Below are 144,179 nucleotides of genomic sequence, written 5' to 3' on the forward strand. Positions count from 1 at the left end.
CACTCCATATGGGATTTTAAGTAACTTGCAAGTTGAACTGGGGGGCAAAACAGTAGAAGTTGATGTTGAAGTAATCGATGGAAAGCTCGATTACAACATCCTACTGGGAAGGCCCTGGATATATGCCATGGCCGCAGTTGTGTCGACCTACTTCAGGAAGATTGCATTTCCCTTTCAAGGAGGAATTACAGTCGTCGACCAACAAACTTTCCTCCCCGACAGTTCACAAGTTACGGGAAGCGCTCCAACAATCCATGGAAGCAATCATTCGCTTCAAAACATTGGAGTAGGTCTCCTAAAAGACCCTGCCTTAATGGGTACTTTTTCCCTACCGCCTGCGAGTAATCTGGTGGAAGTAGCCACAGTGGAAACCTACAATATGAAATCTTCTATATCTAATGGATTCGAAAGATTCCTAAACATTTTGTCAGCCTGGATCATCGCCCTAATAGAAATACTGTAAATACAATGGGCTCCGAGGACGGTTCTTATCTCGTGTCAACCTCGTTAAAAAATGAAACAAGGAGTCATGAGGATAGTTCTTTTACTGTGTCAACCTCATTAAAAAATGAAACAAATCCCCTTTCCGAGTCTCAAAGGTAAACCTTCATTCCAACCACCGAGTTGAATGCAATGAAGCTTGGGGGGCATGCACCTCGATTTGTGTTATTATGCTGGGGGCATGCAAACTTTTCGAGCAGTTTTAGCACACAGTTCATGCTCGTTAAAAAATAAACGCAAGATCCGAGCAGTTTTAACACGGACTTCATGCTCGTTAAAAAATAAACATAAGCAATGAGCAAGTGTTTCCACCAGCGTTTAAGCTCATTTTAAAATAAAAAATGAACCACTACCCGGTAAATAACCACTGTGAATGTAACCTTATCAGCCATTAAAGCCTTGGTCGTGTTTGCACCGTCACCTCCACTTTTCATTTGGCCGATCGTTCACCTCCATATGATTGTTTACCCATTTTGAGGAACAGCTGCGAAGAGTGATTTCACCTAGCCATCCTTGTGACACTGCCGTGATTGGAAAATTCCAACCTGTACCTGGAATCAGCTGCTAACCCTGTTTATCACTCGTTCCTCAAAAGACGAGTCTTCTTTAAGCTCTTTTCAACTGACTCGTAAAATATGAAAAGATTACCGAGTCCTTGGCCTTCCAGCTCGTTAAAGGGACAGGAAGTGCTATCCCTCCTCTAGATTTTAATCTTTTTGGACCTGAGGGATTATTGCACAAAAAGATCGAGCGCTTGTTTTGTTTGGCTCGTTAAAACTATCGAAAACTCATCCTTTCTGTATTGTTTTATACTTTTTCGGACTAAAGGGATTAGATGACGAAAAAGGACTTTTGGAGTTAACTTTATGTACCTTTTCAGACTCTCTAAAAATGAAAAGGACCGAGTTATCCTTGTCGTTAGACTCGTTAAAATCACTAAATAGCGACAAAACTTGTCTTTAGACGAGAATGAGTTTCACTATCGCTAGGCTCGTTAAAACATAGCGATGGGCTTGCCCGAAGGGCAGGTTATAGAACAAGCATATGTTATCCTCCTCAAGCTTGACAAAAATAAAGAGGTACTGGTCAGCAATGACTGGGGAAAAATTGGGAGAAACTAAAGAAAACTTTGATGGTAGCAAGTCGCTCTTGAACATGACACTTTTCCTCCGTACCACAATCGGGTTGGGTTGTTTCATTCACCGGTCACATCACCATGGTCTCGCCATACCATCCATATTTGGGGTAATGCTACCGATCCATCGCATCAGTGTCGCCATATGTTCAAGAGAAGTCGTTCAGAAAGAGTCAACCGTGTCCCATCCACTGCCATACATTATCCTTCATCCGTTCATGACCGCCACCCTGAATCATATGTCACAGATCGTTTTCACCTCCATCAAAATCATTAGCTCCGTTCCGTGTCATTGATGTGGGATTCATTAAGGCCCTCCTTTGACGGATCGCTTCTTGTCGACTTTAGCTCATTATCCAAGAAATTGATCTAGGAACAACCCCTTCAGTACTTTGAAGCTTGCATGCCTCAATGGCAAGTTTCTCACTTCCGGCGACAGGTATACATCAATGACCTTCGACCAGAAGATTTTGCGTGGTGTTCGACGCCAAGTCCTTTATTCACACCACGTGAATTGTACTGCAGTACCTTGAGGGTCATTATCATTATCGGTGATTCCTCTCGCGCTTGTTAACGGTTTACCTCATTGACCGGTAATCAAGCGATGTCTTTCCATGTTCGACTTCAGAACAATTCTCACATGGATCGACTTGTACTTAGAGTGAAGATCGAACGAGTTTGAAGACCCCGGATCTAGTTTCATCCATCTGGGCTGCGATATATATTCAGGAAAGATAAAGACATTTGACACGTACATCATTGCAGCAGACGATCATCCTACTCAAAGGATGATAATTTCATCAAAATTATCAGTCTACCATCAGACGATTGTCTGTTCTATGTACAGAAAATGAATTTATAAAGCTGAGCATGGGAATGCCCGCCTCAGCTAGATCATGAAAGCAGTATGAAAAAATAATGTATTGTATTGTATCTTATTACAGGTCTCCTCCCAGCATTGGATGAACTTCGGACCCTCCTGGATAAAGCATTTCACCCAATAAACGGCCTCATACTTTAGGGGGCAACTGTTATAGACATTTTTGTGCCTTACAGCATTGAGCATGAAATGTCCATAATCTAAAGGATCCAAAGTCCCTAAACATGTTGTTCCTACCCCTAGAGGAACAAGGCTAACAAACCACAGCAATTCACAGAAGTTCTCCACCTGAAACTGCTCAAAAACAAGTCAATTCTGGATCATGTCAACTGCTCCGCTGAGCATCTGCGCTGAATGTCAACTGCTCCACTGTCTACCTGCGTTGAATGTCAACTGCAACAAAGGCTACCTGCGCTGAGCGAGTTTGGACAAGTGGCAGGCTCATTCCTCAAGGTGTCAATGCTCAGGAAACAGTTGCAGTTTCCCCAGCGGAGTCGCCAATTTGTTGTGGGGAAAAATGCCTATGCAGGACGATCCTATCCACCTAAGGTGTGACAGTGCCTTAGCAACAAACAGAGACAGCTATTCTGGTTTCTTCCTTTATGAAATGGGAAAGAAGAGAAATCAATGGACTTACCGGTGTCTTCCATTTGTCCCTCGATCCAGATCCTCTTCTCCTTCGGGTGTTCACAGCTACTTGCCTCCTCGCTCATCCAAGAGAACAGCTACTTGATTCCTGCGAGATCACAAGAGAACAGCTACTTGCGACAAGAGAACAGCTACTTGAGACAAGAGAAGAACACAACACAAAGGCAGATATTCATATTCATAAAAGATTCAGGATTAGAAATAAATCAAATACACTAATGCAATCATACATCAAAGATACATCAGTATATAGGAGAAAACCAAGATAGCTTTATTGATAAATAACAAGGTTCAGGAAGAGATACAACCCAGAGGGTTCCAATCCAGCATCTCCTTCCCAGCAGAATGGAATTCCTATCTTCACCTCCCTTCAAAGCATTAAGCACCCAATGATTCCAGTCTCAAACCAACAGCAATTCTTTGCAATAACAAAATTCCAGCCTCTAGATCTCATGGAGGAGAGATCTATATATAGTTATTTTGGAGAGAGGATGAGTCAGCTTGAGATCTGACTAGTGTCCTCTCCCACTCTCAGTTCTTGAGTCCACTTGGAGGTTCTTGCTTCCACTTGGAGATTTGGAACCTCTTACTCATCACCAGTCGAATTCCCTGAGGCAAGTGTCATTTTGGAAGTTTCCTGAGCATTGACACCTTGAGGAATGAGCCTGCCACTTGTCCAAACTCGCTCAGCGCAGGTAGCCTTTGTTGTAGTTGACATTCAACGCAGGTAGACAGTGGAGCAGTTGACATTCAGCGCAGATGCTCAGCGGAGCAGTTGACATGATCCAGAATTGACTTGTTTTTGAGCAGTTTCAGGTGGAGAACTTCTGTGAATTGCTGTGGTTTGTTAGCCCTGTTCCTCTAGGGGTAGGAACAACATGTTTAGGGACTTTGGATCCTTTAGATTATGGACATTTCATGCTCAATGCTGTAAGGCACAAAAATGTCTATAACAGTAGTTGTTTAGTCTTTTCTAGATTCTTTCATATTCATTGAGTGAGTTATTGAAGGATACCTTATCGTTCTCCAATATTTGAAAGAAGTTCTCTTCCTTGAGCCATTCAGAGTACAATTTGATGGGAACTTGGTGGATTCCCATAAGTAGGGGCCAATTCTAAGAGAAATTAATTGTGGTTAAATTTTACTTTGGCTGAAACCTATTGTAAAATTCTAAGAGTCTCTTCCAAGAAATATATTGAGACCAAGAAGTAATCAAGTCACTTTGCAACTCAAACCTTACAAATCCTTCAATTTGTCCAAGTGGGGTGAGCTTGGTTGGCTCAATGTCTAGGAATCCAACCTACTCCAAATTTATAATAAGAAAGTATTTGAGAGTATTCACTTAGGATTCTATCCCCAATACCTCAAGGACATTAATCGAAAAATTTAAGTCACCTCCCAAAATTACCACCCTTTGATGAAAATGAAACAATGTTTCCAAAAATTTGTTTGATCTAAGTAGGGATTGTAGATGTTCAGACATGAGAGCTCTTTCCCCATTTCAAGAGAGAAAAGGGAGACACCCTATCCCATATTATAATCCCACAAGTTAGATAGGGTGAAATTACTAGTCTTCCTACTTGTAACTAGCCCCCTAAATTGACCCATGGCATCCACAAAATTCAAATCCAAACCTTTAATAACTTGGAGAGATCTTCAATAATTTTATCGGCTTCTTTCAATAGTTATTGCCAAAAACATAGAGGAGTTGTGAATTTCAATAAACCTCTTTAGGGCCTATTTCGTAGAGGGCTTGGACAACCCTCTAAAGTTTAAGGTTAAAATTATCATTTTGAAATTTCCTTTGGGGAATTTGCTCTAAGAACCTTGGATAAAAAATGTTGTCTTCCACATTTAACTTCCAATTTTTCTTGCTTTTGGGCGATGGAGAGGTAACAATTTTTACCTCTCTACCTAGAAATTGTTCTTTCTCTTCTAGGTGTTAAAGACCACCTTTATAAATTCCTTTGAAACCCCAAATTTCCCTATTGAGGTATAATATTGTACTTTGATATCTTAGAGGAACGGTTCCTTCAATAGTTTCCTTTTTTGGTAGAATTTTTAGATGTGGTGGATAGGGGTTAGAAGGTTTGTTAGGTTTCAAAGACAATTTCTCCTAATACATCCAAAGGAATAAGTGTTGTAGGTTTAGGTTTTGAGAAAGAAGATATGCTATAAAGGAAGTCACCTTTAGTGTTTCTCATCTTATTCTCTAATCATACCTCCCAAGGACCCTAAATTAATTAGCCAGACAAATCAATAGGAGAGTGTGGTGAAAAGAGATTGTTACTTAGAGCAATTATGTTCTCCCTTTTTTGCTAAGGGGATAGGCCATTTAGAAGTATAGTTGTTCTTTCCTGGGATTTTTTTATGAGAACTATAGATCTAGAATGTCTTCCAAGGGGATGGCTTGTATAGTTTTAGAGGGGATATTTTCCCCATGATAAGAATGAAAAATTCCTAATCAAAGGAGGGGATTTCCAAACCCAAAAAAATTCTACAGAAAGAGAGGTTGTAATCTCTAACAAGGTTTCCATACTCATGAAGCCTTCCACATTTGAAGGCAATTTCTTTACAATTTAGAGCATGATGAAAGAAAGTAAGTCCTTTCCAGATGATGATGGATTCTATTAATCCTTTGGATAGGTTGAGGCCCATTAGAAATCTTACTACCCCACATAACATAATCCCTAAAAAGAGTTATTTTCTTCATAAAATAGATGGAAGGAGTTTCGTATCTCCTTGAAAACACATCATCATACTAAAGAATCAATGAAAGACTTGGAATTCAAAACTAAACCAACATGAATCTGCTTAAGATGAGCACACATGAAAATAAAAATTCCATTTAGCAAGGAATAAGGATAGAGAGCTCCATTCCCAATAGCTTTGAAGTATTTTGCCTACATCTTTAGTAGCCTAAAAGGACCAGACTAGCCAACCCTTCACTGGCGCCATGCTTCTCACAATGTAACCCAATAAAATGCCAAAATTTTCTTCTATCCAAATTTTGAGAGTGTTGATTTGTGTAGCTTGGGAGGTACTCCCACACCCTAGGGCACTGGGTTTGAGATAAATTGACCTACAATGGGATTTGTGGGTAAGTATACCCAAGCAGTGGGTTTCTCACCCAAAGTTGTGGGTGCGAGACCAAGTGGAGAATTATTTTCTTATTCATTGATTTCATGAAGGCACCCTTAATGGATCAAAGGGGACCTAAGGCAACCATGGAGGGTCTTGATCAAATGAAAGAAATTAATTTCCTAATGTTAGTTGGGGTTTCATGAAGCAAACTCAAATTGGATAGGGCTTGTGTCATGACCCTAATCAATTCCCTCATGATGACTATAAGAAGGAAGGAGATGATGTTCATTTAATCATCCATCCAAGTGCATTAATTCAAGTGGAGAGACAAATATGATCTAGCCACAGACCTAGAAAGGAAAATCTGAAGTGAAGAAAGGGGGGAGTTTGGCATATCTTCTTGTGTTTTGGATAGGGTGAGTTAGGGAAAATGTTAGGCAACTTTTCAAGAGAGGTTATGGGAATGCATTTTTGTGTTTATTCTTTGTGATCTGGCCGGAGGAAGTATTGGTCCTTGAGGGGGCCCAAGACCCCTACAATAAGGTTATTTGGAGGGTCATAGGGCCTATTTTGGAGGGCCAAAATTCCTGGGATATTGCTAGAGTAAAGCCACATTCCTTAAGGCTCAAACATTGTGATTTCAGAGACTAGAAGAAGAGAATAATGTAAACTATGAAACAAGAACTATAAACTCAAAATGGGAACTCTGGCCAAAAAACCCCGTAAAAACATCAAAAACTGTGCTAAAAACGAAAAGTGTTGATGCTGGAATAACACCCTTTTTTTTTCTAGGGTAAATTTTCAACATGGCAGTGAAAACCAATTTTTTGTGCAAAAATTGTCCAAAACACACCCTCAAAATGAAAAGTGTTGATGTTCGAATAACATTTTTTTTCAATGGTAAATTTTGTGCAAAAAACACCCTGAAAACGAAAAGTATTGACGCTGGGATAACACTTTTTTTTTCAAGGGTAAAATTTCAACATTTCGAAATAATGGCGTAAAAGATTTTATCATGACCCCGAAAAACATTAAAATTTCAAAAGAATAATGAAAACATAAAATAAAATAAAAAATTATAAAAATGAAAAAACACAAAACAAAACAAAAAAAGTTTTAAAAAAATAACAAAACATAAATTAAAATATATACTAAAAACAAAACATAAAATAAAAATAAAAAATCAAATATATAAAAAAATAAAATAAAAAATCAATCATAAAAATGTTAAAAAAAAAAAAACAAAATTAACCTATAAAAGATAAGAATTAAAAAACTAAAAAAATAAAAAAACTTAAAAATTATAAACAAGTAAATAGTAAGAAAAACATATTTAAAAAAAAAAAATGGAAAAAAAAAATTATCTTGTAAACAATAAAAAAAAAATTCAAGTTGTTTTATTTTTCTTTTTTTAAATGTTGATTACTTAATATATATATATATATATATAAACCATAAAATAATTTGAAAAAAAAAAAACAAAATTTAAAAAAATATATATATAAAATTAAGTAAAGTAAAAATAGAAAATTTTTAAAAAACATTAACAAAAAAAAAACAAACTAGATTTTAAAAAAAAATAGAAAATTAACAAAAAATAATTTTAAAAACTAGTAAAATTAATATTAAAAACATTTAAAAATAAACACAAATTATAAAACAAACAAAATATGTATTTTTTATTTAAAAATAAAAATAAAAAATTATTAAGCCCTATCGCTTTTAGTTAAAAACAAAAACAAAAAAATTTAAATTTTAAATTTTTTTTTTTTTTTTTTTTCAAAAAAAAAAATTAACAATTTTTTTTAAACAAAATTTTGTTTTTATTTAAAATATACATACATACATATATATATATATATATATAACAAATTTTTTTATTAAAAAAAAAAAAAATTGTCTCTCCCCCGGCCGCCCGTGGTGGCGCGGCCCTGGGCGGAGGGGCCTGCACGCAGACAATAGTTTTTTTATTAAAATATATATATTGTTTTAAAAAATAATTTAATTTTATAAATAAAATAAAAATAAATAAATTGTTTTTTTTTTTAAATTGAAAAAAAATGGTTTAAAAAATAGTTTAAAGTTTTTAAATTTAATTTTTTTTTTGTTTTTAAATAAAATAGATAGGGCTTAATAACCTTTTTTTTTAATCAAAAATACATATTTTTTTAAACTTTTTTGAATTTCCTTTTTTTTTAATTTGAAAAGATACGTATATTTTAAAAAATTTCATATTTTTTTTGTTTTTTTTTTTAAATGTTATATATATATATATATATATATATATATATATATATATATATATATTTACAGAAACAGATATGGATTTATATTGGATATTGGCCAAAATGCCTTTCGTCGCTTACAATAGTTGGGGCATAGCCCTTGAATTTTCTTCCACTAACTGATCATAAGCCCCAAAATTTGAAGATCCACGTAATTTACTCAAGACTAGAGAATCTATCTCCGTTAATTTTCCTAACTTAAATGCACAAACAAACTGGTTCAGAATAATGCAGTAAAACATGAATCTATTTTATGGTATGGAGTCCCACTCCTCCATTCCGTCTTTCAAAAGAGAGCCAGTGGGAAGTGGCATCGCCCTGTTGGCTTCCAAATCAACATCTTTATTATTCCCCCTCAGTACATGAAGGAAATTTGCAGTCTGGAAAGATTTCACCAGAATTCTGATTCTTGAAATCACTCTTGTCAATCTAAGATCTGCAGGAGTAGAATCCTCCAATAAGACTTTAATTATGGACTGAGAATCTCCTATAATATTAACATCTGATAGACCAGAGGCCTTTGCTTGCTTAAGACCTTGAAGAAGTGCCAGGGCTTCTGCTTGAATGCTGGTGGATTGTCTTAATCCCCAAGCGAACTTAGTCACAATTCTGCCCTCCTTATTCTTTATAACTCCTCCTGCCCCAGCCAATCCGGGGTTGCCTTTCGCTGCCCCATCAAAGAACAGAGTGTATCTGGCTTGCCTGATGAGCAAATCATATAGTTCATTCTCCTTCCCTCTGAATTGCCACTCTTTTGTATCCTTGTGTTGCCTTGTTTCTCCAGAGAATTGGAGATCCAATGAGGCACCTCAGTCTAAGTCTTTCTGGCTTAGGTTTGAGTCTGACAAATGCTCCCCCAGACTTTCTTTCCATAGACTTTTTATTTTGATGATGGTGAACTGTGGATTTAAGCTTTCATCTCTGAAGACTCTTCTATTTCTTTCCAGCCAGATTTGCCAGCAGATAAATTTCGGCAAGGAGAGCCATGCAGCTTTGAAACTTTCGTTTTTTGGGAGCGTTTCTGGGTAGAAGTTTCACCAGTTTGCAAATAAGTCAGAGATAGACGTAGGTAAGATGAATTCTATTTTCCAATGACTCAAGAGATTCTGCCAGATTTCTTTTGAGAATTTGCAATCCAAGATAATGTGTTGGGCGGTCTCTTCACTGTCACAGCACAAGTGGCATCGTGAGGGACCTTGGAATCCTTTCTTCATCAATCTGTCTTCTGTTAAAATTCCTTTGTGGAATAACAGCCAGCAGAATGAGTCAAGTTTTGGCATGGTTTTGTAGGTCCAGAGCCCCTTCCACACAGCAAGGTCTGGAGGGACGTGAGGACGATCTTGGAGGCTTTTATACCCCTGCGCAACAGTATACAACCCTGGGGCGGCTCCCCAACCACGGGCGTCCTTCCTTCCAACACACAGAGGCGCCTTACCGTTCAGCAGAGTGAGAAGGAGATCGCGTTTAAATGTTTTTAATATTAATTTTACTAGTTTTTAAAATTATTTTTTGTTAATTTTCTATTTTTTAAAAATCTAGTTTGTTTTTTATTTTATTTTTCTAGTTTTTGTTAATGTTTTTTTAAATTTTTCTATTTTTACTTAATTTTATATTTTTTTTTTAAATTTTGTTTTTTTTTTTTTCAAATTGTTTATGGTTTATGAGATAATTTTTTTTAACTTTTTTTTATTTTATTTTTGTCTTTTTTATATATATTTTTATATTTGTTTTTTTAAGTAATCAACATTTAAAAAAGTAAAAATAAAACAACTTGAAAATTCGTTAAGTAATCATAATTTCAAAAAAATGGACATAATAAATTTTAAAGTGTGAAACCTAAGTCCTCTAAAAAAAAGGTATGCTGCATCAACACGTTTCAAAATTAGCATGAAAATCACTAACATTTAAAAACAAATATTTATATTTGATACATAAGAAAATTTAAAGTGTAAAACATATGCTCCGAAAAAAAGAAGTGTATTCTGCATCACCACTTTTCAAAATTGGGTCACGTTTTTACTACCCCTACGAAACGGGTAATCGTATCGGTTATTTAAAGTGCCAAAAACTATGCTCTAAAAAAATATGTGTGTTCTGCATCGCCCCTTTTCAAAATCGGGTCACTTTTTTGTTATCTCTACAAAACGGGTAACAGTATCAATTCCCGTTTCAAAGTTTACGTTGTTAGAGGGTTACATAGCTTTGAGAGGAGCATTTGAGGCCAAGTTTAGGGCACCTCTGAGGTAGCCACAAGAGCCCTAAAGAGGGTCAAAAACCTCAGGTCCTTTGCCACAAAAGCGTAACCTTGAGAAGGTAGATCATACTTCAAATCAAGGTATGTTGATTTGTCTTTCATGTTGATTGATTTCTAGGTGATGGAAGGGATGTTCCAAAGGTTTTGGACATTAGGTTGATGCTCTAGTTTAGGGTTTCTTCTATGTACGGACAACACCTAAGTTCTGCCCTAAAATACTATGACAATTCGTTGTTGATTATGTGCATGATTAATGGAGGTCATGACCTTGATGGGTGTGACAAGAGGTCTATCTTTCCATTGTAATTAGGGCAACATATCTTTGAGATCAAGCGAGCTGGTACATGAATCAAGTGAAGTCGAGTTATGTCTCTGACAGTGCTACAAAGTAGGGTAATGTGTAGGAGTTGTCATAAAGTGAAATGTTGGTAATGAGGTTTGTTCCTAGGTTTTGAGCAACAATTGTTTATTGATCCGTAAATTGTCGTGGATATTCCACTGGATAGTTCGTCACAACAGATCTGATAGTATTATGTTAAAAATATGAAAAATTCTACACTATTACAGTTTTATTAAACTTTAATATTTGTAGATTTAACTGTAATTAGTGCATGCATGTGAATGGAAATTATGTAGAAAAATAGAAAACGAAAAATAAGTTCACACACACACATAAGACACAAAATATGCTCTAGGAAACCCATTCAGGAGAAAGCCTAGGTAGAAGGTGAGGTCGCTTCACTCTCTTTCTCTGTCTGGAAATATAGATGCAGATATAAAGAAGTAATGCATGTGGCCCATGGGCTACTACAGTGCACAGACCCTCTGTGTGTGCTCTACCTCCTATCTCTACTGGCTATCTTTTCTCAACTATGGAACAAAATTCTCTCAAAAGGATGGAATGCCTCTTCCTCCTAGTTGTCCCATTGTAACACAACCTGATAGCCTACTAGTGGTTAAGTTTGACTACATCAACTCTTAACTAGAGTTACAATATAGACCCTTCTAGAGTATTTTACTTAAAAAAACACGTGGCTAGCCCGTCTTCCATGAATAATGGGGGTTGACGCAGCATCCTCCTAAACTATAGTTGTGAAAGCAGAAAGGTCAACTTCTCAGTGGCATAATTTTTGCATATAGACTCTGATTGAAGAGCTTCTTGTGTTGTTGGAAATATATTTGTGTGTAGAATAGCATGAAAGGGTGCTAAATAAAGAAACAAATTTTTACCCCCAAAAAATGTCATTTGATGCCTCAAAAATGCCCCCGGAAGGTTTTAGACCCCATTTTGCCAAACTAGGTCCAGCTGGTAAAAATGGTCCCATGAGATGATTCCTCCACTTTTCCCACTTTTAATGCATTGATATGGATGAAAAATAATATAATGATCTAATCCGGATCATATCTCCCCATTTTGGGAGGCTTTTGGTCCCCAAAATATTTTACTGAATGATGTGAGGAAATTTTTCCTCCACCTTCTCTATAGTATACCATTTAGCTTTGCCTGGAAGTTGTCCCCTCAACACAATCAGCCAAAGGTCATGTTGCCCCTTTCTTGTAGTTCTGGACCTCTTCTGCAAAATGGTATCTTCTACCAACTCTTCCTAAGCGTCTGGTGCTAAATCCTCCATAGAAGGTAGGACATGTTCCTCTTCATGATCTAGCATGGAAGGCTCATAGAGTTTCAGATTCTCCACATTCACAACTGAGTAAATGCACATATATGGTGGTAAACTGAGTCGATAGGCATTATCACCCACATTTTCTAGTATCTCAAAGGGACCATACCTTAGAGCCTTGATTTTCTTACCAGACCCCTGCAACCTCTCCTTGTTCAATTGTAGCCATACTCTATCTCCCACCTTGAATGATTTATCTATTCTATATTGATCATGCCTAGCCTTATACTTCTCTTGTGACTTATACAATGTTCCTTGTACCTGTAGATGGATCTGCATGATCTTCTCTATAAATTTTTGAGCCCTCAAAGCATCTCCTATAAGATCTTCCCTCACTCCTCCTTGCAGCCCATATGCAATATCCAAAGGTGAAGGTGCCAAATATCCAAAACAAGTTTCAAAATGGGACTTCCCTGTAGAAGTGTGGACTGCTCTATTGTAAGAATGTTGTATATATACCATATTTTCATCCTAGGCCTTCGGATTCTTTTGGTTATATCCCCTTAGAAGTTGCACCAAATTCTTATTACTTCTGTCTACCCATCTGTCTATGGATGGAATGTTGTAGATTTATTCAACTTTGTGTCCATATTCTTCCACAATGTAGTCTAGAATGCACTAAGAAATATTGTATCCCTATCTAAAATGATGCTCCTTGGTATCCCAAAGTGCACTCAGACTTGCCCAAAGAATAAGTTTTTTGCTTCTTGTTCGCTAATGGTCTTTTTACAGGGCATTAGAACACATATCTTGTTGAACCTGTCAACTACCACAAACAGGTAGTCAGGTCCCTTCCTGGTTGTCGGTAAACCTCCCACAAAGTCCATGGAAATACTTTCCCAATGACAAGTAGGCACATGTAAAGGATGTTTGAGACCCTGTTTCTTGTTGCTAAGTGTGCTGGTATAACAAAACATGCATCCTCTTATGAACCTAGTTACCTTCTCTTTCATCTTGGGCCAATACACATACCTCTGCATGTTAGCCATGGTATTCCCTACACCAAAGTGCCCTGCAACCTTGGAGGTGTGAGCCTTTCTAATCAACTGCAATCTCTCACCTTTAGGAACAAATAGCTTATCTAGTATGTAGGGTAACCCATCCTAGAGATGATAGTCAACAATGTTGTCACCATCGTGCACATGAATTTGACTCTGCAACTGTTGATACACCTCCTTGGAGTCCTCATCTTCTGAATATGCCTCTGTGTATGCATCATGGGTGAATGGCTCCATGTGCATAAGAGTCTCCAAAGTTGTGATATTTGATGTGGGTGGCCTTGAAAGAATGTCGTCCAACTTATTTGTGTTTCCCTTCTTATACTTGATCGCCAAATGAAACTGATGTAAAATCCCCATCTACTTGTAATGTCTGGTATGTTGTAACTTACTTTGGGCCTACAAGTACTGTAATGACTAGTGATTTATGTGGATTATTTTCTCCTTTACCATCAAAGAGTGCTTCCACTTCTTCACAACTTGCACCATGGCATAGAGCTCTTTGTCGTAGGTAGGGTAGTTAAGAATTGCCCCATTAAATACTTCAGAATGGTAGCATATGGGACTTCCTCCCTACAACAAGACAACTCCCATAACATACCAACTCACATATATATCCACTTCAAAGGGTCGTTGCAAGTTTGGTAATGCCAGAACTGGTGCTTGACTAATCTTCTTCTTTAGCTCCTCAAAAGCCTTATGTTGACCTTTTCCCCACTAGAAACTCTTACCACATGTTGTTATGGCATGTGTTAGCAAGAGAAAACTCCCTTAGGTAAGGGTTGAGAACCTTAATAGATTGAAGACAGACTATCAACAAGAAACACTCATTCAAGCAAGAAAACTATGAAAATTGCTAAAGTTGGGTTTAGGGAGAATACCTGGAGGTCCTACATTTGATGTCGATCCCATAGGGTCCAAACCTTCTGCTTCCTCCAATGCGTTCAGACCTGTAACATAAACCAGAGAAGCATATACATAGAAAATATTTCAAAGAATGTGCATATTAAACATTTTATATCATCAAGTATAGATATATAAATCATGATATGTTAGACATGAATTATAAAAACATGAGATCACAAAATTTCAGGAACAAGACAAGGCTTCTTCATTAATAGCAACAAATAGGAGTCGATGAATATAACCTGATCCGACAACGGCACCAACGAACCTTCCTCTAGATCTGTCCAGCCCAAGCCTCAAAGATCACCTCAATATGTGCAAAAGGATGTCATATCATGGAAGATGAAAATCTTTGCAAGGAAACAAGGGTTTCCTATGTTTGGGAGTGCGGGAGGGAAAGGGAAAATCAGACTTGATCTGGGGACAAAAGGATTATAATGTCGATATCATATCTCCTTCTATGTTTTAGGCCTTCCTATGAGGTGTATAAATACCACCATAAATCAGTTGATTCAGTTAGGCCATGGGCTCCTGTAGGTGGGCTTTCAGTGAAACCTGTAAACCTCGCTTGAGAAATAGGATTTTTTTTTTCATATTTTAAACTATGTATGCAGGTTTGGTATTATGGTACCCACGTGTACACACACTTTTATAAGGGCAGAGTCACGTATGGAATTTAAAAATTTTCTTTTTAATAAATGACCAAGTCTGAATGGGAAAGGGCTGCCCAAGGCCATATAAGAGCATCATAACTACAGGAGTGTTGAATAATGTTATAATAGCGTGGAGTGGTGCTGCTACCACTGAAAATGAGGCTATGAATTTCCTAAGGTACTGTGTTTCTCGAATGAAACTCCTAAACTTAGAAACATTAGTAGGCACTGACCATTTCATGATGGCCTCCATCTTGGAAGGATCTTTTTTCAGTTCTCCTCCACCGATCACATACCCCAAATACACCAAAGGCTGTTGCGCAAACTCACACTTCTTGAGATTTTCTAGCAGTTGGTGCTTCTTCAATGTTTCCAGCACCTTTGTCAAATGTGAAATACGCTCCTCCCAAGTAGCACTATATACCAGTATATCATCTAGATAAACAATAACAAAAGGGCACAGTACATCATTCATTATTCTCATAAATGTAGCTGGTGCATTACATAGGCCAAATGGCATAACTAACCACTCATACAAACCTTGCCTGGTTTTGAAGGTGATCTTACATGTATCTTCTTCTTTGACTCGATCCTGGTGATATCCAGACTTCAAGTCCAGCTTGGTGAAGTACTTTGCTTGCTGCAACTAATCCTAGATCATCTATCCTGGGTAGGGCGTATCTTTTCTTGAGTGTGATTTTATTCAACGCCCTGTAATCTATACACATATGCGAAGTCCCATCCTTCTTTGGCACAATGATAGTGGGTGAACCACATGGTGATGTACTCGGTCGAATTACACCCTATTCCATCAGTTGTTGCAATTGTTTCTTTACCTCGCTTACTTCTATAATGGACTGCCTGTACAACCCAATATTTGACAATTGGGAGTCTAACAATAGCTGGATCTCGTGTTCCACTTCTCTCCTATGAGGTAACTCTTTGGTCTCTCGGAACACATCCTTGTATGCCTATAACGACTCCTCCAATTGTTGTTTTTGTTTCTCAGTACACCCCTCCAGGGATTCCTTGCCTCTTATTGACTCATCTTCAGACTGACTTTCTCTTAAAAACAATAAAACATATTTCTTGCTGGAACTTATCAACTTCTTGGCTTGGTGGCACTTACTAGTGAAATTTTTTACTTGCCTTTGTGCGCATTGATGATGAACAATTTTCCATCCTTGACAAGACGACACTGATAGGATCTCCTCATGAATATTACCTCTCACATGTACATATATGGAATCCCAAACACGACTCCGCATACATCAAAGGGAACCACATCTAGATCTACTTCATCAATAAAATTAGCACTGATAACAAATCTAATTTTACACTTTTTTGTTACCTTCAACTCTGTATCCTTATTTACCCGTCCCAGTGGATATGGATTTGGATGATCACGAACTTCCAACCCTAACTTCTTGACCAACACTATTGCAATGATATTCGCCTGCGATCTTGAGTCAAACAAAGCATCAGCCTTTGTCTTCTTTACCTTTATCTTTATATGGAAGAGTTTGTTCATTTCTTTCTCTTCATGTTGTTGAAGGCTACTCAAATTCACCTCCTTCTGCACTGACATACATACGATATTCTTATCCACATCCGAGTTGATTTCAACTTGGTTGCTCGAATATGTAGCCATGAGATTCTTCTTCTTCTTATCTTTCTTCTTGTTCTTCGAGTTTAGCTTTGGATGCAAATTCCAACATTTTTCCTCTGTATGGCCATCAATGTTGCAATGGTTTCTAGGATATTTACACTGGTGTGTTGTGGCTTCCGTATTTTTATATTTTTCCCCTTTTTATTCTTCTTACCCTCCTTAAAGCTTCTTGTTGCTCATTTTGCTTCGATCCACTTGATTGTACTCTTTTCAGGCCTATGTTCTCCAGGTATTGTGCCTATACACAAGCCTTGTCCACCGATTTGGGCTTCAACAACATCACTTTCTCATACAGATGGTGCTGCAAACCCCCCAAGTAATTGAGGAGTACATATGGGTTCTTTGGAGAGATACCCAACATTATATCCATCTTTCTGAATTTCATGGTGTACTCATGCACGATTTGGCTCGACTTTTTCCTAAAGTAATGCCACCGGATCCACTAGTCCTCCACGTACCCAATGCGATAAAACTGTGACTTAATGAGGGTTTTCAAATATTCCCACTTAGTCACTAGAGGTTCTCCCTCCAACCTCAGGGTTTCTATTTGGCTCTCCCACCAAGTCAGTGCATGGACCTCCAATTTCAACCGCGCAAATGAGATTTTTTGTCCTTCCTCAATCTTATGGATGCTGAAATAAAATTCCAATTGCTGCAACCAATGGTTCAAATTCAGAGCGTCGATATCACCGTGGTATGGCTTGATATCGACTTTTTCTTCCATTTTAAACAGGGATTGATTCACGACACTCGAACCAGGTTGATCTTTTCTAGATTCTTTCTTCGACTAGTTATCCATTTCTCCCCGATCTTCTGATCCTTGTTCAAATTTGTCCTTTACATTTGAAACCCCATCTTCTCCAAATATACACAACTTTCTATTCAAGGACGACATGAGGAGGTTTACATTGCGGTTGATATCTGCAACTTGTTTTTCCAGCTGCGTAAACCTCACCTCTGCGGGATGACAAGGTTCGTTTACAAATTGGTTGGCCATGATTAGGGTTTTACAATTTTTTTCCTTATCGATCTAGATCCATGCAATCTCCACAAAATACCCAAAGAAACTTGCTTTGATACCAAATGATCTGTAAATTATCGTGGATATTCCACTGGATAGTTCATCACAACATATATGATAATATTATGTTAAAAATATGAACAAATCTACATTATTGTAGTTTTTTTAAACTTTAAGATATGTAGATTTAATTGTAATTAGTGCATGCATGCGAATGGAAATTATACAAAAAAATAGAGAATGATAAATAAGCTCACACACACACATAAGACACAAAATATGCTCTGGGAAACCCTTTCGGGAGAAAACCCAACTGGAAGGTGAGGTTGCTTCACTCTCTTTCTCTATCTGGAAATATGGTTGTAGGTACAAAGAAGTAATGCCTGTGGCCTGTGGGCTGCTACAGTGCACAAATACTTTGTGTGTGCTCTACCTCCTATATCTCTTGGCTATTTTTTCTCAACTATGGAACAAAATGCTCTCGAAAGAATGGAATGAATCTTCCTCCTAGTGGCCTGGTTATAACATAACTTGATAGCCTACTAGTGGTTAAGTTTGAATACATCAACTCTTAACTAGAGTTACAATATAGACCCTTCTAGAGTCTTTTACATCTTAAACATGTGGCTAGCCCCTTTTCCATGAATAATGGGGGTTGGCGCAACATCCTCCCGAACTATAAGTGTGAAAACAGGAAGGTTAACTTTCCATGTGGCATAACTTTTGCATACGGACTCTAACTGATGCGATTTTTGCATCATTGGAAAGATCTTCGTGTGTAGAATAGCATGAAAAGGTGCTATGCTAAAGCAACAAAGTTTTACCCCCAAAAAACATCGTTTTATGTCTCAAAATGCTCCCAAAAGGTTTCAGACCTAGTTTTGCCAACTTGGGTCCCGCCAATACAAATGGTCCCATGAGCTGATCCCTCCACTTTTTCCACTCTGAATGCATTGAGATGGATGAAAAACAATATAGTGATCCAATCCTGATCATTTATTCCCTAGTACAATGATGAAGGTGTAGGATTGTCATTGTTAAGAGGGCAGTCCTTGGAACCCTAAGTTTAGCAGATGCAAGGAGGCATATTGTTGATGTGTGGGCAGATTTAATGATGCCCTAGTTCAATGATATAAGGGGAAGCTAGAGGATTGATAAGAGGGATAAGTATGAAGACCTCATGTACAATGATCCTTGGAGCAGCTAAGGGATAGTTAGGAGGTAGATCTGATGAAGCCCTAGTTTAATGATAAGAGGGTAGATATGGAAGTCCCTACGAACAATGATGTTGGAGAAGCCATATCAGTGCTAGAGGGAAGCTTTTGATGAAGACCCTATGAGTTGGCTATCTTGGAGGAGCAGGAGAACAACTATTGGGCAGTTTTATGAGCCTATGTTTAGTCACTCTTGGAGCAGCTGGGAAGGTTGATAGTGGCAGATTGGATAGCTAGAGATGCAAGCTTTATGAAGTTGCAAAAGTTGTAGTGATCAATGGAAGAAGTGGAAAAGGACCTGCCAGATGTGTTCAAGGTACATGGACTGGAAGGGTTGTGGAGCACTATATCAACAAGTAAGTAAAGTGTACTTTGTCTAGGGAAAGGTTGGTAGTCATAGTTGTTGACAACAAGCCCTAGTATTTCTTGTATTAGGGTTGTATGTAAGGGCCATGATCCTTGGTATGAGATCCCTATGTTTGTTGTATTAATATTTGTAATATAATAAGTTTTGGGTTAAAAATTGTAATGTGCAGGAGATTAATTCACTGCTATATGTTTCCTGCAGTGGAAATTGCTTGTGTTGTGGAATTTGAGTGTGTTTGTTATCGTGAACTTAGACTCAAAGTTGATTCTCGAGTGTCGGGAAAAATCAATAAAGAGAAGTTTCTACCTTTCTTTTACTCGAGAATATACATGCTAGTGAAGAATTATCGAATCCCATTATCTCATTAAGCTTCACACTATCCCCTAACATCACATTGATAAGCTATTATTTGCACTTGATACACTTCTGCCTTTTGCAAGGTTTCCTTGATCGTCCTAGTTAAAATTAGAGGTTTTGAGATCATATGAGGAATGTCCACTCATTGACTCATATATTAAATTTTCCCTAATGAATCCATACCCTTAGTAACCATAAGTGTTGATTTATTTATGTCTCGAACCAAAACCTCTTACCATCATTACTATGGAAACCCTAAGTTTCATGTAGCACCATTAAGAGTAAGAAGATCCTTTTTTAAACTTATCCTTCAAGTCTCATCAGTTTGTCTTCAGAACTTGCAACAACATCAACTACATTTCTTGGTTTGAGGTTGTAACTCCCTGATGTTGAATATACTATTATTGATGTCAAAGAAGATATATGACAGTTGTAAGTAATATATAAAGGTTTCAAAATAAAATAAAATGGGGGTGCACGTGAAAAAGTAAAAAGTGAAAAAGTAATATAGATTGGATCATTATATTTTTTGACATCCATTTCGATGCTTTCAAGGTGGAAAAATAAGAGAAATTAGTTTGTAGGTGTAGTTTTAGTGATGGGACCTAGGTTGGAGAATTGGGGTTAGAAACCTTGAGGGGCTAGTTTGAGGACTTAAATGACCATTTTTGGAGGATAAAAGTTTCCACATTTCACCTCTTTGTGTTATTCTGCACTTGAATATCTTTTCAATAGTGCAAGAATCATACCAAAGTTTAGATGCAAAATTTATGTCTCCTAGAAGTTCACCTATCATGATTGACCACCATAATTCAAGAGGATGCCATGTCATTCCCTCGTATTCATGGAAAAGGGTCTAGCCATGTGGCCCCTATGAAGAACACTCTAGAAGGGTCGATTTGTAACCCATATTGAGGGTTGAATGGGTCAAATAAACCACTAATTAGTTATTAGGTTGTGTTACAATTGGGTGACTAGGAGGAAAAGGGGTTCCATTCTATTCCAGTGCATTTTGTTCCACAATAGAGAAGATTAGTTGAGAAAGGGTAGAATAGAGAAAGTCTCTGTTCTATATCAACCCACAAGCCACATGTCTCACTTCTTTGTAGTTGAATCATTTCCATTCAAACAAAGAAAGAGTAGAGAAACCACACCTTCCAGCTAGGTTTTCACTTGAAATGGTTTCCCATGTCATATCTAGTGTTTATTATGATTGGTGAGTGTTCAGTTTTCACTGTTATCTATTTTCTACATTTTATCTATTGCATGCATAAGCATAGAAAATAGTAAATTAATAAATCCATAAATCTAAGGGAGAATAACCCTCATATTATAGATTTTAGATTTCAGTCTATATTTTTTCATTAGATCCATTGTGATGAATTTTTTAGTGTAATATCCATGACACTTTTATGGATCAAAAAGTATAATAAAAGGAGGTACACAAAAAATATAATAAAAAAAAGGGTGCATGTAAAAAAGTAAAAAGTGAATTTTACTAGTATCATGTAAAAAAGTCAAAGAAATATTTTATAATTGATTTTACCATTGGTGGTTTCAAACCCATAGTTTTGTAAATCCATGATATTTTCAAAGCTAAAATAAAATAAAATAAATTATTTAATTAACGGTTGACATGTTTTTTTAAATCAACACATTTCTTCACGAAGGCTCACAATGATGTATGAAAAGAGAAAGAATTGGAGGAAAAATAATGTGAAACGAAAAGCAATATCATCCCATATAAAGAGAAACCTCTCAAGAAGAAATAGATAAGTGAAGAAGGTGTAAGCAGAATTGAGAAGGAAATGCAAATGATTATTTAAAAAAGTCATATTGAAGAAAATTAAAATTATAATTGAGGGTTGGTACCAGTCAATTGAAGAGATTGGTGTTTCTTGTTAAGTTGGTACTTAGTGGTGGGGATTGGTGTCTCCAATAGGTTGGAGCCTATGAATACTTGTAAAAATAAAAAGGTGCCTACAAATATTTGTAATAATAGATTGGTAACTATGAAGATGAATAAAGATAAATTTATTTTTTATTATTTTCTTTCAAACTGATTTCTACATACATCTTGTATTCTATGTTTTATAATTGATAAATTTAATTTGCTTTTGATTTATTGTGGATTAAATTTAAATAAGCAAAAAAACTTATTTGACTAAGAGTTTCTTACACATGTGCCCCAGAGTTTCTTAATAATTGTGAGGAATATATGATAGAAACCTTAGAAATGTACGACTAAGCTAGTTATAGACGGCAGTGAGTTCTTGAAGAAGGCAACTGCATAGTGTATCAAATATCCTATTTCTAATTCCTTGTTATACTTTTCCTTGCCGAGTTTATTCTACTCTCCATTTGATCTCATAAGAAGCATGTTTTACTTACACATGATAGATATTTTCAACTTGAGTGCTCTCAGAACAAAAACAAATAACTTCACGGGCCCCCTAAGTCAATGATTTGACCAACCGTGACGAAAGCCTAACAAAGCTTCATAACCTTCATTTTTGTTTCCTTGTTTCATATTTTTAAGTTTTTATTTTCTTCATTATGTTTTTCTTTTATAAATTTTTATTTATTATTTACTTTTGAACATATTGTTTTTATTTCTTTTCATTATTTTATTAATTTATATCTTCCTCTCTTATTATAATGGTTTTTATGATTTTATTATACTCATTATTTTAATAATATTTATCTAATCTAAATGGGTTGGATTTAATGGAAAAAAGAAATGACTTTTTTTATTATTTGGTAAGATTTGATTTTTGTGAGGGCTCCTTACCCTAAAAGTTATGGGACACCTTGAGGTAGTGGTTGAATGTGTGGTTGCACCCAAAGAGATTATATTAATAATCTTGTCACCCATGCACACATAACTGGATCAAAACTCACCCCCATGTCCTTTAACAAAAATGCAGGTTCACTTAAATGCAACAAAGCTCACTGCCCTAGCATATGGTCTTTGAACTGTAGCATGGGAGGGTTTCTCCTTACTTGTAGTAGAAGGGGCTTTTCATTTAATCATTCGTGCACTCAAAAACTTGCAGTATGGAATAACAATAATTAAAATATCAAATAGCTGGAGATTCAAAAGTAGTCTCGAGCGTATTCAATATCTTCTTTCCAATTCCAGCTTTAATTCTAGAACGAACAAAGTTCACTCTTCAAGTTAAATACTCCAGAACATTTGTAATATGTAGATCTCCATTGAGATACAAGAATACATATTAAAATGTATGAACGAGAATGATGTTACAATTGGGAATGAGGGTCATGTATATATAGCCAAGTAAGTACCCTTTCACGAACAAGCATGTCTGTAGAGACATGCCTCTTTGTTTAACTTAATTATTATTTAATTACATATTACAATGATTATTATTTATTATATATTTTTATTATTTTTACATAAATTATGTTCATAACAAATTCCCCATAATTTCCATGTACTTGCAATAAAATAGCAAAAAAACTGGATATGAGGGAGTCTCATTAATAAATAATGCTTTGGATTAGAGATGGTCATCCACTAGTTTTGACTCTGTAATGGTGCAATTCTCTTCACCAACTTAGGAGCATTATAGACCCTTGAATGGGGTGAATAGGGATGCGTAGCCTTGACATGTGCGGCGAGGTTTATGGTTTGAAGTGAGTGTTATCCGACCCATTAATGGAAACTGCAATGTATAGAACACACCATCGAGCTATATCGATGCTAGCCAAGGTATTTGTATCATCTCTTGCCATCATTTGTTCATGTGGAATGGTTGCGGAAACATCCATTTCCTAACCTAGGTTTTATGGCACAAGGTGGGAGGTATGTGACAATTGGTTTATTATGATATATGGGCTCCTTATGTGATTCTCAAGATTTTTTTCTAGAGATTACTGGCTACACTTTTCTCCTTATTTGCTTCCTGCTTTGATTCTCTATATCCCTCTTTGTTTGTTCTTGGTTGATTTCTCTTTGTGGTCTCAATTCTTTATATGTGGTAAAGACATGCCTCGTAGCAAGACTTCATGCTTTGGCCACGAAGGACGAGGGCGGTGTAGTGAGATATCGAGGTGCAAATTGGCTATTCTTCCACGTGGGTGTAGCATCAAACCAGTGAATTGACTAGTTTTTTGGGAGCATGTTTCCTCACACATCCATGAAGAGATAAAGACTATTGAAAATGATCAAATACGGGGTGAACATAATGTAATGATTAGGACATGGATGTTGAAATAGGGATTTGGGTCCCTAATACAAGGAACTTTAGGGAACGAAGCACTAAATACTGGAAAAAAATGGACTTTTATTGGCATATGAAGATGCCTGCGTAAAATATTTTGATGAAAAGTGATGAGGCAAAGCAGGAAATCTTGTTACATTTGGATTAAATTCCATTGTAGCTCAATGATATCAGTTCTCAGCAAAGTCAATGCCATCAAGCCCCCTAGTTTTACTCCAAAACTTTTGCTATTGGTAGCTTAACCTCTCCATCTGATACTACCATTTGCAAATAGATTAATTTCTTCTCATGCCTATGTTTTGTGTTTCTATATATGTAATAATTAAAACCCTTAACTCTCTCTAACCTATTCAGTGTATCTTTTAATATACAAATTTTCATAGTATTTTAGTTATCATATTGAATTTAACTTATCCAATTTACACTAAAAACTTATTTCATTACTACTAATCTAATTTCCCAAATGATAGATCAACAATATTAAAAAAATTATATAAATTTACTTAAAAATTAAAATCCCAACGTAAGAGATTTCATATTTATCTTTACACTGTTAATTTTTGTTTAAATTAAAAAAAAAAAAAGTAATGTCCATGGATTTTTAAAAATTCGTTGAACATTGAACTACAAAGAGTTTCGTACTCTCAAAATTAAGAGCTTCCAACGGTCATGCTAAATATCGTTGAGTTTTATTTGCTTCTAATAATTAGGCCATCAACTTAATGATATGATGGATTCAAAGCCAATAAAATAAAATAATCACGTGTCTCTGAGATTTTCATGTACGAGAATGTAAAAATCCATAGGGAGTCTATGCTATGATGATGACACAACGTTTTAATTACACTCAAACTTGAGTGAGTGAGGTAACTCCATAAGAATGATACCTACCATTACAAAACCTAAACTTCATACCTTAGGGTTACACCTACTCCGAATCCAACTAACAACTCCATAATCAACGAGACCAAATGAAATTTTAAATAAATAAAAAATTAACATAAAGCTTACATACAAGGTAAGTTAAAGAGGTGTTTATGAAAAGCCAAAACCATTAGCAAAACAAATATAGACTTCAAATAAATTTTAGGGTTAGGTTGGGGTAGGCATATGTTGATTCAATCACTGTCTGTTTGTTAGGGTTGGTTTTCACTTGGGATGTTGTCATATTTTATTAAATATTTATATTATTTTTTATTTTATTTTTTAAAATTTTGCTTAAGAATTTTTTTTAGTTTTATTAAAATTTAGATTATTTTAAATATGGTTTTGAAATATGAGTTGTCAAATGATATAATAATAGTTTATTTTTATAGTAATATTGTTATTAATTTTAATTTGAGAATTTGTATAGGATAGTTTTTTAATAATTATTATTATATGGTAAATATTTCATTTATTTTTAGAAAAAGGATATTATAATGTTATGTTTCTTTTTACTATTATGTATTAATTCAAAAAAATGAAATACATATTTGATGATATTTTTCTTTTTTCATTTTGAAATGATAATATTAATTTTGGAAAAAATTAAACACTCCATATATTATTAGAAAAATTTAGTAAGGGATACAAAGAGTCTATATAAAACCATCCTTTAACTTACCATATTGAGAAACCTTTACATAGGATGATATTATGGTCAATTTTTCAAAGATGATCTTTGAAAAACCTACATAGATTTTAAAAGGTTGTTAAATCATGATTAACTTTGTGTAATATTTTAAAATTGAATATGAACTTGTGGACTCACTTGAATTTCTAATAAGTTGTTGTCTATTATAATGATGAGGAGGTAAGGTTTAAGTTTCATTTTTACATTTTGCATCTTCAAAAGTGATTAAATGTCATTTTCAAGGAATTGTATAGATAACTATGAATAGTTTGAGAACACCTCCATTTACTATTATCTTTACAATTTGTGTTACCAAAACCTAGTTATCTTAAAAGCATATCAATTACTTTGTTGGTCATATCACATCATTTTAACCTACCCAACCTATATAGATTAACAAATTATGTTCAAATTAACTCAAAGGCTCCACTATGAACATATAAGGTAAGTATGTTGTGTTGTTCTCATGAGCATATTGATGTGGATGACAACCAGTAAAGATAAGCACTTGCAATAAGGGATTTCAATAAAGATAAGAATTGTGTAATTTGATTTGGATGTTACTTTAATGGATTTACAATAAGGGAGTTTGGGACAAAGAATGAGATCAATGGTTTTTCAATAAACTCCTGTTCTGTGCGTTACTTTACAATATTCTTCCAAAAATACTAAAAGTAACATAATCTTATTCATTCTTTGTCTTATATATCCATTATTTATTTATTTGAAAATATTTTCTTAGTCTATTAACATATTTTGTGTTAAAAGACACTTTTTACAATGCAATATGAGGAAAATGTGCAATTCTTTTCATTATCACAAAAGAGTTGCCATGTGACATTTACAAAAATATTTCAATATCAATCATAAATTAAATATTTCAATGTACACTTTAAATAAAAGATTTCAATATCATATATATAACTGAAAGTAAATAAAAATATTATTTCACATATAAGTGTTTTTTACATCACAATATGATAAAGATGTCTAACTCCTTACTGAACATAGAGTTGACATATTGGCATTTCAAAATACATTTCAACATTGAACATACATAAATTAACCATAAAATATTTCAATTTACACTTTAAATAAAATTCTCTCTCTCTCTCTCTATATATATATAAACGATGAGAAAACCTATCATAACTCAGTTGTCAAATCATCTGCTACCCACTAATGCATGTTGACTTAACCATCAATGAATGTTATCCACTAATGCATGTTTGCTCATCACTATTATTCAAGGAAAACCATGTCACCTGTAATTACACTTGGTGGACGACCTCTTAGCCAAGTATAAGCAATTTTAGGGCATACTCCAGGACCACTCTCATTTTTTATATATTACAACTTTGACTAAAAAAATTATATCGACTTTATCTTTTATATATATATATATATATATATATGTGTGTGTGTGTGTGTTTTTTACATCATAATATGTTGGAGATATACAATTCCTTGAGTGTTTAATATGGAGTAGATACACGGATATTTAAAAAAAAAAATTTCAATGTTGACTATAAATGAAATATTGTAGTGTTCAACTTAAGTGTGTGTGTATTCTTAGTGGGTTAGCTTGAGTGCATAAGTGTTATAAGTTACAAGCAAGAGGTCATGTAGTCAAGTCCCCAGACTTAATTGAGTGCGTAAGTGTTATAAGTTACAAGCAAGAGGTCATGTAGTCAAGTCCCAGGCTTACGTGGATTTTAATTGAACCTTATTCATGTTCATGTGTATTTCGAGAAGGTGACATGTTTATTCATACTCAACATGGAGTTAACTCCCCAGGTTATTGTCTTCGTGGATTTTAATTGAACCTTATTCATGTTCATGTGTATTTCAAGTGGGTTACATGTTTATTCATATTTAACACGAAGTTAACATGTGACATTTAAAAAAATATTTCAATATTATTCATAAATAAAATATTTCAATGTACACTTTAAATAAAATATTTCAATATCATATATATATATATATATAAAATCAATATAACTTTTTTATTTAAAAAGAAAAAAGTAATGAATATGTTTTTTAAAGTGTACATTGAAGTATTTTATGTATGGCCAACATTAAAATGTATTTTGAATTGTAGTGTGTTAACTCTATGTTAAGTAAAGAATTAGGTAAAAACATTTCTTATTTAGATGTAAGCATTTTTCACATCATAATATGATAATAATATTTAATTCCTTACTTAACATAGAGTTGATACATGACATTTCAAAATACATTTTAATGTTGGCCATACATAAAATAAGTCATAAAATATTTCAATGTACACTTTAAAAAAAAAATATTTATTATTCTTTCTTTTTGATTAAAAAAGTTATATTGATTTATTTCTATAGAGAAAAAGTAAAAGTACAAATTATATGGATTTTATTTATATATAGAGATCTTATTTCACATATAAGTATTTTTTACATCATAACATATTGGAGATATATAATTCCTTTAGTGTTTAACGTGGTGTTGATACATGATATTTAAGAAAAAAACAATATTGACTATAAATAATACATGATATTAAAGAAAAATTTAATGTTGACTATAAATAAAATATCGTAGTGTTTTCTCTGGTGGGGGTGATTATCAATAGCATGGGAAAATAAATAGAAGTGTATGGCTTGCAAGGTGGCATTGACAAAACTTGGGCATGGGAGATAAGGTGGCAGGAGTAGTTGGTAGTTTGTATGCACAGGGAGACATTTTGTCAATGTCATTCCCTGCTCATCAAGCAGTAATCGTTTGGATAGGAATTAAGGTAGACCTATGTGGCATTGGAAATCTCACCTTACCAACTCATATCAATCAAATTTGGGACCCGCGAAAGAGGCACTCCCCTAAGTCTGTTTTATGTGTCTTCGTGGTCTTGCCAGGGTGGCAGAGGTGGAGCTTGGGCGAGGGAGCAACAAACTTAGGCAACATGGTGGTCTTCAATTCTATGGTAAATTTTTTGAGCCTAGTAGTATGGTTGGTTTTCATTTGCTCTAGTTGTGGGTTTACCTCCACTCTTCTTGATATTGTAGGTCTGTCTTTGGGTACTGTAGATGTTTATGGTGGTAGATTATGGTGCACCCTGGTGGCTAAGGGGAAGCAAACCCTCTGTTGGTTGGTGTTTTGGGAATTGGAGAATGATACAAGGTCGGTTGATAGGCCCATTGGGCTTGCTTCTGAGTTAGCATCTTACTTATTTTTTTCTGGCCATAATTTTTTAGGAAGTTAGAGGTTATTGTAACCATTGGTCGTCTCTTTCTTAATCTTGGAATTTTGGAGTGTCTACTTGAGGGTGTATATTTTCCCTCATTTTTATGTAAGTCTAGGAAGACTCTGGGCTAGCGGGAGGTGGTGTGACTGTCTTGTTCTCTCAGTGAACATCTTCAACCATTAGACCCTGGAGTTAGGGGGAAACAATCTATGTTGAGGTGGGAAGTCAAGGAGGGGGAAACCCATGGAGCCAGTGTAAGGGGAGGATGCTAGTGGATAAGGTGGGGGAGGTAGTTGCTTGGGGAGAAACATGAGGGGTTGTTGCTTGTAGTGCTAAGGCGAAACTGGGCTTTGGAACGACGTTATAGCTAGGGGACTTCAGAGGGGTTGGTGTATACAATGGCGAGATTTGGAATATTTGTGTGTGATCATTAACATTGTTTCCATACAACACCAACGTGACAAGGTTTGTCGAGGTATAGGTTCACATGGCCAAAAGGATGAACACCACTTGGACAATTGAGATCTAGAGGAAGAGATGGACCTGAATCCAACACAGTCTCCTAGCAAAATTGAATTGCCACCCCCTTTGATTCTTTGGACAATTGACTTCAACACATCACTTTACTCCTTGACTAGCTTGGATGTCATTGACACAACGATAAGAATGCAATCATTGGTTTCATGAATGACTTGCAACGTAGCCAATGACATATGTAGGATTAGTTCACCACTCTTCAGCATGGTCAAAGGAGGATCTATAATAAGTTGGAGTAGCTGGAAGGTCAATTAGAACATATGGAAGGACATGTGCATTGTGCTTTTATTCCTCCTTCATCACCAGGCACTGGTTCAGACAATCCAACTCCGGTTAATTCCTTGGACCAGGGATTATCACCATTTGTATTCAAATTCTTGGGGTTTTTGGTCTTTCTGGGCTATCTACATGTGGTCTTCAAGTTCATCTTGTCTTTTGTTATCGAGATTTTGCTACTACCTTTTGGCCAAAAAATCCAGGAAGAGTGAGGCCGAAAGGATTTTTCCTAACAACTTCTTAAGATGTACATCTGATTTGAATTAATAGAAATTTTTGGCTTACAAAAAAAATATCATAGTGTTCACCTTGTCTCTGTTTGTGTATTCCTAGTGAGTTAGCTTGAGTGCTTAATTGCTATAAGTTACAAGCAAGAGGTCAAGCCCCCATGCTTATCTTTGTGAATTTTTATTGGACCTTATTCATGTTTCTGTGTATTCTGAGTTGGTTGGCTTGAGTACTAAAGTGTTATAAGTTACAAGCAAGAGGTCACGTGATCAAGTCCCCTAAGCTTATTATCTTTGTGGATTTTGATTGAACCTTATTTATGTTCCTACGTAATTATATATATCAATCACTTTAGGAAATATTTAAAATGCATTTGATTGAATATATAATTGGAGGGAATATTTAAAATGCATTTCATTGAATATATAATTGGAGGGAATATTTAAAATGCATTTCATTGAATATATAATTGGAGGGATTTAAGGGATATTCATAAGTTTTAACTTCAAAGTTCATGGGGTTGAGTGTAGGAGCTAGTACATATTTATAACACTTTGAGAGATTTGAGGTGCACCCATCAAGTTTAAGGTTCAAATCTTATGAAGAGGAGCTGATGATGAAAGCCAATTGTGAGACATATAGTGTCTCAAAAAACATAGTAACTCTATTGAGTCTAGCACATATTTTCAATAATAAGTCTATTAAATCTAACACATATTATCAATAAAATTTTTCTTAATAAATAAATAACTAAATTTAAAATTAAAACTCATAAAAAGAAAGATTGTAATTTGTAAATGAAAACCAATTATAAATATGGTATTAGCTTAAAAGACATCCTACACACGAAGAGACTTGATCCGTTTACACACTCTACAAACTCAATAAAATGATAATTTAATTAAAATTTATTCTCATTAATAATTCTACATTAATGTGTAATAGGATAAATATCATTATCTCGGAAAAAGCTATTTGTCAAAACGCCCCCAAAAAATTCAATCATTCAACCAGGGAATTATGGCAACGTCAATCACAGCGTGACAAAAAATTAGAGAATAATTTTTTTTAACTTTAATAATTTTTATTATTTTTTTATGATACGTGTAGGATTGTTCTCTGAGTTGAAGACCTTAACCCACGATACTCGGGAAAAACGCCCCCAAAAATTCGATCATCCATCGGAAAAACCCAAGGAAAAATCAGCGCCATGAAAGGTCAATCACTGAGGCGAGTAAGCAAGTGAATCAGGCTAGTGAGTCAAAATATGACAAATTTTCATCAAGGTTGAATTCCAGAAATAAAGTGTGAAGTATTTGTCAGGGACCTTTTTGTTTGTCAAAACAGGGATATCATTTTATGTAAACTGGTTTTGAAACCCCAAAAGGAGCTTCTGCACCCTTCTCTTTTTCAAAGAACGGCTTTAAATAAATTGAAAAATTGAGGTAAAGAACGACAGCCGCGCGATCTGGAGATCGACGGACCGCTCGTATTTAGACCACCGAGGTGGAAAGTTGGCAAAACGCGGAATCCAATAGGAATTTAAATCATGTCTATTTGGTCCGTGCCATTTTTATTTTTATTTTTTGTGTCGGGTTTTTTAAAAGTTAAATGCTGAAACGTCGAGTCGGTGATGCAGAGAAACCAAGGGACGGAATCTATGCCTCACGCGGTCTGAGGACGAAGCTTATGCTGCACAGCTGATGCCTCTTCGAAGAAGTTTATTTTGATTCTCGTCGCTTCGCTTTCGGTGTAGATTTGCGTTTTTTTTTTGCGTGCTTTTGGAGGCGATTTGTTTTTGTGCGGTTTTAAGGAGGCGAAAATTTGTAGTTCTGCTGTTATCGGAGGCGAGAAAGGTGAAATTTTCGATGATTAGGACTCATCCGCGCGATGTAGTCAAAAAATATTTAAGATTTTGCGTTTTTATACAATAGTAGTGAAGTTCTGAAAATTTGTTTGTCTTCGACCCCCGGGCATTTAGAGATTTAAAGGTTCGGGCTTCTTACAGGTTAAGACAAGGGATTTTAATGATTTGTGTATGTCTTTTGAGCTTCAGCAGGAAATTCTGAAATTGCTGTTCTTTGAGTTGTTATTTCTAAACTTTTGAGACGGTTGTCCCTGTTTGAGGCAAGGCCATTTGAATCCAGTAAGGTATGCGTTTTTTGAATGAGATTCTTTTTGTGCTTCACAGACTTGGAGGTTTGGCCTTGGTTTCGTGAAGGTTGCATACATTTTGACCCGATGTACCGTCTGTTTGCCGTGCTCGATCCGTCTGTTTGCCCTGTTCGATCATAGACGCGCCAGATTTGAACATTTCGCCTCGTTTTATCTGGGATGATACTATTTTGACAAGGTACTGCCTTCTCTTCTCAGTATTTTGTTTCCTTTGTTATTATTCTTTGCTGCTCTGTTCCCCCACCTGATAATAAGCGTAGTTTTCAGTAATTTAATTTTTCTCCAGTTGAGGCGGGCTTTGGTCAACCATACTACTAGCCGAAGGAATTGTCTGGAAAGTTATTTAAATTTTGGTATGCAGCAAGGATTTTTGTGAATCCAAGTTATAGTTGTTAAACTTCAAAATTTTAGGTGTTCTAGACGGTTTTGATGGTGCTGAATCCATTTCCACCATAAAAATACTATTTAGATGCTTTTCTACAAAATTTTGCAATTCCTCCGCCTCGTTAAACTACTCCTTTGAAAAATTGTGTCAGCACAGAAAATCTTGAAATATTTGTTTTATGGTAAATATATGAAAATCTTCTATAAACATGTAATTCTCGTTTGAAAAATCGTAGATGTAGGATATGTAAAAAGATTGCCCGGTGGTTAATATAAACCACTAACGATGGCCCTATTTGGGGATGTTTTCGGGTAAAGATATGTAGCTTTGATTGAGCATGCTTACAGTTATTGCACTATTTCTTTTGATTATATCTTCTGCTAATTGGGTGGAATGCCACTGGAATCCGGCGGAATTCGTGTCTGTGTTCTGGGTGTCAAGAAATGGGCTTTTCCTAGTCAATTTAGTATCGTTTCCATTTTCCTGGACTGTTCGCTTGTTTTTTCTGAAGATTACCTCCTGTTCGAATGCTTTTCTCAGTTACAGAGTCCCGGCGTATTGGAAATAATAGCTATTTACGGCTCTGTCTGTATCTTTCCTATTTTAACTGTCCGGGAATCAAATTTATATAAAACATTTTGATTTAGTTCGATGAAAGAAATCTGGAATAAATAACCTATTTTTCTTGGAGGTCTACTGTGGTCACTACAACTTAATTGTTTTGTGCCTTTTTTTGTCGAACTAAACAAATTTATATGCTGCCCGTTGCCTGCATGTTTATAAATGTTTTCTACATTATCAGCTACAGATTTTGTTCCATCTTTGGATAGCTGCAACTATACATGAATAGAAGCGGAAACTCTGAAATATGGCATTACAAAGATCTGTCTAATAACTTGGAGTTTGATATCTTCCTTCAACAGGACTTGAAGGCTATTGGGAGCGACTTCCTTCCTATATGCTATAAGTATGCACAAAGGTTTTGGTCCTGCCCTGCTTTCTATATGAATTGACTTGCACTTTAAACGAGATCTAAGCTATTATAACAAACTAGAGACAAAATAATTCAGAAGGCCCTATAAGCAGGAAGCAATGGCTCCAAGCAAATTAAGAAAAGCTATGGGGACAGTTAAGGATCAGACAAGCATTGGACTAGCAAAAGTGGCAAGCACCAGAGCTCCAGACTTGGATGTTGCAATTGTAAAGGCCACCAGTCATGATGAAGTTCCAACTGATGAAAAATATGTACAGGAAATTTTGCAACTCACTTCGTATTCAAGGGGCTATGTGAATGCCTGTGTAGCAGGCTTGTCTAAACGCCTTGGCAAAACTCACAACTGGGTAGTGGCACTGAAAGCAGTGGGGCTTATTCATAGGCTGTTGCGGGATGGTGATCCAAGCTTTGAGCATGAAGTGCTTTATGCAACAAGGCATGGTGTTCGTTTATTAAATTTGTCTGATTTTAGGGATGATTCACATTCCAATGCCTGGGATTACTCTGCCTTTGTACGCACGTATGCTTCATACCTTGACGAGTGCCTTGATTGCTCAGTTGCTGAAAAAAAACAGATTAATGGTAGATTTAACAACAGCAATCGGAGGATGGGATACAATGCCGATGGAAGTGGAGATTATGGGAGCAATGGATACAATAACCACAGATCTGGTTACAGTGATTATGAAGTCCGTGAGCAAGAAGAAACACAGGTTGACAATGGTCAACCTATGGCAATCCGGGATATGAAGACTGAAATGATTTTTGACAAGTTGTACCGTTGGCTGCGGATTTTGGAACATTTCATTGCCTGCCGCCCTACAGGTCCAGCAAAGAGTAACAGATTGGTTCAAACTGCTCTTTATCCTATTGTAAGGGAGAGCTTTCAGCTTTATGGTCATATCTGTGATGGCTTGGCTGTTATCCTGGATAGATTCTTTGAAATGGAGTATCAGGATTCTGCCAAGGCATTTGAGATGTATTTAAGAGCAGCAAAGAAAGTTGGAGAACTGGCATCCGTTTATAACTTGTGCAAAAACATGGGAGTGTGTAGAACCGCAGAATATCCAGAAGTGCAAATGATTTCAGAGCAACTACTTAGGACATTGGAGGAATTTTTAAGTGAGAGGTCATCTTCTCGCAATGAAAGGCCTAAGAGTCCAGAACCAGAGCCAGAGAAGTTGCAAAGTCCTGGCCCAATATCAGAAGAACCAGCCGAGGATTTAAATAACATGAAAGCGCTTCCAGCTCCTGGAGATGATGCAAGTAATGAACCTGAGGAAACACAGAAGTTAACACAACAGCCAGAGGGAGATTTATTAAATGTAAACAATGCGACCATTTCATCCAAAGAACTAGAGAACAAGTTTGCATTAGCACTCTTTAGTGGTTCTTCACAATCGGATGCTACAAAGGAATGGGAGGCATTTCCACCTTCTGACAAGGGATCTGAATTTAATGGGACGGCCTCTGCATGGGAAACACCATTGAATGGAAAGGCTGGTTGGGAGCTTGCGCTTGTAGAGTCAGTCAGCAATCTTAGAAAACAAGGAGGCTCAATGGCAGGTGGTTTTGATAGCTTGCTCGTGGAGGGCTTGTATGACCAAGCTGCAGCTCATCAGCAGCATATGTCACAACTTATGGCACCTGGAAGTGCAAGCAGTGTTGCCCTACCTGGTCGACAGTCATCCTCATTTCTATCATTGCCTGCCCCAACGACATACACTCGAGATGATCCGTTTGCTGCATCCTGTAATGTTGTCCCAACTGGAGAGGATCCATTTGCTGCATCCTTAAATGTCCCACCGCCTTCATATGTTCAGATGTCAGACATGTCAAAGAAACAGCACCTTTTAGTGCAAGAGCAGCAGTTTTGGCAGCAGTATCAAAAGGATGGCATGCAGGGGCAACATGGCATCATGAAATTGTATTCTAATTCTTATGGAATGCCTGCTCAAAACTCCTTTGGCATGCCTCCTTATGGCATGCCACGTATGGAAGGATATATGCCAACTTATCGAGCCTATTATTAATCATGATCTTTCATCGCAAACTATTTAGCTGGCTTTCTTAGGCACTGATTCAGAGTCCACTAGTTATGTAGATGGAGTTTGTGGGCACAAGAGAGGAAAAACATACCACAAATCTGGAGTTTTGCAATGCAGAGAATATGGGCTCAAAGACATCGGATGAAGACTTCAAGAATCAGGCATTTGATTTAGAGGCAGTCAATTACTTGTAAATTCTTGTAAATGGATACAATTTTAATGAATTGCGATTTACCAGACACTCTTGTTTGATTGTCAGAAATGATAATATTTGTGGTATGATTGAGAGAGGTGACAAATGCAAGATCTTTGCAGGCATATGATCATATTCACACTTTTGCTGCGTCATGTACTTATCTCAGTAAATTATAAACATAAAAACACACTGGAATCAGATTTTATGAAGACATCATTTAAACATTGGGTTTTATGATTCTTGCGTTCTTTAGGAGCAGATTGTGGAATCCTTTTGTGACAGACGAGAAGCAACTGGACAATGGCATCTTAGGAATATTGTCATCTCTTTCTCTTTTCACTGATGTTTTATATCTGTGTTATATTTAGGCCTATAGGCCTTTCTTTTGAATCAGTTCATTTCAGAGTTTTGTCTACTTTTTCCTCTGCAAGTGACATGTGTACATATTTATGACCACATTTATGTCTGACATCTGTGCACCACATATGTGCACATTTATATTCGCTAGTTCGTTACGTTATCCTCGCCAGTTTGTTTCTTCGTTTCGTAATTATCGTGGAGGTGAGTAAAAATCGCCAGTCTGTTAGACCGTTTGTTAAATATGGTTCACTTGTAGTTTATTATGAGCTCTGCCTATTCTCTGGCTCGCCTACTACAAAATTCCTCGGTACAGTCAGAAATTGAAGCTGACCGCTTTTATCCATCTAATTATTATTAGGAGTTGGAGGTGAACTATTTTCCCCTTTTCTGTCTTTCGGGTGAGTACTGGTTTTGTTCTTCCTGTTATCGATTTTTCCCTTTTTGTTAAGTTGAAAATTCTCAAACTCTGTAAATATGTACTCATTATTGTTTCTAACTGCTTTTAGACGACGACTGGGGTGCGTGGAATTAACATGGTTCAACAAAGCTCTGACAAGCCTTTAGAGAACTCTGTGGAGCTTGAGTCTTGTTTTGTTGGTATGAACGGGTTGCAACTGCTGAGGGCTGAAGGTGATTGTTTGGGAAGCATATCCAACCTGCTGAAACAGTCGAATTTCTTACGGCTCCGCTGGGATAGATATCCGTACCGCTTCATGTCTTCCTCGATTCCTATGAAGAATCTAATAGTTTTAGAACTGGCTGGGGAAAAATTGGAAACATTGTGGCAGGGGGAAAATGAGGTACTTATAATTTCTTTTCTAAAAGAGTTCGTCTTTATTTATTTATTTTTCTTCTGCTGGTAATGAAGGCTGGTCATTGTTTCAAACTGATCACATTTGGGAGTGCATTGCAGGCACCCCAAAATTTGAGGGAGTTGCACATCGATGCAGACCTTTTACAGATACCAAAGTCTATTGGGCAGTTGAAACACCTGGAAAAGATTGAATTGAGATTCCCTATTGAAACATTGCCAGAAGAATTATTTCATCTCCACTCTTTAAAACACTTGAGACTCTCGACAAGAATGACGCAGTTGCCAGACTCTTTGGCAAACTTAGCAAAAATGCAGTATATTGATTTGTCTGGCTGCATGGATTTGCAAATGCTGCCTTCCTTTGGAAACCTAACAGATCTTCAACATATTCTCTTGAATGAGTGTAAAATGCTGCAAATGCTCCCAGACTCCTTCGGGAATTTAATTGGACTTAAAAATCTCTCTTGTCAGGCTGCACTAACTAGACAATATTAAGCGAAACACTTGGAGATATCAGCACTCACTCTTGAAAGCCTATACATTTCACAATGTGGAAACATGGAGGTATTGCCTCCCCAAGTCACACATCAGCTGTCTCTGAAAATCCTAAAATTGCAATACACTAGGTTGAAGGTGCTGCCAGCTTCGCTCGGTAACCTAACGAACCTACAGGAATTGGCACTTAATTTTTGTGACAATTTGAAAAGTTTGCCGGACTCTGTTGCAGAGCTGAAACAGTTGACATCGCTGAACATAGCTAATGCAGGAATAGATCATTTGCCAGAAGGTGTCAAGGAGTTGAACAATCTTGAAAATTTGAGTGCAGGATATTGTCCGCTAAGTGAAATGCCTTTCGACACTGAATTGGCAGATCCGAGAGGACACAGAATGCTGGATTCTTCTATTGACAAGTGCATGTACATGCTTCGACTCAAAGACTTGGACCTGCGTGGGACGAGAATAAAGGAATTATTGTTTCCTGAATGTTTTGCCCCAACCTTCAACGCCTCAACGTCAGCTTTTGTAATGAACTGGTGGAGGTTGGAGAACTGCCAACAACATTAAGATCTCTGGACTTGCAGAATTGTGTTGCATTGAAGGAAATAACAGGGCTTTCTGGTCTTGAAAAACTTCGACTGTTGGATATCAGCGGTTGTAAAAACATAAAAGAGATGCCAGGTGTTGAGACTTTGGCATCTTTGGAGGATTTGAGGGGGTTAAATGATTGTAGAAGGTTGAATAAGAGCACTAACAAGTCGGCGCAGGATATAATTGATGCCAATAGAAAAAGAAAATAGGATTTTCTTTGGTACTTAATTTGATAAAGATAGGAGAACATTTCTGTGTGCAAAGTATCTCATTATATCTCAAGGTTCCATAAAGCTTATGTTTATCAAGCTTACACTACCTTGATCGGTCTTGGGCTTCTTGTACACTACTTTGATCGGTCTTGGGCTCCTTGTACAACACTTAAACATGCAAGCTAAAGAGAATAATTTCAAATATGTACTAATATATCTAAATCATGAAATTCCCCTTAATACTAATTCACTTGCATTCATGGCATGTTCTGACTACAGGAAGCTATTGCCATGATGTAAAACTGACAACTCTTAAATCCTCGAGGAGAACATAGTTGCTTAATAAGCACACATTTACATTTCAGCCCTGAGTTTCACCAATTCAAAATAAAAATATAAAAACACCTTATTATCATCTCAAATCTTCGAGGAGAGCATAGTTGCTTAATAAGCACACATTTACATTGCAGCCCTGAGTTTCACCAATTCAAAATAAAAATATAAAAAACACCTTATTATCATCTCATTATAGAATGAGATGAGCCAAAGTGCAGTAGTAATGAATGAAATGAGCCAAGGTAGAAGGTAGTGTTAAATTACAAAGAGAGGCTGATCTTCAATTACACTTTCTAATGCCATGTTATATGCAACATCTGAGAATATAAATGCCAAACACAGCCTAGAAACACATTAAAGATGTAACTTAACAAGAGTATTCTAACTGCAAATTTACCATCTTCATCTACTGATAATAAAGAAATATAAAAGGTTCACATCTTTGCCAAATCATTACTGAATGCATCAAGCATAAACAAGCCCTGTGACATTAATAATAAGTTAATGCTCCGATATTGATTTACTGATAAGCTGTGAACTTTGAGTTGAAATCCAACCAATCTAATCAGTAGATCCACTGCTACTAGTCATCTAGCTTAAAATCAAATAGAAATGAAAACCATTTATCCCATGAGCTAATGAGACCAAGCCAAAAGATACAAGAGTACAACACATGCTATTCTGAAATATCTCTGCTTGAAGAAAACTATAAGCATGTGGACTGCAACTTCAAAAGCCATAAAGCAGAAATTGATATACTCTGTTCAAAGGAACTGCTGAAAAATTTACTGACATCCAAAGAATCATAGTCGTATAATGTTGAGAAAGTAAAAGCATTTACACAAATTAACTGAGACTCTAAACGGGCATATTTGAGTCCTCTGAAATTAACTTATTGCACTGACAATGGTCAATATAAACTAATGGAATAGCACACTCTCAACAACCAGAGTAGAGAGAGCGGCCCAAAATCTATTAGAACATATATGAACATTCAGCTTCAGCAACACAACAAATGAAAGGAACGAATCAGCAAATTCCCAAATGCTCTGCTGGGGTCCTGAATGAATCAGGTGAAGTTTCAGAGAGCTCTAGACTGCCGGAAGAATAACTGGTCTGAATCAAATCGCTTCATTGACCTGGCAAGGTAGGCTTACCCAAAGAAAAATGAATAAAAAAATTAAGCTTCTGATAGTATGAAATGCATTAGACACCGTTAGAGGCCGTGGTTGAGCTCAATGTAATTCATGAACATAGGCAGTTATAGAATTACAAGGACCAAACTTGAAAGTTCAGAGTGTACAGCAGTTGAACAAAGAATGTAGAAGAATGAATCAATGTCAGACAAATGTCTGGCCTACAATTGCAACCAAGATTGTGCCCTGACCGAGAAGTCTGAATCACATCCTCCGCCAAATCCAATTTCCTTTCCTAGCTTACTATCTGCTTCATCATTTTTACTTGCATGGGTATGGTTATTGTACAAGAACAGTCCCTGTTTCGGGTATCTATCCATCAACCAGGACTGGAAGTAAGGGGGACTGATGCTGTGGGTTTCCGCAGGGGAAGCTCTATCAGAATTCACTGCATTACGATCCAAATTATTGTGATTTATTTACAAATGGTAGATATTTTATCTCAATTTGATGAATTTATAATTTTTTTACTATCTAAATTATTGTTTTTTTTTTTTTTAAAAGGTGGAAAAATCTATCAAACTCAGTGGTCAAACCAACAGTGAGGACAACTATCTTTGGTTGCTATCCGCGAATGTCAGTTGACGCATCACTGTTATCAAGGAAAACCACGCCACCTAGAATAACCCACTGGTGGTCCGTAAGGGAGCAGGCTTTCACTCCTGCCATATGCCTTTGGGTCTTATCTACAAATTGTAGATATTTTATCTCAATTTGATGAATTTATAAATTTTTAAAGAGAAAACACATGTTTTTAACCATTAAACCAACTCAAATTATACATTATTATTATTATATTAATTAACAATTTTTTTAAAATGAAATACATTAAAAATACCACTATATCTATATAAAAAATAAACCCTACATTCATAAAGTGTATAATGTTTAGGTTATGTCATATCGATTAAAGAGAAAACACATGTTTTTAACCATTATACCAACTCAAATTATACATTATTATTATTATATTAATTAACAAATATTTTTAAATGAAATATATTAAAAATACCACTATATTTATATAAAAAATAAACCCTACATTCATAAAGTGTATAATGTTTAGGTCAGGTTATATCGAGCTAACTAATAATATGCTGAGAGCGTGTATTTCTCACATAGAACAGTAAGCCTTTTATCATAATAAAGTTAATATACTATATAAAAAATGAGCATGTTAAATACTAGTAATTGCCCCAAAAGGTGTAAAGAGACATGGAAGGAATAGAAGAATTGGGAAGATCATCTCCTCATGAATAAAACAAAAAACAAGTTCATAATTAAATTTTAGAATTTGAAATCAGCTACATAATTTCAAAAAAGCTTTTTGTATTTTTTTTTTCTTCAAAAAATTAAAATGTTGGAGTGTTTGAATTGTTTTATGATGGTGGAAATGCATTCAGTGCCATCAAGAACCCCTTGGGCACCCAAGATCCTGAAGTTTGACAGTTGTAACCCAAATGTTTTGCCCACAAATTTCTATAGGATTTTGTCATAATCTTTTGCCGAAATTTCCATTATTTCTTGGGCTAATTTGTGGGTTCTTTAGACTATGCTTTATTCCAATTACGGGAAAAATTATTATTGTTTGTCATTATTCCTCTAAAGTATCGTTGGTTGTACTTGAGCTATTGCTGATTTTTGGATACACGTATAATTAAGTAGAGATAATATGTATAATAACTTATTCACTTATATGCATTGCAATAATAATGCATATGGATTCATACATGTCTAAAGAGATGCAGAAATAGCTGCACTATCACATGGATGAACTACTTACAGTAACAAATATTTCCAAATTAATACTAGTTAACATTAAATTAAAAAATAATAAAAATATTGTTATTATTATTATTTTCTTATGAAATACTAATTGGATTTAAAATAAATTAAAACTAAAAATAAAAATAAAATTGTTAAATTTACCATACAACTACAATAATAATAACAAAGATTTAATTTTAAAATAAATATCCTTTAAAAAATAAAGATTTATTTTAAAATTATATTTTTGAGTTAAAAAATGTTAATTTTTCATATATATATATATGGGTTATAAAAAAGGGAAAAAATGTTTTTTTAATTAGTCTTTGTATCAATAGAAGTAGTGATTACTTATTTATGTTCCTTAGTTAATTTTCATAATTTTTGGGCCAAAAAGCCTCAATTAATTTTCATAATTTTTGTGCCAAGAGGCCTCTCCTACCCAATATGGAAGAGAGGTTGTAATGTTTTATCGCTATGTTATGTTTTCTAAACATTTTGACTCGCTTTAATTACATAAATAAAAATAAATAAATAAATCATCCACGTTGTTGTTCAATGTATCAGGGTTTTGAGTTTTGAATTTCTTAGAATATTGGCGGGCATCTCTTTTGTAGTTGTAGTGAGTGGCACTTTGATGTGTATAAATAAGTGAATTTCCCTTTTCAAAATAGATTTCTCGTCTTCTGCTGTGGGAATTAGAACAAGTATGCTCAACTTAACTTGATTGTTAAGAATTATTTTGGAATTAGATTAGAAGTGAAGTATTTTGGAATATTCTTGTAATTGGTAATCTAGATAAACAAACATAGATTCTAATTTTATGGTATTTTTTTTATCTCACGCCTGTTTATTTGGTTTTAGAATATATAGATTCTAATTTTGAATTATATGTAAATTGTCTGGTGGATTCCCTTTATATTTTTTTTCAACAAACAAGTCTTTCTATCTTGCATGAAACCTATGCTTTTCCATCTTAATATATGTATATCCTAAATATTTTTTTTATTAATATTATATTTAATCAATTTTTAATATCTAAATTAAAATTAAATTTGTTATTTATTTATTTTAAATGTTTTTGAAAAAACACTTAAAACACTAATGTTATCTATATCATTAATAACAATAAAAGTCCCAATTTCCATAATAGTGATGGTCATGCACTGATTTTGATGGCTTCTTCGAATTTTTTCCAATAGGAATCAATCCATTTTCCCAGAAGCGATTGGAACCGCAACCGCTATGGTTCCTACAACACGAGGAGAAAAAATGGCTGCTGCAACCATATAGCATATCAGAACCGCAGCAAAGGTCGCCACAAATATGATATTAAAAACCTTTCTCCAAGCCCTAACGTGCCTCAGTTTCTTGTCGAGCTTTTTCTTCTGCAGCTGAAGCTTCTCTAGCATCTGTGTGTGCCTTCTGTAAACAGAATCGAAATGCTTAAAGAAATCTTCAGAGAACGGGCTACCAGCAGTCTTAAAATTCGTCAGTTCCAACATTTTCTTGCACTGGGCCTCCAAAGGCGGTAGGTTTCCGGTGGAATCTGCTGAAGGGCGTTTTGAATAAACAGCTGGTTGTTCCTAGCCTTTCTGAGACAGTTCTCCAGCACAGTGCAGAAATCCAGGGTTTGTAAACTATTTTCGAAATACTCTCAAACCAGTTCAAACAAATCCCGGTTATTCCATATGTCCTCCTTGCATTCCAATAAGCCCTTAACCACCTCCTGGTCCATTTCCAGCAAGAAATCTACAGTCTCTCTTAGGGTTTCTAATGACACAGCGTACCTCAACGCCATTTGCCAGAGCATGAATAGTGCGCCCAGTTCGTGCTTGGAGCACCTCATCAAAGTTCTTCACATCTGGGTCGACTTTACAGGTTGCCACTAAAATAGTCAACTTTCATGATTTCAATATTTTAATTATTATTTTATATTTTAATTATTATTTTATGTGTATTATCAACTTAACATAAAGAGGCTAAATAATTTAAATTTAATATAACAATTATTATTTCAAATCAATTATAATTTTTCCAATTCAACAATTCCAATTTAATAATTTTATTGATTTTTTTTTATCTTTTGAGACATACTAGTATATGTAGTGTGTTTCCATCAGTACTTTATGGATTGAATTGTCTATGGTGTTTTGATGCTAGAGAACATAGTTTTTGCTTCTGCACTATGGATCAAACTAAGATTCACATTTAGAAAAAAATGAAACATCTCGTCAAAAGTTGTGAAAGTTCCAGCGTTAAGATCATAAACACTATAGTTTGTGTTCAGAAAAGCTTCAGGCATACGCTATGATTTTGGTCTTGGGTGGTAATTTCAGTTGGGCACATCCTATTGCAAGCAAAAAAGAATGTAGAACTCTGGCAAGAAAAGTATTTAGGATGGGAGAGATGGGACAAGAATGTGAAAAGATGGGATAGAATGCACCATCACAAAAGAATTGTGAACTCATAAAGATGGTTAGCAATTTACATAGCCTGCATCATAACAAAAATATCACCATGAATGAATAAGAACTTCCAACATGTCAAAACAAAAATATCACCATGAATGAATAAGAACATCCAACATGTCACAAGGAACCAAAAAAATCACCATGAATGAATAAGAACTTCCAACACGTCACAAGGATGAAAAATATCATCAAATCCATGATGAGAGTTGGCTCAAGATTTTCTTTTGAAAAAGTGGTTCCTCTATAATAAGATTCTAGCATGTGAAAGTAGAAAATGTCATCAAAACCCCGACGAGAGATCAGGATGGAAGATTTTCGTTTGAAAAAGTGGTTCCTCTCTTTGTTAATAAAATAATATGAAGTAAGCATTTGCAAAAAAGATGTGGCTTGCATGCCGATTTGTACAAGCTAGAAAGTTTTGCTGAAAAGGCCTTAAATATTATTTAATGCATTTATAAGCATAATATTTAACACTCGTCACATGTACCTTCAATGAAAAAAAGTTCTAAATGTGATATTCACCGCATTTTAACACACTTTGGATTTATAAATTACAATCAACAACTACTTTTCAAAGAGAGAAATTATAAATTATAATCAACAGCGGTTTCGTAAAGAAAAATAAATTATAAATTACAATCAACCACTGTTTATGAAAGAGAAATAAATTATAAAATACAATCAACAACTGCTTGTGAAAGAGAGAAATAAATTAAACATAAAAGTTGGTTTGAGGACACAAAATTTGTTGTTCACACATTTCCATAAGAAATATTAAGCAATCAACTTGTGGTTGGGGTTGGAGTATTATTGTCTTTTAAGCTTTGTGTTTTTAGCCAAGCTCATTAGTTGAACCAACATTTTTAGGGGCTTTTTGTTGTCCAAGATGGCATGATGACATGGGCTAGAGAGGGAACTTATCATTCAAGGATTTTGGAAGATGGTTATGAGGCTAGCTGTGGTAACTTTGCAATGTGCCTTGAAGAACTCGATCAACATGATGCATTGACAATACATCAAAGTGTTTGGAAAATCTAGATTGAGTGTAACAAAGTTTATAAGAGACTCTTTATGCATAATGCTAGGAGCCTCGCTCCCAATGCTCACAACGATGAGAATATAGAGATGGACACAAATTAAAGCAATGTTAGTACATGGGAAACACTGAGTAGGTTGAGTCTAATTAAACAAAATTGTGCCCCCTGTGTTTTTCACCTCTCCCCAGTGATTAAAAAAAAGGCAAACAACTTTAGACACTAAGTAGGTTGAGTCTAATTAAACAAAATTGTGCCATTCAAATAGCTTATGTGGGTTGCCTATGCCTTTCTCCTCTCCCTGATGATTACAAAATAAATAAAAGCAAATAACTTTAATTCTAATGATTAGAACTACTTGAAACATAATAACCAAGGTAAATTTTGACCCAAAAGGGTGGTGTTCCATGAGATGAATGCAAGGAATTATGTCCCCAAATGGAAAATTTCCATGATATTGTGGAATGGAGGTGGCCACAAAAGTTGGAGACCCAACTAAGAAAAGTTTGTATAGCTATAATACCATAGAAAATGTTTGGTTGGTTCTTAGGGTGACTAAAAGGGGGCATTCTGGTGAGGTGTTGCCAAGGAGGGCTAATGATGGCCAAGCGTTTGGCCCCAATAATGAGGGACTAGGAAAGAAAGGGTTTATGAAGCTCAATGAAGGGTTTTCATAAACTGTGAAGCCAAAAGAGCCAAGTTTTCTAGCATCTAGATTTGAGATTCCATATTAGTTTAAAAACGTCTAACACACATTGAGGACAAAGCTACATGCAATGATAAGTTCCTTTATGCTTCTTGTAGGCATTGGACTTGTTCCAATCTTTCCACTATGTTAGTTGGTATTGCAATTTTAGCTTTATGAGAGGGTATTAAGGATATGATCATTAATGTTGTTGAGGAAAAATTTAAATGGTCTGGCCAATCAAAATACATATTTTAGCTCAAACAATGAGACTTAGTGTTGAGTTTATCATTGAATAAGTTTTTAATTACCTTTATGCCTCCCCTAAAAACCCTTAGGGTCAAAAGCCATGTTTTCTTAGCGAGTGTTTTCCTTCATGCAACTAGATTGGACACCCCAAAGATAATGTTCATTGAAAGATAAACTAGTTTTTAGAATTTTTCCTAAGCCAAATTAGAGAAGCCTTCTTAGCCTCTCTTTATGTGTTGATGCTTTGAGCAACAAAAGTTCCTTTCACTTTTACCATGGTTGGGGCCTAGGAAGAGAGTGAAAATATAAGCATCCCATGATTTTTTGTTTAAGAAAGCTCCTTGAAAAATGTAACCTTGAAGGACCTTGAGGTTTGATTTTCTTCTAATGCCTTAATAATACATTTATGACACAGTGTTCAAGCTTGATTATGGGTTATAAGGGTCCCCATGCCCCATAACCCTTAGGAGTAAGGAAAAGATCTAATTGCTCAAATGAAAATATTTTCCCATGTCCAGGTTAATTAATAGGGCATTGCAAAGAGACTCCTATAAACAATTACATGCAATAACTGATCTGATAATCACCCTATGAGTGATCTCAGTTAAGATTTATTACATGAAGGTATTACAGACTCATGTGTTGGTGTGTGTGTTGAGATTGCAACAAGATGATGGAGCTTAATGAAAAGAGTCGCCTTCACTAAGTGGGCCCACAGACAAATTATGGCGCAAGTTCTATTTTTGATCCCAGCAGGGATGACCACAGTGTGGGTGACCACAGTATGAGTGATCACAGTGTGGGTGACCACAGTGTGAGTGATCACAGTGTGAGTGATCAAAGTCTATTTTTAGACTGGCTGTCAAAAATAGAAAAGTCAAATATTATTGTCTCATAATAATATTTGGACTATAAACTTGATCTTATTCTCTTGGAGCACTTCAGGTTGAGCTACAGATGTGGCCCATGCAACTGTCAGAAGGAAGTACGCTTTTCTTATGAGTCAGTTGAGTTGTTGCATGCATGACTTCAGTTAGAACTCAAGTGAGTTGAGTTTAGTGGACTGGAGGTGCAGTTGATGGAGTTGTGTTCAGTTTAGCTTTGTTAAACTCGTTGTATTTAGTCTAACTGGCAAATAGACTAGAGATGAGTTGGGTGAATTAGTTATTAATTAATTCACAAGTTATTAACTCATAATGCAACTATAGAATACATAAGTTAACTCAGTTGCATGTCAGTGCATGTTCAATTCACCAGGGACAAGTGTTAGAGGATCATATTGCTATCAGTTGTGACTATAGTTGTGCATGATGATTTGCACAATCAGAGGGATTGAGTATGCCAATGAATTGGACAATATCAAGAATTATAGCCTGTGCTCACGTCCAACAGAGTGTGAGTGATTCTTTGTAGGTGAAATACGAGTTTGGTAAACCATTCTCATCAGTTCTTAAGCAGGTATTGAGCTAGAGAGGCAGGCAAGCAGTAGAATAGATTTGGAGATCAGATCTGAGCTGTATTGTGTGTAACAGGTGGAGCTGGTACTGGATTGCTTGTGATAAGCATTGTACTTTGTAATGTTACATGGTCTCAATCATTAATATACAGATAATGTGGGGTTTTTAGCGAGATGCTTTCCTTGGGTTACATACTGTGTTAATGTGTGAATGCTCTTGATGTTTTATTGTTATTGATGCTGCTATATTGATGATCAACATAGAGGAGCTTATGTATTGTGTATATATTCCGCAATAGTACATGATTAGGATAATCTCTGTTGAATATGTGTTAAATTATTCAAAATTTCTACATGGTATCAGAGCGATCTAGATAATTGTAGAAAAAGTTTCTACATGGTATCGGAGTTGTTGATCATCAGATCTACTATTCAGGAAGTGTTTACATTCTATTTCTTCAGGCAGAGTCTGTAATCGGGCCAGGTAGCTTTTGGATTCATCCTTCCTTTGGAAGGTGAGATATCCGGTGAATGCCCATACAGTCAATCTCTGTACGAGAAATAGTGTGTTCTCACGAATCTTAGATCTGAGGCAGTTGAGTTGGTTGCTGGTGGAATTCGAATTTGCAGCAGTGTTTTCTTGGTGACAACGCAATAATGTCTTTCAACGGATTGCGATTGGAGTATGCTCTTGAGGGCAGCTCAAACTATATTGCATGGAAGGACAGGATGGAGGTAGTATTGGATGATAACGGGCTAAAGGAGTTCATAGAGACGGATGTCCCAAAGCCTACTGATGCTACTCAAGCTGATGCTTGGCAAAAGAAGACAGCAAAATGTCGAAGGATTCTGTTGGGGGGTGTGAAGGATCACATTGTGTCCAGCCTCCATGGAAAGGCTACTCCATATTTGATGTGGAAATCATTAACATAATTATTCCAAAGCAAGAGCGATCAGAGGAAGCTGGCGCTCAAAGATAAACTCAGAAACATCAAATGCTAGAAGGGTGACAGTATACCCAAGTATCTCACGAAGTTCACTCAGTGTCGAGATGAGCTGGGAAGTGTGGGGGTTACTGTCGATGATGAGGACTTGGTGAGCTTGGCTCTCCTTGGTCTTCCGAAGAGTTGGCATTCCTATCAGGACTTTGTCAATGGTCAGGAGAAATTGCCAGGATGGGAAAGACTATGGTCAGATCTTGTGCAGGAGGAGATCAGGCGGAGTACCAGGGACAAATCTTTGTCAAAGGGAGCTGATGAAGAGAATTGTGCTTTGGCTGCCAAAGCAAAGAAAGGGAAGAGCAAGAAAGCTTCTCAATCTGGTGCGAAAGGTAAGAAGCAGGATATGTCCAAGGTGAAGTGTTTCACTGTCACCAGCATGGACACTATGCCACTAATTGTCTGCAGAAGAAGAAGAACAAGCAGGGTGCTGGATCTTCAGCAGGAGAGGCTCTAGCCTCACAGTTTGAGCTTGATTTTTCATTGATCGCATGCTTGGTTTCAAGTGTGATGGGATCGGTGTGGGTCTTGGATAGTGGTGCGTATTTTCACATGACGGGAGATAGAGATTTGTTCTCTGATCTGGAGGACAAAGATCTTGGAGTGCACATCGAGATGGGCGATGATGGTAGATACAGTGCGACCGGTATCGGTACCATTTCCTTTGAGAGGGAGTCTGGTAAACCCTTCGTATTGAAGGAAGTCATGCATGTTCCAGGATTGAAGAAGAATCTCATCTCAGTGGCGATGTTAGAAGACAAGGGGTATGATGTTGTTTTCAGCAAGGGAAAGGCTTTCCTGCGCAGCAAGACAACTGGTGAGACCCGGAAGATAGGGGTTTGAGTGAGGAACCTTTATCAGTTGCATGTAGATGGATGCGCAGCAATGGCGGGCAAGGCAGAAGGATTGGTGAGCCGGGATGATGGCGAGTTGTGGCACAGGAGATTGGGTCACCTTCACCATGGAGCCTTGAAGATACTGCAACAGATCACTACAGGGCTTCCTAAAGGCACACTTGCGTAGTCAGATCAGTGCAAGGGGTGTATTTTGGGGAAGTTTGTGAAAGCCACCTTTCACGAGAAGGATAGTCGCGCCACGACGATCCTTGAGAGAATTCACATAGATGTGTGTGGACCTTTCTCAGTTGCTTCGACAACAAAACACAGGTATTATGTGATTTTTGTTGATGATTTCTCTCGTAAGTGCTGGATCTTCTTCATGCAGAAGAAGAGCGAGACATATTCAAAGTTCTGTGAATTCAAAGCACTGGTCGAGAAGGAGTTGGGGAAGAAGGTGAAGGCTCTTAGGAGCGATAATGGTGGTGAATACATCTCGGACGAGTTCAAGGATTTCTGCAGGGCAGAAGGGATTCGTAGAGAGCTCATAGCTCCCCATAACTCACAGCAGAACATGGTAGCTGAGCGGAAGAATAGAACGATTGTGGGTGCTGCACGGGCAATGTTGCATGATCAGGGCCTACCCCTTCACTTGTGGGCAAAAGCATGCAATACAACAGTTTATGTGCAGAACCGTTGTCCTCATAGGATACTTGGCATGAGTACACCCGACGAGACTTATTTTGGTAAGAAGCCTGATCTTTCTCATTTGAGGATTTTTGGTGCTAACATTTACATGCATGTGACGAAGGATGCTAGGAAGAAGTTGGAACCGACCGCAGAGGTTGGGATATTTGTGGGGTACACTGATATTCCCCACAACTATCGTGTGTATTTTCCAGATAGTGGTAAAACTGTTATGCGACGGGATATAAAATTTTAGGAGGAGAAAGCCATGAAGTGTTCGCTTGAGAGGGAGCTACACTTGCATGCAGATGATGAGCTATTAGTTCCTAAGGATGAGCTTTAGGACGTGGATCAACCACAGGATGAGGTTCATGGAATGGAAGAGACCACTCATGCAGTGCCAACCATCAGAGGGCGAAAGCGCTTGAGAGAAGCTGAGCGACTGGCTCAAGATGCAGAGAAAGTTGTAGGACCACCTACGACCCAACGCAGGCAGAGATAGTCACCTGATCGGTACACTGGATACATGGCTCTTATGAGCAAGTGTGTTGTGACTGAGCCATCCTCTTTCGAGGAAGCTGTGGAGGATCCCTCATGGGTAGACACCATAGTGGAAGAGTATGATTCTATTGTCAGAAACAGTGCATGGGAGATTGTTCCTAGACCGGAAGGGAAATCAGTGGTGGGTTCGAGATGGATCTACAAAGTTAAGTAGGCAGCTGACGGGAGTGTGGAGAAGTACAAGGCAAGATTTGTTGCGCGAGGCTTTTCACAGATAGAGGGGATTGATTATGAGGAGACCTTTGCACCTGTCGCAAGGTATTCTTCCATAAGGACGATTCTTGCTCTCTCAACACAGATGGGATGGCACATTCATCAGATGGATGTGAAGACTGCGTTCCTCAACGGAGTCATTGAGGAGGAGGTGTACATTGAGCAGCCCGAAGGCTTTGAGGTGTTCAGTAGCGAGTTGCATGTGTGCAGGCTCAAGAGAGTGCTGTATGGGTTGAAGCAAGCACCACGTGCTTGGTACACACGGATAGACAGCTATTTCACAGGACTTGGATTCTCCAAGAGCGAGGCAGATCCTAACCTATACTAGATTGTGGTGGAGGGTAAGTTGCTTATCATTGTACTGTATGTTGATGATTTGATTCTAACGGGTGATGAGCTGTTGATACTGTCATGCAAGAAGGATCTTGCTACAGAGTTTGAGATGAAGGATTTGGGCCTCCTTCACTATTTCCTAGGATTGGAAATATGGCAGCGCAGTGGTGGAATGTTTGTTTCTCAGGGCAAGTATGCTCGAGAGATACTGGAGAAGTTCAACATGCATGGATGCAAGCCTGTTGATACTCCTCTTCCTGGAGGTTGGAGGAAGGAGGATGCCACTTCGAGAGAAGAAGTGGATGCCACTGTTTATCGACAGTTGGTGGGGTCGCTGATGTATTTGGTCAATACATGACTTGATATATGCTATGTAGTTAACCAGCTTTCACAAGCTATGGTTAAGCCTACCAAGCTCTTCTGGAAGGTGGGCAAGCATGTATTGCGCTACTTGAGAGGTACATCGGGATATGGTTTATGGTACAGACAAGAGGATGAGGTGAAGCTATGTGGCTTCACGGATGCAGATTGGGCAGGGAGCCCAACGGACAGAAAGAGCACATCAGGAGGGGTCTTCAGTATTGGATCGATAACAGTTTCTTGGTACAGCAGGAAGCAGAGATCCGTGGCACTCAGTTCAGCGGAGGCCGAGTATATGGCAGCAAGTTTGGCTGCGTGCGAGGCTATATGGATGAGGAAGATCCTGGTTGGTTTGTTCGATTCTCATTTGGATCCTACTGTGATTTACTGTGATAACCAGAGTTGCATTAAACTCTCGGCTAATCATGTATTTCATGATAGATCTAAGCATATTGACATCAGGTACCATCATATCAGAGATTGTGTGCAGCGGAGGATCATGTTGCTTTCATACATTCCAACGGAGGATCAGGATGCTGATATTCTGACGAAGGCTCTCACCAGGAGAAAATTCGAGTACCACCAAGGCAGGATAGGGGTTGCTGATAATCCATATCTTGTCGAGAGGGAGTGTTGAGATTGCAACAAGATGATGGAGCTTAGTGAAAAGAGTCGCCTTCACTAAGTGGGCCCGCAGGCAAATTATGGCGCAAGTTCTATTTTTGATCCCAGCAGGGATGATCACAGTGTGGGTGACCACAGTATGAGTGATCATAGTGTGGGTGACCACAGTGTGAGTGATCACAGTGTGAGTGATCAAAGTCTATTTTTAGTCTAGCTGTCAAAAATAGAAAAGTCAAATATTATTGTCTCATAATAATATTTGGACTATAAACTTGATCTTATTCTCTTGGAGCACTTCAGGTTGAGCTACAGATGTGGCCCATGCAGCTGTCAGAAGAAAGTACGCTTTTCTTATGAGTCAGTTGAGTTGTTGCATGCATGACTTCAGTTAGAACTCAAGTGAGTTGAGTTTAGTGGACTGGAGGTGCAGTTGATGGAGTTGTGTTCAATTTAGCTTTGTTAAACTGGTTGTATTTAGTCTAATTGGAAAATAGACTAGAGATGAGTTGGGTGAATTAGTTATTAATTAATTCACAAGTTATTAACTCATAATGCAACTATAGAATACATCAGTTAACTCAGTTGCATGTCAGTGCATGTTCAGTTCAGCAGGGACAGGTGTTAGAGGATCACATTGCTATCAGATGTGACTATAGTTGTGCATGATGATTTGCACAATCAGAGGGATTGAGTATGCCAATGAATTGGCCAATATCAAGAATTATAGCCTGTGCTCACGTCCAACAGAGTGTGAGTGATTCTTTGCAGGTGAAATACGAGTTTGGTAAACCATTCTCATCAGTTCTTGAGCAGGTATTGAGCTGGAGAGGCGGCAAGCAGTGGAATAGATTTGGAGATCAGATCTGAGCTGTATTGTGTGTAACAGGTGGAGCTGGTACTGGATTGCTTGTGATAAGCATTGTACTTTGTAATGTTACATGGTCTCAATCATTAATATACAGATAGTGTGGGGTTTTTAGCGAGATGCTTTCCCCGGGTTACATACTGTGTTAATGTGTGAATGCTCTTGATGTTTTATTGTTATTGATGCTGCTATATTAATGATCAACGTAGAGGAGCTTATGTATTGTGTATGTATTCCACAATAGTACATGATTAGGATAATCTCTATTGAATATGTGTTAAATTATTCAAAATTTCTACATGGTATCAGAGCGAGCTAGATAATTGTAGAAAAAGTTTCTATAGTGTGTCTATGTTATTTAGGCAACGGATCGATCAGATTGCAAATACACAGACATTTGAAATGGAAAACAACAGAGAAATACAGTAAGCAATATAAGAACACAAGAATTTAATAAGGAGTTCACCCTATCCTCCAGGGCTACGTCTCCGGTCCAGCTCTCAGTGGTGGCCTTCTTTTATTGTGTCTTAAAGCAGAGAATTACAATGAAGGAGCTCAATGTGAGTCTCCTGAACATAATTTGCTTGGCAGGGTGGTTCTTGGATGCCCCAGGCCACTAGAGTACACAAACACTTTTCCTTACCAGCTTTGTGACCTTTCTAGTCTTCAATGGAGAGAGTCCAATCTGGTGCTCAGTCCGGACAGATCCTCTCAGGGATGGCTTGAATCTCTCAAGCTCTCTGGTGCTCGATGCTGCCTTTGATTAGCTCGGCCCTTTGTCTTCCGTTCTTCTTTGCTTCACTGTCTTTCCTTTCTCTATTCTTCCTTTCTGTGTTTGACCTTCCTTTCGGTGTCCCGTCCTCTTGTTTTTATGCTTTGCCTGTGCATGGCTTTAAGGCCATTCGAGCTCATGGCTATTCGCTTCCCCTTCCACTTCTATCGGTTCGCTTGCTACAACTTCGCTTGGAGTTCCCCGTTCCGGCGTCATCATTAGACTCACAGGGAGTGGCCACATGTCCTCCTGTAGCTGTGCCAACTCGCTTCGTCGGTTCAGTTTTTCCGTTACGTCGTGGAATGAGTCTTCTGCCACCTTGGCAGTCAAATCGGACGTCAAATTCTTATAAATCGTGGCTTAATCCCCCCTTTCGATTCCACTTTCCCATCGGGCGCGATCTCAACCATTAGATTTGGGGCCTCTAGATTCGACGCCATTCGCACATTTCGCATGGTTGACTTGCTCCACTGTTAGTGCGCGATGAGTGGCGGTTTTCTCTCTCCTCCGCTTGCCACGCATCGGTCGCTGAGTGGAATCGCTCCATTTTTTCCAATTCCGCTTATCGCTTGAGGGTGCCCCTAATCAATACCGCCGGTTTTCAGAGCGCAGGTCCCACCTTTGCCTTTAGCCCCTTTTTTCCCATGGTTTTCCTGACTCTCATGTGACTGAGCGCTCGAGGCTTCTCCTTCTCGAGGGGTTTTGCCTAGCGATGCGTGATTAAAAACTGCCTCCTTTTCCCAATCAGGGCATCCCAAGGGCTAGTTTCGCCTCCTGCGTAGTCTCCATGGGCCTCAGTCAGCGCGCTTTGACCGAGGTCCTTGTTGTTCCACGCTGGCTACTAACTGCCACTGTTTAGAGGTGTTTTTGATCGTTGCTCTTAATTCTTTGAAGCCTGTCCGACCTGATACAGTCATGGTTTTCTGATGACTTTTCTTCATGGATCCAATTTGGATCACGACCTTCCCACTGAAAAGCTTTTGGACCACCAAAAGTTGGTTTTCAAGCATCGACTAAGTGAGGGTATTGTTTTCTCACTTGCCCAATCTCAATCCACTTTGCACTGCTTGGCTTTGAACCTTTGAGCCCTACTCTGAGGTACTCAACATCTCCTCTGCATGTCATCCTCACCTTCCTATCCAGTGCTGTGTCTTCTTGCAATTCATTAAAATATTTAGGTAGCAGGTCATCGATAGAAGGCAATTGACTCTGTTCTTCAGGATCCTCAATCATTGAGGGTTCAAACAATCTCAAGCAATCTGCATTTATGACTGAGTAGATGTGCATGTAAGCTGGGAGATCAAGGCAAAAAGCATTCTCACCAATCTTCTCAAGTATTTTGAAAGGTCCATACCTGATAGGCTTTAGATTTTTACCTTCACCTTGCATCCTATCCTTGATGATATACAAACAGACCTGGTCACCAACTTGAACCATCCGATGCCTGTCATGCCTAGCCTTATATTTGGCTTGGTTCTTCTCCAGCTGTTCCTGTACTGCCTGGTGGATCTCTTGGATTTGTTCAATGAACCTAGTTGCCTTGTCCACATCGCTGTGTCCATCAACTATGGGATCTTTACCAAAGACAAAATCTAAAGGAGACCTTGGTGTGAAACCAAAACAAGTCTCAAAAGGAGATCTCTGTGTAGAAGAATGTTTTGCTCTGTTGTAAGCATGCTGCACATAACACAAATGTTCACCCCAAGGCTTAGGATGTTTGCTGCAATATCCCCTGAGTAACTGGATCACTGTCCTATTAACTACTTCTGTCTGGCCATCAGTTTGTGGATGAAAAGCTGTGCTTTCTTTAGTTTGGTGTCCATCAGCTCCCACAGACTTGACCAAAACTTCCCCACAAATCGGCTGTCCCGATTAGATACAATGGAAGTGGGTAATAAAAAATGAACCCATACATGTTCAAAGAACAATTTTGCAGTCTGTTCAGCGGTAACCTGCTTATTATAAGGTATCAAAATACACATTTTGTTGAACCTATCAACAACAACATATAGATAATTATGACCTTTCCTAGATTTAGGCAGTCCTCCAACAAAATCCATGGAAACACTTTCCCAAGGGTGAGAAGGTACTAGTAAAGGAGTGTACAAGCCTAGTTTTCTGTTGCTAGGCTTGCTTTTAGCACACATAGTACATCCTCTTACATATCTAGAAACTGTCTCTTTCATTTTTGGCCAATAACAAAATCTTTGCATCTGTGCAACTGTTTTACTTACCCCAAGGTGACCTGATATCAGGGAAGTGTGTGCTTCTCTAATTATCTTTACTCTCTCAGTTTGTGGAATGCAGAGTTTCCCACAATGGTATAAGAGTTGGTTTACATGATAATCCAGTTCTTCTACTCTTTTGCCTTGACTCAAAGTTGCATATACATCTTTAAGGTCTATATCTTAAGCATATTGTTCAATGTAGCTTTCATGTAGCACAGAATTATGCTTAAGTATAGTAGATGCATTTATAATGGGTCTAGATATCATGTCCGCAACTTTGTTATGTATGCCCTTTTTATATTTGATGACTAAATGAAACTGTTGTAGAAAACCCATCCATTTGTAGTGTCTTGATTGCTGCAACTTAGTTTAGGAGTGTAGATATTGAAGTGGTTGATGATCAGTATGTATTACTGTCTCTTTGCCCATTAAGTAATGTTTCCACTTGTTCACACTCTGAACTAATGCATACAATTATTTATCATATGTAGGATAGTTAACTACTGCAGGATTAAAGGTCTCAGAATGATAACATATGGGTTTACCGTGCTATGTCAACACTGCTGCCATGGCATAGTTACTGGCATCAGTTTGGATCTTAAATGGTCTTTGCAGATCAGGCAATGCTAGTACAAGGGTTGTACTAATCTTTTCTTTTAAGGTGTCAAAGGCTTTCTGATGTTTGCCTCCCCACTGAAACACCTTGTTCAATCCTGTTAAAGCATGTAAGGGTACTGCAATTGAGGAAAAGTTAGAAATGAACTTCCTCCAATATTGTGCTGCTCCTAGGAAGCTTCTCACTTCTGTAGCAGACTTGGGTTTAGGCTAGTTTACAATGACTGCCACTTTAGAGGGATCTATCTTCAATTCACCACCCCCTACTATATGACCCAAATAATTCAGAGATGTCTTGCTAAATTCACATTTTGAGAGTTTAACATAAAGTTTTTCTCTTTTCAAAACATCTAGTGTCTGCTTAACATTCTTTAAGTGTTCTTCCCACGTTTTACTAAAAATCAGAATGTCATCCAGATACACAATAACAAAATCATCAAGAAAAGGTCTGAGTACATCATTCATTAATCTCATGAAAGTAGCAAGAGCGTTAGTTAAGCCAAAAGGCATAACCAACCACTCATACAATCCCTGCGTTGTTTTGAAAACAGTCTTCCATGTATCTTGTTCTGCAACTTTGACCTGATGGTATCCACTGTGCAAGTCTAGCTTGGTGAAATAAACAGCTTCCTTCAGTTGATCTAAAATATCATCTATGTGAGGAAGGGGATAACGATTTTTGATCGTTATCTTATTCAGTGCTCAGTAATCAATGCACATTCTCCATGAGCCATCTTTCTTTCTAACCAAAATGATTGGTGACCCACATGGTGATGTGCTAGGCCTGATGAACCCCTTTTCGAGCAACTCCTGCACATGTTTCTTAATTTCAGCATTCTCTAAAGCTGAAAACCTATACATCCCAATGTTAGGCAATGGAGCATCTTGCAGCAATAATATCATGTACTATTTCCTTTTTGGGTGGCAGACCTTTAGATTCCCGAAACAAGATATCCTATTCTGAAACAACCTTTCCTATATCAGCTTGTTGTTTAGCATTACAACCCTCAAATACATTGGTTTTATCAGGTTTCTTTTCCTTTACAATCATCAGTAAGAATTGTTTGCATGAATTTATCATTCTTTTCATCTACCCTGAGTTTATGAGAGTATAATTATTCTTTAGCTAATGAGCTCTTACAAAGTATTTGATTCCATCTTTAACAAGTAGATACTTGTTCTCATCTCTATAGAAAATATCCTTTCTATCATACAAGTACGAACTTCCTAAAACAATTCCACATATATCCAAAGGAATTATGTCTAACTCCACCTCATCTACAATCGCTAACCCAAAAGAAAATTTGAGTTTGCACTGTCTAGTTACTTATAGTTGTGCTTTATCATTCAACCATCCTAATGGGTATGCTTTCTTGTGAGGTGTGGTTGCTAATCCCAATCTCTTTACAATTGCTTCAGAAATTAAATTTACTTGTGAGCCGCTATCAAACAAAGTATCAATTTTTTGATGTTTGGAAATAACTCAAATATGGAAAAGCTCATGTCTTTTTCTCTCATTTTCTTCATCAATAATAGATTGAGTAGAATTACTAGTAGATGCTTCATAATTCTTACCTTTTATACCTGTGGTTGCAATGGTTGTTTCATCTCCCGAGTCTGACCCCAAATCTTTCTGAATCACTGCAACAACCTTCTTCTTCTTACCCTCGAACTTCTTAGGTCTCAGCTCTGGATGCAGAATCCAACAATGCTCATTATCATGCCCATCCTTTTTACAGTGAGTGCATGAAGCTTTGCTTTTCTATGCAGTGTTAGCCTTCCTTGCTTTCCACTTCTACGTTCTTTTCTCCTTGCTCTTGCTTGTAGTGGGTTGGGATGGTCCCCCAACTTTTGGATTTCCATTCTTTCCTCTAGCTTCTAGATGAGTAGCTTGTACAGATACCTCATCTGTACTAGTGGGATTGAACATGAGGATGATATGCCTCATGTAGCTATGTAGACCACCAATGTACTTCAACAGAGTTTCTGGTGCGTCTAATGAAATTCCTAGAATCAATGCTCTCTTTCTAAATTCTTGAGTGTACCCTTGCACACTTTGCCCTTTAAACTGCTGAAGAGTTTGCCAACTCATCATGGCTTGTTGCATGTAGGCCAATGTGTAGAACTGCTTTTTGATTGCAGAAACAAATTCATTCGAGACAGAGAAAGTCTTACCATGTCTTTTCATATCAGCTTGGGTTCTGCCTTCCCACCAAACTAAGGCAGTGCCTCCTAGGCATAGGCTTGCCAGTTGAATCTTGCTCTTGTCTGAGTTGATGTTATATACTCTGCAATAAACATCAATTTGTCTAATCCAATTGTCCACCTTTTCTGCATTTAACTCTCCATCATATATAGGCAGATCAAATTTAACATCTAGTTTGATTAATAATGCTTTCTTGTTATGCACAAGGCTATTAGGAGGTGTGAGAAAGCTTTCCTCTTTCCCTTTTCCATTGGGGTGGTTATGGAAGTGAGACTCATCTTCTTCTTTGTATTGTTTAGAGCCCGATGAGTCCTCATCCTTATGTTTTCTAAAGTCCCTATACATTTTTTCTTCTATGGACTTTATAGCTAGGAAGTTTTTTATGAATTGAGGGTCTGGCCCTATAGAACCTTCTTTTGACATTGTCTTCCGAGGATAGACTCTCCCAATTTCAAGATTAGTTTCCACCAACTCTCCTTTTCCTAATTTGAGCTTTGATCTAGTGAGCATTCAACAGCTAAACCAACACAAGCTTGTCTAACCTTTACAGCCTAGAGTGATCTCAGTTAAGATTTATTACATGCAGGTATTACAAACTCATGTGTTGGTTTGTGTCTATGTTATTTAGGCAACGGATCGACTAGATTGCAAATACATAGACATTTGAAATGGAAAACAACGGAGAAATACAATATGCAATATAATAACACAAGAATTTAATAAGGAGTTCACCCTATCCTCTAGGGCTACGTCTTCGGTCCAGCTCTCAGTGGTGGCCTTCTTTTATTGTGTCTTAAAGTAGAGAATTACAATGAAGGAGCTCAATGTGAGTCTCCTGAACAGAATTTGCTTGGCAGGGTGGTTCTTGGATGCCCCAAGCCACTAGAGTACACAAACTCTTTTCCTTACCAGCTTTGTGACCTTTCTGGTCTTCAATGGAGAGAGTCCAATGTGGTGCTTAGTCCAGACAGATCCTCTCAGGGATGGCTTGAATCTCTCAAGCTCTCTAGTGCTCAATGTTGCCTTTGGTCAGCTCGGCCCTCTGTCTTCCATTCTGCTTTGCTTCACTGTCTTTCCTTTCTCTGTTCTTCCTTTCTGTGTTTGGTCTTCCTTTCGGTGTCCCGTCCTCTTGTTTTTCTGCTTTGCCTATGCATGGATTTAAGGCCATTCGAGCTCATGGTTGTTTGCTTCCCCTTCCACTTCTGTTTGTTCGCTTTCTACAACTTCGATTGGAGTTCCCTGTTCTGGCGTCATCATCAGACTCACAGGGAGTGGCCACATGTCCTTCTGCAGCTGCGCCAACTCGCTTCATCTGTTCGGTTTTTCTGTTATGTCGTGGAATGAGTCTTCTGCCACCTTGGCAGTCAAATCAGATGTCAAATTCTTATAAATCGCGGCTTAATCCCCGGTCAATTCCGCTTTCCCATCGAGCGTGATCTCAGCCGTTAGATTTGGGGCCTCCATATCCGACACCATTTGCAAATTTTGCACGGTTGACTTGCTTGACCGTTAGAGCGTGATGAGCGGTGGTTTTCTCTCTCCTCCGCTTGCCACGCGTCGGCTGCTGAGTAGAATCGCTTTGTTTTTGCCAATTCCGCTTATCGCTTGAGGGTGCCCCCGATCAATACCGCTAGTTTTCGGAGCGTGGGTCCCGCCTTTGCCTTTAGCCCCTTTTTTCCCACAGTTTTCTCGACTCTCATGTGACCGAGTGCTCAGGGCTTCTCCTTCTCGAGGGGTTTTTCCCAGAGATGCGCGATTAGCACCAATCGCGCATCAAAAATTGCCTCCTTTTCCCGATCTGAGCCTCCCAGGGGCTAGTTTCGCCTCCTGCATAGTCTCCATGTGCCTCGGTCAACACGATTTGACTGAGGTCCTCGTCGTTCCATGCTGGCCACTAACTGCCACTATTTAGAGGTGTTTTTAATCATTTCTCTTAATTCTTTGAAGCATGTCCGACCTGATATAGTCATGGTTTGCTGATGACTTTTCTTCATGGATCCAATTCGGATCATGGCCTTCCCATTGAAAATCTTTTGGACCGCCAAAAGTTGGTTTTCAAGCATCGACTAAGTGAGGGTATTGTTTTCTCACTTGCCCAATCTCAATTCACTTTGCACTGCTTGGCTTTGAACCTTTGAGCCCTACTCTGAGGTACTCAACATCTCCTCTGCATGTCATCCTCACCTTCCTATCCAGCACTATGTATTCCTGCAATTCATTAAGATATTCAGGTAGCAAGTCATCGATAGAAGGAAATTGACTCTGTTCTTCAGGATCCTCAATCATTGAGGGTTCAAACAATATCAAGCAATTTACATTTATGACTGATTATATGTGCATGTAAGCTGGGAGATCAAGGCGAAAAGCATTCTCACCAATCTTCTCAAGTATTTTGAAAGGTCCATATCTGATGGGCTTTAGCTTTTTACCTTCACCTTGCATCTTGTCCTTGCTGATATACAACCAGACCTGGTCACCAACTTGAAAACTATGCTCCATCCGATGCCTGTCATGCCTAGCCTTATATTTGGCTTGGCTCTTCTCCAGCTGTTTTTGTACTGCCTGGTGGATCTCTTGGATTTGTTCAATGAACCTAGTTGCCTTGTCCACATCGCTGTGTCCATCAACTATGGGATCTTTACCAAAGACAAAATCTAAAGGAGACCTTGGTGTGAAACCAAAACAAGTCTCAAAAGGAGATCTCTGTGTAGAAGAATGTTTTGCTCTGTTGTAAGCATGCTGCACATAACACAAATGTTCATCCCAAAGCTTAGGATGTTTGCTGCAATATCCCTTGAGTAACTGGATCACTGTCCCGTTAACTACTTCTGTCTGGCCATCAGTTTGTGGATGAAAAGCCGTACTTTTTTTAGTTTGGTGTCCATCAGCTCCCATAGACTTGACCAAAAATTCCCCACAAATCGGGTGTCCTGATCAGATACAATGGAAGTGGGTAATCCAAAATGAACCCATACATGTTCAAAGAACAATTTTGCAGTCTATTTAGCTGTAATCTTCTTATTACAAGGTATCAAAATACACATTTTGCTAAACCTGTCCACAACAACATATAGATAATTATGACCTTTCCTAGATTTAGGCAGTCCTACAACAAAATCCATGGAAACACTTTCCCAAGGGTGAGAAGGTACCAGCAAAGGAGTGTATAAGCCTAGTTTTCTATTGCTGGGCTTGCTTTTAGCACACATAGTACATCCTCTTACATATCTAGAAACTGTCTCATTCATTTTTGGCCAATAACAAAATCTTTGCATCTGTGCAACTGTTTTACTTACCCCAAAGTGACCTGATATCAGGGAAGTGTGTGCTTCTCTAATTATCTTTACTCTCTCAGTTTGTGGAATGCAGACTTTCCCATAATGGTATAAGAGTTGGTCCTTTACATGATAATCCAGTTCTTCTACTCTTTTTCCTTGACTCAAAGTTGCATATACATCTTTAAAGTCTATATCTTGAACATATTGTTCAATGTAGCTTTCATGTAGCACATAATTATGCTTAAGCATAGTAGATGCATTTATAATAGGTTTAGATAACATGTCTGCAACTTTGTTATGTATGCGCTTTTTATATCTGACGACTAAATAAAACTGTTGTAGAAAACCCATCCATCTGTAGTGTCTTGATTGCTGCAACTTAGTTTGGGAGTGTAGATATTGAAGTGGTTGATGATCAATATGTGTTACTATCTCTTTGCCCATTAAGTAATGTTTCCACTTTTTCACACTCTGAACTAATGCATATAATTCTTTATCATATGTATGATAGTTAACTATTGTAGGATTAAAAGTCTCAGAATGATAACATATGGGTTTACCATGCTGTGTCAACACTGCTCCCATGGCATAGTCACTGGCATCAGTTTGGATCTCAAATGGTCTTTGCAGATCAGGGAGTGCTAGTACAGGGGCTGTACTAATATTTTCTTTCAAGGTGTTAAAGGCTTTCTGATGTTTTCCTCCCCACTGAAACACCTTGTTCAATCCTGTTAAAGCATGTAAGGGCACTTCAATTGAGGAAAAGTTAGAAATGAACTTCCTCCAATATTTTGTTGCTCCTAAGAAGCTTCTCACTTCTGTAGTAGACTTGGGTTTAGGCCAGTTTACAATCACTGCCACTTTAGAGGGATCTATCTTCAATTCACCACCCCCTACTATATGACCCAAATATTTCAGAGATGTCTTGCGAAATTCACATTTTGAGAGTTTAACATAAAGTTTTTCTCTTTTCAAAACATCTAGTGTCTGCTTAACATGCTTTAAGTGTTCTTCCCACATTTTACTAAAAATCAGAATGTCATCCAGATACACAATAACAAAATCATCAAGAAAAGGTCTGAGTACATTATTCATTAATCTCATGAAAGTAGCAAGAGCATTAGTTAAGCCAAAAGGCATAACCAACCACTCATACAATCCCTGCTTTGTTTTGAAAGCAGTTTTCCATGCATCTTGTTCTACAACTCTGACCTGATGGTATCCACTGTGCAAGTCTAGCTTGGTGAAATAAACAGCTTCCTTCAATTGATCTAAAAGATCATCTATGCGAGGAAGGGGATAACGATTTTTGATCATTATCTTATTCAGTGCTCGGTAATCAATGCACATTCTCCACGAGCCATCTTTCTTTCTCACCAAAACGATTGGTGACCCACATGGTGATGTGCTAGGCCTGATGAACCCCTTCTCGAGCAACTCCTGCACCTGCTTCTTAATTTCAGCGTTCTCTAAAGCTGACAACCTGTACATCCCAATGTTAGGCAATGGAGCATCTTGCTGCAAAATAATATCATGTACTATTTCCTTTTTGGGTGGCAGACCTTTAGGTTCCTGAAACAAGATATCATATTCTGAAACAACCTTTTCTATATCAGCTTGTTGTTTAGCATTACAGCCCTCAAATACATTGGTTTTATCAGGTTTCTTTTCCTTTACAACCATCAGTAAGAATTGTTTGCATGAATTTATCATTATTTTCATCTGCCCTGAGTTTATGAGAGTATAATTATTCTTTAGCTTATGAGCCCTTACAAAGTATTCGATTCCATATTTAACAAGTAGATATTTGTTCTCAGTTCTATAGAAAATAGCCTTTCTATCATACAAGTAAGGACTTCCTAAAACGATTCCACATATATCCAAAGGAATTATGTCTAACTCCACCTCATCTACAAATGTTGACCCAAAAGAAAATTTGAGTTTGCACTGTCTAGTCACTTGTAGTTGTGCTTTATCATTCAACCATCCTAATGGGTATGGTTTCTTGTGAGGTGTGGTTGCTAATCCCAATCTCTTTACAATTGCTTCAGAAATTAAATTTACTTGTGAGCCACTACCAAACAAAGTATCAATCTTTTGATGTCAAGAAATAACTCGAATATGGAAAAGCTCATGTCTTTTTCTCTCATTTTCTTCATCAATAATAGATTGAGCAGAATTACTAGTAGATGTTTCAGAATTCTTATCTTTTATACCTGTGGTTGCAATGGTTGTTTCATCTTCTGAATCTGACCCCAAATCTTTCTGAATAGCTGCAATAGTCTTCTTCTTCTTGCCCTTGAACTTCTTAGGTCTTAGCTCTAGATGCAAAATCCAACAATTCTCATCATCATGCCCATCCTTTTTATAGTGAGTGCATGAAGCTTTGCTTTTCTGTGCAGTGTTAGCCTTCCTTGCTTTCCACTTCTACTTTCTTTTCTCCTTGCTCTTGCTTGTAGTGGGTTGGGATGGTCCCCCAAATTCTGGATTTCCATTCTTTCCTCTAGCTTCTAGATGAGTAGCTTGTACAGATACCTCATCTATACTAGTGGGATTGAACACGAGGATGGTATGCCTCATGTAGCTATGTAGACCACCAATGTACTTCAACAGAGTTTCTGGTGAGTCTAATGAAATTCCTAGAATCATTGCTCTCTTTCTAAATTCTTTAGTGTACCCTTGCACACTTTGCCCTTTCAACTGCCGAAGAGTTTGCCAACTCATCATGGATTGTTGCATGTAGGCCAATGGGTAGAACTACTTTTTGATTGCAGAAACAAATTCATTCGAGACAGAGAAAGTATTACCATGTCTTTTCATATCAGCTTGGGTTCTACCTTCCCACCAAACCAACGCAGTGCCTCCTAGGCGTAGGCTTGCCAGTTGAATCTTGTTCTTGTCTGAGTTGATGTTCTATACTATGCAATAAACATCAATTTGTCTAATCCAATTGTCCAAATTTTCTGCATTTAACTCTCCATCATATATAGGCAGATCAAATTTAACATCCAGTTTGATTAATAATGCTTTCTTGTTATGCACAGGGCTATTAGGAGGTGTGAGAAAGGTTTCCTCTTTCCTTTTTCCCTTGGAGTGGTTATGGAAGTGAGACTTATCTTCTTCTTTGTATTGTTTAGAGCCTGATGAGTCCTCATCCTTATGTTTTCTAAAGTCCCTATACATTTCTTCTTCCATGGACTTTATAGCTAGGAAGCTTTTTATGAATTGAGGGTCTGGCCACACAGAACTTTCTTCTGACATTGTCTTCCGAGGATAGACTCTCCCAATTTCAGGATTAGTTTCCACCAACTCTCCTTTTCCTAATTTGAGCTTTGATCTAGTGAGCATTCAATAGCTAAACCAACACAAGCTTGTCTAACCTTTACAACCTAGAGCTCTGATACCACTTGATCTGATAATCACCCTATGAGTGATCTCAGTTAAGATTTATTACATGAAGGTATTACAGACTCATGTGTTGGTTTGTGTCTATGTTATTTAGGCAACAAATTGATCAGATTTCAAATACACAGACATTTGAAATGGAAAACAGTGGAGAAATATAATATGCAATATAAGAACACAATAATTTAATATGGATTTCACCTTATCCTCTAGGGCTACGTCTTCGGTCCAGCTCTCAGTGGTGGCCTTTTTTTATTGTGTCTTAAAGTAGAGAATTACAATGAAGGAGCTCAATGTGAGTCTCTTGAACAGAATTTGCTTGGCAGGGTGGTTCTTGGATGCCCTAGGCCACTAGAGTACACAGGCTCTTTTCCTTACCAGCTCTGTGACCTTTTTGGTCTTCAATGGAGAGAGTCCAATGTGGTGCTCAGTCCGGATAGATCCTCTCAGGGATGGCTTGAATATCTCAAGCTCTCTGGTGCTCGATGCTGCCTTTGGTTAGCTTGGCCCTCTGTCTTCCGTTCTGCTTTGCTTCATTGTCTTTCCTTTCTCTGTTCTTCCTTTCTGTGTTCGGTCTTCCTTTCGGTGTCCCGTCCTCTTGTTTTTCTGCTTTTCCTGTGCATGGCTTTAAGGCCATTCGATCTCATGGCTATTCGCTTCCCCTTCCACTTCAGTCAGTTCACCTGCTACAACTTCACTTGGAGTTCCCTGTTCCGGCGTCATCATTAGACTCACAGGGAGTGGCCACATGTCCTCCTGCAGCTGCGCCAAATTGGATGTCAAATTGGATGTCAAATTCTTATAAATCGCGGCTTAATCCCCCCTGTCAATTCCGCTTTCCCATCGGGCGCGATCTTAGTCGTTAGATCTGGGGCCTTCAGATCCGATGCCATTCGCACATTTTGCATGGTTGACTTGCTCGACTGTTAACGCGCGATGAGTGGTGGTTTTCTCTCTCCTCCGCTCGCCACGCATCCGCCGCTGAGTGGAATTGCTTCGTTTTCGCTAATTCCGCTTACCTCTTAACGGTGCCCCTGATCAATACCGCTAGTTTTCGGAGCGTGGGTCCTACCTTTGCCTTTGGCCCCTTTTTTCCCACGGTTTTCCCAATTCTCATGCGACCGAGCGCTCGGGGCTTCTCCTTCTCGAGGGGTTTTTCCCAGTGATAAAAACCTACCTCCTTTTCCCGATCCGGGCCTCTCAGGGGCTAGTTTCGCCTCCTACATAGTCTCCATGGGCCTTAGTCAACGCTCTTTGACCGAGGTCCTCGTTGTTCCACGCTGGCTGCTAACTGCCACTGTTTGGAGGTGTTTTTGATCGCTGCTCTTAATTCTTGAAGCCTGTCCGACCTGATACAATCTTGGTTTGCTGATGACTTTTCTTCATGGATCCAATTCGGATCAATAACTAAGGGGACCTAGGATAAGGAGTACTAGACATGCCTGGTGGCAACGAAGATCTTGGTCATATATTTAGAAGTGAGTTTCCATAGCTTGTAGCAACTTATAAATTTGCTTTAATATTCCATTTGTTCACCATGTCCCAAAGATCATTGAGGAATCTTTGGAAAGAAAAATGATACCTATGAATTTAATGATTTATCCTTCTGAATTATGTTCACAAGGTTATAGTATTGAAACAACATTTTAATGCAGAAACAAGACTTGGTCATTGTTCACAAAAACACTACTATATTATTCTCCTATTGATTTTGATAACTTGTTCTTAGCTTCCGTTTTCAACCATCCATCCATCCATTCTCGATGTTTGTCATAAGACATTCACTTGATAACATACTCAACTAAAAATCCCTTTTAAATAGTTAAATGCACAAAGAAAGTGTATGCATAAACAATGGAATTTTATTTTATTTTCTCTTGCAAATGTTAGTACAAATTGAAATATGTTAGGCCCCTATACTACTAGTGTAACCCCTTATTGTTATTAGTACAACCCCCTTATTATATTCTTGTGCCCATGTAGTCCCCATATTGTTATTATTGTGCCCCATAAAAGCCCACTATTGTTATTATTGTGCCTTTACATTATTATTGTTATGTCGGCTCTGAGTATATTATGACCCCTTAGACTCCTATATATAGAAAGGAGGTCTTGTCATTTGTATCATCCAAGAATTGTTTATTTGTGTAATGTAAATGGCGTTTCCCCCTCGAAGAGGCTAGATTCTAAGACGTTCAACTATCTTTTCTATCTTTCTATGAGTTGGTTTCATAACATTTGGTATCAGAGCTTTGGATTCTAGGGTTTTGCTACTCCAAACAGGTCATCGTGGGATTTTCGCTATAACTATTTTGCTACGAAGTTTCAGAAGCTAAGAAAAAAACCCATTTGAGATTAAATCGGTTTAAACCTCGGTTCCGAATTTCAGATCTTGTCTCGCTATATTTTCAGAGATATAGTCTGAGGAAGTTAGGGTTTTTGCAAACCCCTGAATTACATTCCAAACAGGTGACCTGGGGAAAATCATCATAACTTTTGTTTTGAGGATCATATTGAAATTTCGTAAGAAGTTACAGAAAGAGGATGGACTGTAGTTGCCTATGTATATTTTTCTGATCCTAAGATCAAAATAGTGACACGTGGCACTTCATACAAGTTCGCTCTTCTGAAAAGGTATATAATCAGGTCATCTTGGAAGATTGTGCATAACTCTTTCTTGGAGAATCCAATTTTGATTAGACTGGTGGCATTGGAAAGAGGACACAGACGGCTACTGTAGGTCGCAATTTTCGAACTGGAAGAGCAAAAATTACAGAGTTATAGTCCTTTCAAGATCGAACTCCTAAAATCAAGAAAAGGCGATATGAGGAAGTTTGATGGCAAGGATCCGATAAATTGGATACTATAGATGGAGAAATATTTTGATCTACATGGTGTACCACTGTTACAAAAGGTATGTATTGCATCTAGTTATTTAGAACCGAATCAATTTTTATGGTATAAAGGGCTTTGTTCACGTAAACCACTTGTCACGTGGTCAATTTTCATGGAGGAAATGATAGCACATTATGAGGATACAAAGAGAAACTCCTTCTTTAGCCAATTGATAAATCTCATACAAAAGGCTTCAATGGAAGAGCACATTGAAGACTTTCAAAAATTGAATAGAAGGGTAAATAATATTCCAGAGAAGCAAAGGGTTGATGTCTTCATAGGGACTTTAAAGGATAACGTTCAACATGAGGTTCGTTTTTGGGAACCTGATTCATTGGAGGAGGCATTCGAGTTGGCAAGAAAAATTGAAAGAGAAATTATGAAAACAAGGAATCCCACCACTCATGACTATAATTATGGAAGTGTTTCTTCTCCTAGCCTTCCACAACCTACAAGGCTTACACCACAACGATTGGAAGAAAAAAGAGAAAAAGGGCTTTGTTACAATTGTGATAGAAAATGCACTAAAGGTCATAAGTGTGCTGAGAGGAAATTCTTTTACATAGAGTATGAAGAGGAGGAAGAAAAGGATCAAGAAACATCAAAAGAAGAGGATATATTCCAGTACCCAACCCCAGAGAAAGAAGAAATGAATCCGACGATATCTTGTAAAGCTTTGGCAAGAATTACCACTCAAACTCTCAAGATAGAAGGACATATCAAGAAGAAAAAGGTTCAAGAAGTGAAAGATCACATCGAGAAAGAAGAAATGAACCCAACCATATCTTATAATGCATTGGTTGGAATTACTACTCCTCAAACTATCAAGATAGAAGGACATATCAAGAAGAAAAATGTCCAAGAAGTGAAAGATCACTTCGAGCATCAAGAAATGAATCCGACCATATCTTGTAAAGCATTGGAAGTAATTACCACTCCTTAAACTCTCAAGATAGAAGGAAATATCAAGAAGAAAAAGGTTCAAGCAGTGAAAGATCACATTGAGCATCAACAAAAATTTCTCCAACTTTTAAAGGATAACACCACTTTGGTGCAGAATCGAATGAGAAAACAAGTAGATCAAAATCGCAGTGAAAAATGTTTTGATGTAGGTGATTGGGTATTTTTATGGTTACATCTCAAGCAAGCTATTTATGAGAAGGAAATGTTGACAATACTACATGCACTTAAGAAATGGCGGCCTTACCCAATGGGAAGACACTTGAAAGTAAAAATGGATCATGATAGTCTTAAATACTTTTTAGAACAAATATTATCTTTAGAAGAATAGAAAAAATCGGTCACAAATATGTTGGTTTATGACTTTGACATCATCTATAGAAAAGGGAAGAAAATTTTTGCTGCAGATTCACTCTCAAGAAAGGATGAGTATGTGGAAGCATTGTTTTGTGCTATTTCTATTATTCAACTAGATTGGATAAACAAAGCAAGGGATGAATGGAAGAAGGACAAAGAAGTGTGGCCACACTTTTAAAAGTTACAGAATATCCCAATTCAAACAATATTGCCAGAACTCTAAGAGGAAGGAAAAATCATATTGTAACCTGGAGCAGTCACAGAAACAAGAACCTGACAGCTACGAAATCGATCAATTTCAGAGTATCTCATCAAGTGGAAGAACTTACTCGCTGAAGATTCCACATGGAAGGACAAGAATTTTATATAGAAGCATCAAGAACTACTCAAGCGTTAAGGACAACACTTTTTGAAGGAGAGGGGCATGTTAGGCCCCTATACTACTAGTGTAACCCCTTATTGTTATTAGTACAACCCCTTTATTATATTCTTGTGCCCATGTAGTCCCCATATTGTTATTATTGTGCCCCATAGAAGCCCACTATTGTTATTATTGTGCCCTTACATTATTATTGTTATGTCGGCTTTGAGTATATTATGACCCCTTAGACTCCTATATATAGAAAGGAGGTCTTGTCATTTGTATCATCCAAGAATTGTTCATTTGTGTAATGTAAAGGAGGTTGTCCTCTCGAAGAGGCTTATTTCTAAGGCGTTTATCTCTCTTTTCTATCATTTTGTGAGCTGGTTTCATAACAAAATCAGTATGAACATATCTTTGGTTTTCCTTTGAATTTTTTTGCTTTTGTAATTGGAAAAGGGTGTTCCTTTACCTCTTTTAGTGTTTTTCTTTTATGGTATAATATATTCATAGTATAAAAGGATAGTATAGTATTATTGTGGAATAGTAATATTGCCTACATCACATGACATTAACATTGATTGACCCAATAATATATTAATGTACAGGTTTATATAAGCTGATCATGGTGAAATCTCCAACCTTTTGATGCCAGACAGTCTTGGAAGCAAAATTTTCTCTACAAATCCATTTGATGTTTGTATGTGTAAAATTATGAAAAGTAGTATATAATAATGTACATTGTACTTTTTTTAATTGCATGAATAACAAAAAAATAACATTATAGTGTGGAAAAACAAATCTATTCATGTAAGTCAATCTCATAACCTTGATGTTGTTTCTCATGTTGGAAATTAATGTTTTAATCTGCATCAATGTTGACTCAAATAATAGTATTTTTCTTACCCTTAGATCTTAAGGGATCAACTATACAACCAAGTAATAAATGTTATGGGCCCTAGTTCAAATATCTTATTGGTTATCACTTTTTCCCAATTCTCCAAATTTCCAAACTCCAACTTGTACTCTAAACGTTCCTTGCGATTTATTTCACCCTCTTTTACAAAATAACAATGTTAGGTTATCATTTCCAAGATTATTCACCAAACAAGATTATCATCCTCTATCTATAAACAAATGAAGCTTATTCATTCCTATACCAAGCCATTCAATGCATGATGCAATCACATAATATTAGTTGTTGTAGCTCAGACATGTGTTTTAGTCTCAGATTATGTCTATGAGGCTAAGGAACACATTTTATCCAATTCCCAGAAAAGGTTTCATGAGAAAAGGCCTTGATTAGATCTAATTAAGCAATTAATTAATTTTACTAAGTCTAACCTAGGGAAATAATCTTAATCGGGGTAAATCGATCTTCCTCTAGAGACTTCCGAAAAAGTCATGAGAAGAGGTCAAGATTATCTTAGCCATTAATTGTGATTAGATCATGGTCGTTGATTAGTCAACAAGACATTATAAGAGGAAATGGATGGGCATTTGGAGGACATATTGAGACACAAAGTTGCAATGATAGCAGGGGCACAGAGGTAGCACAAGGACATCAGCAATAGGGATTTTAGCAGAGCTTGTCTGAGAGATTCTTCACAACGATTTCCAAGGAGAGTTGGAGATTGATTTTTTGCAGAGAGGTTGATTTTATAGTGGTGCGAGTTGCTCCAGCAGGGGGTGCGAATTACCCTAGAAGACAATGTGAATTGCTAAGAGAGGGAGAAATTACGGGGCAAGGAAATTCACAGGAGAGATCAATTTTCACAAGAGGATTGATTTGCCAGTTGAGGTCGAGATTTTCCATTGGTGGTTGAATTAATTTTCCCGACCAGTGCGAGTTGCCAGGAGGGCCGAGTTTATATGTCAGGCGCATGTGTGAGTTAGAACTAGCTTAAGAGGGAGGCCAAATTTGTTCCGGTGGGTTGAAAATCTTCTAGGAGGCTAGGGAGACTTGTAGAAGTGATCATAATAATTTTCTGGAGGTTTCCCATCTTACTGCAACCAGTTGTAATACTTTTGCTAAAGAATTGTAATAATAAAACCCTCATCTGCAAACTAGTTTTCCCTTTGGGGTTTTTCTAGGGACATTTGTCTGAAAATATTAGTGTTCATTATCTATATGTGTATAATTTTCTCAATTCCTATGATTATTTATTTTTAGTGAAGTTGTTGTTGTGTTTTATTCAATATTTTCCGCAAGTATTTTGCAGTTGACAAATAATATGAACATATAAGATAATAATAACCAATCATTTCAAAATATTTAAAATTTCACGCATACATAGTTTTTGTTTCAACCAACTTGAAGCGTCTTAGACATGGAGATCATGCATACCACATATAATATATATACCTTGACATACACTATGGTTGGAAAATAAAATATAATGCACAAACTCCATGTTTCTCTACAAAAAAAAAAAATTCATTCACTTCTCTAATATGCCAAGCCACTTAATACATGATTGAGTCACATACATATTTTTTCTTCCATTGAAATTGAAGCTTCTGGGATGTAAATATCATGCATGACACATATCAAATTGTGGACCTTAATATGCACTATGGTTGAAACATATAAAATATAACATATAGAGTCAAACATAACATATAGACTCTTTGTTTCTTCTTGTAAACTAGTTGTACTAGATGTAAACATGGTGGAAGAAATGATCTAAAAAGGAGATTAGTTGATTATATGGGAAATGACCATCCACATGAAATATGTGCTAGTGATGATTGCATATAAATACTTTTCACAATAATATTATAATAAAATGGTGGAGATCAAGTGATGCAGGGGCATCAACCCATAGAAAAATCATTTTTCCTTGACCTAAAGAGGCCATAGAATTTGCCGAATGCAAATTTGTATAAAATAGAAATCAAGAATTTTTATGTAAATCCAAGTGTCCTGAACCTAGAAGAATAAGGAACTATTAGGTTGTTAGGATATTTTGGATGAATTTTTATTTTCCCCAATTGTGCCTGTGTAAATGTAGCAAGTGTTTCCCTGACCTCCGAGTTAGTTTAGCTTAATGGGACATATGTTCCATGTGATTATTATGTTGGGATATTTTATGATTGTAAATATCCTATATTGAAAAGAAAAGCGAGTGATCTTGGTAAGTAGAGAGACCCTCACGGGAGAGATATAGGAGAGACAAGATTGAGGAGTAGAGCTCGAATAGAGTAGGAATTTTGGGCAGTGACCCACAAAAATTTCCTTGTACATGTTGTTTTTTTGAGCAACAGACTCTAGATTAAAATTCTTCGACTTATTTCCTTTGTTTTTTTGTGTATTGGACTTGTTGGAAAGACGCAATGCCAATAAATAGGTGTCATTTTTGTGATGTATGGAAGTTCTCTCTTATGATGTGTTGTGGTCTTAAGACTAACCTAAAAACACTTGTGTATGTTGTTTTGAGAGTACAAAACCCACAACCTAGACGAATGTTTATTTGGATGAGAGAAAGTGGCAAGAATAAAAGGGAGAAATTCCCTTTGAATGTGGGTAAAAGTTCTTCAAGTCCCATTGGAAACATTTGCTATTGGTTTGATTCTATGTATGAGTCCGCAAATGAATTACCTGTACGTGTAAATCCTAGTACAAGTGTTCCATAATGGATAGTCTGAGTTGAGTCGAGTGTGAATCCTCCATCTTTCTATTAAGTTGTGAAATACTCACTTAATTCAACCACGTTGAGTTGTTAAATGGAAAACATGGACAAGTAAAATGAATAGGAGCAACCGTGGAAAGTTTTGAGAGGCCGACGATCAACACACAGTGAGGAAAATTCTGCACGAAGTTGAACTTAGAAGAATTTAAAAACAAGTATTAGTTGGGGAAGAAGCATAGTCGGGCATAAATGAATTGAGAATTGGATGAACAACCCAACACCCGACCTAGTGAGTGTGGGCATAGTCTTGATCCTTGATTCGGGGAAGAACCCACCTAAAAATTTATTTGGCAATTTAAATGAGTGACAACCTCCGACCCAACTTGTAAGACCTTCGAGTTGCGGGCGCGGGCGAGGTTGTGCACAAGGGCGCGCGGGTAGGCACGCGGGCGCGTGGGTGGGCGCTCGGGCGCACGATGCGACGGACATACGACGGACTTGCGACGATGTGCGACGAAAGGCAGAACATGCGACAACACTTGAAATGCGACTAAGTATATATGCGATGGAATGAAGACTTGCAAGACGACTTGCAAGGAATGTATTATGGGTGCATTGTTGAAGGTTTTGGGGTCGGCCATGGGCTGCACACCCCATGTAATTCCAAGGTAGCATGCGTATAAATGGAAGGGCATGAGGCTCATTCAAACAACAACAACTCGCATCTCTTCTACGCACAAGTACACAGGGGTAAACGGTAGTGCGCAGAAACAAGAGGAGCTTCACATAACTCATGCGCTCCACTTGTAGGTGTGCTCAAGGTTGCTGTGAGTCAGTCGTAGAGTGGGCAAGGCGTGCTCGGGGTACGGTGTGAGTGAAGATTCGTGCAGAACTTAAGGAGGAGTTCTAGGTGTCTCGGGTGAGCACCCTCCTACCGTGTGAAGTTGGCACAAGTATTGCAAAGGCTGTTCTATGCCTTGGCTGTAAAATATTCTAAGTATATACTTGGAGTGTTGCCAAGTATACTTGATAATTGTATTATTGAAAAACTGATATAATATATTGTCGGGCAGACTCACATTACGGGGAGTTTCCCCTCCCCTTTATACTTGTTTGCAATTGTTGTTCTCGGTTAATTGCATGATGATAATGAATGAGTATGGGCTTCATTAAGTATAAAGGATAATTGCTTTTACTTAGTTGCGAAACAAAAGCTAAGTATGTTAATGTGAAAGTAGGCATAGTCCACGAATGTTAGTATTGGTGAAAAGAACGCGTTCGGTGGTGCCGCACCTTGCTACAAGCGGTTGGAAGACTACCGCAGGTGTAGGGGCGTGACAGTTGGTATCGGAGCAAGGTTTGCTCATGAAGATTGAAGCTTGTGAATAGGTTCATGTGTTGAAGCATTGGAGCCGGTATACACTTGACAGGTGAGAACAAGACTTTGGTTTGAAGCAAGTGTGCATACACTTGGTGACAGGTACTTGCAGGTGAAGGAAACCGTTTCACACGAAGTGGAACAAGGGTTGGTTCAAGTTGCAGGTGACTTGGTAAAGATGTCTACCTGGCAGAGATTGGGTTTTGCTACCTTCGAAGAGTTTGAAGGAAGTCTACTTGAAGAGTCAGAGGCAGTAAGACAAGGATTTGCGGAATATGGCAAAAGGTTGTTTGAAACAAGGAGTGCTCTTCATGCCTTGGCTAAACAAGGGGTTTCTGACCAGAATGAGGAGGAAGCCTCTCAACTTGCAAAGGAAATGGACTTGCTTGAAGCAGAATTCAAGGAACTAGAGATAAGACATGAATTGAATCAGAAGAAGTGGGATTGCCTAGCTCTTGAGGTAAGGCATCTCAAGGCCTTGAAGAAAAACGTTGAGTATGATGGAAAGAATGAAGATGCTTCTGTGGGGATGATGCAGATACCTGGTGCTTCTGCTACTACGGAGGTGGCCTCTAGGAGGGATCCTGAAAGGAACAAGTTGGAGTATGTTCGAATGAAGGTTGGAGGTACTGATGTGCTCACTATGGTGGATAGTGGGGCTTCTCACAACTTCATGGGTGAAGATACTGCGAGAAGAATTGGGCTGAAATTTGTACCGGCAAAGGCACAAATGAAGACAGTGAATTCTCCTCCTATTGAGATTCTTGGTATAGCTGAGAGGGTGGAAACTACACTTGGTGAATGGACTGGGAAGGTGGACTTCACTATAGTGCGGATTGATGACTATGAGGCTGTATTGGGGATGGAGTTCATGAAACAATTCGATGCTATGATTGTGCCACATTTGAAGAAGCTATACATTTATGATGGAAGGGAAGATGTACCCATTGGTGTGACTAGGCCTGATTGTAAATTAGGAGCGATGCAAATAGAGGATAAGGAGAAGGTGAATAAGCGGTTGTCTAGTGTTGAGGCAAAGCTTGTGGAGCAGTCATTGGTCATTAGATCACTTTCAGATAGCATCTTGGATTTGACAAGAAGGCTAGAGTTGGTGGAGGATGATGATGATGATGAGGAGGTATATGTGAGGCCGGATGTCCAGAAGGAAGACCGGGTTGCTTATCTACAAAGGATGGAGACCGAAGATCTTGATAGGTGGATCGAATTGATTATTGAGGGAGAGCCTTCAGGCTCTACTCCCTCTACATCTTCTTAGATGGATAAAGAAGATGGGGCTCATTGTTAGCTGCTCATGGTAGTGAGTCCTTAAACATGTTTGAGCAGGTATAACTGATGGTGCAGGGATGGCTTGGCATCAAGCATCATGACATGTTGCAGATGAGATGGATGGAGTTTCCATGGACCTGAGCATGGATTATGGAGATAGATTCTTGATGAGTCAAGGATGTGGCAGATGTTTGAGGAACAACTGATGATGGCATGAGGACGTTCACTCTCATGGAATGAGCGTGATGGTTAGATTAGCTACCCAACTAGTTCAAGACATGAGGGCATGCAGTGGGCAGAGATGTGTTGACATTATGCTGGAGTATCATGACGAGGTTCACATGGTGACATTTGGATCGAGATGACATCTTATGGAGAGCATACCGTGGAGGTGCATGCCTTGGTATGGTGAGCTTGGTGGCAGTGGTCATTGAGCCGGGACATAGTGGGGAAGAGTCTCTACATATGTTGCAAGGATGTTTGCCTTGCGAAGAGGAGTTCACATCACGGTTGAGTGATGATATTGGTGGATGGCTACCGGGTTGATATGTTGTCGAGGGTGACAACGATTTCAGGTGGAGGAGGATGTAAGACCTTCGAGTTGCGGGCACAGGCGAGGTCGTGCATGAGGGCGCGCAGGTAGGCATGCGGGCGCATGGGCGGGTGCTCGGGCGCACGATGCGACGGACATATGATGGACTTGCGACGATGTGCGACGAAAGGCAGAACATGCGACAACACTTGAAATGCGACTAAGTATATATGCGATGGAATGAAGACTTGCAAGCCGACTTGCAAGGAATGTATTATGGGCGCATTGTTGAAGGTTTTGGGGTCGGCCATGGGCTGCACACCCCATGTAATTCCAAGGTAGCATGCGTATAAATGGAAGGGCATGAGGCTCATTCAAACAACAACAACTCGCATCTCTTCTACGCACAAGTACACAGGGGTAAACGGTAGTGCGCAGAAACAAGAGGAGCTGCGCATAACTCATGCGCTCCACTTGTAGGCGTGCTCAAGGTTGCTGTGAGTCAGTCGTAGAGTGGGCAAGGCGTGCCCGGGGTACGGTGTGAGTGCAGATTCGTGCAGAACTTAAGGAGGAGTTCTAGGTGTCTCGGGTGAGCACCCTCCTACCGTGTGAAGTTGGCACAAGTATTGTAAAGGCTGTTCTATGCCTTGGTTGTAAAATATTCTAAGTATAGACTTGGAGTTTTGCCAAGTATACTTGATGATTGTATTATTGAAAAACTGATATAATATATTGTCGGGAAGACTCACATTACGGGGAGTTGCCCCTCCCCTTTATACTTGTTTGCAATTGTTGTTCTCGGTTAATTGCATGATGATAATGAATGAGTATGGGATTCATTAAGTATAAAGGATAATTGCTTTTACTTAGTTGCGAAACACAAGCTAAGTATGTTAATGTGAAAGTAGGCGTAGTCCATGAATGTTAGTATTGGTGAAAAGAACGCGTTCGGTGGTGCCGCACCTTGCTACAAGCGGTTGGAAGACTACCGCAGGTGTAGGGGCATGACAAAACTAGTGTGTGGACCATGGTTTGATTTAATTTTGGATTGTGTTGATTAAAAAGGATAAAATTGGATTGAAGAGAAAGGTTTTTTATTTGATTCATTAAACAATAAGCCCACCATCATAGTGGACACTGTGTCAAAGAACAAAAGACTAGAGGTGTGGTAGCTTTAAGGGAAAAATCACTTGCGGCTGTGTTAGAGTGTTATCAAATCGTAGAAGCTCTTTGGTTATGATGAATATGGAGGATGCTAGAGAGTTGCAGACATAGAAGGAAAAGTGAGCGAGTTCAAGAATTAAGAAATTGAGAAAACAAAGGTGCTGACAGAGAAGGTTGAAGGCAATTTGAAAATAAAGAAATTGTAGGGTTTGCTCACGGAGGAGGTAGTGACAACTAAGAAGGAGAAATCAGCCTAAGAGAACATATAGAAAAAGTTTAGAAGAAGAGATCAAAAATTCTATCATTTAGGAACGAGATTCAGAACAAAGTGTAGAGGATGAATTTCTAACACGAAGCAGAGATGGAAAAGAACTGAGATATTAGGTATCTGAATTGTAGAAACTAGCTGGTAATTGGTCTATAATTTTGTTACAATTTAGCAAGAATTTAACCCTTCTAGGTAGCAACATAAAAGGAAGATGTTAACTATACAAATGAAGATTTTAGCAAAGAACTAGCAGTGTTCTTAAAGCATATGGCAAGGAACCCTTGCAGTAGAAAGGCCGCAGAAAGAGAGAAGTGTTCCAGCCGAGGTTGAAAATACTCCAGAGGAGAGAACAAGGGAAGTGAGAAAGAGTGTAGAATCTAGAGAAGAAAAAAGAGTTCTCAAGAGGTTCTGGAGGGGGGAACCAGAGGAATACCAACAACCTAGAAGAAGTAGGTGAGGTATATGATAACAAGCAATGGATAAGACTTGTTACACGGGCTTGAATGTGATCCAAATTTAAACAGGAATGCAAAAAATTACAGATGTAACCATAAATATGGATATGCAACAGAAATAATACTTCATTTCATTAATATCAGATACTGAAATATGCTTACAAACAGAATGGAAATAAGACTAGCTCAGGCGATGATAGCTTATCTCTAAGAATAGATGTGGCGGCTACATGCCTCTAAAATGTGTTAAAATGAGGCTTGAAGGCCTATTTATTATTGAGAAACAATAAAAAACCCTAAAAATCCAAAAACATAACCCTAGGAGATGAAATGCCAAACTATGGGCCCCGTTGGGGTAAGTTGGTACATCAACTTCCCGGGGTTGTAACTTTGGCATACGATCCATTTGACGCACATGATACCTCGTTAGAAAGGTCTATCATAGGACTAAAACTTCTGACAATGAATACAAAGTTAAAAAATTGTATTAGCCACTGGTGGTTTTCCCAAAAAACATTGTTTAAGGCCTCAAAACGGCTCCGAAAGTTCAGGACCCAAAAAAATGACAAAAATAATAAACTGTGCTACAATTAAGGAAACTGAAAAACTAAAAGAAACAATGGTTGGGGTCCAAATGGAATAGGTAGGTGGCCACCAATATCGACCTGGATCATTCCTCCCCCCTTAGGAAGAAAGGGTCCCCATTGCGTTGAGTTCTTCCGTGAGATGATGAAACTTCTGCTGAACTTGGTCTCTGGTGAGCCAATTTTCCTAGTGAAGAAGTTGGCCTGCTTTGAAAACTCAATATAGTTGGATCCTTTGCTGTCGGGTGTTCTTAATCTGTGTGTCTATGATCCGATTAGTTGTGGCTTTGTTAGGTCCCTATACTACTTGTGTAACCCCTTATGGTTATTAGTGCAACCCCCTTATTATATTATTGTGCCCATGTAGTCCCCATATTGTTATTATTGTGCCCCATTGAAGCTCACTATTGTTATTTTTGTGCCCTTACATTATTATTGTTATGTTAGTTCTGATTATATTATGACCCCTTAGACTCCTATATATAGAAAGGATGCCTTGTCATTTGTATCATCGAAGAATTTTTCATTTGTGTAATGTAAAGGAGGCTTCCCACTTGAAGAGGCTTATTTCTAAGTCGTTGATCTATCTTTTCTATCTTTTATGAGATGGTTTCATAACATTTGGTGTCAGAGCTTTGGATTCTAGGGTTTCGTTGCTCCAAATAGGTCATCGTGGAATTTGCGCTATAATTTATTTTCTGCACCATTTCAGAAGCTAAAAGGAAAACCCATTTGACACGAAATCACTCTGAACCTTGGGTCTGAATTTCAGATCTCGCCTCGCTATATCGTCAGAGATAGAATCCAAGGAATTTAGGGTTTTTGAGGATCCCAAATTATATCTCAAACAAGTGACCTGGGGAAAATTGTCATAACTTTCTTTCTGATCATCAGATTGAAATTTCATAAGAAGTTACAAAACGAGGATGACCTGTAGTTTTATTGGTATCAGAGCTAAAGTTTGAAACAATGTAGTGTATTGTTTTCAGGGATGAAGGTCGAAACAGTGACACGTGGCACTTCGTACAAGTTCTCTCTACTGAAAAAGTATATAATTAGGTCATCTTTTGATATTGGGCATAACTCTTTCTTGGAGAATCCAATTTTGATAAGACTGGTAACATTGGAAAGAGGACAAAGAGGGCTACTGCAGGTTGCAATTTCAAACCTTGGAGATATGAAATTTTAGAGATACAACAGATTAAAGATAGATCTCCTAAAATAAAGAAAAAGAATGACTCGAATCAAGAAAATAGAAACACCTAGTAAGCAAAATATGATGGATGATTTGAAGAATGTGATCGAAGATAAGATAAATAGTTTTATATGTGCCATGGAAGCTAATATCGATGGTAGGGAAGCAGATTTGAAGAAAGGCATGGAATATTTGAAGAAAGACATGGAAGGTTTGAAGGAATGTGGGACAAGATGCTACAAGAAAGGCCTCCTAATGACGAAAAGACTCACCATATTTCGAAGATCGATATGAGGAAGTTTGATGGCAAGGATCCCATAACGTGGATAACACAGATGGAGAAATATTTTGATCTACATGATGTGCAACTGTTACAAAAGGTATGTATTGCATCTTTATATTTAGAACCGAATCAATTTTTATGGTATAAAGGGCTTTGTTCTCATAAACCACTTGTCAACTAGTCAATTTTCACGGAGGAAATGATAGCACATTATGAGGATACAAAGAGAAACACCTTCTTTAGCCAATTGATAAATCTCAAACAAAAGGGTTCAATGGCAGAGCACATTGAGGATTTCCAAAAATTGAATATAAGGGTAAATGATATTCCAGAGAAGAAAAGGATTGATGTCTTCATAGGGACTTTAAAGGATAAAATTCAACATGAGGTTCGTCTTTGGGAACCTGAATCATTGGAGAAGGAATTCAGGTTGGCAAGAAAAATTTAAAGCGAGTTACGAAAACAAGGAATCCTACCACTCACAACTATAAATATGGAAGTGTTTTTTCTCCTAGCCTTCCACAACCTACAATGTTTACATGACAACAATTGGAAGAAAAAGGAGAAAAAGGGCTTTGTTACATTTGTGATAACAAATACACTAAAGGTCATAATTGTGCTGACAAGAAATTATTTTTACATAGATTGTGAAGAGGAATAATAAAAGGATCAAGAAACGTCAAAAGAAGAGGATATACACTAGGAACCAACCCTAGAGAAAGAATAAATGAATCCAACCATATCTTGTAAAGCATTGGCAAGAATTACCACTCCTCAAACTCTCAAGATAGAAGGACATATTAAGAAGAAAAAGGTTCAAGAAACGAAAGATCACATTGAGCATCAAGAAATGAATCCGAATATATCTTGTAATGCATTGGAAAGAATTACCACTCCTCAAGCTCTAAATATAGATGGACATATCAAGAAGAAAATTTTTTAAGTAGTGAAAGATCACATCGAGCATCAACAAGAATTTCTCCAACTTTTAAAGGATAACCCCACTTTGGTGCAGAATCGAATGAAACAACAGGTAAATCAACATCGTAGTGGAAGAAGTTTTGATGTAGGAGATTGGGTATTTTTATGAATACAACCATTACAAAAAAATGTCCCTCAAGCAAGCTAAGAAGGATAATAAATTGTCACCAAAGTACTATGGTCCTTACAAGGTGCTGCTAAAGATTGATACTATGGCATACAAACTAGAGCTTCCTGCATCTTCCCGAGTGCCCCCAGTTTTCCATGTTTCATGCTTAAAGAAGGTTATAGGTGACAAGCTCCTAGTTCAAACAATATTGTCGGAAATTGACATGGAAGGAAAAATCATATTGGAACCTGAAGCGGTCATGAAAGCAAGAACGCGACAGCTATGAAATTGATCAATTTCAGAGTATCTCATAAAGTGGAAGAACTTACCCACTGAAGATTCCACATGGGAGGATGAGAATTTTATATGGAAGAATCCAGAACTACTCAAGCATTAAGGACAACACTTTTTGAAGGAGAGGGGCATGTTAGGTCCCTACTACTAGTGTAACCCCTTATTGTTAATAGTTCAACCCCCTTATTATATTTTTGTGCCCTTACATTATTATTGTTATGTCGGCTCTGATTATATTATGACCCCTTAGAATCCTATATATAGAAAGGAGGTCTTGTCATTTGTATCATCGAAGAATTGTTCATTTGTGTAATGTAAAGGGGGTTTCCCCCTCGAAGAGGTTTATTTGTAAGTCGTTGATCTATCTTTTCTATCTTTTTGTGAGCTAGTTTCATAACAGGATTGTTCCATGCAATTTGGGTTTAACTGTGTTGGTGTGAGTTGTTCTACAATGTCAGATGTGTCCAACAATGGTGGAAAGTAGGGTTGAAGGTGATTGACATTGAACACTGGGTGCAAACCAAGGAATGGTGGGATACTGAGCTCGAAGGAATTATCTCCTACTGCCTTGGTGATGGTATATGGCCCATATTAGAGCGGGCGAAGCTTGTGGTGGGGCACAATGAGGCACTCCTTCTCCAAATGTAACCAAACTTTATCACCCACCTGGAACTTGTGCAGCACCCGATGTTGATCATGTCGTTTCTTTTACTTAGCATTAGCTTTGTCCAATATGTCATGGACCTATTGGCAGATGCGTTGAATGTGCTCAATGAAGTTGTTTTCCTTGTTGGCTTCAGACTAGACATGAGTTGAATCTACCTGAGTAGCTACAAATGGTATGGCCACATCAATGGGACATAGTGGCTGGACTCCCAAGCCCACCTAGAAAGGGTTGTGGCCAGTCGAGCTGTGGAGAGCTCGGTTATAGCTGTGCTAGGAGGCTCTCATCCCATGTGTGTGGATTATTTGAGTTGGACATGTACACAATTTTACGATCATCTTGTTGACGAACTCTGTATGGCCATCAGTTTGGGGATGGAAAGTTGTGGACTTAGTGAGCTTGGTGTCCAACATCGACTAGAGACTGGACCAAAATGTACTGAGGAACCTCTTGTCCCGATCTAAGATGATAGACTGTGGGATCCCAAAGTGTACCCACACTCGTTCAAAGAATAGTTTAGCAATGGCTTCTGCTGTGATATTCTTCTTGTAGGCTGCGATAATGGCCATCTTTGAGAATCTATCAATGACCACAAAAACACAGTCATTGCCATGCTTAGTAGAAGGAAGGACCGACATGTAATCCATGGATATGGATTCCCAAGGTCGAATAGAGGTAGGTAGTGGAGTATAGAGGCCTTGCTTCTTGATGGTCAGTTTAGAACTGATGTAGGAAATGCAAGATATGATGTACTTTCCAATATCCTGTTGAAGATTCGACCAATAGAAATACTCCTACAGTACTGCCATTATTTTCTCCACACCGAAATGCCTAGCGATCTGACTATAGTGTGCTTCCAAAACGATCTTGGCACGTTCGCTTGAAGGAACACAAAGGTGTCCTAGGTGGCATAACAATGCAGCTTGGACGTGAAAATTTGGAACTTGTTGACCCTCCAAGAGCTTCTGGTATGCGTAGCCGAATTTTGGGTCACTTTGTAGAGAAGTGGCTAATCATAAGTCTCGTGCCCACAAGAGTCGAGCATAGTGGTTAACACCATGATCAGTGGTCGGCTGAGGCAATTTGCAACATTATTGGTGCTGCCCTTCTTGTACTTGATATTCAAATGGAACTATTTCAGGTGTGTGAACCACTTATGATGACAATCATTTTGTAACTTCCCTTGCGTCTATATGAACTACAGGGGTCGGTGGTCTGTGTGGATGACAATTTCCTTCCCCAAAATGTAATGCTTCCATTGTCGGCATACCTGCACAATGGAATACATCTATTTTTCATAAGTGGGATAGTTTCAGACTGTGTCTGAAAGTGTCTTACTGTGATATGCCACTAGATGCCCCTGTTGATTAAGGACTGCCCCAATAGCATAGTTAGAGGCATATGTCTTAATCTCAAATGTTTGTTGCAAGTTTGGTAATGTGAGTAATGGAGCAAAGCAGAGGTGATGTTTCAACTCTACGAACTCCTTCTATTGAGATTCATACCAAAAGAATTTTTCTTTCACTCCTCCCTTGGTGACTTGATTCAAGGGCCAAGTGATATGAGAGAACCCCAACACGAATTTGTGATAGAAATTGGCAAGGCCTAGAAAGTTGTGGAGATCTGTTAGAGTGGTTGGGGCTGGCCAATCTAGAATACTTGGATCTTGGCTGGATCCACATGCACCCCCTGTTCATCAATAATGTATCCCAGATACTGAACGTGGGTCATGCCAAAATTTCATTTCTCCAAATTGGCACACAACTTGTGGTGCCGTAGTGTTTGGAGAACCTGTCAGATGTGGTGGAGGTGCTCTTCCCATCTCTGGCTGAATATCAGGATGTCATCCAAGTATATCACTACAAATGAGTTGGTTAATGGCTGCAAGATGTCATCCATCATCCTCATGAAGGTTGCAGGAGCATTCGTCAACCCAAAAGGCATAACCAACCATTCGAAAAGGCCCTCCTTGGCTTTGAAGGCAGTCTTCCACACATCGTAGGGTTCGATTGGTACCTGGTGATATCTGGACTTCATGTCAATCTTGCTAAAATATTTTTTCCCCTTGAGTTCGTCCAGAAGGTCATCAATCCGTGGGATCAAGTACCTATTCCAAACAATGATATTATTCAGTGCCCGTTATTCAATATAGAGTCTCCACGTCCCATCCTTCTTCTATACCAACATGATTGGGCTCCCACAAGGCGATGAACTCGGCCGGATGTGACCTTTCTGCAACAACTCCTAAATATGCCTCTTGATTTCGTCGTTCTCCAGCACAGAGCGTCAATATATTGGTCCATTGGGAAACGTCACACCTGGGGTCAGATCGATGGAGTGCTTGACTTGACAGTGCAGAGGCACTCTTGTGGGGGAGGTGAAGATGTCCTCGTACTCCGCCATTACCTTGTCCATCTGTTGTTGTCGTGCAGAGGGGCCCTATCCGTTGGTTTTGGCCACTGTCTTTTTCTTTCCTTAAGGGCATATCATTAGGAAAACAAATTTCCTGTTTTTGGAAATGAGCTTACTGCATTTTTTTGTAGTAACCAAAGAGAGTGTGGTAGGCGGTGCTACATCTGGTATCCTGTACAACTTATTTCCCAAGGTAAAAATAATAGCGCAAGGCCTTGACTCTTACACAACATGTCACTTCCACAAGTATGGTTGGCCTAATAATACATCACAAACATCAAGAGGAGCAACATCACATAATACCTCAGCTGTGAAGGGCTTGATGCTGTATGGAAGGCGACACTACTGGTTGGTGTGAAGGTCCCGTCCTTGGTGAAGTCACCCGATGGTGTATGGTTGTGGGTGTGTTTTGGTTGGTAAGCCTAGCCGCTTCATGAAATTTGCTGAAATGAGGTTCTTTTGGGTCCTGTTGCCAAAAATGAACTATAGCAGGGAACCCTTTATCCACATCTGGGAGTGGAAGAGGCGCTCCTCCTCTGGATCTTCAAGTTCCTTCATTTGGATCTTCATGGTGGAAACGATGGCATTGGGTTCTGCATTGATAATATTATTCCCTTTGTCATTCCCCTTGTCGGGATCTGACTTAGAGTTAGAACATGCATCTGATTTAGAAGCCTTCAGCTTGACCATGAGTGACTTCTTGGATCGACACTCACTTGTGTTGTCACTGGACCTCTTATGGAACTCACACCACTTTCCCATGTCCTTCTTCAGCTTCACAATGTTTTTATTTGCTTGTGGCATTGACAGGTTTTCCTGGGCCACCCCACCTTGGATTTTTCCTTTGTTATGCAGTTTGGGGGCACCTTTCCCTTGCTTCATATTCATAGATCCAAATTATCACGTTTTCTGTTTAAGCTTCCGCTTGATTTTGACAGTGTATCAGTACGTCGTGTTGAGTGAGGAGATGTCCAGGTGATGAGCGTCATCATTGGGTAATTATATGGGCCTTAATTCACCTCCTAGATAGTCAAATCAACTCTTTTCATAATTTATTACATGTTTTGATTGTATTTTGTTTAATGGGATGAGTTAAAGTGAGATATTATGCCTAGTGGACTAATATGCATTGAATGCAAGTTTGGAAGAGAAAATCAAGGAATTGTGGCAAGACTAAGGTTTGAAACTCGAATGGGACAAGGGAGAGAGATTGTAGGAGGTAAATCCTCCTCATTTACTCCTCCCCCATTTGAATATTCCTTCATTAATCACACCAGCTCGGAGTACAATCAGCCAAGTCATGAAGATTAAAGGGCAATTGAGCAAGTGATAGACAAATAGTTAGTTCATCTCGAGTTTGGGAGCTGAGCCTCACTAGATTTAAGGAAGTCATTGGGGACTTCAGTTGTATAAGTAGAGAGGCCTAAGGCCTCATTATGATTCGAATTTTGGTGTTAAAAACAATAGTTATTTTCAAGCTCTAGACTTGTGGAAGACATTGATGTAATTTTTTGTTTTGATAATGAAAATGAGCTTTTTCTTGATCCAGCACTGAGTTAACTTAGAGGGATGAGGCTATTGGGTTAGGGACCAATCCTAGCAGTAAAGGTTCCTCTTCTTGTATTTGTATGCTTGGATTAGTTTCATAGATTCATGGTTAAATTGTCTTTAGAAGTATTTCATTGCAAGTAATGTGGATTTGATTAGTTGTTTATTAGTTTGCTTCCATTTGTGATTTACTTTAGTAGCAGGTTAGAAGGGATAAAAGGAGCACCAAAAAGCTGTCAGTAGGTGTCTTGGCCTCACCTCTTCCCTCAGGGATCATGATTTGAGGAAAAGACCCTTATGCAACCCCAAAAAGATAGATTTCCATTTTCTCATAAGATTTAGAGTTTACTGTACTTGAAATAGCATTTGATCAGTTTTTCACGTGTAGGATTTAATTACCATCTCTTCCATCTTCAGTATTACAGTAGATCTCATCCATGATTCCATTTTATTCAACAATTTTCCTCATGCATGAAGTAGACAACTAGTTCATTAAATTCTACTTTTCTAGCTTGTTAGAATTCTTCTTGTTTACATGAATTTTTGGCAATTATAAATGTTTGATGCAGAGTAGGTGCTTCAGAAATATAAAGAGATATCATAGTAGGCAACCACCTTCCAACTTCATGCATCCATAAACATTCCTTGTTTTCACAAAGACCTTCACCAATCTCATCATTTTACATAGAAATTCCTCCAAGCATGTTGAGCGAATCCAACCATCTCCTAACCTTGGTTTTGCGTTTGAGTGATCTTAGGCATTTTATCACTCCATTCCACCCATCTACCATCTTCCCTAAGCCTTCCATCACCTCCAAAAACCATCGTTTTGTTCTCGGCTGTATCTTGTAGGTTTCTAGTACATCCTGTAGGCTTTCTTGTAGTGGCCTGTTTTGAGGCCAAATTGAGGGAAAACCTCTAGGAAGCCACACCAGGTCACCCAAGGGTCTCCCAAACCTTCCAACCATCTCCCAAACATCCCAACCATCCACCAACATCACTAAGCCACCTGCTACATCACCAAAAAAGATTAGGGTTTACATTTTATTTTCCATAAAAAGATTAAAAAGAACATAACAAATTTATTTCAGTCCTTTACATGCACAGTAGTGATGTTTGATGTCTTTCACTTCCATGCTTTAGACAGTAGCATTTCATACATGTTAGCTTGGCATTCTTGTAAAGCATAGTTTCTCAGCAGTTAGTTAGAGAATGGTGTGATTTTAGCATAGGATTTCAGTCATTTTCCTTATTGCAGTAGACAAGATTTCTCCTAGAGTATATTTCTCTTTCTTTCCTTAGCAATAAAGCTTCTTATGGATCCATAGAAGTCTAGCTTGAAAACCCTAGTGGTTGCTTTCCAGTTGAACAGTGACAAAAGGTAGAACCATCACTTTTACTAGTGTATACATCACTATCACCTCCAAGTTTGTATGAACCCCGGGTTGATAAAGTAAAGCTGGTAGCTCTGGGAGTTGTAATATTCTTGCTGCAATACTGGTGCTCATCACTTTTTGGCACCATTGCTAGGGAGGTTTCTAAGTAATATGTGATTACTTCTTTCTTTCTTCTATTTATTATTTCTAATATTCTGCTCTTAGTTTCATTTCTGCAAAAGTAATTTAGTCTGCTTCCCTTTTCATTCTGCATTCTTTTCTTTCCTTTCCATTTTGCAAGTAGGATTTAAATCAAGCAATTAATTTTTCATTCAGTCAGTAGTTTTCATTCAGTCTACAATTTCAATTATGTAAATACTTTCCAAGCTTGAGAAAAAAACAAAAACATTTCTTTTCATGCCTTGTAGGAATAGGGATAACTTAGGGAAATTTTTGCCAAATACCCTCACTGCATCAAATAGACAACCTTCCCTCCTCTTCGGTGGCTGTGAACTGGAGGAATCCTTACGTGAGAAACCAGATATATTTGAAGAAACTATAGGGGAAGAATAAGAAGGAGAACCCATTCCTACTGAACTTATGCCTGAAAACAGAAATGAAAGAGGAAATAGAGAAAGAGTTGAGAGTGCCTTACCCCACCAGGGAAACCAATGGGGATACTAAGATGAAAAGTATAAGCCCTTCTCCCCTTCCTCATTTCCATGGCCTGACCATAGAAGACCCAAACACTTTCTTATTTGAGTTTGCTGTCATATGCCGAACCTATGACTATACAAATGATGAGCAGAAGTTGAAACTATTTCCATCCACTCTCAAGGATGCAACTTTGTGCTGGTTCATGGGTTTACTTGGAGATAACATCACAACTTGGGCTCAGATGCAGCAAGCCTTCAACAACAAGTATCGAGACTACTGTAGGTCTAAAGACACTAAAGAGGAAATTTTTAGTATGACCTTAGGCAATGATGAATCCCTATAAGATTATGAAGAAAGATTCTAGCTTAGCTACAAAAGGGCTAGATGCGCACCTAACCCTAAGTCACTGAAGATGGTCCTGCTTATAGGAGTAAGGGAAGATCTTCTTGATACCCTACACTTGTTAGCAGGAGGGGATATCTACCAATTACCCTATGAGGATATCAAGACTGTCTTTAGAAACCATTCTAGGGCAGCTAGGAAAAAGGGTAGGGGTAGTCAACCTATGGTTAGTACATCATCTTCCATTTCATCCATCAAGGGTGAAATTAGAAATATGCTGGAGGATATCAAAACTGAGATGTTGCAAACCCTTTACCTACAGATGGACAATATGCACATTAAGATAAAGAAGGAGGAATCAGAGAGAGTCTTGGCCATTTTCTATCCTAGATGCACCAGGAGGCACCTTAGGAACGAATGTCCATTGAATTCTATTGAAATTTTCTCAATCTGTGAAGAAAACCACTCCATAGACAAGTGCCCCTCTTTTCGTGGACTCAAAGCTATATATCAAGGAGCTAAAGGGGTAACTGAGCAACTCTGCTACATAAACCAAACGAGACCTCATGGGCCTAGGCCATACCGATAGGGCATGCAAGGGTCATCCGATGCATATTACAACCCCAACGAGACCACATCCATACCCTCCTGGAGGCTCCCTGCTCATCCTTCCTGGTCTACACCTCCTCCTTGGTCCTTTGCACCTCAGTATCATTCCTAGCCAGCCAACCAGTCATTTTAACCATATTCTCTGCCACAACCTCAGTGGAATGCACCGCCTCAGGGGTGGAGGCCCCTGTTACACAAAAATATTGTCACCATGATTATTTGTAGTCAGTATGGGTCTATCATCACTTTTACTGTCCTCCTAAGCAAGTCTCAGACCTTAGCTCTTCAAGTCAAGCTTTGAAAATAAGAGAAAGACATTAAAAATCAATGAAACTCTGGTTCCGCACTTTCTCTCACTGTTACCTGTGGTCCCGCAACTTCTGTTTACAAAAACTGCGGACCTGCACGCTCTGTCCCTAAAGGTGTGGGTGCGGACCCCTGTGAAAGTAAACAAGGCGCAATTTTATTCTAAAAAACTCACTTTGGGTTAATTCTAGATGATTCTAAAAGTAATTTTGACGTGGATTTGCCGCACTTAGGTGGTTCATGCATCCCAAAAGAGAAGGAGCTAATCCCTTGATGAGAGGAGCTATCCCTTTGAAGGAGGGCTTTATCCCTTTGAAGGAGGACCTAGTAACTTCCCTCCATTGCACTATAAATTCAGGCATTGGGTTGGTTGCTAGAGAGGTTAGTAGCTGAACATTTTTGAGGTTAAATGCCGGTGAAATTAAGACTTCCTAGTTGAGCTTAAGAGGAGAGATCACATACCTTTTTGGCTTCATTGGGAAGAGAGTGAAACTTGTCAAAGTAGAGGAGACTTCTTGCTGGACCCTGGGAGGAGCTTGTACATCGTCAAGGCACAGGTTGTAAAGTTCTTCTTGATTTGAATTAATACAATCAAACTCATTTTTCTCAACAAATTGTCTCATGTCATTTGTTTCATGAATTCCTTGACTTTCATGTTAAATATGTTTTATGATATTGGCTTTTCAGGTGCTATTTAATTTGTTTGCCTTGTTTGTGTTTGTAGATTCGTGACAAGGGAGCTCATTTGGATCGAAGGAGCGAGGGCATCCACAAACTTGTGTTGGACCTAAGGTAGGCCTAAAACACTTGTTTGCCTTTGTTTATAAAAGCATATTTAGAGAAAGATAGTGTCTGGTTGGTTTGCTTGTCATTAGGTCTTCTTTAGATTCTAGGAAGGTCTATCCTGTCCGCAAGATCGACTTATTTCGTGTGACAAAATGGTGACCATACTGGGGACTTGATTTTTTCCTTGTTTTTACTTTGACCTGAGAAACTGTGTTTTTGTTTCTGTTTTTGGCTTGTTGTGTGTGGAATTGGGTAGATTTAGTAGATCTAGGAATATTTTTTGTTTTTCATAACTTTGGGAGAGGACTGCACCCTCGGCTTGCAACACAGTGCGGACCTATCCGCACTTTTGCTTTTTGCACAGTGCGGTACTGCACCTGTGTGAACTGCGGGCCTGCGGACCCTGTCAAAATTTTGAAAAACTTAAGATTTTCTCTTTTAGTCAGTTTAGTTTTTGTTTAGATGTTTTTAGCCTCTACCCAGATTTGCACGTGACTTGTCAGGAACTTTTCTTAGGTTAATTCCATTGGCATTCCTGTTTTAAGCTTTTATCAATTGGGTGTTTTGAGTCTCTTTTTTGAGAAATTCTTAACTTGATTTCCTTTGGTCATTACTTGGAGGTTTGTCTCAGTCTTTTCACAATTTTGCATCTTTTTGCTTTTGTTTTTGCAAAAAAATTTCCCCCTCATTCGCCGGGGGGGGGGGGGGGCTAAATTGTGTATGAGTGTTAATCGCCTTTGAGTGTTTTTATTTTTTGATCTTTGGAACTCTCACCCAATTTTCTTGACTTGCACTTGATTGGTTCTTAGATTACATTAGAATCATCTTGTGTTTGAGAATTCTCTTGCATAGATCACATTTGCATAATTAGAATTCTCATTTTCAGAATATGAATGAAAAATGTGCATAGATTACATTTGCATACTTTTCAAATGAATTGTGCATAGATTACAATTGCATAGTTTACATTCTGAAAAATCAATCGTAGATTTAGATCAGTTTTCTTTGATTTGAATTTACATATTTTTATGCTTGTTTTTAACACATAAAAATAAAAATAAAAAAAATGTTTTGGAATTGATTTGCATTAATTTTTATTGATGAAATTAGTGCATTAGAGAATTTGTTATATTTTCTCTTAGTGATCAATTTTTTGCATTGTTGGAAGTGAATGGAAACTCTCTCCTTACTTTAGTTAGGATTCATCGAATTGAAAGGATTACATTATCATATTTGATTGCATTCAGTTTTGAGTCGGGTCATAACACCATTGGTTTCGTATCCATTTACCCCTTTGAGTAATAACAACCTAAATAACACAACACTTAATTAAAATTCATCTAGTAATTTTTACATTTTTAGGGCTCTTTCCACCAATCTAGCTTAGGCTAGTGTCTTGGAATAGGTTTTAGTTAACTCTCCAAGACAGTAAAACAAACAAGTAGTCGATCTTGCGGTAGGAAAGAAATTCCAATTGTTACATCTATGCTCTGGGAAAGCTCCTCTTAAAGGAGAAGCACGAGATCATATCTGAACCAGTGAGGTAATCAATCCTTCCTCATTGGGAACGATAGAAGATATTCACGTATTAAAAACGGTAAACCTCGGATTGACCATTCTCGAGGAGCCTGGGGTCACTTGTTGGTAAACCTTGCATTATGTCAAGGAGCCTTCAAGGGGATTGAGCTTGTTACTCTGCCCTTGCGTGTGTATCGGATCATAGACTATCCCCCCAGGTATATTTGTTTCCGTTGGTAACCTTAGTGACCATATTCTATAGGGTTCTTTCCTAAGGTGACGGTGGAGGGAAGATCCCACTGTACCTGGAGCAGACGTCGGCTAGACTCACTTGGATTTTCTGGGGGGTTCTCTTCACTCGAGACGGTTTAGTGGAGAAACTTGTGCTAGTCTATTCATTAAGCAGGTTGTCGGGGTAACTGTTCCAACCACCATTTCTGTATTGAATTCTGCGACGTTGGATTTCATCACCAACTAGTGTTTTCAGTACGGAAAGCTACTGTTTGTGTGTGGTTTGACTCCTAGATTTGATAGCACGTGTTAATTTGTTTGTTTTTACTTTTAGAGACCATAGGTGTGGATTGTGAATTTTAATTGTTAGGTGTGAATTGTGAATTGTTAATTTTAGTTTTAAATTCACTGAAGTTGAATATAATGGCAAGTGTTCCAGAATTTACCAACCAAGGAACCCCTCTTAAGGAGAATCCTAGTACCTTTCCTTATATTGGAAATGTTGGTCCTCCTTATATGGCTACTTTGTCATTACCTGGATTTACAATAGGTTTACCGATATGGTTATTTTCAACTTCGTTGGCCTCAAATACTCCAATTGATCCACCTTGACCGAATGCTTCACCTCAACAGAGTTCACCATCTCAACATCACCAACCTTCTGTTGACCCTTTACCTTCTTCGCCTAATTTTTCTTCCTCCATTTCTTCCTCTTCGCTTGGTAAAGCATTGAAGCTAGTAACCAGGTGGCTAAGAAGAAGAAGAAATGGAAGAAGAAGAAGAAGAAGAAGCAAGATAAGAAAGAAGTCAACCAACCAACCATGGTTGTAAGTGTTAGTTGTGTCGAGGAAAACTCCGACATGCATCGTAAACCCAAATACCCTTGTAGGCTTTGTAAGGGTGACCACTTCCTTATCAATTGTCCTAGTATTCCAAAGGTCTTGGAAGTATGGTAAGAAAAATATCATCAACTTCCCATTGATCCATCAACCAGTGATAGTCAGGTTCCTGGGAAAAAGGGTAAAGTTAGGTTTCCTTGTAAGTTATGCAAAGGGAGTCATCAAATTCACATTTGGCCTCACATGGATGAAGCCTCGAAATTGTTGGAAAACCTTACAGTTCCACAACAAGAATTTCCAACTGGTTACCGTAAACTTTCTCCCAACCTACCGTCAACTGACGGAGTGATTGATCTAATTTCAAGTACAATCAATCACACTCTTCCATTGGAGAGTGAAACTCATGTCACTCAGGTTGATGATCCATTAGTTGATCAAGTGGTCGATTCAATTTCACATTCGGTCGATCCCACTTTCCCTTTAGAGAGTGAATTTCATACCGCTCAGGTTCTTTTTGTTACATCAGATTCTTCTACGCCGGGGGGCATTCCACCTGTTCTACAAAACCCCCTCCAAGTACTGAGGTCTTTTCATTTGACTGGAATAGACTGATAGAACCTCGTCTTCCTTCCTCAATCCCTTTCCAAATCATTGTCAAGGTTGGTGGTAGGGACATGCACCGAACACAGGTAGATGAAGGTGCTTCTGTTAGTATTTTATCCTCAACTACTTGGAAAGCTTTGGGTTCCCCTCAGCTTGCGCCTATTACGCAGAATCTGAAAGCTTTTAACAGAACCATTAGTGAACCTTCCTAAGTTTTCTATTACCTTGGAAGGTAAAACTGTTTATATTGATCTTATGGTAGTTCGAGGTCCCTTGGATTTCAATTTACTCCTTGGGTGTGACTATGTTTATGCAATGAAAGCTGTCGTATCGACACTCTTTCACGTGATGTCTTTCCCTCACAATGGAAATATTGTGACTGTAGACCAGCTTTCGTTCCCTAGTCTTGTTTCAACTACAAATAATATGACACCCCTAAATGTTCCTGATTCTAAAGTGGTATCTACCCCGCCACGGTTTAATTATGTGGCAACTGGTCCCATGTTTTCAGTTACCAATGTAAGTGAGCCTCTCACTGTTTGCTCATCTTCCTTTGATTTAGATCCGGTAACTGACATGGAAAACTCTATGGGATTATTTGAACGCGATGTTCTTATCACTTTGGAGTCCCTTGACATGTGTTCCTTCCAGAGAACTATTCTTCCTTCTGATGAAGACCTCTTGGAAGCCATGATCAAGGTGTGTCCGTTGACATGTCTTTCTTCTAGTTGGAAGAAATGAAACAGACTGTGTGAGGATAGTTTTTTCCTGTATCAACCTCGTTAAAAAATGAAACAGGGTTGCGAGGATAGTTCTTTTCCTGTGCCAACCTCATTAAAAAATGAAACAGGTGTCCACGAGGATAGTTATTTTCCTGTGCCAACCTCGTTAAAAAATGAAACAGGTGTCTGCGAGGATATTTTTTTCCTGTATCAACCTCGTTTAAAAATGAATCAGTTTTTTGAGGATAGTTCCTGTTACTGAGTCGACCTCGTTAAAAAATGAATTAGGTATGAGGACAGTTCTTTTCCTGTGTCAACCTCGTTAAAAAATGAATCAGTTGTTTCGAGGATAGTTCCTTGTCTTGTTTCAAGCTCGTTAAAAAATGAAACAAGAATAATTGAGCATAGTTCCTTGTCTTGTGTCAAGCTCGTTAAAAAATGAATCAAGGTTTTTAGAGCATAGTTCTTTGTCTTGTGTCAAGCTCGTTAAAAAATGGTTCAAGGTTTTTAGAGCATAGTTCCTTGTCTTGTGTCAAGCTCGTTAAAAAATGAAACAAGGAGTCATGAGCATAGTTCCTTGTCTTGTGTCAAGCTCGTTAAAAGATGAAACAAGGAGTCATAGGTTATTTAGGTAGATGGTAGAGAGTAGTCATGAGCATAGTTCCTTGTCTTGTGTCAAGCTCGTTAAAAAATGAAGCAAGGTTTTTAGAGCATAGTTCTTTGTCTTGTGTCAAGCTCGTGAAAAAATGTATCAAGGTTTTTAGAGTATAGTTCCTTGTTAGGTAGATTGTAGAGAGTAGTTATGAGCATAGTTCCTTATCTTGTGTCAAGCTCATTTAAAAAATGAAACAAGGGTTTTGAGGATAGTTCTTTTCCTGTGTCAACCTCCCTAAAAAATGAAACAACTCCCACGAGTCTTTCCAAGATTTCGAAAGTAAACCTTCATTTCATCCACCTGGTTGAATGCAATGAAGCTTGGGGGGCATGTACCTCGATTTGCGTCATTATGATGGAGGCATGTGAACTTATAACAAGCATAGTTTTTCGTTTCAAGCTTGCGTAAACATGAAACCAGATCCGAGCATAGTTCTTTTCCAGTGTTAAGCTCGTTAAAAAATGAAACAAATCCTCCTCTAATTGAGTCGAGAGTTTGACTAGATCTCATAAATGTTAAGTTGTATATTTAGGTTAGTTATTTCAGTTTTTGCATAATTTTCTTACAGTTTTAGGTTGAGTCTTTCAAATGATTTCGTAACTCAACCCTCATTCCATCCAGCTAATAATTACCAGCAGTGTACTTAGTTGAATGAAATGAAGCTGGGGGGCATGCGCTCTAGCAGTTACGCTTAGGGGGCATCAAGCACAGTTTTCTCTCTGTTTCAAGCTAGTGTAAAAATGAAACTACTTTGAAGCGTAGTTTTTCTCCGTTTCAAGCTTTTGTAAAAATGAAACCTATCTCGAGTCAATTTCAATTATTTTCAAGACTCGTTAAACTCATGAAAATCCCGAGATTATTTTGCTATCTTTCATTCTCGTAAAACAAATGAAAATGCCAAGTTCTTTCCGTCTTTTCCTGCTCGTAAATTAAAATGAAAGTCGGCCATATGAGTACATTTTTATCATTTTTTTTCAAACTCATTAAAACTTACGAAAAAGTGAAAACCATGAGTACATTTTTATCATTTTTTTCGAACTCGTTAAAACTTACGAAAAAGTGAAACCTTGGAGTTCTCTTTTAAGCTCTTTTCTGACTCCTAAAATATGAAAAGATTGCCGAGTTTTTCTTTTTAAGCTCGTTAAAACAGAATTAAAAAGACGGTCCACTTACAACTATTTTCTGACTGTAAAAACATGAAAAGATTGCCGGATTTTTTTCGTTTCAAATTCGATATTGGTTATAAAATGACGTGTCGTTGATCGCTTTTTTACTTTTTCGGATCAGGGGCACTAATTACGAAAAGTACTCCTTGGTCGTAAAGATCAAGCAGTTCTCTCAAGTATTATTTTATACTTTTTCGGGCTTGGGAGACACAAATTTACGAAAAAGGTCAACCCTGGAGTCTTCTTAAGTTTTTTCAGACTCTCTAAAATTGAAAAACGCCGAGTTTCTCTTATACTGGACTCGTTAAAATTTCACAGTAAAGGACCTGTTCAATTACAAACAGGAACAAACCACTCCTTCTTAGGGTTCGAATTTAAACTAAGTTGGACTCATCGAAGGATGAGCTTATAATCAAGCAAATGTTATCCTCCTCAAGCTTGTCAAAAATAAAGAGGTACTTGCCAGAAATGGTGGGGGAAAAGAGAGAAAATGAGCTTGTTTGTTATACTTTGTAACCACTCTTGAACACGACACTTTTATTCACCTGGGTTGGGAAATTCTTTGCCTAACAGTTGATCAAACCACATTGAAAGTCTTTAGCCGGTTTCTGGGTATTAACTTTGGGTCAATTGTCACCAAGCCATCTATCGTGTCGTTATGTGTTCAAGAGGTCACTGCCAATAAGCCATTCATATGCAAATATCTGTCATCCATCTTGACCATCCCTGAGTCAGTCCTTGCAACTAAATTTCTTCAACTTAATCTATGATTTCGTGTTGTGGGCTTGCCTGCGATAGATCGCTTTCTATCGACTTCAGCTCATTATCTAGAAAGATGATCTAGAAATCGTCAGTACCTTGGAATCTGCATGCCTCAATGGCAGGTTTCTCGCCTTTGACGACAGGTTGCATCATTGACTTTCGATCAAAGGATTCCGTGACATGTTCGACATCAACACATTTATTCACATTTCATGGATTGTACTGAGTACTTTGAGAGCCATTGACATCACTGGTGGTTTCTCTCACACTTGTTAACAGTTTACATCAATGACTGGTAATCAAGTGGTTTCTACCATGTTCGACATCAACACATTCATTCGCATGGATAGAATCGTACTGTTTCGGGAAGTAGAAATGAAGACCCTAGATCTAGTTTCCACAATCCAGGCTGCGAGGAATTTTGTATTCATTATATAATGGACTATTCATAAACAGATGGCTGCGTCCATACTGTGTCCACATGAGTCTATACTTGTGATGTTTTACAAGATCATTCCTGTATCAGAGCAGTAGTTAGTTTTCTAAGTCAGTTTTGATCTGAGTATGGGAATGCCTACCTCAGCGATGATATGATCTCATATATATATCTTGCATTGAATGTTTTTACAGGTTCCAACTGGGCTCTCCACAAGATGATCCTCGAAATGATAAATTACTTCACTCTTCCTAAATGATAAATGAAATCCTCATCTACTACAGACTTCGCACTTTAGGGGGCAATCTGTTACACAAAAATATCGTCACCATGATTATTTGCAGTCAGTATGGGTCTATCATCACTTGTACTGTCCTCCTAAGCAAGTCTCAGACCTCAGCTCTTCAAGTCAAGCTTTGAAAATAAGAGAAAGAAATTAAAAATCAATGAAACTCTAGTTCCGCACTTTCTCTCACTGTTACCTGCGGTCCCGCACCTTCTGTTTACAAAAACTGCGGACCTGTCCGCTCTTTCCCTAAAGGTGTGGGTGCGGACCCCTGTGAAAGTAAAAAAGGCACAAGTTTATTCTAAAAAACTCACTTTGGGTTAATTCTAGATGATTCTAGAAGGAATTTTGACGTGGATTTGCCGCTCTTAGGTGGTTCATGCATCCCAAAAGAGAAGGAGCTAATCCCTTGATGAGAGGAGCTATCCCTTTGAAGGAGGGCTTTATCCCTTTGAAGGAGGACCTAGTAACTTCCCTCCATTGCACTATAAATTCAGGCATTGGGCTGGTTGCTAGAGAGGTTAGAAGCTGAACATTTTTGAGGGTAAATGCTGGTGAAATTAAGACTTCCTAGTTGAGCTTAAGAGGAGAGATCACATACCTTTTTGGCTTCATTGGGAAGAGAGTGAAACTTGTCAAAGTAGTAGAGACTTCTTGCTGGACCCTGGGAGGAGCTTGTACAGCGTCAAGGCACAGGTTGTAAAGTTCTTCTTGATTTGAATTAATACAATCAAACTCATTTTTCTCAACAAATTGTCTCATGTCATTTGTTTCATGAATTCCTTGACTTTCATGTTAAATATGTTTTATGATATTGGCTTTTCAGGTGCTATTTAATTTGTTTGCCTTGTTTGTGTTTGCAGATTCGCGACAAGGGAGCTCATTTGGATCGAAGGAGCGAGGGCATCCACAAACTTGCATTGGACCTAAGGTAGGCCTAAAACACTTGTATGCCTTTGTTTATAAAAGCATATTTAGAGAAAGATAGTGTCTGGTTGGTTTGCTTGTCATTAGGTCTTCTTTAGATTCTAGGAAGGTCTATCTTGTCCGCAAGATCGACTTATTTCGTGTGACAGCCCCCATGCAACAATGTTCCAGCTTGTTGCCTTCACCACCTGCCCAACCACAACTTTTACACTCTGCTCCACCTAAACAACCCAAAATGCTTGCTCAGCCAAATCTGAACCCGAACAACAGACATGCACAACAAGTATACATGGAGAGACATCATATCCAAATTATGCTGTGGAGATTCAAGAAGTCAACCTAAGATCTGGGAGAGTACTTCCGAACAACCAACCTCTACCTCCACCTAGGGAGGTTGAGGAAGAAAGAGAGGAAAGCGTGCTTAAAGTAAATCCACCACCATTTCCTGAGAGATTAACCCAACCACTCTAGCCTACCCCAGAAGACATTGAACTTCTGGGAGAATTGAAAAACATATGTGTCAAAATTCCACTTCTCCAAGCTATTAAAGATGTACCTATTTACAATAAGTTGATTAAGGAGAAGTGCTTCAAGCATTCAAGGAGGTAAAGAAGATATGCCCCTACCATTAATGTCATTAGACAATTGTCTGACTTAATGTTGGGGCATGTAATTTGTCCAAAGTATTTGGACCCTGGAAGCCTTCTAGTAGATGTGCACATCAATGGAACCATCATCCCACACACTTTGATCGATCTTGGGGCTGCCATTAATGTGATGACCAAGGACACCATGCTCAAGCTCAACCTCCAAGGTTCATTGAGAAGGACCACAACAGTTCTGCAACTTGCAAATCGCTCCACAGTGACCCTTGAGGGGATTGTGGAGGGTGTGATGGTCTCCATTGATTCTTGGGAATACCTTGCAGAATTCCTAGTTCTCCAGCCTAAGGCTAAGCTTACTGGTTACCCTATCATCCTTGGGAGGCCCTGGTTAGCCACTGCCGATGCTTACATTAGCTACAAAGTTGGAAATATGACCATCAAGAAAGGGCATATGTCCAAACAGTTAGTCCTATACACTCCTACTTAGCCATCTCTAGAACATGTCTTACCTTTGTCGCTGGAAGAGGAGGAGGAGATGAAGTTTTTTCCGCCCAAATCTATACTTTAGAAACAACCATGGGAGGGGTACAATAGGATGAAGATGATTTGATTGAACACATACTCCAAAGTCCAACTCCCATTACATTTTCCTTAGAATAAGTAGTAAAGGAAACCCAAAACAACCATCAAATTGGTCTATGCTTAGCAGATTCCAACCCTATCCATGTCAAAACCATAGAATTCGGCCCTAAGAGAGCCTTGAAAAGAAATCCATCTCTTTCTGTTCTCCAAGAAGAAAAGTTGTGCAACATGCTAAAGGAAGATTTGAATACCTTCGATTGGAGTTACAAAGAAATGAAGGGAGTGCACCCCTCGGTGTGTACTCACCACATTTATATAAAAGGAGGTTGCAAGCCAGTCCAGCGACCCCAAAGGAGGATGAATCCTGCTCTTAAAGATATAGTCAAAGAAGAACTACAAAAGATGCTAGATGCAAGATTCATTTACCCTATCTCATATAGTGAGTGGGTCCCTCCTTTGGTGTTGGCTCCAAAGAAAAATGGTAAGTGGAGGATTTGTGTTGATTACAAGGAGCTAAAAAAAGCCACAAAGAAGGACCATTTCCCTCTACCTTTCATCGACCAAGTGTTAGATGGCCTGGAAGGGAATTTGTTTTTCTCTTTCTTAGATGGGTTCAGTGGGTACAATCAAATCCAGATCAAGCCAGACGACTAGGATAAAACCACCTTCACTTGTCCTTGGGGTACTTTCGCTTATAGGGTCCTTCCTCTTGGCCTATGCAATGCTCCTGCCACTTTTCAAAGAGTAGTCCTAAGTATATTTGCTGAGTTAGTCCATGATGCGGTCGAAATTTATATGGATGATTTTAAACCTTATGGAGGTGATTTCAAGGAGGCTCTGTCCAACTTAGGTAAGGTGCTGCACAAGTGCATTAAAATGAACCTGTCTCTCGGTCCTGAGAAATTTGAATTCTTGATGACTGCAGGGACCGTGCTAGGTCATTCAATATCTCAGTAGGGACTGTAGGTGGACCCAAACAAAATAGCTATCATCCAAAGGGTCCCACCTCCACAAAAGAAGAGAGATGTCAGAAGTTTTCTAGGGTTAGATGGATACTACCGAAGGTTTATAAAAGACTTCATCAAGTTGGCTTCTCCTTTATTTGGGTTGTTGGCCAAAGACTCTGAGTTTGTATGGTCAAAAAGTTGTCAAGAGGCCCTAGACACCCTGAAGGACAAGTTAACCATTGCACCGATTATTTGAGGCCCAAATTGGGTACTTCATTTTCATATTCATGTTGGTGCCTCACACAAAGCCATAGGAGCAGCCCTAGGCCAGATAAATGAAAAATTTCCTTATATCATTTACTTTATCAATAAGAATCTGTCAAAGTCCGAACTGAACTACACAGTGACCGAAAAGGAGCTCCTGGATATTGTGCATTCATTGAACAAATTTAGGCATTATATTATAGGCTATCAAACATTTGTACATACTAACCATGCTGCAATCAAATATTTAATGAATAAACCTAATGTGAATGCTCGGATAATTAGATGGTTACTTTTACTACAGCAGTTTGATCTAACTATTGTTGATAACCCTGGTAAGGAAAATGTTGTTGCAGATTTTTTGTCCAGATTAACTTTGCCTGCAGGTGAAGAGGGAATGGTTGATGATCAGCTACTGAATGTGCACTTATTCGCCATTTCAGTTCTCTCTCCATGGTCTTATGACATAGAAAACTATTTGGTATCTGTGCAGTTCCCACCGAATTTGTCCTCCAAAGAGAAAAGAAATATTGTGAGGAAGAGCGCCCCCTTCACTTGGATTGGGGGAAACCTCTTCAAACTTGGCCCAGATCAAATTTTGAGAAGACATGTCAGGGAGGAGGAAGTATTTGACATCCTTCTGACTTGTCATGATGGGCTTTGTGGAGGTCACTTTGCAACAAGGAGGACAACATTTAAAGTGTTAAAAGATGGGTATTATTGGCCCACTCTTCATCAGGATGTGAAAATATATACTATTTAGTGTGATCGGTGCCAAAGGATGGGAAAGACTACTCCGAGAGATGAAATGCCTCTACAACCTCAAGTGACTTTTGAGCCATTTGGCAAGTGGGGCATGGACTTCATTGGACCTATTGACCCTCCTTCCAAGCAAAAGAAGTATATCATTATGTGCACTGAATATCTAACTATGTGGGCTGAAACCAAGGCAATTAAGGTAGCAACAGAGGAGAAGGTGGCTGAGTTCTTAAGGGAGAATGTATTTTACAAATTCGGGTACCCTAGAGAACTGGTCACTGATGAAAGCAGCCAGTTTATCTCCAACATGATTGAAGACTTTCTCAGCCAGCACAAGATCAAGCATAGGATCTCCACTCCCTATCACCCACAAGCTAATGGGCAAGTGGAGGTAACCAACAGAGCGCTGGAGGACATCTTGACCAAAGTGGTTAGTAGCAACAAGAAATATTGGGAAGATAGACTAGTTGAGGCCACTTGGGCCTATAATACTACCTGGAAGACCACCACTGGATTCACACCCTATGAGCTGGTCTATGGGAAAAAAGCCCTGTTGTCCATTGAATTTGAGTATAACACATTGAGGATGGTAACCCAACTAGATCTAGATCTTAGCAGTGCACAAAAAGAGAGGTTGCTCCAGTTGAATGGTTTAGATGAGTTTAGAATGTAGGCCCTCCTACACACAGAGGTAACTCAACTTCAGAGGAATATCTGGCATGATAAGAACATAAAGGATAAGTAATTTCAAGAAGGTGATTGGGCTTTGTTATATGATTCCAGATATAAAGACTTTAAGGGAAAGTTAAGGACAAGATGGTTAGGGCCTTATGTTATAGAGAGATGTCATGATAATGGTTTAGTGCAGATCAGAAACATAGATGCAGAAGCCATTCCTTTACTTATTAATGGGTACAGACTAAAAGTTTACAAGAGGTCATTGTCAAAGCAAGAGTCCATTGATGGTATCAATAAAACAATGATGGTGGTGGAGCAAGTTTCAACTCCTACCTCATCAAGTCACTGAGAAAAGAAAAAAGAAAAATAAGGACTTAGATGAAAACCTCTGTGAGGTGCCTAAGTCCCATTATTGGGATGAAAACCTCTTAGGGTGGCCCAATGGTGTCAAAAAAAATGAAATAAAATAGAAGTAAAAATATCTTTAGGTGAAAACCTATCTTGAGGCACCCAGGGAAAGAAGCTAGAATGAAAACCTCTTGAAGGTAGGCTAGTTGTTTTCAAAAAAAAAAAATGAAAAAAGAGAAAAGAAAAAATCATGAAAAATTGTTTGCACCATTATCCTTCATCATTCCACCATTCCTTTCATCTTCTTCACTCATTTGCCTCAGCTTGCAAGGGTACTGTGTTTTCTACAGGATTCCCTGTAAACCTATATGATTCCCTAAAAACCTACAGGATGATCATGTATGAATTACAGTGGCTTTGGAATCCTAAAATGAGTAACCCTAGGGAAAGGAAATGACTTTCCCATGTCAAAAAATAAAAACCCTATATTACAAATTCATTACCATACCTCTCTCCACCATGATCACCCCTGCATCCATCATAAAAAAAATTAGTTTTAAAAAAAAATTCACAGTCTTCAACAGAAAACGCAGAGGAAAAAAAAAAGGGATCAGAAGGGAACAAAACATGAGTGTACTTCTCATTGTTAATGCTCCTAGACCTCCTCTCTATCCATTTCATCATCCTCAAAGTCCCAGCAGAAGAAATGATTAAAAATTCTGAGGGAGAAGCAACTACAGGACATCCTGTAGCAGCCTATCCCACATAATAAAAATCATGAGTTGCAGCAAGCTTCCAGCATGGAGATCCAAGGGTAGAAGAAGCTCCAGAGTAGCAACAACACATTCATCTTCAACACCAGGTACCTACACATCAAGGGAATCATCAAAGGGCAATAAAAAAGGAAGGAAAAATAACATGCAGCCAACACAACAAGCACCTCATGTCTTCAACAAACTACAACAAGGTATTATCACCACAGGTAAGTATCTCACTTCACTCTCTCATTTGCATAATGTAGTCAAAATATGTAAAGGTTGTGAGCGAGTTGGTTTATAAGCGAAAGGTGGCTAGTTAACTTGGCCACCTTCGTTCAGTTGACAAAGACAAAATAGTTGGTCCTCCCACACATGGCAGCAGTCAAGTCAAAAAAAGAGAGGACGAAAGCAGTTAAGGCTACAGATGCCCGAAGTGGGAGTTGATTATGAGGAGAGGGGAATGATGAGGTGGTAGTGGGGACCAACGGTCCAAAAATAGAAAAAATCGTACTTTGGCTACTAGCACATCACCTTACTCAACTCGACCATAAGAGGAAATAATTGTTGGTCCCCAAGCACCCATGCATTCATATCCTCGAGGTTCACTCTATCAAAATCTCTCTCATAACTAAGCAACCTACAGAAGAGAAAAATTCCATCTTTCTCGTGCGTAGGACTTCCTACAAGATCACATAGGAATTCCTACAGGATTACACAGGAATCCTATAGGATACAGTCAGACAATCTATAGGATTGGCCAAGAGTAGTTTCAGAAGGGAAAACATAGGGTTGGCTACAACAAACACCATGAGGAGGTAGGCTCTGCATTTCCTTCCATTTTTCCAAGTGAATAGAATAGAAAAATCTCCTAGTTTGAGAATTTGATAGCTGTGTAAAGGAATTTTCTCCTCAAGTATTTCAGTCACATTTCCTCCTGCATTAAAATTTGTATCCACCATCTATGCTCCTCAAAATTCACTAGACAAAATGACAGGGAGGTTTAATAGAAGGGAGCCCATTAACACTGTGAGGATTCACCAACACCCTCCTGTGTTAGAAATCTTCACGAGCCATAATTGGATGGGGTATTTTGAGACATTGAGGGGGTATGATGATGAAGGGGCCCGAGATTTTTCTCTCTCTCTCTCATTCCACTAACTAGAACCCATGCCACTATTGTGGTGAGAGGCCTCTCCATAGATCTCACCCCTGAACTCATAAGCATAATTACCACACTTCCCCTAGGAGTGCCTTGGAGCAAGGAAGAAAAGGGAGATAGCCAGACTTCCAAGAAGAAATTATTTTTAGAGGGAGAGGAGCCCATTGAGGACAAGAAAGGAGTAAGGTGAACAAGCCTACCATACCCCTGGAATGAGGTAAGTTACCACCTTATAAAATACATATCATGTGAAGGTAGGTATAGTGTGGTTTATGGTTATCACTTTAGGCTCCTTGAAGAATTGAGGTTTGGAGCAGAAACACCTCCTCATCGCAGGCTCATCATACCATCCTTCCTTCTGCAATCACTGATAGATACAAACATAAAGGTGCAGGGAGGAAACTACCAATAGTTAGTCCACCATGGGTTAATTAGAATCGTCATAGAAGATGCCCTCCAAAACCTCAAAATTCTTATCTAATGGCCAATTTTCAGAGACATGCAAACAGATGAGGATATCAAAGCCCTCACATATGATATTAGCCCTACTTTCAGTGAAAAGGATGAAGAAGAGACCGAAACAGATGGAGAAGAAGCATAGAAGGATGAAGAGGAGATAGATGAGGATGAGGAGGAAGAGAAAGAAGGTGATGAAGAAACAAAGGAAGATGTCAAGGAGGACACTGATAAACAAGATGAAGATATAAAGGTGGAAGAAGAGGGGAAAGGAATAGGTGAAAAGGGTAATAGAAAAGAGGAGGCTAAAGACAAGGAGGAGTCACCTAGGGTGTCTCCAGAATCCATTGACAGAGAGGCAACAACTGCCCTCACTTCCCTTAGAACCCCTATCAAACAAAAGGGCAAAAGATAGAGGCAAACCCCCTTATACTTCAGAACAAGGAAAAGTACAAGGATAAGGCAGGGAAAACCCCAAACTCCAACCAGGGTTCCCATTGTTATTGAGGACTCACCTAAACAACAGGAGAAGATGGCTCCTCTTATAAAAACTCAAGAAGAATGATCCTCAGCACAAACCTCCCCTAAGTCTCCTATCACCTATGTGAGAAGGCCTGTAACCAGATCTACCTCATCCAAAGGAAAAGACATCCTATAGGATACACAACAGGACCTACAAGAAGCAGAGGCAGTCCTATAGGAAACTCTGCTAAACCTATAGGAAACTCAAAAATTGGATGAGGAAGGAAGTAAGAAGCCAGAAACAAAGAGAGAAGACCTAGAGCTAAGGGAACCTAGTCCTCAACCTAACCCTGACTCCTACTACAGATTTATTGATGGGGGTAGGGTCATTCCACAAAAAATTCCATTCCATCATTCTTTGAGCTTGAGAAAGAAAGAGCTAGAACTCATAGATGGATGTAGATTGCCAAGTCCAAGGGAGTGGAGGACATTGGTCACATGGAGGAGAAGCTCAAAGAGATGGGAAGGGAACTAAGTAGCTTGAGGGATAGAGAGGCCCCCATGAAGACTCAGTTGGAGGCAAAAAATGCATGACGGAAAGGACAACTACAAGAAAGAGAGAATAAATTGGAATCCATGGCCAGTCTATCTTTGGAAGCAATCCAGTGTAGTATGCAAGCTAAGTCCTATGCACTATACCTTAAGGAACAGTGGTTTAGTTCCAAATCAAGACCCTAGCACAAAAAGACACTATGCTATTCTAGGATTATAGACAGTTCATTGATCTTTGTGATCAAAGCACATTGGAAGATAGGGCTAAGATGTCTGAGTTCTAGTCGCATAACATGGCTTTGACATATATGAATGTATGGGACCCTAATGAAAAGCTAGGAGATTTACAGTTGATGGCTTTGGCATCATGGATGAACCACGAGGAAGCAAGGGTTGTAGAAATGAAGAGGATATTGCCAAAGGTAGAAACAGAGCCTCTTATGATCAGAGCTAAGCGGTCCAATCCAATGGTTGTCATTAGCACACATAATTTAATTGCAAATGATCCTCAACTTGCACCCAGGTGTCTTATTGTCCAAGAGCAAGCCATTACCCATTTTGAGGAAATTTTCAAATTGTTAGGGGATGACAACATGCAAGATTACCTAAGGAGATGGAATACCTTGCCATACAGTTTGAAGATCATAGAGTACCACTCTCCTCAAGGGATGAGAGAAGCACTGAATCAGACACCCATGATCAAGCAGTCCATCCAAAGGCTCAAAGTCAATTGGATTGGCTTGAGATTCAGTCCACCACTTTTCTTGGGGATGTTAGAAGGAAGGAAGGAAGAAGAACAAAGAAAGCAATAGGAGAAGGTAGAAAATAGGTCAGGATTCTATACATAAGAAGAGGAAACCACAGCAGAAGCATGGGATGTCAGGGAGGCCACTAGAGCTATGAAAGACATGGATATTGATTGAGTTGCTCAGAGGATGAGAAAAACTTTCAGTAGGGGGGTGATGATGAGCCTCATCATTGGGTAATTATATGGGCCTTAATTCACCTCCTAGATAGTCAAATCAACTCTTCTCATAATTTATTACATGTTTTGATTATATTTTGTTTAATGAGATGAGTTAAAGTGAGATATTATGCCTAGTGGACTAATATGAATTGAATGTAGGTTTGGAAGAGAAAATCAAGGAATTTTGGCAAGACTAAGGTTTGAAACTCAAATGGGACAAGGGAGAGAGATTGTAGGAGGTGAATCCTCCTCATTTACTCGTCCCCCATTTGAATATTGCTCCATTAATCACACTAGCTCGGAGTGCAATCAACCAAGTCATGAAGATCAAAGGGTAGCTGAGCAAGTGATAGACAAAGAGTTAGTTCATATCGAGTTTGGGAGCCGAGCCTCCCTATATTTAAGGAAGTCGTTGGGGACTTCAGTTGTATTAGTAGAGAGGTCTAAAGCCTCATTAGGATTCGAATTTTGGTGGTAAAAACACTAGTTATTTTTGAGCTCCAGACTTGTGGAAGACATTGATGTAATGTTATGTTTTCATAATGAAAATGAGCTTTTTCTTGATCCAGCACTGAGTTAACTCAGAGGGCTGAAGCTCTTGGGTTAGGGCCCAACCCTAGCAACAAAGTCTCCTCTTCTTGTATTTGTATGCTTGGCTTGGTTTCATAGATTCATGGTTAAATTGTCTTTAGAAGTATTTCATTGCAAATAATGTGGATTTGATTAGTTGTTTATTAGTTTGATTCCATTTGTGCTTTACTTCAGATAGTAGGTTAGAAGGGATAAAAGGAGCACCACAAAGTTGTCAGTAGGTGTGTTGGCCTCACCTCTTCCCTCAGGGATCATGATTTGAGGAAATGACCCTTATGAAGCCCGAAAAAGACAGATTTCCATTTTCTCATAAGGTTTAGAGTTTACTGTACTTGAACCAGCATTTGATTAGTTTTACAAGTGTAGGATTTAATTACCATCTCTTCCATCTTCAGTATTACAGTAGATCTCATCCATGATTTCATTTTATTCAGAAATTTTCCTCATGCATGAAACAAACATCTAGTTCATTAAATTCTTCTTTTTTGCTTGTTAGAATTCTTCTTGTTTACATGACTTTTTGGCAATTATAAATGTTTGATGTAGAGAAGGTGCTTTAGAAATATAAAGAGATCTCATAGTAGGAAACCACATTCAAATTTCATCCATCCATAATCATTCCCTATTTTCACCAAGACCTTCACCAATCTCATCATTTTGCATAGAAATTCCTCCAAGCATGTTGAGTGAATCCAACCATCTCCTAACCTTGGTTTTGAGTTCTGAGTGCTTCTATGCATTTTCTCCCTCCATTCCACCCATCCACCACCTTTCCTAAGCCTTCCATCACCTCCAACAACCATCATTTTTCTCTCGGCTGTATCCTATAGAAATATAGGGAATCTTGTAGGTTTATAGTACATCCTGTAGGTTTTCCTATAGTGGCCTGTTTTGAGGTCGAATTGAGGGAAAACCTCTAGGAAGCTACATGAGGTCATCCAAGGGTATCCCAAACCTTCCAACCATATCCTAAATCTCCCAACCATCCACCAAAATCACTAAGCCACATTCCACATCACCAAAAGAGATTAGGGTTTACACTTGATTTTCCATAAAAAGAATAAAAAGAACAAAACAGATTTATTTTAGTCCTTTAGATGCACAATAGTGATGTTTGATGTCTTTCACTTCCATGCTTTAGACAGTAGCATTTCATACATGTTAGCTTGGCATTCTTGTAAAGCATAGTTTCTCAATAGTTAGTTAGAGAATGGTGTGTTTTTAGCATAATATTTCAGTCATTTTCCTTATTGCAGTAGATAAGCTTTCTCCTAGAGTAGATTTCTCTTTCTTTCATCAACAATCAAGCTTCTTTTGAATCCATAGAAGTCTGGCTTGAAAACCCTAGTGGTCTCTCACCAGCTGAATAGTGACAAAAGGCATAACCATCACTTTTACTTGTGTATACAACACTGTCACCTCCAAGTTTGTACGAACCCCTGGTTGATAAAGTAAAGCTGATAGCTCCAGGAGTTGTAGCATTCTTGTTGCAATATTGGTGCTCATCACTAGGAACTCCATCTCATCCTGGATGTACCTATGTAGGCAGTCGTGGTACTTGAGTACCAAATGTTTCACAAAATACTTGATACCCAACTTCGTGCGAAGGGTATGAAAAACATTGGTAAACTCAAACACATCTTGGTCCCTTCCCTGCCACAACATGGTCCACTTTATGTATTTATCCTCATAGCTCCCGACATGGTAGTACTGCTCCTTGATGGCATCCCATAATGAATTCCAAGTGGCTATAGCTGAAAACAATGAGGGCGTACTTTCATCCTTTTGCTCATAATAGGTTTCCTCCCAGTCCTTGACGTGGGGGGAGTCTTTAAGAAGGGAAAAAGTAATCTTTTCCCGGCTGGAAAAATCATGAACAAAAAAATATCCTTCTAGTAGATTTAACCAGTTATCTACCATGCCTGCATCTATTTGGCTCTCAAATATGGGAATGTCAAAGTTTACTTGTACCTTAAAAGGAGTGGCACCTTCAAAGTGGTTGCTGGATGTGGATGCGCTACCGGTGGGAAACCGTTGAAGGATCTAGGCAAATTTATCCATCACCGCATTCCTTTGCTTCTCGAGGGCCTCCTTGAGCAATATTTTGATAGGATCTCCTGCTCCCTCATCTTTATTTTCATCCCACATGGGAAGCCGTCGAGATTTGTGAGGATGGTCTTGCAGATGTTCGACCAGTTCAAGCCCTAACTCCTTATATCTCGACCTCGTTGGGGACATGCAAAGAAAAATAGAGAAAGAGTAGATCGCTCTAATATCTCTAGTCAGAATTTAAATAGGGATGCAACAAATTACAGATATAACCATAAATGTAGAGATGTAATATAAATAACACTTCATTTCATTAATATCAGATACTAAAATATGCTTACAAACAGAATGGGAATAAGACTAGCTTGGACGATGGTAGCTTATCTATGAGAAGATATGTGGCGGCTACATGCCTCTAGAATGTGTTACAATGAGGCTTGAAGGCCTATTTATTATTGAGAAATAATGGAAAACCCTAAACATCCAAAAATCTAACCCTAGGAGATGAATCACCAAACTATGGGCCCCATTGGGTTAAGTTGGTGCATCAACTTCCCGAGGTCATAACTTTGGCATACGATCTCCATTTGAAGCACATGATACCTCATTAGAAAGATCTATCCAAGGAATACAACTAATAACATTGAACTCTATGTTGAAAAATTGTATTTTCCACTTGGTGGTTTTCCTAGAAAATGTTGTGTAGGGCCTCAAAACGGCTCCGAAAGTTCAGGACTTGAAAAGCTGCCAAAAATAGTAAATTGTGCTACAATTAAATAAACTGAAAAACTAAAAGAAACAATCATTGGGGTCCAAATGGAATTGGCGGGTGGCCACCAATATCCACTAGGATTAGATTGCAACTCAGAGTGTGAAAGTGAAAACTCACAGGAAGGGAGGAAATAAGATGACTATTGATGTCCATAGTCAGAGTTCTAAGAGAATCCATAATAGAGGGGAGAAGAATGCCAAGGTAATTGGCATGAGTGAAGAGGAAATTGAGAAGGATATAGTTGAGCTAAAGGAGAGAATCAATATAGTGAGGATGCTGCTAGAAAGAGAAGACCAGAGACAAATATGGGATTTGAGTAGGAAGGTCAAATTGCTTGTTATTTATAAGGATTTTAAGAGGAAAAGCCCTAAATTCATAAATTTGGGGAGGAATATGAGGCACCTTTTGAGTGATTAGTTGAAGGAAGAAGAGCTTAGGGCGGTCGAACTCGAGAAGGAAGTTCACTATTGTGAACTCTGCAAGGCATAGTCCTTGAAAATGGGGAATATGTTGAGGTGAGACTGTCTGAAAGTCTTGTTGCTACAAAAAATGTCTAGGCACCGTGACAAGGACTCATATCAGGATCTGTCACCCTGATCCCCAATCTCTCCGTTTAACTTGTCTCCATACAACAGGCTAAGGGGGGTGGACCATATGGAAATGGAAATTAAGAAGAACTGAGCTGAAAACCAACCAGTTCGGGAGACACAGTGAAGCAACCAAGTACTTGATTAAGGTTTAGCAAGACTTATATGATTTGATTAAATTTAAATGATTGATACGAGTGCCTTATGGATTCAATGATCTTGCTAGGAAAATTAAGACCAAATAATTGATTAGAAACTACTGCTTTGATGAATACCTATCTTATATGAAATGCATATCCTAAAACTAATGTGAGATGCAAGAATCTTGGTTAATTTTAGTTAAATGCCTAATTTTTAACCCTTCAATCCTTTCTATATTGAGCCTGATTTCTTAGTATTTGGCAGCGAGAAGATAAGGTGAAGCACACTAAGGTGTGGTTAACGACACCTGATCCGGATTTAAACAGGAATGCAACAAATTACAGAGATAACCATAAACAAACAAAGATGCAGCGGAAATAATACTTCATTTCATTAATGTAAAATACTGAAATATGCTTACAAACAGAAATAGAAATAAACTAGCTAGGGCGATGGTAGCTTATCTCTGAGAAGAGATGTGGCAGATACATGCCTTTGAACTGTATTACAATGAGGCTCGAAGGCCTATTTATTGTTGAGAAATAATGGAAAACCCTAAACATCTAAAAACCTAACCCTAGAAGATGAAATGCCAAATTGTGGGCCCCATTTGGGTAAATTGGTACATCAACTTCCCAGGGTCGTAACTTTGGCATACAATCTCCGTTTGACACGTGCAATATCTCGTTAGAAAGATCTATCCGAGAACTAAAACTTTGGGAAGAGAAACATCGGTCCATGGACCCATGTTGCTCCCAATTTTCCAAAAAAACGTCGCTTAGGGCCTCAAAACGGCTCCAGAAGTTCAAGACCTGAAAAAACCGCTAAAAATAGTAAATTGTGCTACAACTAAGGAAGTTGAAAAGCTGAAAGAAAAAATGGTGGGGGTCCAAGTGGACTTGTTGGGTGGCCACCAATATCCTCCTGGATCATTCCTCCCCCCTAAGGAAGCAATGGTCCCCATTGCATTGAGTTCCTCCATGAGATGAGGAAACTTCTGTTGAACTTGGTCCCTGGTGAGCCACTTGCCCTGGTGAAGGAGTTGGCCTACTTTGACAACTCGATATAGTTGGATATTCTGCTAGCAAGTGTGCTTGATCTGTGTGTCCATGATCCGATTAGTTACAGCTTGTTCCATGCAATCTGGTTTTAACTCTATGGGTGTGAGTAGTTCTGCAACGTCGGATGTGTCTAGTAATGGTGGAAAGTATGCCCGAAGGCGGTCCACATTGAACACTGGGTGTAGGCCAAGGAATGGGGGAATGATGAGCTCAAATGCATTGTCTCCCATAGCCTTGGTAATGGTGTAAGGACCATATCGGAGTGGTTTGAGTTTCCGATGGGCTCTAGTAAGGTGTTCCTTTTGCAAATGCAACCAGACTTTTTCACCCACCTGAAACTTGTGTGGCACCCGATGTTGATCATGTCGCTGCTTGTACTTAGCATTTGATTTCTCCAGAATGTCATGGAACTACTGGTGAATATGTTGGATGTGCTCAATGAAGTTGTTTGCCTTATCTGTTTCAGATTGGACATGAGCCGAATCTGCGTGAGTAGCTACAAATGGCATGGCCACATCAATGGGACACAGTGGCTGGAATTCCAAGCCCACCTAAAAAGGGCTGTGGCCAGTCGAGCTGTGGAGAGCCCGGTTGTAGCTGTGCTGAACATAGGGGAGGCTCTTGTCCCATGTGCATGGATGCTTTGAGTTGTACATGCACAGAATGTGTATGATCATCCTGTTGACAACCTCTGTTTGGCCATTAGTTTGGGGATGGAAGGTTGTGGACTTAGTGAGCTTGGTGTCCAGCATTGACTAGAGACTGGACCAAAATGTACTAGGGAACCTACTGTCCCAGTCTAAGATGATAGATTGTGGGATCCCAAAGTGTACCCAAACTCGCTCAAAGAAGAGTTTAGCAGTGGCTTCTGTTGTGATATTTTTCTTGCAGGCCGCCATAATAGCCATCTTTGAGAACCTGTCGATGACCACAAAAAACACAGCTGTTTCCATGCTTTGTGGAAGGAAGGCCTGACATGTAATGCATGGAGATGGATTCACAAGGTCAACTCGGGGTAGGCAACGAGGTATAGAGGCCTTGCTTCTTGATGGTCGATTTGGCAATGGCACAGGCATTGCATGATTTGATGTACTTCTCGACATCTTGTCGAAGATTCAGCCAATAGAAATACTTCTACAGTACTGCCACCATTTTCTCGACCCCAAAATTCCCAGCAGCCCGACTGTAGTGTGCTTCCCTAATCATCTTGGCATGCTCGCTTGAAGGAACACAAAGGTGACCCAGGTGGCATAACAGGGCATCCTGAAGGTGAAAATCTGGAACATACTGACCCTCCAAGAGTGTCTGGTATGTGTGGCCAAATTCTGGGTCGCTTTTGTAGAGAAGTGGACAATCAAAAGTCTCGTTCCCACAAGATTTGAGCACGGTGGTTAATGCCATGATCAGTGGTCGACTGAGGCAATTTGCAACATTATTGGTGCTACCCTTCTTATACTTGATATTCAAATGGAACTGTTGCAAGTATGTGGACCACTTCTGATGGCAATCATTATGAAATTTCCCTTGGGTTTGTATGAACTACAGGGGTCGATGGTCTATGTGGATGACCATTTCCTTCCCTAAAATGTAATGCTTCCATTGTCGGCAGACCTGCACAATGGAATACATCTATTTGTCACAAGTGGGATACTTCCGGACTGTGTCTGAAAGTTTCTCACTGTGGTATGCCACTGGATGCCCGTGTTGAGTAAGGACTGCCCCAATAGCATAGTTAGAGGCATCTGTCTCAACCTTAAATGGTCATTGCAAGTTTGGTAATGCGAGCATTGGTGCCGAGCAAAGGCGATATTCAACTCTGTGAATACCTTCTATTGAGATCCAGACCTAGAGAATTTTGCTTTCGGTCCTCCCTTAGTGACTTGACTCAAGGGCCAAGTGATATGAGAAAATCCCAACACGAACCTGCAGTAGAATTTGGCAAGACCTAGAAAGTTGCGGAGCTCTATCAGAGTGGTTGGAGATGGCCAATCCCGAATGACTTGGATCTTGGCTGGATCCACATGCATCCCCTGTTCATCAATAATGTATCCCAGATACTGAACCTGGGTCATGCCAAAAGTGTATTTCTCCAAATTGGCCCATAACTTGTGTTGCCGCAGTGTTTGGAGAAGTTGTCGGATGTGGTGGAGGTGCTCTTCCCAACTCTGGCTGAAGATCAGGATGTCATCCAAGTATACCACTACAAATGAGTTGGTGAATGGCTGCAAGATGTCATCCATTAGCCTCATGAAGGTTACAGGAGCATTCGTCAATTCGAAAGGCATAACCAACCATTCGAACAGGCCCTCCTTGGCTTTGAAGGCAATCTTCTACACATCGAAGGGTTCGATTGGTACCTGGTGATATCCTGACTTCAAATTGATCTTGCTGAAATATTTTGCCCCCTTCAGTTGGTCTAGGAGGTCATCAATCTGTGGGATCAGGTACTTATGACGGACAATGATCTTGTTCAGCGCCCAATAGTCAATACAGAGTCTCCAAGTCCCATCCTTCTTCTGTACCAACACGATCGGGCTCCCACAGGGTGATGAAATTAGACAGATGTGACCTTTCTACCATAGCTACTGAATTTGTCTCTTGATTTCATTTTTCTCCAGAATGAAGCACCGATAGATTGGTCCATTGGGCAGCAGTGCACCTGGGGTCAGATTGATGGAGTGCTTGACCTGAAAGTGCAGAGGAACCCTTGCGGGGGAGGTGAAGATGTCCTCGTACTTCTTCATGACCTTGTCCATCTGTAGTTGTCGTGCGGAGGGGCCCTGTTTGGAGGTCATGGCTACCATATTCATCTTTCCATGAGGGTGTATAATTAGGAAAACAATTTTCTCGGTTTTGGAAATGAGATTACTGCATTGTCTTGTAGTAACCAAAGAGATGGTGGTAGGCGGTGCTACCTCCGGTATCCTGTACAACTTATTTCCCAAAGTAACAAAGACAACACGGGGAATTGATTTATACACAACATGTCACTTCCACAAGTATGGTTGTCCTAATAATACATCACAAACTTCAAGGGGAGCAATGTCACACAATACCTCATCAGTGAAGGGCTTGATGTTGTATGGAAGGCGACACTGCTGGCCCACGCGAAGATCCTGTCCTTGGTGAAGCCACCTGATGGTGTACGGTTGTGGATGTGCTATGGTTGGTAAGCCCAGCTGCTTCATGACCTCTACCGAAATGAGGTTCTTTTGGCTCTCGCTATCGACAATGAACTATAGCGGGGAGCCCTTTACCCACATATGGGAGTGGAAGAGACGCTCCTCCTCCTCCTGATCTTCGAGTTCCTCCTTCTGGATCTTCGTGGTGGTAAATGGTGGCATTGGGCTCCACATCGATAATCTGCTTCCCTTTTTCATCCCCCTTGTCGGGTTCTGACTCAAAGTCGGAACATGCATCTAATTCTGAAAACTTTAGCCCAGCCACCAGTGACTGCTTCGCCCGACACTCACTTGTGTTGTGAGTGGAGCTCTTATGGAACTCACACCACTTTCCTGTGTCCTTTTTCGGCTTCGTGGTGCTGTTCTTTGCTTGCAGCTTTGGCGGGTTGTCTTGGGCTGCTCTGCCTTGGCATTTTCCTTTGTTCTACGGTTTGGGGGCACCTTTCCCTTGCTTCAGATTCATAGATCCAAAGTCTCGCTTCTTCTGTTTAAACTTTTGCTCGACCTTGATGGCATATCGGTATGCCATGCCAATAGAGGAGATGTTCAGGAATTCTATTTCTTCCTGGATGTACTTGTGCAAGCAGCCGCAATATTTGAGTACCAAATGCTACTCTGAATCCTTAATACCCAACTTTGTGCGAAGGGTATGGAAAATATTGGTAAACTTCAGCACGTCTTGCTCCCTTCCTTGCTACAGCGTGGTCCATTTTATGTATTGATCCTCATAACTTTCGACAGGGTATTTCTTCTCCTTGATGGCATCCCAGAATGAATTCCAAGTGGGTGCGGCTGAAAACAATGATCCTATACTTTCATCCTTCTGCTCACAGTAGGTTTCCCACCAATCCTTGATGTGGGGGGCTGCTTTGAGAAGAGTGAAAATAATCTTTTCCCGACTGGAAAAATCATGAACAGAAAAATAACCCTCTATCAGATTTAACCATCTATCAACAACATCTGTGTCTATCTAACCCTCGAATATGGGGATTTCAAAATTAATTTGTACCTTAAATGGTGTGGCGTTTCCATAGTAGTTGTTGGAAGCCGATGTGTCGCCCCTAGGTAGTCGTTGAAGTATCTGAGCAAAGCTGTCCATCATCATGTTCCTTTGTCGCTCGAGGGCTTATTTGAGAAAGATTTTGATATGATATAATGCCCCCTCATCTTTCTTTTCATCCGCCATGGGAGGCCGTTGGGATTTGCGAGGTTGGTCTTGCAAAGGTTCGACTAGTTCAAGCCCTAACTCCTTATATCCCGACCTCGTTGGGGACATGCAAAGAAAAATAGAGAAAAAACTGACAGCTCTGATACCACTGATCCGGATTTAAATAGGAACACAACAAATTATAGAGATAACCATAAACACAAAGATGCAGTGGAAATAATACTTCATTTCATTAATGTAAAATATTGAAATATGCTTACAAACAGAAATAGAAATAAACCAGCTAGGGCAATGGTAGCTTATCTGTGAGAAGAGATGTGGCAGCTACATGCCTCTGAACTATCTTACAATGAGGCTCGAAGGCCTATTTATTGTTGATAAATAATGGAAAATCCTAAACATCCAAAAACCTAACCCTAGAAGATGAAATGCCAAACTATGGGCCCCGTTTGGCTAAATTGGTACATCAACTTCCTAGGGTCGTAACTTTTGGCATACGATCTCCGTTTGACGCGCACAATATCTTCTTAGAAAGATCTATCTAAGAAATATAACTTTGGGAAAAGAAACATCGGTCCATGGACCGATGTTGTTCCCAGTTTTCCCAAAAACGTCGTTTAGGGCCTCAAAACGGCTCCGGAAGTTCAGGACTTGAAAAACTACTAAAAATAGTAAACTATGCTACAATTAAGGAAACTGAAAAGCTAAAAGAAACAATGGGGGGGATCTAAGTGGACTTGGCGGGTGGCCACCAATATCCTCCTGGATCAATACCTCTCCTGAAAATCTAACATACCCGGTGCCTCCGATGCTACAGAAAGCTGTGGCTCTAACGACTGCAAGGTCATTTTTTTAAGTACTATTAAAAGCAGGCTTCTCAAGAAAAGATGGATGGGTACCTCTCTCTATCAACCAAGCCTATGTTTGGAAGTAAATTTTATTTATGAAAAACTAACTTATATGCAAATGCACGAGATGAGGAGATGAAGCTAGATTTAAGGATTAGAAATGCTTATGTCGCAAAAGCCCTTTAATCACCAAAATGAAATTTTCACTTCACTAGACAAAGATTTAAAGATAAACCCCTTAAAATATCACAATTAAACCACAAGCTTACTTCAAATCTTTTTGATACAATTATAGCTCAAAGAGAACAAAAACTTCTTCACAATTTAATATGAGATGCCCGAGAAATATGCAGCTTAGGAAACGAAAGATATGCAATTTATCACAATTCCACGATAGAGTACTTTAATAATTGATCGAAATATTTGCAAAATATTTAACATGCAATAAACATCAAATAATTCAAGCAATTAATATGATGATCAATCTTAATAGATGTAAAAAATGCTCAAAACCTTAGCATGTAAAATATTCTAGCAATTAAATTTCGAAATATCTAAATAATATGAAGAGCCATGAAATTCAAATGCGAAGCAATTCACAATCCTAGAATTAAAATGGTTTTTCTTTAGTGACCCAAATATAGAAAAGAATTGTCGCTTTCCTATTGTCAATCTTTAGAGACTATTTAAAAAATATTAAGTGTTTGACTATAGAGAAATTAAAAATTTTAACACCACAAAATTTTCCCTTTAGATTTTAAAGTCCAAGAAAACCTAACAGAAATAAAAACCCAAGAGGGAACTTTAGATTAAAAAATTAATTATTCCTTAGGCAAATTTTAATGTGTTGAGTTTTATGAAAAAATTTAAGGTGACAAATGATTAATTAAGTTTTTAATGTGACAAATGTAAAAAAATCAAAAGTCTTAATGAATTAAATTTTTAATGGGCCAAAGGCCACATTAAAATTTTAACGTGAAAGAATAAAGTTCTCTTTTGATTTGATTCTTTAGAAATATCAAGGTTACAAATAAAAATTGGAAATGAAAATTTTTAAATTTTTTATTTTTCTTGTTGTTTTTATTTTTGTAATTAAAATAAAATAAAATAAAATCAAAATGTCATAAAAAAGGGGAAAACTAAAAAAAAATGAATTTTGATTCTTAAAAAAATCAAAGTTACACCAAAAAAAATTTGAAAATAAATTTTTTTAGAGTTTTCATTTCTTTTTTTTATTTTATTTAAAAAAGAATCAAGACAAAAATAAAATAAAATAAATGAAAAGGAAAACTAAGAAAAATCGAATTATTTGTTTATGAAACCTAACCCTAAAAAAATCAAAGCCTAAGAAAGAAACAAAAGGAATCAAATGAAGAAGAATAGAGAGCGTTTTACAAGTTTGATGGCAACGAGGGAGCAAGCCGACGGCAAGAGGGAAGAATGTCAACGCAGAGGAAAGGGAGATCCATGGGAGGAGAAGGAATGAGCAGCGAGGGAAGCGTATGGAGGCAAAGGGATAGATGCTGGAAAGAGTTGCAAATCAGGGGGATGGAGCCTATGGGCGGCAAGGAGATGAGGACACAGGGATGAAGAGAGGGAAAACAAACAAAAAAACCCAAGCAACAAAAATTTCGAAATTTCCTAGAGAGGAAAACAAAAACGCAGTAGAAAATGGGAAAAACACAATAGAGTAAAGAAGGAATTTATGTTATTTATTTCTCCTCTATACTAGAACTCATTTCCTTTATCCAAAGTACATGCTTGATAAGCCTTTGTGAGTGTTATTGGAGTTTACATGCATAAGTATAGTGGGATAGTAAATCAGATTGATCACAAATTTGCATCCTCTTTAGCCATTCAAATTCCAATAATTAAAAAAAAATCCTTTTAGATTTGGTCTATGCAAAAAATTTATGTTTCAAAGTATTTAATCTTTGATTTTTTTGAGTGAGGGAGCCCCCTTCGGTTGGAGAAGACCAGTCTCTCAACCAAAAGCGGACTGTAGTTACCTCAGTGACCCTTTTCCTTCAGCCTAAAAGGAATCATGGAGTGCTAACATAGTGGCACTGTTTCCGGGGACCGAACGATCACATTTTCCCTGGGTGTGAATGAAAAGGATCACATCTATTTGTAGATGGTGAAAAACAGTTAGATATTAGAAGGCTAAACCTTTCACTTGGCGACTCCAATCAAGCAGAACATAGATTTTCAATTTCCATTGGTGTATCCACGTTTTCAAAATGAATTCAGCTGCGAGGTATGCCCCCATGAATTGAGATCACATTCCAGGATTTCCAAATTGCACGCCTTGTATAGATTGGCAATCTTATTTTCCAAAGTTAAAAGATGACAAGGGTGGTGATGTTGCTTTACATCTCATCAAATTTCATATGCATTGTTGGGAACGGGTCCCCTAGAGTCAATTTTGGGTTTAAAATCCCAAGTATTGGGGTAGAAAGCCCAAGTTTTTGTATAAAAAGTGTAAAGTCTCCACATTTTTTGGTCGCAGAGTGTGAAGATGTAAAGTGTCATAAAGGGTTTCCACCCTTAGTTTATGTAAGTCATGTCGGCTTTAGGAGATCTACCCATGGTCTGCGGACCATGGGATTGTATAAAAAGGGAATTCTTAGAAGAGTCTAAGGCAGTTTGAAGTTCAGATTAGATTTGGTAATGGGTCAATAAGAGCTAAGAGTAAAGAGTCTTAGCATAGGAAAGAGGCTCTGCAGCTTTGTGCACAGAGGCCTAGGGTAGAACTACACAACTGAGGGTGTGGATCCTTACAGCTGAGTGCGCAGGGTAGTTAGAGTCTGCAAGAAGATCTGAAGCATTAATAAAGAAGATTATTTTGGAATTATCTGTGTTTGATCTATTTACTTTTGTTATGCGATTATGTTATGCTGAATACTAGGCTTATGATTTAATGCTATATTGATGCGCGAATCTATATGTTTTACTTTTTTATATAAACGCAAGTAATAATACCTATTTACACGAAAAATATCTTAATGCATGTTGAATTTATCAAATACTTAAGCCAATCGAGGTAAATACAAAGGTAAGAACATTTACAAAAACGCATAAGTAGATAAATCACCTGTTTAGGGTCCACGAAGGATGATCGCAGACCTTCGCGAAGGTTTAGAAGCCGGATAAGAGAAGTATATTGATAAGCCCTAAAAGGCTTATCGATCTGTGTGAAGGTAGGTTTAGGGTATAAAACGACATCACTACCATCTCTGGGTGCAGAAACTTGGTTCCTTCATCCCCCCTTATTGCTTCGAGTGAGTCTTCAGTTCACGCTCCACAGATTGATGCCGAAAGGGCCAGTAGTGTAGGGATTTTCTTTACTAATTAACGTTGAACTTGGGTCAGGGCCCACTAAACCAACAAATGGTTTTGTTGCTTACCGAGATCTGCATAAAGAGATGGGCCCACTAAGCCAACAAATGGTTCCGTTGCTAGGACCGAGATCTGCATAAAGAGATGTGCGATGTTGCATCATTGGAATCCAACTAAGAAGGAAATTGAAGACTAGTTGGATAGAAAGATCCACGAATTCATGGAGCAAGAGAACAGGAACCCGCGATTGACGAAATAATAGTGGCTGGATAGATATTTGTACATAAAGATACACAAAATCTTCTTATGTTCCTTCGAGGTTGAGTTATACGAGTGGATCGCTAAATTGGCATTTGACCAAGGGAGGTGGAGGTTTGACAGTTCGATAGTATGGACCCTGGAGTTATTGTGGAGATTTGAACCCTCAGAAGATAAGATCACACATGCTGCCGATCACTGGCTCGATCGTATCATAAGAGGATTCATGATAGAGTTCACGGTTGATACTTCTGTCAGTTACAACGAGGTCGAGCGCCGCTTCTTCAAGGGACCATGAGGTAAGTATTTAAGGTCTTTAAATACTTGGATTAAGATTCTCTTATGTGAAAAGCGGGTTATGCAGCTACCTTGATGTTTGGAGCTATGCAAAGTGGAAAGATCTTCAGGGACAGAGGGAAAATAGGCCCTGAATATAGCTCGCTGATTGGACCTCCTCATAGTGACAAAGAGGAAGAAGCACAAGCTTCTCTGCAGAGAGCTGTTCAACTGATAAGACAAGGGTTCCCATGAATACCCCATTCATCCACACCACCTCCATCTTCACCTCCGCCACATACACCTTCGCCCACACCACCACCACCTCCGCCACCATGCAATATGGTGAATTCAGTAAAATTTCCTGTGTTTAAGGGGTTGGGAACTGAGGACCCGGACCAGTTTTGGTTTGTCGCAAGGGTTGTATGGGAGGCTCAGGGTATAATGGACGATCAGATGAAGAAAGCAATGTTGGTCACTACTTTACAAGAATGCGCGCTGACATGGTACATTAAGTACTGCATTGATAACTCAATGGCTTCATTAGCAAATATTCAGACCGCGTTGAATAAGGAGTTCAATAGGCCTAAGTCTGAAGCTCAATCAATTATGGGGTTCAAGGAGATCATGATGAAGCCTGGTGAGACACCATGGGATTTGGATCAAAGGTTGAAGTTCACGATCCACGAAGCCAACATGAATCTTACGGATGTGCATCACTGCGAATGGTTTGTGGCTTCGCTCTTGCCTCATCTGAGGGTTTCTTTATCACAACAAAAGATTAGGACCCAGGCAGAAGCCCTGGAGATTGTAATGAGATTGCATGAGACACCAATGAAGGATGCTAATTTGGGAGTTCAACAGATTCGTGCATAGTTGCAGAACCTTTTCCTAGAGTTTCAAAGTCTGAAGAAGGATGGAGTAGTTCAAGCAAAGGTGCACGAAGAAGTTTGGTGCCTGAAGTGTAAAAGCCAGGGGCATGACAAAGATCACCGCCCAGTCTTCGTGAATTATGTTGCAGTAGGAGCGCCGATGCCTCTGAGGCTGGAAGCTCAAGCAGGGCCTAGTATAGGGCCCGTGCTATGGTGTGCTATTTTTTAGGTGGCTGGAAAACATGTGACAAACAATTTCCAGTTACTGCAGAAATTTGTACAGACACCGCAACAACTCTTTTGCAACTTCTGTAAATCAGTGGGCCATGATGCGCATAATTTTCATAGTTATGAGCTAATGATGGATGGAATGCCCACATATAGGGTATAGTCAGAGACTTGGCCTCTGGATCAAGGTGCTGGGGGAGCACGAGGAGGATTTCAGGGGTGCGAACGAGGTTGAGGTGGAGGAGGACCTGGTGGAGGTCGACAACAGGTGACTTGCTACAGCTGTGGGAGACTAGGACACTATGCATGATAATGCACAAACCCAATGCGCCTATCATGAAAATATTTCACTAAGTTTGATGATATGACAGAAGATTACCCTATGTTACCAGCTAAGATATGCGAAAACGGGGCACAACCTCAGTAGCCTACCCAGAATTTGCAGATGATGAGGGCTAAACCCCGCAAAGAGGACCCTAATGTGAACATGGTGCTACGAAGTGTAATGAAGACTAGTGAAGACAAGGGGAAGAAGCCTGAAGAAGGTGAATGGGTCCACAAAGCTCCAGAAAAGGATGTTGGCTTTGATTTGGAGTGCGTGAAGGAAACCTTCATGGAAGTAAAGAAAAGCTTCGTTGAGGCCTCTACCTCAGGAAGTCAGGATAAGCCAACTGAAGAGATGGATCATTCTATGTTTACTACTTTCTTGGAGACCTGTATGAAGCTGTTGCGCGATAGCAAGGATGTGAAAGGGTTACAGGAGCTGATAAATAAGTGTACTGGGACAGAAAATGCTTGTGACAGACCACGCGTAGTCAGGAAGATTGGTAAGCATAAGGAATGTACAAGGAGGGAAATGAGACTCACAATGCATATAAGAGAATATGAAATGGACCAACTCATTCTGGATCTAGGGTTCGACGTGAATGTTTTGCCTAAACATACATGGGAGAGGATGGGGAGACTTGCGTTGCATTGATCTCCTATTCAATTGAGGATGAAAAATCAAAAAAATATTATCCCCATGGTAAGACTACAGGAAGTAATAGTCGATATCAAAGGTGCGAGCGCATTGGCCGATTTTGAAGTGATAGAAATTGTGGATGACAACAATCCCTACCCTGTGCTCCTTGGGATCAACTGGGCTATCGACATGAACAAAGTGATCAATTTGAAGAGGTGGAAAATTTCATTTGAAAGAAAATCACTCTGTGTAGTAGTACCATTGGACCCTACAGAAGGATCTCGCTACACTGAACCAGTTTGCGATTACGAAAGTGATGACGATTTGGACCAGATTTATAAGATAACGCGCACGAGATCGAGATTGGGTGAATCCGACAACTGATGGAAGTCTTGCATGGGACCGTGAAAGCTCCTGCACATCAGAATTAGACGAGGAATTAGAACACTGGTAGAATAGATTGCATGAAGTATCTATGCGATGATGTAACATGATGATCAAATCACTGTGCTGCGTATCTTTAGAGGTAAGAAGTCTACCTTATTATGGTGGTTTAACTGACATTGATAAATTTCTAGATGCATTTGAAAGAGAAGTGACAGAGAAGCATCGCTTCCAAGCCTTGGACTTGGCACTGCGTGCTATGCCTACAAGATGGTGGAGTACGCATAAAAGCAATTTCGATGGATGACGCGAATATAGAAGAATGATGAAGGTGCAGTTTGGTTGCCCAAAGGTACGATTGATAGAGAAATATGATGGAAGTAGTGATCCATGCGATCACTTAGCCAAATGGGCCAATGTTTATGGAGCAGAACTGCAACCGAGTGGGTGCATATGTTCTGTCACACGTTGGATGTGATACCTATGAATTGGTACTTGGAGATAGAGCTCCTCCATGGCATAGATGAATGGGATATTTTGAGACAGGGATTCTTGATGACATTCAACTTTGAAGATGGATTTGAGTGCATTGATGAGGTGCTATAGGAGGTCAAAGCAGCGATCTTCAGAATACTGCAGAATCCCTTAGATTTGATTCAAGCAGATTGGATGACCCAGCTGCGCCACGCACTAGAGTGCTACAATGTGACTGCTGAAGAAGAAAATGAGGACCCAAGGAACATTAATATCCCGAAAATAGAAGGACACTGTGAAGTTGAGAGGCCACATATAGAAAACCCAGATATCACCGCAATGCTGAAAACAAGACAAGTTAACATCAGGACAGAGGCGAAGCAGAAGTTTGCGAAGATAGGGGATTACTGAGATGATGCTACATTGGATAAGGTCGCTGAGTTGCTTCACGAATACCAAGACCTGTTCCCTACGAAGTTCTCAGACCTAGAGGGGATAATAGGGGACTTGGGATTTATGAAAATTACAATGAAACTGGACATGAAGCCGATCAAGCAAAGGCCTTACCGCCTCAATCCAAAGTATAAAGAAAGGGTCCGCTTAGAGTTGGATAAAATGCTTGCAGTAGGTATTATTGAGCCAGTGGAAGAATATGATTGGGTGAGCCCAATAGTAGTCCAGGAAAAGAAGAAGAATGATGAAATAAGGATATGCATAGATCTCAGGAAGCTAAATGATGCTTGCATGCATGATCCTTTTTTGACTCTGTTCATCGATGAAGTGTTGGATAATGTAGGAGGATAGGAAGCATATTCATTCACGGATGGGTTCTCGGGGTACCATCAGATCAAGATTGCGTCAGAGGATAGAAGTAAGACAACCTTCACCACTGAGTGGGGGTTCTTTCAGTATACTATAATGCCTTTTGGACTAAAGAACGCGTCGGCGATCTTTTGTGCGTAGTCATTGCAGCGTTTAAGGACTTCATTCACAAGTTTTTGGAACTATACTTTGACAATTGGACGGTATTTGGGCTGGTGAAACACCATGTAGCCAACCTGTGCTTGATGCTGGATACATGCCGAACGTATCAGATCATGCTCAATATGAAGAAATTTTTGTTGTGTGTTCCTTTCGGAATATTGCTGGGCCATGTGGTGTGCAGACAAGGAATAATGGTCGACCCAGCTAAGATAGCAGTTATAATTAATCTGGAGGCTCCAAGAAGTGTGAAACAGTTTCATGCAATGTTGGGGCATATGGGATACTATAGAAAGTTCATCAAGAGTTATGCCCAGATTACTGCGCTGATGGAGAAGATGCTAAAGAAGGATGATACATTCTATTGGAATGAAGAGTGCTAGTGAAGCTTAGATGTGTTGAAGGAAAAGATGGTCACCGCGCCGATCCTAGTCTTCCTGGATTGGAAGAAGGAATTTCATGTGCATGTGGATATGTCATGTATTGTGTTCAGAGCAGTACTAACATAGGCCGGTGAGGGAGATTTGGATCATCCTATAGCATTTGCAAGTAGGAAGTTGTATAAAGTTGAGAAGAACTATTTAATGACAGAGTGCGAAGGTTTAGCTATGGTGTACGCGCTCCAGAAGTTTAGACACTACTTGCTAGGCGGAAACTTTAAGATGTATACAAACCATTATGCATTAAAGTACTTAGTTAACAAGCCTCTATTGGGGGGGGGGGGAATATGCAGATGGCTTATGCTATTTTAGGAATATGATTTCGAAGTCATTCTGAAGCCACGATGATTGAATGTGGGGCCAGATCATCTATCGCGCATTGAAATAGGGGAGGAGCCTACTAATTTGGAGGAAGAACTATCTGACATGTAGCTCTTTGTAGTGCATGTCACAGACAATTTCTTTGTAAATATCATACACTTCCTGATGATGGGGACAACTCCAGAAGGGTATACTAGTCAACAAAAGAAGGAGTTGATGGTGCGTGAGACAGACTTTTCTGTCATTGCAGGACATTTATATAAAATGGGCTCGGATGAAATTTTGTGACACTATGTATTTGACTTTGAATAGAATAGCATCCTCAATGAAGCTCATGGAGGAGACGCGGGAGGACATTATGCAGGGAAAGAAACAGTGCAGAAGATTTTACGCGCTGGGTTGTGGTGGCTGACACTGCATAAGGATTCCAAGGCTTACTGTAAGGCATGTGATGCATGTCAGAGGATGGGCATGCCATCATGGATGGATAAACTGCCTATGAATTCGCAAGTGTCATTACAACCATTCGAGAAATGGGCCATTGATTTTGTATGCTCGATTCATCCTCTAATAAGAAGATAGGTGCATGGTATATCATCACTGTGATGGAGTATTTGACTCGATGAGCGGAGGTGCAACCCATGAAGGACTGTACAGGGGCAACAACAACAAATTTCCTCTTTGAATATGTGCTAACTAGGTTTGGTTGCCCAAAGGTTTTGATGAGTGATCATGGCACACATTTCCTTAATGAAACAATCAACGTGCTGACGAAGGAATTCCAGGTTTATCATCAGAAGAGCACGCCATATCACCCAAAAGATAATGGGACAATTGAAGAATTTAATAATATATTGGAGAACGTGCTGACGAAGGTTTTCAATGCACAAAGGAATGAATGGGATGTGCACATACCCACGGTGCTATGGGCTTACAGAACTACTTTCAAAAAGTTGACTGGACAGACACCTTTTAGGCTGGTTTATGGTGTAGAACTTGTGATGCCAATGGATTACATTGTACCTAGTCTACACATAGCAATGTTCACAAGAATGGCAGATCGTGGAGCCCTGAAGGAGTAGCTCACGCAGCTGACAGAACTTGAAGAAGATAGGTTTTTGGTAGGATTCTGTCAGCAAGTTCAGAAGGAGCACAAAAAATCATGGCACAATCGACACATCAAACTGTGCACCTTCAAGGTAAATGATTTGGTTTTATTGTATGATAGAAAGTTTGAAATTTTTCTAGGAAAATTTCAGATGCATTGGCTGGGGCCCTATGTCATCAAGGAGATTATCGATGGTGAAGCAGTTCAACTGGTGAAATTGAATGGAGATCCATTTCCCAGAAAGGTAAATGACAACTGATTGAAGCCATACACTGGGGATTCGGCCACATGACTATATGATGGAAGCACAGTCTTAGCGCTCCAAGCAACTGAAAGGAGGCTCGAGACTATAAACTACACTGCCTAGGTTGTAGGGTTGCATGACTAGGGGACTACGTGGGATGAAAGAATGTCACAATATCATCCAAAGCATGAAGGGAGGTGCACTAAAGGAGGAGATACCACACAGAGCAACCAGAAACTGACCGTTATAGTCACTATTCATGATTTGACAATGAGAAAACGACTAAGAGGAGCAGGGGGGCGACATTTAAGAAGGAATTTAAATGTGAGGTTTTTGAAAATCTACTACCAATCTAGCATTTATGAATGGATTTTGGGGGGAACAGTCAGATTTGAATTCAAATTTTCCCATAAATTACAGACGGACACCCTACAAAAAACACTTTTCATTCAAATAATTGATGTGTTGAGCTAACAGTTGTGCATGAACCCTGAGAGTTTTGAGGCTTTTGTGGGGAGTTCGGTGTTTGACAAGTTGCCTAAGGAAACCCAAGAGCTCCTTAATATTCTAATGTCAGTGCTCGCGGAAACTGCAAGTGCTAGAGAATCGATGGCCTCTAAGGGAACTGCCCTTGAGGTCGTAAGTGTGGAGGTTCACGCAGATGTGCCAAAGTCGTCGAGGTCACCCAGACTGAGACCTATGCTGACAAGAGAGGGGCCTAAGATGAAGAAAGATAAACAGAAAGTGACACAGTTGGTGCGCGAGTCACCAAGGAAGCACCAGAAGAAAGAAAATCCAACCGCGTAAGAGAAAGGCAAGGTGGTAAACCTAGAATCCTATGAGGGTGTATATGAAGGTGCATAAGACATTGACATTGAGGGTGTAGACCTTATCTCAAAGCTACCGAAATACATTCCTCCATGCTGGGGTAAGGTGAAGGTCTCAAAGGACCCAGATGAGGGAAAATTTCTGCTGAATACACCTTTGCTACCCGATCAGATCACATTTGAAGGTCCTTGCTTGGCACGTGTCCCACATTTGAAGTTAGAGGATTGGGACTTGGTGGATACTGAGCGATTCCCCCACTTGGCTAATGAAAGTTTCATGTAGAGGGTATTCTATAAGGATTTGTGTGTCACCATGCTGGAGTTGTTGAAGTGGATTCGTGGGGTGGAGAAGGCAGGATTACTGAACCTACTATGAGTGTTGCATTACCATCGCGCACCCATAAATTTGATAGTGATCAAACAGTTATTGTGCCTAGTGCACAATGGGTGCATGTGGTTGGAAGAGTCAATCCCTATAATTGATATGTTGATCCATATAATCACCCGGCTACCCCATTCAGGACAAAATCCAGCCAAGGCATTTGGCGAAAAGGTGGGCGAGCGCGACCTCACTAAGAGAATGAAGGACAAGTTTAAGCTTGTCAAGAAACTATGCGGCTACTCCATCTCAAGCATAACTGACCCCGTGGTCAAGGTAGCCACCCAGATCTTGGCTGGGAAGATAATGCGGAAGTGTCACATAGATGAGGTGTCGGCACTAGTAGTCTCATTAGCAGCCCAGTGCATGAAGGGCATACACTTTAATTGGGTGTGATACCTTTGCAGCGAGTTGCTCGCAAACTGCGGAGAAGTGTAGGATCAAATAAAGATGTTCCATTATGCATGGATTTTATTATCAATTGTGTTGGTCGCATGGCAGTTGCCGAAGGACAGTCAGTTTCCTTCGATCGCAATAGATCTACCAGAAACAGTGAAATTTTCTTTGCTATGGGCCACGAAGGATTTTGAGTGAGTCTCCAAGAGCAAGGTCTTCTGGGTTTTGATGGAGATGAGCATCAATATGGCCATCAACTACAAGCCAAGATTGTCACCAATTTTTTATGAATATTTGTGGGGATATGCAGACTTCCATTGTATCTCCATCTGGGTGTGGAAGGACCCCGAATAGAAATGATATGATCTCCCACATCTTGTGACAGATGATGCGATAACAACAATCCTCGATCGCTGGTCGGAAGAATGGCACATAACCTCATATTTTTTGGTTGGATCCAGTAAGTCCGCGAGCAAATAGAAGAAGGAAGAGGCCCAGTTGAAATTGTAACAGATGGTTAAATGACGGAAAAAGGAAGCAGAGGAAAACGCCAGAGGTGAAGCAGAGCACACCACTAAGGAGCATGAAGAAGAGAAGGAAGAGGAAGAAGAGCGTGAATCTGACAGAAGTCAGAAGTCTCCTTCGCCACAAATGGAGGATGAGAAACAATATGAACAGGATGGTGGAGGCCAGGAGAGCACCCCCTTTCGGATAAAACAGAATTGGGAGTAGGAGAAAGTAGGGTCGTGGAAGAAGTCTAAGGCCTCTAAGTCATCGCTTGACCCGATCAACATGACAGAAGGTGACTTAAATGACATTGGAGATAATGTAAATCATATGACCACAGAACTGCTGCAGCAGTTTGAGCAGCAGCAAAAGAAAGCTCTATTCGTCATTCAAACGGGTCTACGCGAGCTGTAGATCCAAAATACTCAACTGCAGACTGGTGTAGCACAAAGAAACACAACGACAACTATTTTGGTGCCAGGTACCTTTGAAGCAGCAGAGATGGTTCACTCTTTGGATCCCCAGACCGTCGCGCTGCCAGATGGAGCTTTGACTGCAGAAGTGAATGCTGACAGGGCTAATGTCAACTCACTAAAGCATATCGGGTTGAACTTGGACATGCTTCCAAGAGAATCCCTTCACACTCTGCAGCCATGTGTGATCACAGAACTTCAGGCTCGAGAGTAGCGTGTGCTGAGTGTGATCAGTGAACAAAAGGTCAATAACGCACAGATGTCTGTCGTGAAGACTTCAACAATTGACACATGGAAGAAAGTGTAGTAGAAGATTGAGCACACTACAGTAGTAGTCGTTGAAGCATGTAGCACTGTTTCAGAGCTGTATATCCCAGAAGAAGCACGGATGGAAGCCAAGATTCAGAAGTTGGTTACCGGTGTGCGCGATGTAAAGATTGAGCTGGCGAAGGCTCAATTTGAGCTAAACCTTAGGATTACCGAGATTGAGTTGAACGCGCACCCTTCGACTCCACCAGAGGTCAAAGAACAATGCAAGGCATCTATCAAGTATGTAATTGCTACAATAGACAACACAGTGATGGACTGCACTGCACTCTTTGAGCAGCCACTGGAGGTACTTACCAGTCTGCATGAAGATCCTAACCTGCAAAGGTTAAATAATGAGGTGAGGGAATTACAACAACGATACGATGAAGCAAGAGCAATGGTGTGCACTGTCGTCATCACGTAGAGATTGGCGAAGCTACAGGAAGCAAAGGAACTGAAGGAACAGGCGGAATCAACGCAGCGCAGCGCAAAGAGGTAGTACTTAAGGCCAAATTGGGACCTTGGTTGGATGAGGCATATGCGCTCATCACCACCATTGAAGCAAATTTGGTTAGCTTGCAAGAAGTACAACAAAAGATCCAGGTAGATAACACCGAACCAATAACAGAGTAGAAGGTAGAGCAGGTCAAGCAGGCAGCGACGTAGTGTACCACTGAAGCTGTAGTGGTGCAAGTGGATCTGGGAGGTCTTCGCAGCACGATCTCCATGCCAGTTGAGTGACTTGGGGGCGAGTCACCATATTTGTGTTGGGGGCCTATTGGGAACAGGTCCCCTAAAGTCAATTTTGGGTTTAAAAGCCCAATATTTGGGGTAGAAAGCCTAAGTTTTTGTATAAAAAGTTTAAATTCTCCGCATTTTGTGGTCGTGGAGCGCGAAGATGTAAAGTGTCATAAAGGGTTTTTGACCTTAGTTTATGTATGTCATGGTGGCTTTAGGAGATCTACCCATGGTCTGCAGACCATGGGATTGTATAAAAAGGGAAGTCTTAGAAGATTCTAAGGCAGTTTGAAGTTCAGATTAGATTTGGTAATGGGTCAATAAGAGCTAAGAGAGAAGAGTCTAAACTAGGAAAGAGGCTTTGTAGCTGTGCATAGAGGCCTAGGGTAGAAGTATGCAGCTGAGTGCGCGGATCCTGCAGCTGAGTGTGCAGGGTAGTTAGAGTTTGCAAGAAGATCTGAAGCACTAATAAAGAAGATTATTTTTGAATTATCTGTGTTTGATCTATTTACTTCTGCTATGTGATTATGTTATGTTGAATACTGGGCTTACGATTTAATGCTACATTGATGCGCAAATCTATATGTTTTACTTTGTTATATGAACACAAGTAATAATATCTGTTTATGTGAAGAATATCTTAATGCATGTTGAAGTTATCAGATACTTAAGCTGATCGGGGTAAATACAAAGGTAAGAACATTTATAGAAGCGCATAAATAGATAAATCACCTGTTTAGGGTCCACAAAGGACGATCACTAACCTTTGTGAACGTCTAGAATCCGGATAAGAGAAGTATATCGATAAGCCCTAAAAGGCTTACCGATCTACGTGAAGGCATGTTTGGGGTATAAAACGACATCACTACCATCTCTGGGTGTGGAAACCTGGTTCCTACATCCCCTCATACTGCTTTGGGTGAGAATTCAGTTCACGCTCCATGAATTGATGCTGAAAGGGCCAGTAGTGTAGGGATTTGTTTGACTAATTAACGCTGAACCTGGGTCAGGGCCCACTAAGACAACATGCATTCACGAAGGCTTAAAGATGAATGGCATGAATATTATCTCATGAAGATGGTCATGGCTACTTTGGAAGGAAAGGCAAGGTCATGGTATGAACAATTACCAGAAGCTATTTTATGTTCTTTAAAGAACTTTCATACAATATTCTTTGAAAATTTTAAAGAATCTTATCCATCTTTATTGCTCGTTCAAAATTGTTGTGGACATTTTGAGAGTTTCATTGAAAACTTGGAAAACTTGTATGAAGATAATGAGTTCGTGGATGAGGAAATTATATAGGCCCTTCATGACAATCCCTTTCATCACCAAGGAGAAACGGTAGCCTCTCTCTTGGATGAAAATGAAACCCAGTTGGATTTTAATTATGATAGTCATGTTCCATCCTTTGAGTTTTATGACAATTTACAACAGTCTTATCTGTATTTTCATGACCAAGCGTATGAGAATCCTTTCCAATGGCAGGAGGAAATGGTAGAGGATAGTTGCTATAATTTTCAGGCGGAGGAAGAAATTTATTCTTCATGTCATTCCTTGTCTCAGTTTACAACCAATAAAGAAAATAATGAAAAGAATGTTATTGAAGACCCCGTGGATGTAGACATTTTTGTTGATGTGGCTGCCTCAAATGAAGATTTTCAAGGACAAAATTTTCCCTTCTCTAACATACATGGCAAGACGGATAAACAAAATACTGCCATTTATTTTGATAGTGGTATTGAAACTGATAACATAGAACAAGAACAACCAATAGTTAGGAATGATGTTTATTTTTCTCCTTTTGTTGATCAGAAAGAAGAAATCCTTCATGTTTTTCAATATCCTTTGGTTAGTCTATTGGAAGCATCAGAAAAGGTGGAGTTCGTTTTGTTCGTCAGCACGAGTTTTGGACTCAGGGTTCATATTAAGTTACCAACATTTACATCTTTTTGTCTGCTTACAGAGGGTGTGAGAAGAATTCAAGTAAGTAGCCATTTGCTTGATTGGTAGGAATCGTTGGGATTTGAAGCCTGAAGTGAAGTCCCTAAGATCTTAATGCTTTGCTTCCATAAATAACACAATATGTTAAATAAGTTTTTGTCACTCAATAGTAGTTTTCAGTCAGTTAAATTTTTCAGTCTATTAGTCATTTTTTCAGTTTTGTACATTGATTCTCTTTCCCAATGGATAGGCTTCTAATCTATGTTGTCATTCTTGGCACCTCCCAGGGAGGCTACCATCCACAATGGAGCCGATGTTAGAGTCAATTAGTTTTCAGTTGTTGAATGTCTTCGAATCCATAATTTTGCTGTCATGGAATAAGTCGAACTCAAAAACATTTTTATCATCATGAGTTCGACTGATCACTACCTAAAAATCGCCATAAATATGGTCGTCAAAGTTTTTGGTTGATAACATGAAGTGGTGTTGAGTCTTTGGGACTTGTTGTCACAAATTTTTGGGTCATGGGGTATATTATCAAAGTGAATGTATGTTAAAGGTTTCATTTGAAAATCAACTACAGTCAAGGGTTTGTTGTTCAAATAAGCATGGTTTTTTGGATACTACACTTCTTTTTCTCTTCTAATATTCCTCATTTTCCCTATCCCCCTATTCTACCTTATAATATCACCTATTCCCTCATCCGTCATTCCATACAATTGTTGTATTTCCTATCCTACTCTAAGCCTAATCCCCTTTAAAAACCATCGTATGAATAATACCCATTTAGCCTAAGTCTCCATCCCCTCTATCCCCTAATGGTTATCATTTCAAATCATATTCACATGCCTCACACTCACTGTGGGAATATGTTGTGCAAGCCTTGTTTTCTCTTCCCAAGTGTTTCACAAATACACTGTTTTAGTCACCATTTTTTAGAACGGTTTTCGACCACATGGAGGAGAATTTTGGGAAACTGAAAGAGGTTTCTCAATTACATGCCAAATAAAAATAACCTCTTCTAGTTTTTTCACAGGTGTAACAGATTGATATTTTCGAATGCGTCTTCAAATCTCATTTTTCACAATTCGTAAATTTCAAGTTTTAAGTCATTGTTTTGTAGAGCATTTTATGGGAATATGAGGAAGATTTAGGAGAGATTGAAAAAGTTTTATATTCAAAACAATATCATATACAATAACCTCCTCTAGTTTTTACAAATGTATTATTGTTTGGAATATATACCTAAAACATTGGCCCATTGTACAGGCGCTACGCAACTGTCGCACACAGGTTATTACAAGCTCTTAGAGACTGCCAACTATCAGAGGTTGAATGGATGTATGTGTAGCACATGCGGGAGCCATATCAGATCACCAGTCATTAGTCGTGTGCCACCCTTGGGAGAAAAATGTGCTGCTACCCAATAGCTGCGTAGTTAAGAACTAGTTGTTCATGATTTTTCCGTTTTTATTTATCCAATAGGATATGGTTTGAAGATGGGCATGCTTTTTAGATTTAGTTTTTTTGTTGATTACGATAAAGTGATAAACAATTGAATGCTTTTTTTTTATCATTTCAGGAAAAAGACTTGAAACAACAGAATATTTCCTCCTTTTGGTTTAATTCAATCCACTGTATGGATCAAAGATGCATTTCATCTAGACACCTTTTTACTTGCTTTGTATGTTATTTAAATTGGAGAAATATATGGAAGAGGTTGTTGTTGATTGGAGACTATTGTGAACTGGTTTTTAGATTTAATGTGACTGTGATTGATATTTTACGAGTAAATTTTTATGGCTTGAGGGTTTTCCAGTTATTGTTCGCAAGGATACTTATGGTATGATATTTTGGAGTTGTTATTCTCTGTGTATCAGTTATTTGATTACTTCTTCTCTATATTTTTCATAGTTTATGGGTATAATGAATTCAGTTGAGTTACAATTTAGCTTTAAACTGCTCTAAACTAGTTATGTCAGTATTTTAGTTTCAAATGAAATATCTTATACTTGCATATGTTATTACTTCTTCTTAATTTCCTTCTTATGTATACGCAAAATTCTTATATGTAAAGAACGAATTTATGTTATTTATTTTTCCTCTATACCACAACTTATTTCCTTTATCCAAAGTAAATGCTTGATAATCCTTTGTGAATGTTATTGGAGTTTACATGCATGAGTATAGTGGGATAGTAAATCAGATTAATCGCAAATTTTTATCCTCTTCAGCCATTCAAATTCCAATAATTAAAAAAAAAATCCTTTTCAGATCTTGTCTCTGCAAAAAATTTATGTTTCAAAGTCTTTAATATTTAAGTTTTTCGAGTGAGGGAGCCCCCTTCAGTTGGAGAAGACTTGTCTCTCAACCCAAAGTGATTTTTGGTTACCTTTGTGAATATATCCTCAGCCTAGTAGAATTCATGGACTGCTAACAACATATTTTAATGTGATATGAGAACTAAACTCCCTCTCAAAGGTAGTAGTGCCGATGTCAGTTGCATTATACCTCCCATCATCTCCCATCTTGATGTGCATCTAGAGGTCCTTCTCCTCCAAGTCACTGAAGAACTCTTTGTTGTCGTTCATATGGAATGAGGCTCCATTATCTAGGTACCACACACTACCCATCATCGAAGTCACGATGCAAGTGATGAGGGTGAAATCCATCTCAAATTGTGAAGCAAGAGATTCACCTACCATTCCTCCTAAGGGCTTCTTACCGGCCTTCTTGTGTGGACACTTTATGTCATAATGTCTGAGTTTGTGATAGTGAAAACATTTAATCTTCGATTCATCCTTCTTCTTTCCGCCTTTACTGGAATCTGATTTGGAATGGGATGAATTTCCCTTCCCTTTCTTCGCCTTTCCATCTAAGTCACAATTCTCCTCATCATCATGCTTGGATGAGGATCCATCTCTGGTGCTCCATCGAATCTATTCTTGTATCAATTTAGACCACAACCGCTCCCACTATGGTAGCTTCTCCCTCCCATTAACTGAGTCCTGATAATTGTGCCAACTCTTGGGAAGGCCTAGAAGAGCTAGGCTCACCATATCATCTTGAGCAACTGTAACACTGACACTCTCAAGCTCATCCCGAAATTGAGTGAACTTGGTCAAGTAATTGGGATTTGAGTTGCCCTTCTCCATCTTTATCTTTCTAAGCTTGTCCTTCAGTTCCAACTTCCTATGGTCATTGTTATTTTGGAATAGGTTGTTAATGCCTTCCACCTTGCAAATGGAGTTTCCTTACCATGGAGGTTCGAGATAATATGGTATCGAACTCCTTCTAGGACAATCCTTCTCGCCTTTCCCACACACTTTCTCCACTCTGCCAGATCCTGAGCATCAACTGGCTTAGGAATATCTTTTTACATGAATTCCTTAAGCATGTTGTCTTCCAACACTTCCTCCATCCTGTACTTCCAAGCACTATAGTTCAAACTACCCTCATGGGAATATTCAATTCTCAATCCATAGAAGGACATCCTATTGGATTTGAAGTATGATACTGCAAATTTGATTTCTCTTGCAAAAGACAAACTCATATTCTCCTCTTCTATGGTGATTTCAGCTCTAATACCATGTAGAAATTTCTTGTAGATTCAAACTGCATATTGTAATAAGCTAAAACAATTCACTTGAATCTACTCTATTCATCAACGAAAATAATAAATGATCGATCAAATCATGAAGCATATAAGAGAAATAATTCAAACACACATAACACAATGATTTTATGGGGAAAAGCCACGGCTAAAAACCCCTGTTATCTATATATTGCAATAATCATAAAATATGAGAATATTACAATGCTTTTCTCAAGCCCGAGCAACCTCTGCACTATCTCTATGTATCTCAATGCTTCCGAGACAAGCTCAAGCCAATACTTATCCAATTCTTCTGCCTATCAAGCTCTTATTTCCTTGCATTTTTCACTTGGTAATTAGCCCATATTTAATTGGGAAATATTACAATTATGAATTACGCAATCCTCATAGGCAAACCTCTTATTGCATGCACCACTTGTACAATTTAGATGATTTTACAATTGATAGTACACTGTCCTTAAACTCCAATCTCAACTGGGTCATTCTTTGATCTGCCATGCATGAGTTAATTAGGAGTGAATATTTAGTTTACTGATCATTGCAGGTTACACCCCACTACTGCAGGTTACACCCACTACTGCAGGTTACATATCACTACCGCAGGTTACACCCCACTACATTAAGTTACACCCCACTATAGTAAGTCACACCCCACTAAAGTAAGTCACACCTCACTACAGGAAGTCACACCCCACTACAGTAAGTTACACCCTACTACAGTAAGTTACACTCGAAAGATGTTGGTTACACCCCACTACTGCTGGTTACACCCCCACTGTTTCTGATCTCCCACTAATTCCTCCATTAGTTGGAAGTAGTTTAACTCACTTTAACTCATTTGGAATGAATTAAATAATTACAAATCAAAATAAACTCAAATAGTGCTCCTAATTGTAGGAGACACTCTACATGACTCTAGTTAGACCCTCATCTCAAATTAACTGAGATAATTAAGTCAAATTAACTTAATTAACTATTACAAGTTGTCATGAGATATGGAATTACAATTAAATTCCTAATTTAATTCAAGGAAAAATTAAATTAGGATTTTCTTGTTGCATTTTCAACATGCAATACAAGCTATGTGAAAACCTGGAAAAATACTCTAGAATGGACAAGGTTCAATATCTAGGTTACATTATTGATGAGAAAGGTGTGAATGTGGATCCAGCTAAGATCCTTGTCATTCAATATTGGTTGGCCTCGAAGAGTCTCATAGAGCTTCGTATCTTCTTGGGCGTTTCTAATTTATACTACAGATTCGTGTTGGGATTCTCTCATACCATTTGGCCTTTAAGTCAAGCTACCAAGGATGTAGTGAAAGAATATTTTTTTTGGTTTGAGTCACAACAAAAGGGATTCATTGAGCTAAAACACAACCTTTACTCTGCACCGGTACTCACATTTCTAGACTTGCAAAAACCATTTGAGATTGAGACAAATTCCTATGACTATGCTATTGGTGTAATCCTCACCCAACAAGGGCATCCAATGGCCTATTAGAATGACACACTCTTTGATACTATTCAGAGATACCCCACGTATGAGAAGGATATGTATTCCATTGCGCAGGCCTACTGACAATGTAAACATTACATTTTGGGGAAGGAGATGATCATCCACAAAGATCATTGACCTCTTCAATTTATGTAGACACAAGGAAAGCTACATAACAATTTTCATCAGAAATAGTACACATATCTATACCAATTAAATTTTAATATTAAATAAAAGAAGGGTAGCACCAATCACGTTGCAGATTGCCTCAATCAGCCCCTAGTTATGGCATTGACCATTGTCCTCAACTCTTGTGGGAATGAGACTTCTGGATTGATGAATTTATACAAAAATGAACCCAAATCCACCACCACATACCAAATTCTAATGGGAGGCAAGCATGTTCTTGACTTCCACCTCTAGGATTCAATGTTGTGATACCTGGGAAACCTTTGTGTTCCTTGAAGCGAGTGTAACAAGATAATTTAGGAGGAACGTTATAGTTAGGTAGTAGGGCACTTTAACATGGAGAAGACAGTGATAGTACATAGTTTTATTACCTGAATATCCAATAATATGTTTGCAAATATATCAAATCTTGCACTGCTTGTGCCATCGCCAAGCCAACCATTAAGAAGCAAGGCATGTACACCCTTCTTCCTAATTCTAGTCGATCTTGGGAATATATCTCCATGTACTATATGTTTGGACTTCATTCTACCAAACATGGTAATGACTGTGTCTTTCTAGTCGTTGACATATTTTCTAAGATTACCATATTAGCTATCTGCAAGAAGAGTGTCATAGCATAAGCCACTACCAGGCTCTTGTTTGAACAGGTGTGGGTACATTTTGGGATGTCGCGACCATCATATCATATTAGGATAGAAAGTTCATAAGAACATGCTTGTAGGTTTTAACCCCATACAAAAATTACCTGCATACAAATTCTAAAACACAGAAAATAAACAATGCGAGAGCATAACACATAAAACACATATACATAGATATTTTCCCTTGGATCCAAAAACCGGGACTACCAGCTTGATTTTTCATTATGTTCCTTTCAATGTTACAATAAATACTTATACATGCCAAAGCATCGAAAACCATGTGCAAAAAGCATGCACAAAACCATAGGTAGGTCTGCACAACCTAACATACAGTCCAAAACCAAAATTTTCCGGGGCGCTGCCCCGAACCCCAGAGAGTGGGGTTAACTGCACCCCTCAAACCCCCTGTTACACAATCAGCGCAACGAATGGGGGGCTCTGCCCCCCTTCTAACCCCCCGGTTAACTACGTGGGCTAGTCGTGGAAAGAATATAACACAACCCAACATTCTCCCACTTGTTGTTTTCCTTCCACGGGGGCCACAAGAGAGATTAGTCATTTATCTAGCCCCGCAACACCCATTGTTTCTCTACACCAAGAGAACTTCTCAGAGCTCACAAATTTTGTCAATGCATCTATAGTATTCTTCAAAGTGTCCACCTTTACCAGCAACACCTTTTTGTCTTCTATCATATCCCTCACAAAGTGATACTAAACATCAATGTGCTTTGTCTTTGAATGATATGAAGGGTTCTTTGCCAAGAAAATTGCACTTTGGCTGTCACAGTCTATCCTTATAGCTCCCTGTACTAACCCCATACTTGAACACAATCTCTGCAACCAAACTTCTTCCTTGCTTGCATGAGTGGCTGCCATGTATTCTACCTCTGTAGTTGATAGTGCCACTATAGATTGTTTCTTATTCATCCAATTGACTGCACCTCCAAATAGGTTAAACACATACCCACTTGTAGATCTTCTCTAATCCAGATCTCCAGCCCAGTCTGCACAACAAAGCCACGAATATCGAACATCTGTCCAATCCTGGTCTTCCTTGGTAGCACAAACCATAATCACTAGTGCCACACAAATACCTGAAAACCCGCTTCACTGTTGTCCAGTGCTCCTTCCCTAGTTTTGACATAAACCTGCTCAATACTTCCACTGCATGTGAAATGTCTAGTCTAATACAGACCATCGCATACATTAGGCTACTGACTGCACTTGCATATGGAACATGGGACATGTCCTCTTCCTCTTCTTTTGTCTTGGGACACTGTTCAACAGATAAATTTACACCTACAAGAATAGGAACCTTCACCGGTTTACTATCCTGCATATTAAACACCTGCAATATTGTCTCGACATACTTCCTCTGGTTTAACCAGAGCTTCCTCTTTGTCTGATCTCTTTTAATTTCCATGCCCAAAATATAGTTTGCAGCACCAAGATATTTCATGTCAAATTTGGAGGATAAATGGGTCTTCAAATCTTGGATAATTTCTTTGTCATTTCCAACCAACAACATATCATCCACATACATGACCAAATAAATAACATGGTCACCAATTAATTTAAAATGCACACAGTGATTTGCTTTGCTTCTGGTGAAGCCAAGTCCCTGTATAAATGTATCAAATTTCTAATACCACATCCTTGGTGACTGTTTTAACCCATACAAAGATTTCTTTAACTTGCATACCAGTTCTTTCTTACCCTTCACCATAAATCCTTCAGGTTGCTTCATGTATATCTCCTTTTCTAGATCCTCGTGAAGAAATGTTGTCTTCACATCCATCTGTTCTACCTCAAAATCAAAAGCAACAGCAACATATAAAAGGAATCTAATAGAAGTTACCTTGGCAACAAGAGAAAAAATATCACCAAAATCAATTCCCATCTCCTGGGAATAACCTTTTTCTACCAACTGAGCTTTGTATTTCTCCACCTTTTCTGCATTTGTCTTCTTCTTGAACACCCATTTTCTGCCAATGGGTTTCCTTCCAGTCGGCAACTCCACCTGATCCCAAGCCTCATTTTTGTGCAAAGACGCCATTTCATGAACCATGGCCTCTTTCCAGAGTTTTCCATCCTCTGAATCTACTGCTTCCTTCACAGTTCTGGGATCATCATCATTAATAGATAAAGCAAAATTTGAACAAAAAGCAGATGGACTATACCTTTCTGGCTGCCTTCTTTCTCGAACTGATCTTCTCAACCCAGTGTTTGTGGCTCTTCATATTCTAATTCCTCCTTTGTTGTAGTGTCTGATTCTTCCTCCTTTAGCTCAAACTCTATCTTCTCAAGTTCCTTTGGTTGGATTTCATGTTTAATAACATATTTCACCTTTCTGAACACCACATCTCGGCTGTACACAACCTTCATTGTTACTGGGTTCCAAAGCTTATAACCCTTTAAACCGTCCTTATACCCAATAAAGATGCACTTTTCAGATTTACTATCCAACCTGGTTCATTTCTCCTTTCGAACATGTACATATGCATCACATCCAAATACCCTGAGATGTGAAAGAGAGGGTTTCTTACCAGTCCATACCTCTTGTGGAGTCTTATCCTCTAACGCTGATGAAGGTGATCTGTTGACTAGGTAACATGCTGTTTCCACTGCCTCTACCCAGAATTCCTGTCCTAACCCGGTGCCACTGAACATGCTTCTTGCCCTTTCCATCAATGTCTTGTTCATTATTTCTGCAACTCCATTTTGCTGAGGTGTATACGGAGTAGTCTCCTGCCGTGCTATACCACACTTCTTACAGAATTCTTCAAATTCCTTACTGCAAAACTCTCCACCGTTATCTATCCTCAACACCTTTATCTTCTTCTCTGTTCAGTTTTCCACCAGAGCCTTAAATTCTTTAAACCTGTCAAAGACTTTAGATTTCTTCTTAAGGAAATATATCCATGTATTCCTTGAGAAGTCATCTATAAATAATACATAGTACAAAGACTTACCCAGTGATGGAACCTTCACAGGTCCTGTTAGCTCTGCTACATTCTGCGACATTTGATGGATCGAAAACAGGTCTGGAAGTGCTGGTTATGCTTGCAAGGGACCCGCATTAGTCCACCTTCTTCTATTCCCCCATTCTCCTTCTACTTTCTTAACCCCCGTCATCTCTGTTTTCTTCCCAAAACCCGGCATAAACCCATTTTCTTTAGCTCCAGGGCGCCAAGTTTATACTGCCATGTAGCCGTGATCCCGTAACCGAGCACTTTCGCAGCCCCTTTTTCACGTCACATCCCACTAAAGCACGTGCTTTAAACCCACACCGTCTGATCTATTCCGCCGCGATCAGACGGTGTTTGCAACTCCCATGCCCATAAGCTGCACGTGCATTAACCCGCGGGGAAAGAAGATTGCCGCTCGTCACATCCGCCATGCGTCACTCGCTGATTGCGATCACACGGCTTTATATGTATACCACCACAGCTCCAAAGGCGGTGCAGGGAATACTGCTCATCGCCAAAACCGCCCTCCTCGCTCACTAACCCTCGCGCAGCTTCCTCGCCCGACAATCGTTCGATCTCCCCACCTGAGATCCAATGGCCTGCGATCTCCCCGCTCTCCTATCTCCTGATAGACACTGTAAATCAATCTCCGCCGTCCATCTGCAAGATCCGATGGCTCACAATCATTTTCGCCTCCATTTCCTCCCGACACCTCCCGCCGATAGATCTTTTCCGCCCATCACATCCGCCACGCGTTGCTGTTATATTGGATTGATATCCCATATACGGATACCACCCACCTCTGAAAAGCAGTGCGGGGAATACCTCCCGCCACCGAAACCGCCTCCCCCCGCTCGCTAACCCTTGTGCAGCTTCGTCGCCCGACGACCGTTGGATCTCCCCACCCAAGATCCAATGGCCCACGATCTCCTCGCTCTCATATCTCCCGATATCTTCTGCAAACCGATCCCCGCCGTCAATCACTGCAATCCAACAGTTGATGTTCGTCCTCCGCCCACTCGTACACCCGCCATGAAGTCTTCGCCACCTTCGATTGAGCTGTGCTTCCAAAGGACAATGGCAGCCATCTACTGGTACCCTGTGTAATTATTCTACAACAACTGCAATTAACAAGGAAGAGTGGCCGAGAAGAAAAGGATAGCCTCGAGCAGTTAAAGCATTTATCAGTTATGGAGCTTCTTCTGTACAACACTCCACCTGTTCAAGAAGGACAACTGAGCACCAGAGAATGTCAAATTCACTCATTGAAGCAGAAGATTGTATCATAGACCAATATTGGATAGTTAATGTGGTTGGTGGTCCATTATGACCCCTCCATGCATAGAACAACAGAATATCTTTGTAAACAAACTCTATATAGACCGAGAACATAGATGTAATGAGGTTGATGGTTGTTGTTTTGATGTAAGGTTCAACTTCTAGAGACTGTAACTACTGTGATACCTGCAGCATCTGGTCTTCATTTTCAGCTAATACAAGCTTCTTTTGCTGTTAATTTCTCACTTTCCACTTCTTCTGTGTTCCAAGCTGTGCCTATTATGCATTTTTCATGTGCTCTTGATGTTTAGCATTAGAGGGGTTGTCATCCCACCTCTGTGTTAGAATCTAGTATGTATCATTGAATGTGTTATGCAGGTTTCTGTTTACTTAGTTCCAGAGAGCTGTCATCCTGTCTGTGCATTAGGAAATAGATTTGCGGACCTCTTTACTGGTTGCAGCTGGCCATCACATGGTCTTGTGCATCTGCTGGTGTGGTCAGTATTCTCCATGTTCACCTAATCCTCAAACTCTGAGTAATTGGTGGTATAAATCCTTATAGCCTGGGGGTGTTCACCCATGTCTGGGGTTAATCATAGTAGAAGTGGTTATCTGGCTTGAATATGCATCATTCCTTCCATTCATCCATCTATTTCCAACATTTTGTTGAGTTTGTAATGTTCTTGAGCATCTTTGAGATACAACCTAGGAGAGTTTCTTGGGGTGATAACATTAATTGGCGCCATTGCTGGGGAGAGGAGATTGAAGTTCAGCTTCCCTGGGAGA

At 38.9% G+C, this 144,179-nt stretch overlaps 1 protein-coding gene and 3 pseudogenes across 5 annotated transcripts; 2 read left to right on the top strand and 2 right to left on the bottom strand.

Moving 5' to 3' along the window:
• Positions 1-8,784: 8,784 nt before the first annotated feature.
• On the bottom strand, positions 8,785-32,085 carry LOC149221035 (uncharacterized). Its single transcript, XM_089387300.1, has 3 exons — positions 32,019-32,085; positions 14,346-14,414; positions 8,785-9,200 (listed from the first exon to the last, which is right to left on the bottom strand). The coding sequence occupies exons 1-3, from the start codon at positions 32,083-32,085 to the stop codon at positions 8,785-8,787; spliced, it is 552 nt and encodes a 183-aa protein (XP_089243426.1).
• Positions 30,964-35,424, top strand: LOC149221036 (putative clathrin assembly protein At4g32285 pseudogene; annotated as a pseudogene). 3 transcript variants are annotated; one of them, XR_016249329.1, is made up of 4 exons: positions 30,964-31,277; positions 31,411-31,627; positions 31,963-32,124; positions 33,255-35,424. The product of XR_016249329.1 is annotated as a putative clathrin assembly protein At4g32285 pseudogene, transcript variant X2 (transcript). The 3 variants fall into 3 exon arrangements; XR_016249328.1 differs by lacking the exon at positions 30,964-31,277 and having other exon boundaries at positions 31,371-31,627; XR_016249330.1 differs by lacking the exons at positions 30,964-31,277; positions 31,411-31,627 and adding an exon at positions 31,755-31,779.
• A 149-nt stretch (positions 35,425-35,573) lies between these two features.
• On the top strand, positions 35,574-38,212 carry LOC149221037 (disease resistance protein Roq1-like; annotated as a pseudogene). Its single transcript, XR_016249331.1, has 2 exons — positions 35,574-36,729; positions 36,843-38,212. The product of XR_016249331.1 is annotated as a disease resistance protein Roq1-like (transcript).
• Positions 38,213-42,401: 4,189 nt separating this feature from the next.
• Positions 42,402-65,945, bottom strand: LOC149221038 (UPF0496 protein At4g34320-like; annotated as a pseudogene).
• Positions 65,946-144,179: the final 78,234 nt, after the last annotated feature.

The sequence above is a fragment of the Pinus tabuliformis genome, chromosome Q (assembly GCF_031772625.1).
Source record: "Pinus tabuliformis cultivar Carrire ecotype Pingquan chromosome Q, CPIR1, whole genome shotgun sequence".
NCBI lineage: Eukaryota > Viridiplantae > Streptophyta > Pinopsida > Pinales > Pinaceae > Pinus > Pinus tabuliformis.

Excerpts from the sequence above, each read along its gene's own strand:
- LOC149221035 (XM_089387300.1), bottom strand. The coding sequence starts at position 32,085 with ATGTTCAAATCTGGCGCGTCTATGATCGAACAGGGCAAACAGACGGAT. Across the intron at positions 14,415-32,018 it reads TCGAGCACGGCAAACAGACG|GTCTGAACGCATTGGAGGAA; the intron begins GTACATCGGGTC and ends TTTATGTTACAG. Across the intron at positions 9,201-14,345 it reads ATCAAATGTAGGACCTCCAG|CGAAAGGCAACCCCGGATTG; the intron begins GTATTCTCCCTA and ends TTGATGGGGCAG.